The 144,179-nt window shown below is 45.6% G+C and overlaps 2 protein-coding genes across 2 annotated transcripts; both read left to right on the top strand.

Annotated features, from left to right (window-relative positions):
- The first annotated feature begins 23,164 nt into the window (after window positions 1-23,164).
- LOC145337514 (putative G-protein coupled receptor 139) lies at window positions 23,165-83,745 on the top strand. The gene is made up of 4 exons (XM_080182303.1): window positions 23,165-23,345; window positions 27,554-28,458; window positions 46,289-46,406; window positions 83,630-83,745. The coding sequence occupies exons 1-4, from the start codon at window positions 23,165-23,167 to the stop codon at window positions 83,743-83,745; spliced, it is 1,320 nt and encodes a 439-aa protein (XP_080038429.1).
- Window positions 83,746-99,469: 15,724 nt separating this feature from the next.
- LOC145337513 (putative G-protein coupled receptor 139) lies at window positions 99,470-112,735 on the top strand. The gene is made up of 3 exons (XM_080182302.1): window positions 99,470-99,692; window positions 104,178-105,082; window positions 112,616-112,735. The coding sequence occupies exons 1-3, from the start codon at window positions 99,470-99,472 to the stop codon at window positions 112,733-112,735; spliced, it is 1,248 nt and encodes a 415-aa protein (XP_080038428.1).
- The last annotated feature ends 31,444 nt before the right edge of the window (window positions 112,736-144,179 follow it).

Raw genomic sequence — 144,179 nt, 5'->3', positions numbered from 1 at the left:
ACAGTGCAGAAAGAGGCCCTTCGGCCCATCGAGTCTGCACCGACCACAATCCCACCCAGGCCCCAACCGCACATCCCCACACATTTTACCCGCTAATCCCTCTAACCTAAGCATCCCAGGACACTAAGGGACAATTTAGCACGGCCAATCAACCTAACCCACACATCTTTGGACTGTGGGAGGAAACCGGAGCACCCGGAGGAAATCCATGCTGATATGAGGAGAATGTGCAAACTCCACATTGACAGTGACCCAAGCCGGGAATCGAACCCAGGACCCTGGAGCTGTGAAGCAGCAGTGCTAACCACTGTGCGACCATGTCTGCCCTTTATTTGAGTATTTTCTTACCTGGTACATAGATGAGAAACTTTCCTGCCGAGAGAGCACTCACTGAGCTTCACTGTTCCAGTAGACCAAGGTGGGACAGCAGCAAATGCACTGGGCACTGTTCACTGAACCCTGGAGGTTTGAAAGCAATCCCTTGTAGTTGTGTTATGTGCCATTCTAGTGTGAGATTAAAGTTTCTCCCAGTGTTAGGCGAATGGTGGCCACAATGCTGTAGTCTCCTCTTCTGGGTACAGCTCTGTGTATCAATGAGATTCTGACCTGTTGAGGTATCCGGATCTCTCTCTGTCAATTATTAGTATTGCCCAGAGGAAAGGGTGAAACCAGCACTGTTTGGTACCAGCTCTGCTGTAGGGGTTAAGCTGTCTGAGAGATGACACATTGCCATCTATTGGACTCCACTCCAGATTTTCTGTCATGTTAGCCCCCTCATTCTCCTTATCTCCAAATCCCCCGTATGATATGATAGGGTGGATTCTCGGAGGCTATTTCCCAGGGCTGAAATGGTCGCTACAAGAGGACACAGATTTAAGGTGCAGGGAAGGAAGTACAGAGGAGATGTTAGGGGTAAGTTTTTCACTCAGAGGGTGGTGAGTGAGTGGAATCGGCTGCCGTCGGTGGTGGTGGAGGCGAACTCACTGGGGCCTTTTAAAAGACTTCTGGATGAGGATAAGGGATCTAATGGGATTGGGGGTTATAGATAGGTCTATGGCTTAGTAGGTATACAAGTGATCGGCACAACTAGTGGGCTGAAGGGCCTGTTTGTGCTGTAGTGTTCTATGTTCTATATCTATTTACCTGCAGCTGAGGGAGCGTCAATGTTGAGGACTCCCCGGAAAGTTCTCCCAAATGTATCCCATTGTGTGACCACCATGGTGGGACAGTGGTTAAGCACTGCTGACTCACAGTGTCAAGAACCTGGGTTCAATTCCAGATTGGGCCACTATCTGTGCAGAGTTTGGACCTTCTCCCCATGTCTGTGTGGGTTTCTGCCAGATTCTCCTTTTTCCCTCTCACATTCCAAAAGATGCACTGGATTAAAAAAAAATTTAAATGATTCTGCGCATGTGTACATTTTTTTTTATTTTAACCCAACCTCAGTCTAAATGGTAACTTCTTCCCCTGAATCATGTCTAATTTTATTCTTTATTTCCCTTCCTGACAGTGAACATAATCACAATTGTGACCCTGACGAGCAGAAACTGTGGTCTGTCCAAATGTGTCACTCGTTACCTGGTGGCCATGTCAGTGGGGGATCTGCTGGTCGTTATCCTCGACCTGATATTGAAACACATTCCCATTGTTTATCCGGAACAGTTTGATTTCCTGCTGTCACTCCCCGTGTGTAACATCCACGCCGTCCTGCTTTACGCAGCCACTGACTGTTCTGTCTGGTTCACCGTCACTTTCACCTTTGATCGATTTGTGGCCATTTGCTGCCCCAAGCTGAAAAGTAAATATTGTAGTGAGAAAACGGCTGCTGTAGTTCTGGGAACGGTGACAGTGCTGAGCTGTTTAAAGAACATTTTCTGGTATTTTATGTTATTGAATAGATATCAGGGGGTGAACGACCCTTGGTTTTGTAAATCCTCATGGAGTGTCGTGAAATCTCTAATCTGGGGGGCAATCGAGTTCCTCCACCATGTCCTAAACCCGTGTGTCCCATTTGTCGCAATCCTGCTGCTTAACGTTCTTACCATTAGACATATTTTGGTGAGCAGCAGAGCCCGCAGGAGACTCTGGGCTCACAACAATGGGGAAAAGGCCCGAGACCCAGAGATGGAGAGTCGAAGGAAATCCATCATTTTATTGTTTGTTATCTCAGCCAATTTCATCCTCTTGTGGTCAATAGTAATGCTTTATTCAATATGGATTCGGATGTATTATATGGGCTTTGTATTGGTATGGTTAGATTATAATGTTATGGAAATGGGCTTCATGCTGCAGCTCCTGAGTTGCTGTACAAACACTGTCATCTATGCCATTACACAGACTCACTTCAGACAGCAGCTGAAAAATGTGCTGAAATCTCCCCTTACTAGAATTCTTCAGTTCATTGCACCCTGATGAAAGAACACCTATGACAATCGCCAAGTAAGGGTGTTCCCTTCTTGTCGGGGAACTTTTTGGCACTCAAGGTCATCAGCCTCCGATCTTTGGATAAGCATTTTCCAAGGTGAACTTCAAGACATGCGACAATGCAGAATTTCTGAGCAGAAACTGATAGCAAAATTCCACGAGCATGAGGACAGCCTCAACCAGGGTCTTAAGTTCATGTCACATTGCATGTAACTCCCATGATTGGGCCCGGGCTTGCAAGATCCTTACTGTCCTGGTTTGTGACAATTCACACCTCTTTATCCTGTGGCTATCCCTCTCTTCACTCGCATTGTCGATACTGTATATGCTTGATTAGCTAAAAAGTGTTGCATTCCAACCATTATCTTGTTTTTGGGTCTTTGGCTATCAAGGGCACATTGGTGAAACCGACCCATCCACTCACCTGATGAAGGGGCAGTGCTCAGAAAACTTGTGATTCCAAATGGATCTGTTGTATTTTAACCTGGTTTTGTGAGACTTCTTATTGTGCCGACCCCGGTCCAACACCGGCATCTCAACACCTTTGAGGCTTATATCATGGAGACAGGCTCTTTGGCCCAACATGTCCCTGTCACCATTTTTTTGTTGAAGGAAAGGCAGAGGAAGAATACAATGGAAAAGGAGACAGAGAGATAGAGTCAGAAGCAGAGAGAAGCAGAGATACAGAGCGGGTGTGAATGGCAGAAATTGAGATAGAACGAGCACAGTGGTCACAGCAAGAGCAAAAGATAGAATGGGGCAGAGAAAGGGATAGAGGCATTCAGATAAAGAAATAAAGTGTGACAGAGAGAGGGAGAGGGAAATGGAGACAGAGTGGGAGAAGGAGCTTGAGACTGAGACGGGGTAGGAGAGAGAGAGAGAGAGGGGGGAAAAGGGGAGAGCAAGGGAGACAGAGGAACAGGCACAAAGACAGAAAGAGACTGAGACACACATAGAGTGGGAGACAGAGAGAGAAATGCATAGAAAGACAGAGAAAGAAAGAAAATGATTTAATGAATTTAACAAGGTCCATGTGATGGACCTATTAAAATGAGCTCGTTGATTGGGGCAGTTAACTCTGTCAAATCCAGGAGCCCGACAGATGTGAAGAATGTGGAATGTCTGGGTTACTGGGACTCAGAATGTGTAGACTCAGGGTGTAGATGCGATTGACTGGTGGATTTATCACCAGACTATTAATCCAGGAACTCAGAGACTAATAAATAAATGAATTAATTAGATTAATATTATTTATTAATAAATGAACTTTGGAGACCCGGGTTCAAATGTTATCACGGCAGATGATGGTACTTGAATAAAGAAAATCTGGAATCCAGAATCCGCTGTTGACAATGAAACCATTGTCAATTTTCAGAGAAACCCATCCGGTTCACTCATGTCCCAGGGAAGGAAATCAGTCATCCTGATATCGTCTGGCCGAAATGTGACTCCAGGGCCAAGGAAATGTGGTTGACTCTTAACCACCGCATGCCCCCTGTCCCCCAAAGCCACTTTGTTCAAGGGCAACTAATGATGGGCAATAAATGCTGGCCAGCCAGTGATACCCATGTCCCAAGTATGAATAAAAAATAATTTGTACTGGGAAATTTTAATACTACAAATGGTAATCTATTTCTTACAGTTGGATAAATACCCAATCCCTCGGATTGAGGATTTACACACAAAATTGTCAGGAAATTCTTGTTTCCAATTAGGGAATGGTTCATGTGTACTTACACTTACAGCTGGGTGAGGATTCCCAGAGATATTCAACATGTCATATCAAGGATGGCCGTCACCAATGCACTAAATAGCAACTTGGGGAAACGTCAGCCTGCTCAAACTTCCAACGAATGATGGAGAACAATGAGGTCCACCTCAGGTTGCTATTTATCTGGATGGCATGCTCGTAACAGAAAAATGAAAGAAACACCGGAAAAACATTGCACAAGTTCTAAGCCGATTTTCCAAGCTAGAAGGAACCCAAAGAAGTCAAAAATGAATATTGCAGACCACAAAGTGACTTGTCTCTTCAGACTGCGGGCGAAGTTGGAAATGATCCATGTCCAAACAATTGCTAAGATCATTTCAGGGGTTGGTAGGCCACCATGGGAAGTTTATACCCAACCTCGCCTCCAACCTGGCTCCATTACACCAGCTACTAAAAAAAAGGATCAACCTTAGGGGAGGGCATCCAGTCAATTCTTGGCTTTCGATAGAATGAAACAACAGCTTTACTCATCAACAGATGTGTCGAGTATAGGGCTAACGGGAGGACTTTGAATAGTGTGGATGAACAGAGGGATCTAGGTGTGTGTGTACATAGATCCCTGAAAGTTGGGAATCAAGTAGATAAGGTTGTCAAGAAGGCGTACGGTGTCTTGGCGTTTATTGGTAGGGGGATTGAATTTAGGAGTCGCAGTGTAATGTTGCAACTGTACACTAAACTAGTGCGGCCGCACTTGGAGTACTGTGTGCAGTTCTGGTCCCCGCATTACAAGAAGGATGTGGAGGCATTGGAGAGGGTGCAGAGGAGGTTTACTAGGATGTTGCCTGGTATGGTGGGGAGGTCCTATGAGGAGAGACTGAGGGATCTAGGGTTGTTTTCGTTGGAAAGAAGGCGGCTAAGAGGGGATCTTATTGAAACATATAAGATGATTAGAGGTTTAGATAGGGTGGATAGTGATAGCCTTTTTCCTCGGATGGAGAAAGCTAGCACGAGGGGACATGGCTTTAAATTAAGGGGGGGTAGCTACAGGACGGATGTCAGGGGTAGGTTCTTTACCCAGCGGGTGGTGAGGGATTGGAATGCCCTGCCTGCTGCAGTTGTAAATGCGTCTAGTTTGGGGGCGTTTAAGAGATCTCTGGATAGGTTTATGGACGAAAAGGGATTGGTATAGGCTAGTGGGTCATTGTTTTTGTAACTGGTCGGCGCAACATCGTGGGCCGAAGGGCCTGTTCTGCGCTGTAATGTTCTATGTTCTATGTTCTATGTTATGATCCCAGGAAAGAACTACTGAGATGCATTGGTGTATGGAATTGGGTGTTATTGACCTCATGGTGGCTGGAAATGTATGGCCAATTTTCATGATCTTGGCTATCATGGAACACAAATACAAACATTGGGAAAAAATAATGTTGAAGTTAATTTATTTGTGGCACATTTGGCTAACATTAACACTGCAATGAAGTTAGTGTGAAAATCCCCCGCGCCTGTTTGGGTACACTGAAAGAGAATTTAGCATGGACAATGCACCTAACCCAGCATGCCTGTGGGAGGAAACTGGAGTACCTGGAGGAAATCTATGCAGACACGAGGAGAATTTGCAGACTCCACGCAGACAGTGACCCAAGATGGGAATCGAACCTGGGTCACAGGCGCTGGGGCAGATAAATGCCACAGCAATGAGGTTGACTCTCAACTGGCGAATAGGGATGGAGGTAAGTGCTGGTCAGCAGTGAGGCCCAATTCCCACAAATTCATGAAAAATCCTTTCCCATCATTGTACATTCAAAACTGATTGAGATTTTTCACGGTGGAATATTATCTGTGAGGTTTCAAGAGAAATTTTCTTGAAGAAGATAATCAGCAAATGAAAAAAATGACGTAATATCGACTCCACAGTCAGGTGTCAGAGAACAGAACTCTTTATTCCAACTGTTCACACAACACTCCAAATATTGGCCATTCTGGGAGGATCCCAACAGCTCAGCACACACTTGAGCTCACGTGGTCCATTCCCTTAAAGGAATGTCCGAACATATATAATACTCTCCCAGTAAATAACAGCAACTCCCACCCCCAACCACCATACAGTAACAGCATTTGAAACCATTTATGAACACTTTTACATGTTTCTCCATTTACTTCATACAGATGGGGCAGAATCCACAGCATATTTACAGTATAATACAGCTCATAGTTCACTCCTCATGCTTACGTCCATCTTACCAGGGCTTAGGGGGGATGACAATCCCTTGGGGGTTGATACCTGGGGACTGCCATTCATCAGCACACTGGCCCAATAGACCAATATCCCATTTCAATCCCAGATAGCCTCTTTCACTATCCATATACAACCAATTTTGGTGTCATCCCCAAACTTCCTAATCATACCTCCGAACTTCCCATCCTAATCATTCGTATCAATAAGAAATTGTCAACATTGATCGTTGAGGCACACCATTCGTTACAGGCCAACAGATTGGAAAACAATCCACTGCAACCACCCGCTGTCATCTGTCATCAAGCCAAATTGGTATCCCATTAGCTAGCTCACCCTGGATCCCGTGAAATTTAACCTTATGCAACAACTTGCCACATGGTTTCTTTTCAAAGGCCTCGCTAAAGTCCAACGTCGGCTGCACTGCCCTCATCTACTTGGTGTCCAGATCACCAACAACCTGTCCTGAACTCTCCACACTGACACAGTTTTTAAGAAATTCACCAATGCCTCGACTTCCTCAGGAGATTAAGGAAATCTATCATGATCGCTATGACTCTCGCCAACTTTTACAGATTCAAAATAAAAAGCATCCTTTCTGGTTGTATCACAACTTGGTATGGCTCCTGTGCTGTCCAAGACTGCAAGTGACTGCAAAAGGTGATGAATGCATCCCAGTCCATCGCACAATCCAACCTCCCATCCGTTGATTCTGTGTATAGTTCCCGCTGCTTTGGAAAAACAGTCAGCATAATCAAGGACCGCAACTACATCGGACATTCTCTCTTCCAACTGCTTCCATCGGAAAAAAGATACAAAAGTCTGGGGCTCTGTACCAACCGACTCAAGAACATCATCCAAAGATGTGCGGGTTAGGTTGATTGGCCATGCTAAGAAATGGCCCCTTAGTGTCCTGGGATGCGTAGGCTCGAGGGATGTGTGTGTATAATATGTAGGGATATGGGGGTAGGGACTGGGTGGAATTGTGTTCGGCTCGATGGGCCAAAGAGCCTCTTTCTGCACTGTAGTGTTCTATGATTCTATGATTCTATGATCGTGGATCCATGATGTTCTTGGGTTGGTTGGTACATGGCCCTACCATATATTATATTGATCTTTCTCTCCATCGTAGCTATGACTGGAACACTACATTCTGCACTTCCCAACCCTCATATAAAAACAAATTACTGTGGATTCTGGAATCTGAAATCAATCGGCTTTGACAAAGGATCATCTAGACTTGAAATGTCAGCTCTTTTCTCTCTGCACAGATACTTTTGAATTCTGCACCCTGTCCTTTCCTTCTCTCTGAATGGCATGCCTAGGTGGGATTGTGTTCGGTGCAGACTCGATGGGCTGAAGGGCCTCTTTCTGCACTGCAGGGGTCTATGATCTATGAAAATGCCTAATCACAGAATCCTAACGGTGCATAAAGAACTAGTGACAGTGGAAATGTTCAAAGGCGACTTGAGATGTAAGATCTTTATGATGTGGAGATGCTGGCGTTGGACTGAGTAATCACAATAAGAAGTCTCTCAACACCAGGTTAAAGTCCGACAGGTTTATTTGGTAGCACAAGCCACAAGCATTTGTAGCACTGCCCCTTCATCAGGTGAGTGGGAGTTCTGTTCAAAAACAGGGCACATATAGACACAAACTCAATTTACAAGGTAATAGTTGGAATGCGAGTCTTTACAGGTAACCAAGTCTTAAATGTACAGACAATGTGAGTGGAAAGGGAGCTAAGCACAGGTTAAAGAGGTGTACATTGCCTCCAGCCAGGACAGTTCATGAGATTTTACAAGACAAGGCAAGATAATGTGAAATGAACCTAAGGTCCCGATTGAGGTTGTCCTCGTGTGCTGAACTTGGCTATCAGTTTCTGCTCAGTGACTGCGTTGTCATGTGTTGTGAAGGCTGCCTTGGAGAATGTTTATCCAAGATCAGAGGCGGAATGCCCGTGACTGCTGAAGTGTTTCCGAACAGGAAGAGAACATTCCTGCCTGGTGATTGTCGAGCGGTGTTCACTCATTCGTTGTCGTAGCTTGTGCATGGTCTCTCCAATGTACCATGCCTCAGGACATCCTTTCCTGCAGCGTATCAGGTAGACAACATTGGCCGAGTTGCAAAAGTATGTACTGTGTATCTGATGGATGGTGTTCTCACGTGAGATGATCTGGCACGCCTTGTAAAGGTTGATGTGTCATGGTCACTGTTCTTCTGAAGGCCGGGTAGTTTGCTGTGGGCAATGGTCTGTTTGAAGTTGTGCTATTGTTTGAAGGCAAGAAGTAGGGGTGTGGGGACGGCCTTGGTGAGATGTTCATTGATAACATGTTGAAGGCTCTGGAGCAGATGTTGTATCTTCTCCACTCCGGGGAAGTAATGGATGAAGAAGAGTACCCTGCCTGCCGTGTCCCATGTTTGTCTTCTGAGGAGGTCGGAGGTCAACTCAACAGACTGATCAAGACCTTTGATCCGGACCTTTAAAGCATCCTCCTTGCTCTCGTCCCACGTACTCCCCGTGTTGGAGATCTCTACTGCCTACTGAAGATACACAAGGCCAACACACCCGGCCTTCTCATCATATCGGGTAATGGGACCCTGTGTAAGAACCTCTCTGGCTACATTGCGGGCACCCTGAAACCCATTGTGCAAAGAACCCCCAGCTTTTGTCATGACACTACAGACTTCCAACAGAACACATGGAGCAGTTGAACAAGGAGCACTCCTTGTCACAATGGGTGTCTCGGTCCTGTAGACCAGCATCCCCCACGATGATGGCATTGCTGCAACTGCCTCAAAACTCGAACACAGAAAACTACCAACCTCCAGATGCAATTTTACAACTCAGCGGCTTCATCCTGGACCACAACATCTTCATCTTCAACAACCAGTTCTTCATCCAAACATGCAGAACAGCCATGGGGACCAAATTCGCACCTCAATATGCCAACATCTTAATGCACAGGTTCGAACAAAACCTCTTCAGTGCACAGGAACTTCAATCGATGCTATACACTAGATACATCGATGACATTTTCTTTCTTTGGGCTCATGGCGAACAATCACTGAAACAACTATATGACGACATCAACAAGTCCCATCCCACCATGGACGACTCTCTGGAATCGGTTGCATCCTTGGACACCCGCATCTCCATCAATGATGGTCACCTCAGCACTTCACTCTACCACAAGCCCACAGATACTGTCACAATGCTCCACTTCTCCAGCTTCCACACTAAGCACAATGAAGAAGACATCCCCTACAGACAAGCCCCCCGAATACACTGGATCTGCTCAGATGAGGGGGATTGCAAGAGACTCCTCCAGATGTTGAAAGAAGCCCTCATAAGAACAGGATATGGTGCTTTACTCATCGATCGACAGTTCTGACTCGTCACAGCGAGAAACCACACCGACCTCCTCAGAAGGCAAACATGGGACACAGTGGACAGAGTCCCCTTCGTCGTCCAGTACTTCCCCAGAGGGGAGAGGCTACAACATCTTCTCCGGAGCTTCAACATGTCATTCTTGAAGACGAACATCTCGCCAAGGCCATCCCCACATCCCCATTTCTTGCCTTCAAACAACCGCACAACCTCAAACAGACCACTGTCTGTAACAAACTACCCAGCCTTCAGGAGAACAGTGACCACAACACCACACAACCCTGCCACAGCAACCTCTGCAAAACATGCCAGATCATTGACACGGATGCCATCATCGCACGTGAGAACACCATCCATCAGGTACACGGTACATAGTCTTGCGACTTGGCCAATGTTGCCTACCTGATACGCTGCAGATGCGGTGAATGAATGAACAGCGCACGACGATCACCTGGCAGAAGTGTCCTTTTCCTGTTGCGGAACACTTCAGCAGTCATGGGCATTCGGCCTCTGACCTTCGGGTAAGCATTCTCCAAGGCAGCCTTCATAACACATGACAATGCAGAACCGCTCAGCACAAACTGATAGTTCTGCACACATGAGGACAGCCTCAACCAGGATCGTGTGATCGTGTCACAGTATCTGTAACCCCCACGACTTGTCCGGGCTTGAAAAAATCTCAGTAACTGCCCTGGCTGGAGACAATACACATCTCTTTATCTGTGCTTAACCCTCTCTCCACTCACATTGTCTGTACCTTTAAGACTTGATTACCTGTAAAGACTCACCTTCCAAACTTTATTTTGTAAATTGAGTTTGTGAACAGGACTCCCACTCACCTGATGAAGGGGCAGTGCTCCGAAAGCTTAGGGCTTGTGCTACCAAATAAACTTGTTGGAGTTGAACCTGGTGTTGTGAGACTTCTTACTAAGATCTTTTACACAGAGAGTGGTAGGGGTCTGGAACGTCCTGCCAGGGGTGGTTGTGGAGGCTGAAAAGATAGGGGTGTTTAAGGGGTTTTGACATAAGCACATGAATATTCAAGGACCAAAGGGATATGAGACCAGGAGAGGCAGAAGGGGTTTGTTTAATTTGGCATCACATTCGACCCAACATCGCTGATGAAAGGACCTGTTCCTATGCTGTACTGTTCTATGTTCTGTGTCAGCAGAGATTACATCAAGAAACTCAGTGGTCCTCAGTGAGTGGTTTGGATTTGGGATGTACCTCCAATTGTATGGAGGATAGAAATTCTGGAATATCCTTTGAGAGGGTATAATGTTTTACTCTTGGGCTCAATGCCACACATGGAATGTATATTGTAAAATCAAGAATATTCCAATTGCACTGAGGGAACTCAAAGTGGGACATACAGTTTGGGAAGAGTGAATTTTACCCTAATCGTTGTATCCAATGTGAATAGAACATAGAACATAGAACATTACAGCGCAGAACAGGCCCTTCGGCCCACGATGTTGCGCCGACCAGTTACAAAAACAATGACCCACTAGCCTATACCAATCCCTTTTCGTCCATAAACCTATCCAGAGATCTCTTAAACGCCCCCAAACTAGACGCATTTACAACTGCAGCAGGCAGGGCATTCCAATCCCTCACCACCCGCTGGGTAACGAACCTACCCCTGACATCCGTCCTGTAGCTACCCCTCCTTAATTTAAAGCCATGCCCCCTCGTGCTAGCTTTCTCCATCCGAGGAAAAAGGCTATCACTATCCACCCTATCTAAACCTCTAATCATCTTATATGTTTCAATAAGATCCCCTCTTAGCCGCCTTCTTTCCAACGAAAACAACCCTAAATCCCTCAGTCTCTCCTCATAGGACCTCCCCACCATACCAGGCAACATCCTAGTAAACCTCCTCTGCACCCTCTCCAACGCCTCCACATCCTTCTTGTAATGCGGGGACCAGAACTGCACACAGTACTCCAAGTGCGGCCGCACTAGAGTAGTGTACAGTTGCAACATTACACTGCGACTCCTAAATTCAATCCCCCTACCAATAAACGCCAAGACACCGTACGCCTTCTTGACAACCTTATCTACTTGATTCCCAACTTTCAGGGATCTATGTACACACACACCTAGATCCCTCTGTTCATCCACACTATTCAAAGTCCTCCCGTTAGCCCTATACTCGACACATCTGTTGCTCCTACCAAAGTGAATTACCTCACACTTCTCCGCATTAAATTCCATCCGCCACCTCTCGGCCCAGCTCTGCAACCTATCTAAGTCTCCCTGCAGACTATGACACCCTTCCTCACAATCTACCACACCTCCAACTTTGGTGTCATCAGCAAATTTACTAATCCACCCAACTATACCCTCATCCAGATCATTAGTAAAAATTACAAACAACAGTGGCCCCAAAACAGATCCCTGAGGCACACCACTCGTAACCGAACTCCATGATGAATATTTACCATCAACCACCACCCTCTGTCTCCTATCTGATAGCCAATTCCTGATCCAACTTCCTAGATTACCCACAATCCCATACATCTGCATTTTCTGCAGAAGCCTACCATGGTGAACCTTATTGAACGCCTTACTAAAATCCATATATACCACGTCAACTGCCTTGCCCCCATCCACCTCTTTGGTCACCTTCTCAAAAAACTCAATAAGGTTAGTAAGGCATGACCTACCCGCTACAAAACCATGCTGACTATTTCTAATCAATTCATTACACTCCAAATAACTATAAATCCTATCCCTAATAATTTTTTCTAAAACCTTGCCCACAACAGAAGTAAGACTCACCGGTCTATAATTCCTGGCAAAGTCTCTGTTCCCCTTCTTAAACAATGGGACAACATTCGCTATCCTCCAATCCTCCGGGACTACACCAGAGACCAATGACGACCTGAAGATCAGAGCCAGAGGCTCTGCAATCACCTCTTTAGCCTCCCAGAGAATCCTAGGGTAGATCCCATCCGGACCAGGGGACTTATCTATTTTCAGCCCCTCAAGAATATGCAACACATCCCCCTTATCAACCGTAATACTGTCTATTTTACACCCCTGCAACCCAGTGTCCTCCTCAGCTATATTCATGTCCCCCTGCGTGAACACCGAAGAGAAATATTGGTTCAATGCTTCTCCAATCTCCTCCGGTTCCACACACAACTTCCCTCTGCTGTCTGTAACTGGCCCTAATCTTGCCCTGACCAACCTCCTGTTCCTGACATACCTATAGAACGCTTAGGATTCTCCTTAATCCTATCAGCCAAAGTCTTCTCATGTTCTCTTTTAGCCCTTCTTAACTCCCTCTTCAACTCCCTCCTAGCCAATCTAAAGCTTTCTAGTGCACTACCTGAGCCCTCAAATCTCATCCGAACATAAGCCTCCTTTTTCTTTTTAACCATCGACTCAACTCTTTTAGTGCACCACGGTTCCCTAGATCTACCAATTCCTCCATGCCTGACAGGGACATACCTATCAAGGACTCGCAGTAGCTGCTCCTTGAAAAAACTCCACATTTCGGACGTTCCCAGTCCCTGTAATCTCCTAGTCCAATCTATGCTTCCTAATTCACTCCTAATAGCCTCATAATTACCCATACCCCAGCTAAAACTACTGACCCGAGGTTCATGCCTATCCCTTCCCATCACTAAGGTGAACGTAACCGAATTGTGGTCACTATCACCAAAATGCACACCAACTTCCAAGTCTAGCACCTGGTCTGGCTCATTTCCCAGCACCAAATCCAATATAGCCTCACCTCTAGTTGGCCTATCTACATACTGAGTCAAAAAACCTTCCTGCACGCTTTGTACAAACACTGACCCCTCTAACGAGCTAGAACTATAGCAATTCCAATCAATATTCGTAAAGTTAAAGTCCCCCATAACAATTACCCTATTACTTTCACTCCTAACCAGGATTGACTCCGCAATCCTTTCCTCAACCTCTCTAGAACTTTTAGGAGGTCTATAAAAGACTGCCAACAGGGTGACCTCTCCTCTCCTATTTCTAATCTCCGCCCATACTACCTCAACTGACAAGTCCTCATAGAGAGACAAAGATTGACAGAGGGAGCAAAGGTCACAAAGACATGAAGAGAGACAGAATTTGAAATAGTTTTGAACAGATAGAAGCAAAGAAACAGATAGACAGAGAGAGACAAACAGATAAAGGACACAGAGAGAGAGAGATTCTCTCAGAGCCAAAGAAACGTGGGTAGAGAGAGGGGGAAATGGTGAGAGTGATGAACAGGGAATGAGAAATGGAGACAGGGACATACATGGGAAGATTTAATAAGAAATGGAAAGGGCAACTAACAGGGAAAGGGAGACAGAAAGGAAGGCAGAGGTAAATAGTCAGAGGAAGAGAGAAATGGACAGAAAGAGAGACAGAGAGTGCGCAGGAACAAATGGGAAAGAGTGAGACTGAACACAACGGACATAGAACATAGAACATAGAACATTACAGCGCGGAACAGGCCCTTCGGCCCACAATGTTGCGCCGACCAGTCTTATTTTTAAAAAAAAAACATTGACCCACTAATCTAAACCAATCCCTTTTCGTCCATAAACCTATCCACCAATCTCTTAAACGCCCCCAAACTAGGCGCATTTACAACTGCAGCAGGCAGGGCATTCCAGTCCCTCACCACCCTCTGGGTAAAGAACCTGCCCCTGACATCCGTCCTATAACTACCCCCCCTTAATTTAAAGCCATGCCCCCTCGTGCTAGATTTCTCCATCCGAGGAAACAGGCTATCACCATCCACCCTATCTAAACCTCTAATCATCTTATATGTTTCTATAAGATCCCCTCTTCGCCGCCTTCTTTCCAGTGAAAACAACCCCAAATCCCTCAGTCTCTCCTCATAGGACCTCCCCTGCATACCAGGCAACATCCTGGTAAACCTCCTCTGCACCCTCTCCAAAGCCTCCACATCCTTCCTGTAATGTGGGGACCAGAACTGCACACAGTACTCCAATATATAATATTAATATATGATATAAAATACATAACAAGAGCAAAGGGCAGAGCAAGGCACAGAGAGCGAGAGAGATAAGAAAAGTGGGACAAAGACAGAGAGGGAGAGGGACATGGAGACAGAGCGGGACAAGGAGAGTGAGATTAAAAGGGAGCAGGAGAGACAGAGGAAGAGGGTATAGAGAGGGAGAAAGAGGGAGACGCAGAGAGACAATAAGAGACACAGAACAACATACAGAGAGAGAGAGAGATAGAGACAGAGATAAACCAAAAAACAGAAAGTGACAGAGAGACTTAGTTAATGATTTTATGATAACCATCAGTTGGACCTATTGGAATATAAATTCCCTGATTGAGCCAGTTAATGCTATCCAATCCGGGATGGTCTGCAGACTAACGGTGTATCTCGATTACTGGAAATCAGGGTCTGTATACTCAGGATGTGGGTATGATGGACTGATGGTTTTATCACTAGACTATTAACACAGAAACTCAGCTAATGTTTTGGGCACACGGGTTCCAATCCCATTACGGCAAATGGTGGGATTAAAATAATTATATCTGGAATTCAGAATCCACTGGTGACCATAAAACTATTGTCAATTTTTGGGGAAAAGAAACTCTGGTTCACCAATGTCCCAGGGAAGGAAATCTGTCGCCCTCACATGGTCAGGACACTTAATGGCCCTCTCAGTAAGGGCAAATGGGGATGGGCAACAAATGCTGGCTGGCCAGAACACCCAAGTCTCAAGAATGAATAAACAGTGCTTTGACTGGGAAATTTTAAATAAGCTGTAAACTGTTTCTCACAAGCTGGATAGAACATAGAACATAGAACATAGAACACTACAGCACAAACAGGCCCTTCGGCCCACGAGTTGCGCTGATCACATCAACACCTATCTATAACCCCCAATCCCATAAAACCCCATATACTCATCCAGAAGTCTTTTAAAAGACCCCAGCGAGTTCGCCTCCACCACCACTGACGGCAGCCGATTCCATTCACTCACCACCCTCTGAGTGAAAAACTTTCCCCTAACATCACTTCTGTACTTTCCTCCCCGCACCTTAAATCTGTGTCCTCTCGTAGCGACCATTTCAACCCGGGGAAATAGCCTCTGAGAATCCACCCTATCCATTCCTCTCAACATTTTATAAACTTCTATCAGGTCGCCTCTCAACCTTCGTCTCTCCAGGGAAAAGAGACCCAGCTCCCTCAACCTAACTTCATAAGGCATGCCTCCCAGTCCAGGCAACATCCTTGTAAATCTCCTCTGTACCCTTTCAATAGCTTCTACGTCTTTCCTATAGTGAGGTGACCAGAACTGCGCACAGTACTCCAAATGAGGCCTGACAAGGGTCTTATAAAGTTGCAGCATTACCTCCCGACTCCTAAACTCAATCCCTCGATTAATGAAGGCCAGTACACCATACGCCTTCTTGACCACCTCTTCCACTTGCGAGGCCGATTTAAGAGTCCTGTGGATCCGGACCCCAAGATCCTTCTGCTCTTCAACACTACTAAGACTCCTGCCCTTGATAGTGTACTCGTTCATCCCGTTGGTTCTGCCAAAATGGACGACTACGCATTTATCCACGTTGAAGTCCATCTGCCACTTCTCCGCCCAGTCCTGCATCCTATTTATGTCCTGCTGCAACTTTTGACATCCTTCCAGACCATCCACAACACCACCGACCTTCGTGTCGTCAGCGAACTTACTTACCCATCCCTCCACTTCCTCATCCAGGTCATTTATGAAAATGACAAACAGCAAGGGTCCTCGAACAGATCCCTGGGGCACTCCACTGGTGACTGACCTCCATTCAGAAAAAGACCCATCCACAACCACTCTCTGCCTTCTGCAGGCAAGCCAGTTCTGGATCCACAAGGCCAAAGGCCCTTGGATCCCATGCCCTCTCACCTTCTCAAGAAGTCTTGCATGGGGGACCTTATCAAACGCCTTGCTGAAGTCCATGTACACCACGTCCACGGCACTTCCTTCGTCAATGTGTTCAGTCACATTATCGAAGAACTCAACTAGGCTTGTAAGGCACGACCTGCTCTTGACAAATCCATGCTGACTATACCTGATCATGTCAAACCTCTCCAAATGCTCGTAAATCTTGTCCCTCAGAATCCTCTCCATTAGCTTACTGACCACTGAGGTCAGACTCACCGGTCAGTAATTTCCCGGGCTATCTCTGTTCCCTTTCCTGAAAATAAGGACTACATCCGCAATCCTCCAATCTTCCGGAACCTCTCCCGTCTCCATTGACGACGCAAAGATCATCGCCAGGGGCTTTGCAATCACTTCCCTCGCCTGCCACAGCATCCTGGGGTATATCCCATCTGGTCCCGGCGACTTATCTATCTTGATAGAATTCAAAAGTTCTAACACATCCTCCACCTTAATATCCGCAAACTCAATGTTTTCCATCTGCTGCAAATCCGTAGCAAAATCTCCCAGATCAGCTTCCACCGTGAATACTGAGGCAAAGTACTCATTAAGCACCTCTGCCATTTTTTCTGGTTCCACACAGACCTTTCCCCCTTCACCTTTTATAGGTCCTATCCCTTCTCTTCTCATCCTTTTACCTTTCACATATTTATAGAAGGCCTTGGGATTCTCCTTAATCTTATCCGCCAAGGTCTTCTCATGACCCCTTCTGGCTCTCCTAATTTCCCTTTTAAGCTCCTTTCTACAGTCCTTATACTCCTCAAGATCCTTAACTCTCCTAGTTCCCTGAACCTTTTGTACACCTTCCCTTTCCTCCTGACTAGGTTCAATACAGCCTTCGTGCACCACGGTTCCCGCGACCTGCCAAAACCCCCTTGTCTCATTGGAACGTTGTCATGCATAGCTCCAGACAAACATTCCTTGAATATCCGCCACCTTCCTTCAGTACTCTTCCCTAAGAACGCCTCCTTCCAGTTTATTTGTCCAAGTAACTTCCTGACTTCTTCGTATCTCCCCTTACTCCAGACAAACACCTTCCTAGCCTGCCTGATCCTATCTCGTTCCAATGCAATTGTGAAGGAGATAGAATTATGGTCACCATTCCCAAGGTGCTCTCCTACCGAGAGATCCATCACCTGCCCTGGTTCATTCGCCAGTACCAGGTCAAGTACAGCCTCTCCCCTCGTAGGCTTATCCACATACTGTGTCAGGAAACCTTCCTGAACACGCCTAACAAACTCCTCCCCATCCAAACCCCTTACCCTAGGGATATTCCAGTCAATGTTTGGGAAATTGAAGTCTCCCATCACGACAACTCTGTTATTAATACATCTCTCCAGAATCTGTTTCCCTATCTGCACTTCAACTTCCCTGTCACTATTGGGTGGCCTATAGAATACACCCAGCAAAGTTTTCGACCCTTTGCTGTTCGTAACTTCCACAAATACCCAATCCCACAGATTGAGGACGACAATTCAAAGCTGGCAGTCGGATTCTTGTTTCCAATTGTGATCTTATTGACCTGCACTTAAATTAACAGCGAGTTGAGGATTCCCAGCGATAATCAACAGCTCACACTCAGAAGAAGTTTAACATTTATGAAGTGTCAAATGTAGGTTTACATTAACACCGCAAATAAATTACTGTAAACATTGTCTGGTCATCACACTCTGCTGCTTTTTTGGGTACACTGAGGGAGAACTGAGCATGGGCAATGCACCTAAACAAGCAAGTCTCCCAGACTGTGGGAGGAAACTGCAGCAACCAGAGGAAACCCATGCAGATACAGCAAGAATGTGCAGACTCTGCAAAGACAATGACCCAAGCCAGGAATTGAATCCGGGCCTCTGGTGTTGTGAGGCAGCCGTGCTAACCACTGTGACGCCTTATCTACGGTGATAGTTTGGACAAGGAAATTCCAGAAGTACCTGCATGATGGTGCAGCCCATAACATTGGCCCAAATCCAGCTGTGGGCTTTCTGAGTGTCTGCCAACTAGTATCAGTTGGAACACCCTCCAGGAGGCCGAACCATTTAGGCAGATGCCTTGAGTTGACTACGATTGACAGACAGTTGTACCCCCAATGGAAGAGATGGTAACCATGACACTTTTCTTGAAATTCTCTGAATGGCTGCCAACCCAGTCCTCAATAATTGGAAGCAGCTAGCGCTGACGCGGGTGTCCAAACGGCCGTTCCAGACTGAATTGTACACATATTGTAGTGGCAGAGAGCAGCTAACTGCGGAAGGTGGCACACTGCCATGGATTTCAAGAGTGTCGTCCTGAGCCAGGTTCACTATCCCATCCTGGCTGAAACTTACCACGGCCGCCCAGGAGTGACAAGCTTAAAATCCGCTCAGTTGCCATGTCTGGTGGCCAGGTATGGATACAGATATTTGCAGAGGTGGGTCAGTATTGGTGATATCAACAAGGGGAATGATAACCAGTCACTACTCTTTGCACTTGCAAATAGCCAGGACGGCCACAGACGCGGCTGTACGTGGAAAGTGCCAGTCCGTTCATGGAGTCAACATTCCTGCTAATGGGAGATGCAGATTCAAAGTGGGTCCCGTAACTGGATGAGTTAATCAAAGAAGAAATAAGTCTCACAACGCCAGCTTAAAGTCCAACAAGTTTATTTGTAGCAAACACCACAAGCTTTTGGAACAGGCTGTCCATTCGTCAAGTGAGTGGGAGTTCTGAGCAGGAGGAACCGAATGGAGAATCGAAACATCAGAAAAGGTTTCCAAGGTAGTCAGCCCTCGGCGGTTACTCAGACCTAGATGGGAAGGGGTTCAATGGCTTCAAACAGGTTCAAGCACAAATATAAACTTCCGAACTGGGCCTGTTAAATCTGCCCACAGAGTGCAAGCTACAAAGAGTGAAACTCTGAGTGTTGGGGTAAGTGTGGGAGTTTAGGGAAGTGGCTGGAGATGTATTGCTCTGTCTTGTGTCGCTTACTGCCTTCCCATCAGGTCCAGTGTGAGCAGGTGTCGGCCAGACATTAAATGTTCAGAAAATGTTGTGGGACCAATGGAAGCAGCTGATTGGTGAGTCAGTCCTTGGAAGGAACACTGCGGGAATTTTCTGAGCAGCTCCCTGCTGATGTCATAGCATCAGGAAAGATCTCGATATTTTTAATGCATTGGGAACCTGGGCTCGAATGTCAACATGGTAGCTGGTGAAATTCATACTCAATAAAAAATATCTGGAATTAAAAATCTGCTGATGACAATAAAATTATTGATTGTTGAAAAAACTCATCTGGTTCACTCATATCATTTAGGGAAGGAAATCTGCCGTCCTTGCCTGGTCTGGCCTACATGTGGCTCCACAGTCACAGCAATGTGTTTAACTCCCAACCGCTCTCCAACATCAACTCGGGATGGGCAATAAATGCTGGCTATCCTGAGAACTCTGTTTCCCAAAAATGAATGAAAGAAATGCCCTTTTCCCATCCTTACAGATTCAAGCAGATTTAGATTTTTGCTGGTGGGATACTTTCTGTGAAGTTTATTGAGAACATAGCTTAAAGTAGAAAATTACAACAAGATTACAAACATATAAAAAGTAGATAAAATACAGAGGCAGGTCCAGGTAATGTGTTGTACTTGCATGATGTGGGAGCTTGCGGTCCCATTTGTGTTTGCTTGTGTACACATCTGTAGGAAATGTTGGTTGCTCGAGGAAGACCAATTCAGATTTGATGAGGTGGAGTCTGAGCTTTGAACGCTGTGGCACACTAGGGAGCGGAGAGTTAGCGAGACACTGTGTTTCAGGAGGCGCTCACATCCCAAAGAATAACTACATCACATTTGGTGAGTGATCAGGGACAGGAGAGTGTGACTCCAAGCAAGTCTTGGTGAGGAACCCAGGAGGTAGTGTTGAAGGATCCTCAGCCCTTGGGCTTGTCTCAGTGTAGATGATGAACGAATGGTATTGTCACTCGACTATTAATCCAGAAAACTGTTTGGTTCACTAATGTCCTTTTAATGAATGAGAGCTGCCGACCTTACCTGGTCTGGCCTACATGTGACACCAGAGCCACATCAATGGTGTTGACTCTCAATGCCCTCAAAGGGCAACTAGGGACATGCAATAAATGCTGGCCAGCCAGGGACACCCATGTCCTTCAAATGATGAAAGAAACAGATGTATGACTTTTGCGGACGTGGATGAGGGCTGCAAGGAGGATGGGCAACTTAACCATAGCACTGTGGTTCAGGGAGCCATTCAAGAGGGAGGAGGAAAGGGAAATGTTGTTGTAAATGGGGATAGTTCGAGAGGAGGAATAGACACTTTCCTCTGTGGCCAGTATGGAGAGTCCCCAAGGCTGTGTTGCCTGACTGGCGCCCCGGTTCAGGACATCTTCTCTGTTGTTGCTGGGAAAAATGGAGCTGGAGGGGATAGATTCAGTTGTTGTGGTGCACGTTTCTGAATCCTTAACAGATTAAATCTGAAATTGGAGTCACAATTATCGGACTTGGATGGATTGCGTGGATTTCCAGGCATTCCTCTTTACTTGTTCCTCTTTGTCCTGTGTCTGCACCACTGTACCTTGGGCAGTTTGCTCGTCAACCTGACAGCCCTCGTTCTTGTCCACACTGGGAGCAAGAACCTCAAACCTGTTGTGCAGTTTGAGAGGTCGAGGCCTTTGGGTACCCCCCTCCTTCCTCCCCACACCCCCCTCCTTCCTCTCACCCTTCCTCCCCACTTCCCCCTCCTTCCCCTCACCCTTCCTCCCCACTTCCCCCTCCTTCCCCTCACCCTTCCTCCCCACTCCCCCTCCTTCCTCTCACCCTTCCTCCCCACTCGCCCCTCCTTCCTCTCCACTCCCCCCTCCTTCCTCTCACTCTTCTTCCCGAGTCCCCCCTCCTTCCTCTCACCCTTCCTCCCCACTCCCCCCTCCTCCCTCCCCACTCCCCCCCTTCCTCCCCACTTCCCCCCCCTTCCTCTCTCCCTTCCTCCCCTCAGCAGCACCCTCTTGTTCCTGACCCTCAGAGTTAGCCAGTCTAGGGGGTGTGAGTCTCTCTTCTACCCCATTATCCAGGTTACACTCCCTCTCCCTGATGAGCCTCAGTGTCTGAAGCTCAGAGTTCAGCTCGTCCACTTTGAGCTGGAGCTCTTCAAGCAACCAGCACTCACTGCAGACATGGTCACTGGGAAAGACCTTGGGGTCCACCAGCTCCCACATCATACAGAAACAGCACATCACATGTCCCTCCATCACAGTCTCCCAGTGATTTCTAAACACAGTTAAGAATTTAGACTAACCTTGCCCTTTTCTCCCAAGTCCTGTGATCCAAAGCCCTTACAGCTCACTCTGCTGCCCGCTCCCGACGCTGCCCGCTGTCTACAGCAATCCTCCTTTTATACTTTGCACGGTAAAAAAAAATCCCTTCCCACAAAGCCCCGAGGCCCACGTCCTGTCTAACTTTTAAAGCAGAATTACAGTTAAAAAGCCTGCAAAAATCTTTACAAAGGTAATCGCTTACCTTTACTCTGTGCAACCTTCACTCTGCTCGCTCCAATGAATCAGTGGACTACTGATGTTTCCTCTGAGGTTGTGCCCTCGGGCCCGAGTCTCTCCAACTATTGGAAACATCTTCCCCACATCCACTCTATCCAGGCCTTTTGTTATTCTGAAAGATTCATTGATATCTCCCTCCTCATCCTTTCAAACTCCATCAAGTACAGACGCAAAGTTCTCAGACACTCCTCGTGCGTCAAGTCTTTTATTCACCAGACCATTCTTGTGAACCTCCTCTGGACCCTCTCCAAGGCCAGCACATCCTTCCTTAGATATGGGGCCAAAAAGGACCAAGAAAGAAAATTACAGCATAGGAACAGGCCCTTCGGCCCTCCAACCTTGCACCTACCGTGCTACCCGACTTCACTAAAACGCCCCCCGAACCAAAAGTGCTGACAATATTCAGAATGTGGTCTGAACAAAGATTTACAAAACCTCAGCAGTACACCCCTGCTGTTGTATTCTATCTCTCTCGAAATGAAGCCGAGCAGAGGGACTCTGTTATATCGAATGAATATTGAAAGAGTTATGGTTTGACCCTCCATTGTTTCCAAATTTCCCTGACCATCAACACCCCATCTAGGCTGTAAATATTCTACTTTGGGTATAAAAAGTGTTGGATTGAACGGGGTGAAGTGAAGCTGTTTGTTTAGTGACTGTAATTGATGTGAGTCTCCATGGATCCGATTAGTCTGCCTGGACGATTTCCCTCTTCTATTAATAAGGGATTCTGTTCAATGTGTTGTCTCATTGAGACAGCGGGAGTGACAACTCCAAACTAACAGAGATCAGCGGCTGTGAAGAGAGAAGGAGGGAGTGGAGAGATCAGAATCTGGGAGCAGTGGATTGGAATCTCCCAGCGATGCATCTGAATCTGGGGACAATCAATTGGAATGTTACAACAATGGATCAGAATCTGGGAACAATCAATTGGAATGTTTCCACAATGGATCAGAATCTGGGAACAATGGATTTTGATGTTCCCAATAAGGACAGGAGTTTATCATACTGGATTTCTTGGTTTACTGAAGATGGCTCATGGATAACATTATTTGGTCGGATTCGATATCTACTGCACGTGATTCAATGCTTTTACTATCCCCTCCTGGCTATTGTTGGTGTTCCGGGTAAGTCCCTGGCTGGAATTTTACCGGCCTGACCGCCAGAGAATTGGAGCAGGCGAGGGGCAGAGCATGGGAGGGTCTGTTAAACACGGGAGGGATTTTGCAGCTTCGGGGAGAGTGAGGCTGTAAAGTCCCCTCCCCTGTGTCCAGTTTCTCTTGCTAGAAAGGCTGTTTAACTGTGTTGATTTCCCTGTCATTTACTGTACACGGTTTGCTGCTCTTGTTTCTGTTGAATCTCTGTGTCCAGTTATTATTTCTTTCAGCCACTGACAATTGTCTCAGGGCCCATGGCCTGGGATGTCTTCTGTGTGCTGGGACTTTTCATAGATATGTGACATCAAACACTATTCCTTCATGAGTAAAAGCTTGAGACAGGAACCATTTTACCCTCGACATATAACATATAGCAGTTCACTGCTTATCACCCACCCAGTCAGCAGGCTGCAGTATCCATTTTTATTGTTTACAGCAAGATCTCACTTGCGTATCTGAATTGTGTATTTGCAACCCCATAGGTTTGGTACATGGTTGGGAACACAGCTGCAAGTCATAGAAATCATAGAAACCCTACAGTACACAAAGAAGCCATTCGGCCCATCAAGTCTGCACCGACAACAATCCCACCCAGGTCCTACCCCCGTATCCCTCCATATTTTACCCACTAATCCTCTAACCTATGGTTCTACGGTCAATTTAGCATGGCCAATCAACCTAACCCGCACACCTTTGGACTGTGGGAGGAAACCCACGCAGACACTAGGAGAATGTGCAAAGTCCTCACAGACAACAACCTGAGCCGGGAATCGAGTACAGGACCCTGGAGCTGTGAGGCAGCAATGCTAACCACTGTGCTACCGTGCCGCCCCAATCTGTCTGTCTAAATGAAGATTTTTATGGGGATCGGGCCGGGTGGGATTGTGGTCGGTGCCTGTGAAAGTTCTGCTCATACCTCACGCATTCATGTCTAGACCACCAATGTGCAATACAAACAGCAAGGGACCCAGCATTGATCCATGTGTAATCCCACTGGACGCAGGCTTGCAGTCACAAAAGCAACATTCAACCATCACCCTCTGCCTCCTGCCACTCAGCTGATTTTGAATGTAATTTACCAAATTGCCCTCGATCCAATCGGCTATTACTTTCTGGTTCAGTCTCCCATGAGGGAATTCTTCTCTGAAGTCCATTTAGACTACATTGACTGCACTTCCCTCATCTACTTATGCAATCACCTCCTAAATATATTCAAGCAAATTGTAGAGATGATCTCTACTTGACAAAGCCATGCTGACTATTATTCATCAACCCTTACCTCTCAAAGTGGAGATTAATTCTATCCCTCAGATTGATTTCCAATCATCATGATTTCCAATCATGGACACAGTGATGATGCCGTCTTGGGCGTGATCTTGGATGTCTCCAGGACACCTTGTAGGATGGCAGTAGAGCACAATGGTTAGCACAGCTGCCTCACAGCATCAGGGATCCCGGGATTCCATCATCACCAGTGATGATTTTTTGTTTACTTTGAAACCAGCTCCAATCTCACACATTGCCTGTTGGGCTTTCTCCTGTTAGAAGAACGTATCGTGTTTCTCTGGAAAGCATTCACAGTGAGGAGGTCCAGTTTCTCGCAGCTCCCCAGAGTCACATTGACCCTTGTAAATTTATCTCGATCACAGCAATCCTGTGCACGTCATCAATCTGCGTAAGTTCATTGGTAAGGCCAGGGCACATCGTGCTGATGTTCCAGCTTGAGATGTGAAAGACTGATTTGGTTTGGTTTGATTTGAATTGATTTGTCTTATTGTTGTCATATATATTAGTGTACGGTGAAAAGGATTGTTTGTTGAGTGTTCTACAGACAGAGGATAGAGAATAAGAGAGTGCAGAATGTAATGCAGTTATAGCTAGGGTGGAGGAAAAGATCAACTTAATGCCATATAGGTCCATTCAAACGCCTGCTAGCAGCAAGAAGAAGCTGTTGTTGAGTCATCAGCATGGTGGCACCATGGTTAGCACTCCTGTTTCATGTCTCCAAGGACATGAGTTCAATTCCTAGTTTGGATCAATGTCTGTGTGGAATTCTCTGTGTGAGTTTCGTCCGGATGCTCTTATTCCCACCCATAGTCCAACATTTGGTTGATTGGCCATGCTAAATTACCAATTAGCGTCCCGTGATACTTACGTTTGGGGGATTAGCAGGGTACACATGTGGGACTTCGGGGATAGGGTCTGGCTAGGATTGTCGATGGATCAATGGCCCCCTTCTGCACTGTAGTTTTTCTATGAGTTGGTTGGCATGCTTTTTTTAATCTCTAATGGAACTAGTGGGATGAGTATATATCCATGGTGCATTATTCCCTAATTATGCTGGCTGTTTTTGTGAGGCAGCGAGAAGCTTAGACGGAGTTGATGAGTGGGAGGTTGATTTGAGTGATAGACTGGTCTGCATTCTCCAAGTTTGAAGTTTGTTGCAGTCTGGGACAGAGCATGAGCCACACCAAGCTACAATATTATCTATGATGCATCTGTAAAAGTGGGTGAGAGCCGTAGCTGACCTGCCAAATGTCCTTAGACCTCTGAGAAGATAGAGGCATTCGTGGGCTTTCTTAACTGCAGTGTCATCATGGAAGGACACAAAAAGTTACTGGTGATCTGAACCCTAAAACCTGAAGCTCTAGACCATTTCAACTTCAACGCATTGATGTACATAGGGGCATGTACTCCATGGTACCTCCTGAAGTTGATTTGCTTCGTTGACATTGAGGAAAAGATGATTGTGGTCACAACAGTTCACCAGATTCTCCAACTCTTCCCTGTTCTCAATCTCATCATTGTTTGGGATCTGACCCACTATGTTGGGGTCATCAGAAAACTTGTAAATTGAGTCATCGGCGTATAAGGAATACAGTAAGGGGCTGCGGACACAGTCTTGCCGGGCACCGCTGTTGAGGATGATTGTGGAAGAGGTGTTGTTGCCTCTCCATATTTATTGCTGCTTGTGGGTTAGAAGTTCAACTGCAGAGGGAGAAGCCGAGTCCCAGGCCACAGATTTGGATGTGAATTCAGTAGGAATAATGGTGTTGAAGGTTGAGCTGTAGTCGATAAACATGAGTCTGTGTTACAGGGTTGACTGTCGGGCCAGGGAGATGGTGTGTGTGGACCTGTTGAGGAGGTATATGAACTGTAGTGGATCAAGGCAATCTGGGAGGCTGGAACTGATTCGTGCCATGACTAACCTTTTGATGTCTTTCATATTATTGGATATCATTCTCACTGGATGATTGTCATTATGGCAGGCTGCTTGGTTTTCCTTTGGTAACAGCCTTTGTTGAGTTTTTCTTACCAGGTGCACAGATTTTCAACCTTTGCCAAGAGAGGACTCACTGACCTTCACTGGTCCAGTAGACCACAGTGGGGCAGCAGCAAACCCACTGGGAATTATGGACTATTCACTGAACACTGAAGTTTTCTCAAACACTTGAAAGCAAACCCTGGCAGTTGTGTCCTGTGCCAACCAGGTGTGAAATTACGATTTCTTCCTGTGTTGTACTAATTTGGCAACAATGCTGTGGTCTCCTCTCCAGGGTACAGCCCAGGGTAAATATAATAGAGATTCTGTGCTGTCAAGGCATCGGGATCTCCCCCTGTCAACTGTTAGTATGAGTCAGAGGCAAGGGTGAACCAACACTGTTTGGTACCAGTTCTGCTGCAGGGGTTGTCAGTAAGCTGTCTGAGAGATGACAGATTCCCACCTACAGGGATTTCTGTCAGGGTTTACTCCCTCAGCCTTCTTACCCTCCAAATCCCCCACAAGGTAGAAGGGCTACTTACATGTAGCTGAGTGAGGATCAGTGTTGTGAACTTTTCTGAAAACTCCCTCCCAAATGTATACCATTGTGTTGTCGCCATGGTGCAGCATGGCGACACTGTGGTTAGCAACGCTGACTCATAGCGTCTGGGACCTGGGTTCAATTCCTCATTTGGGTCATTTATTGTGCGGAGTTTGGAGCTTCTCCCCATGTCTGTGTGGGTTTCTTCTGGATGCTCCTCTTTCCCCCGACACTCCAAAAGACGAGCTGGATTTTTTAAAAAAAGTTATTTTGTATGTGTGGACATTGTTTTTATTTTCACCTATCCTCAGTCTAAATTGTCAAATCTTCCCCTGAATGATGTCTAATTTTAATCTTAATCTTCCTTCCTAACAGTGAACATATTCACAATTGTGACACTGACAAACAGAAACTGTGGTCTGTCCAAATGTGTTACTAGTTACCTGGTGGCCATGTCGGTGGGGGATCTGCTGGTCGTTATCCTTGACCTTACATTGAGACACATTCCCATTGTTTATTGGGAACAGTTTTATTTCCTGCTGTTGGTTCCTGTGTGTAATATCCACGCTGTCCTGCTTTACGCAGCCACTGACTGTTCTGTCTGGTTCACCGTCACTTTCACCTTTGATCGATTTGTGGCCATTTGCTGCCCCAAGCTGAAAAGTAAATATTGCAGCGAGAAATCGGCGGCTGTGGTTCTGGGAACAGTGACGGTGCTGAGCTGTTTAAAGAACATTTTCTGGTATTTTATGTTTTTAAGTGGATATCAGCTGATGAACAACCCCTGGTTTTGTGGTGTCGCATGGGATGTTGTGAAATCTGTGGTCTGGAGTACAATCGAGTTCCTCCACTTCATTCTAACCCCGTGTGTCCCATTCATCCTGATTCTGCTGCTGAATGCTTTCACTGTCAGACACATTTTAGTGAGCAGCAGAGCCCGCAGGAGACTCCGGTGTCACAACAGTGGGGAGAATCCCAGAGACCCAGAGATGGAGAGTCGAAGGAGATCCTTCATTTTACTGTTTGTTATCTCAGCCAATTTCATTCTGTTATGGTCAATATTATTGGTTTATTCAATATGGAATCGGATGGATTATTTGGGATATAAGTCAGTATTGTTAGATAATTTTGTTATGGAATTGGGTTTCATGCTGCAACTCTTGAGTTGCTGTACAAACACTGCCATTTATGCTGTGACACAGACTCATTTCAGACAGCAGCTAATAATTCTGCTCAAATATCCCTTTACTGCAATTATTCATCTCATTACAGCCTCAGAAGTAACTCCAACCACAAGATCCCTGACCCTTCCTATTGGACATTCAAACTCAAAATAACAAACAGCCTCACAAAAACAGAAAGAATAACAGATAGAGAGAGAGAGAGAGAGAGAGGGCAGTGAAAGCAAAAGTGAGAGTGATAGAGAGACAAAGATAGATAGAGAGAGGAAACAGCACAAAGGCATGAAGAGAGACAGCATTTGAAATAATTTTGAACAGATAGAGGGAAAGAAACAGACAGACAGAGAGAGACAAACAGAGATAAAGGACAGAGAGAGAGACAGATTCTCTCAGAGTGAAAGAAATAGGGATAGAGGGGGAAATGGCAAGGGTGATTGACAGGGAATGAGAAAGGGAGACAGGACATTCATGGGAAGATGTAATAAGGAAGGAAAAGGGCAACTAAGAGGGAACGGGAGACAGAAAGGAGGGCAGAGATAAATAGTCAGAGGAGGAGAGAAACAGACAGAGAGAGAGCACGGGAACAAATGGAAAAGAATGAGACTGAACACATACAATGGACACAACAAGAGCAAAAGGCAGAGCAAGGCATAGAGAGAGAGAGAGATAAGAAAAGTGGGACAGAGACAGAGAGGGAGAGGGACATGGAGACAGAGTGGGACAAGGAGAGTGAGATTAAAAGGGAGCAGGAGAGATAGAAGAAGAGGGTATAGAGGGAGAGAAAGAGGGAGATGCAGAGAGACAATAAGAGACACAGAACAACATACAGAGAGAGGCAGAGGGACAGACAGAAAGAGACAGAGAGATATACACAGAAAAACAGAAAGTGATACAGAGACTTACTGAATGACTTTAATGATAACCATCAGTTGGACCTATTGGAATATGAATTCCCTGATTGAGCCAGTTAATGCTATCCAATCAGGGAGGTCTGCAGACTAATGGTGTATCTAGGTTACTGGAACTCAGGGTCTGTATACTCAGGACGTGGGTATGATGGACTGATGGTTTCATCACTAGACTATTAATACAGAAACTCAGCTAATGTTTTGGGCACACGGGTTCTAATCCCATCACAACAGATGGTGGGATTAAAATAATTATATCTGGAGTTCAGAATCCACTGGTGACCAGAAAACTATTGTCGATTTATGGAAAAAAAAATCTGGATCACCAATGTCTCAGGGAAGGAAATCTGTCGCCCTTACATGATCAGGACACTTAATTGCCCTCTCAGCGAGGGCAACTGGGGATGAACCCTTGGCGGTTACTCAGACCTAGATGGGAAGGGGTGCAATGGCTTCAAACAGGTTCATGCACAAATATAAACTTCTGAACTGGGCCTGTTAAATCTGCCCACAGAGTGCAAGCTACAAAGAGTGAAACTCTGAGAGTTGGGGTAAGTGTGGGAGTTTAGGGAAGTGGCTGGAGATGTATTGCTCTGTCTTGTGTCGCTTACTGCCTTCCCATCAGGTCCAGTGTGAGCAGGTGTCGGCCAGACATTAAATGTTCAGAAAATGTTGTGGGACCAATGGAAGAAGCTGATTGGTGAGTCAGTCCTCGGAAGGAACACTGCGGGAATTTTCTGAGCAGCTCCTTGCTGATGTCATAGCACCAGGAAAGATCCCAATATTTTTAATGCTCTGGGAACCTGGGCTCGAATCCCAACCTGGCAGCTGGTGGAATTTGAACTCAATAAAAATATCTGGAATTAAAAATCTGCTAAAATTATTGTTGATTGTTGAGAAAACTCATCTGGTTCACACATATCATTTAGGGAAGGAAATCTGCCGTCCTTCCCTGGTCTGGCCTACATGTGGCTCCATAGTCACAGCAATGTGTTTAACTCCCAACCACTCTCCAACATCAACTCAGGATGGGCAATAAATGCTGGCTATCCTGAGAACTCTGTTTCCCAAAAATGAATGAAAGAAATGCTCTTTTCCCAACCTTACAGATTCAAGCAGATTTAGATTTTTGATGGTGGGATACTTACAAGATTACAACAAGATTAAAAACATATAAAAAGTAGATAAAATACAGAGGCAGGTCCAGATAATGTGTTGTACTTGCATGATGTGGGAGCTTGCGGTCCCATTTGTGTTTACTTGTGTACACATCTGTAGGAAACGTTGGTTGCTCGAGGAGGACCAATTCAGATTTGATGAGGTGGAGTCTGAGCTTTGAACGCTGTGGTACACTAGGGAGCGGAGAGTTAGCGAGACACTGTGTTTCAGGAGGTGCTCACATCCCAAAGAATAACTACATCACATTTGGTGAGTGATCAGGGACAGGAGAGTGTGACTCCAAGCAAGTCTTGGTGACGAACCCAGGAGGTAGTGTTGAAGGAGGCTCAGCCCTTGGGCTTGTCTCAGTGTAGATGATGAACGAATGGTATTGTCACTCGACTATTAACCCAGAAAACTGTTTGGTTCACTAATGTCCTTTTAAGGAATGAGACCTGCCGACCTTACGTGGTCTGGCCTACATGTGACACCAGAGCCACATCAATGTTGTTGACTCTCAATGCCCTCAAAGGGCAACTCGGGACATGCAATAAATGCTGGCCAGCCAGGGACACCCATGTCCTTCAAATGACGAAAGAAACAGATGTGTGACCTTTGCGGACGTGGATGAGGGCTGCAAGGAGGATGAGCAACTTAACCATAGCACTGTGGTTCAGGGAGCCATTCAAGATGGAGGAGGAAAGGGAAATGTTGTTATAAATGGGGATAGTTCGACAGGAGGAATAGACACTTTCCCCTGTGGCCAGCATGGAGAGTCCCCAAGTCCGTGCTGCCTGACTGGTGCCCCGGTTCAGGACATCTTCTCTGGGTTGCTGGGAAAAATGGAGCTGGAGGGGATAGATTCAGTTGTTGTGGTGCACGTTTCTGAATCCTTAACAGATTAAATCTGAAATTGGAGTCACGATTATCGGACTTGGATGGATTCCGTGGATTTCCAGACATTCCTCTTTACTTCTTCCTCTTTATCCTGTGTCTGCACCACTGTACTGTGGGCAGTTTGCTCGTCAACCTTACAGCCCTCATTCTTGTCCACACTGGGAGCAAGGTCCCCAAACCTGTTGTGCAGATTGAGAGGCCGAGGCCTTTGGGTACACCACCCCTTCCTCCCCACACCCCCCTCCTTCCTCTCACCGTTCCTCCCCACTCCACCTTCCTTCCTCTCCACTCCCCACTCCTTCCTCTCACCCTTCCTCCCCACTCCCCCCTCCTTCCTCTCCACACCCCCCTCCTTCCTCTCACCCTTTCTCCCTACTCCCCCCTCTGTCCTCCCCACTCCCCCCTCCGTCCTCCGTCCTCCCCTTAGCAGCACTGTCTTCTTCCTGACCCTCAGAGTTAGCCAGTCTAGGGGGTGTGAGTCTCTCTTCTACCCCATTATCCAGGTTACACTCCCTCTCCCTGATGAGCCTCAGTGTCTGAAGCTCAGAGTTCAGCTCGTCTACTTTGAGCTGGAGATCTTCAAGCAACCAGCACTCACTGCAGACACGGTCACTGGGAAAGACCTTGGGGTCCACCAGCTCCCACGTCATACAGAAACAGCACATCACATGTCCCTCCATCACAGTCTCCGAGTGATTTCTAAACACAGTTAAGAATTTAGACTTACCTTGCGCGTTTCTCCCAAGTCCTGTGATCCAAAGACCTTACAGCTCACTCTGCTGCCCGCTCCCGACGATGCCCGCTGTCTACAGCAATCCTCTTTTTATACTTTGCGCTGTAAAAAAAACCCTTCCCACAAAGCCCCGCGGCCCACTTCCTGTCTAACGTTTAAAGCAGAATTACAGTTAAAAATCCTGCGAAAATCTTTACAAAGGTAATCGCTTACCTTTACTCTGGGCAACCTTCACTCCGCTCGCTCCAACGAATGAGTGGACTATTGATGTTTCCTCTGAGGTTGTGCCCTCGGGCCTGAGTCTCTCCTACTATTGGAAACATCTTCCCCACATCCACTCTATCCAGGCCTTTTGTTATTCTGTAAGTTTCATTGATATCCCCTCCTCATCCTTTCAAACTCCATCGAGTACAGACCAAAGTCCTCAGACACTCCTCGTGCGTCAAGTCTTTTATTCACCAGACCATTCTTGTGAACCTCCTCTGGACCCTCTCCAAGGCCAGCACATCCTTCCTTAGATATGGGGCCAAAAAGGACCAAGAAAGAAAATTACAGCGTAGGAACAGGCCCTTCGGTCCTCCAACCTTGCACCTACCGTGCTACCCGACTTCACTAAACCGCACCCCCCGCCGAACCAAAAGTGCTGACCATATTCGGAATGTGGTCTGAACAAAGATTTACAAAACCTCAGCAGTACACCCCTGCTGTTGTATTCTATCTCTCTCGAAATGAAGCCGAGCAGAGAGACTCTTATATCGAATGAATATTGAAAGAGTTATGGTTTGACCCTCCATTGTTTCCAAATTTCCCTGACCATCAACACCCCACCTAGGCTGTAAATATTCTACTTTGGGTATAAAAAGTGTTGGATTGAATGGGGTAAAGTGAAGCTGTTTGTTTAGTGACTGTAATTGATGTGAGTCTCCATGGATCCGATTAGTCTGCCTGGAGGGTTTTCCCTCTTCTATTAATAAGGGATTCTGTTCAATGTGTTGTCTCATTGAGACAGCGGGAGCGACAACTCCAAACTAACAGAGATCAGCGGCTGTGGAGAGAGAGGGAGGGAGAGGAGAGATCAGAATCTGGGAGCAGTGGATTGGAATCTCCCAGCGATGCATCTGAATCTGGGAACAATCATTTGCAATGTTACAACAATGGATCAGAATCTGGGAACAATCAATTGGAATGTTACAACAATGGATCAGAATCTGGGAACAATGGATTTTGATGTTCCAACCAAGGACAGGAGTTTATCATACTGGATTTCTTGGTTTACTGAAGATGGCTTACGGATAACATTATTTGGTCGGATTCGATATCTACTGCACGTGATTCAATGCTTTTACTATCCCCTCCTGGCTATTGTTGGTGTTCCGGGTAAGTCCCTGGCTGGAATTTTACCAGCCTGACTGCCAGGAAATTGGAGCAGGCGAGGGGTGGAGAATGGGAGGGTCTGTTAAACACGGGAGGGATTTTGCAGCTTCGGGGAGAGTGAGGCTGTGAAGTCCCCTCCCCTGTGTCCAGTTTCTCTTGCTAGAAAGGCTGTTTAACTGTGTTGATTTCCCTCTCATTTACTGTACTCGGTTTGCTGCTCTTGTTTCTGTTGAATCTCTGTATCCAGTTATTATTTCTTTCAGCCACTGACAATTGCCTCAGGGCCCATGGGCTGGGATGTCTTCTGTGTGCTGGGACTTTTCATAGATATGTGACATCAAACACTATTACTTCATGAGTAAAAGATTGAGGCAGAATCCATTTTACCCTCGACATATAACATATAGCGGTTCACTGCTTATCACCCACCCAGTCAGCAGGCTGCAGAATCCATTTTTATTGTTTACAGCAAGATCTCACTTGTGTATCTGAATTGTGTATTTGCAACCCCATAGGTTTGGTACATGGTTGGGAACACAGCTGCAAGTCATAGAAATCATAGAAACCCTACAGTACACAAAGAAGCCATTCGGCCCATCAAGTCTGCACCGACCACAATCCCACCCAGGCCCTACCCCCATATCCCTCCATATTTTACCCACTAATCCTCTAAGCTATGGTTCTACGGTCAATTTACCATGGCCAATCAACCTAACCTGCACAACTTTGGACTGTGGGAGGAAACCCACGCAGACACTAGGAGAATGTGCAAACTGCATACAGACAGTGACCCGAGCCGGGAATCGAACCCATGACCCTGGAGCTCTGAAGCAGCAATGCTAACCACTGTGCTACTGTGCCGTCCCAATCTGTCTGTCTAAATGAAGATTTTTATAGGGATAAGGCCGGGTGGGATTGTGGTCGGTGCCTGTGAAAGTTCTGCTCTTACCTCACGCGTTCATGTCTAGACCACCAATGTACAATACAAACAGCAAGGGATCCAGCATCGATCCATGTGTAATCCCACTGGACACAGGCTTGCAGTCACAAAAGCAACATTCAACCATCACCCTCTGCCTCCTGCCACTCAGCCGATTTTGAATGTAATTTACCAAATTCCCCTCGATCCAATCGGCTTTTACTTTCTGGTTCAGTCTCCCATGAGGGAATTCTTCTCTGAAGTCCATTTAGACGACATCGACTGCACTTCCCTCATCTACTTCTGCAGTCACCTCCTAAATATATTCAAGCAAATTGTAGACATGATCTCTACTTGACAAACTCATGCTGACTATTATTGATCAATCCTTACCTCTCAAAGTGGAGATTAATTCTATCCCTCAGATTGATTTCCAATCGTCATGATTTCCAATCATGGACATAGTGATGATGCCGTCTTGGGCGTGATCTTGGATGTCTCGAGGACACCTTGTAGGATGGCAGTAGAGCACAATGGTTAGCACAGCTGCCTCACAGCATCAGGGATCCCAGGATTCCATCATCACCAGTGATGATTTTTTGTTTACTTTGAAACCAGCTCCATTCTCACACATTGCCTGTTGGGATTTCTCCTGTTACAAGAATGTGTTGTGTTTCTCTGGAAAGCATTCTTCACATTGAGGAGGTCCAGTTTCTCGCAGCTCCCCAGTGTCACATTGACCCTTGTAAATTTATCTCGATCACAGCAATCCTGTGCACGTCATCAATCTGCGTAAGTTCATTGGTAAGGCCAGGACACATCGTGCTGATGTTCCAGCTTGAGATGTGAAAGACTGATTTGGTTTGGTTTGATTTGAATTGATTTGTCTTATTGTTGTCAAATATATTAGTATACAGTGAAAAGGATTGTTTGTTGAGTGTTCTACAGACAGAGGATAGAGAATAAGAGAGTGCAGAATGTAATGCAGTTATAGCTCGGGTGGATGAAAAGATCAACTTAATGCCGTATAGGTCCATTCAAACGCCTGCTGGCAGCAAGAAGAAGCTGTTGTTGAGTCATCAGCATGGTGGCACCATGGTTAGCACTCCTGTTTCATGTGTCCAAGGACATGAGTTCAATTCCTAGCTTGGATCAATGTCTGTGTGGAATTCTCTGTGTCAGTTTCCTCCGGATGCTCCGACTTCCACCCATAGTCCAACATTTGGTTGATTGGCCATGCTAAATTACCAATTATCGTCCCGTGATACGTATGTTAGGGGGATTAGCAGGGTACACATGTGGGACTTCGGGGATAGGATCTGGCTGGGATTGTCGATGGATCAATGGCCCCCTTCTGCACTGTAGTTTTTCTATGAGTTGGTTGGCATGCTTTTTTTAATCTCCAATGGAACTAGTGGGATGAGTATATATCCATGGTGCATTATTCCCTAATTATGCTGGCTGATTTTGCGAGGCATCGAGAAGCTTAGACAGAGTTGATGAGTGGGAGGTTGATATGAGTGATGGACTGGTCTGCATTCACCAAGTTTGAAGTTTGTTGCAGTCTGGGACAGAGCATGAGCCACACCAAGCTACAATATTATCTACGATGCATCTGTAAAAGTGGGTGAGAGTCGTAGCTGACCTGCCAAATGTCCTTAGACCTCTGAGAAAATAGAGGCGTTCATTGGCTTTCTTAACTAAAGTGTCATCATGGAAGGGCACAAAAAGTTACTGGTGACCTGAACCCTAAAACCTGAAGCTCTAGACCATTTCAGCTTCAACCCATTGATGTAGATAGGGGCATGTACTCCATGATACCTCCTGAAGTTGATTTGCTTTGTTGACATTGAGGAAAAGATGATTGTGGTCGCAACAGTTCACCTGATTCTCCAACTCTTCCCTGTTCTCAGTCTCATCATTGTTTCGGATCCGACCCACTACATTGGGGTCATCAGAAAACGTGTAAATTGCGTAGGAGTGGATCTTGGCCACACAGTCATCGGCGTGTAAGGAATACGGTAAGGGGCTGAGGACACAGTATTGCGGGGCACCGCTGTTGAGGATGATTGTGGAAGAGGTGTTGTTGCCTCTCCTTATTTATTGCTGTTTGTGGGTTAGAAGTTCAGGATCCAACTGCAGAGGGAGAAGCCGAGCCCCAGGCCATGGATTTGGACGTGAGTTTAGTGGGAATAATGGTGTTGAACGTTGAGCTGCACACAATAACATGAGTCTGTGTTACAGGGTTGACTGTTGGGCCAGGGAGATGGTGTGTGTGGACCTGTTGAGGAGGTAGATGAACTGTAGTGGATCAAGGCAATCTGGGAGGCTGGAATTGATTCGTGCCATGACGATCCTTTTGATGTCTTTCATATTATTGGATATCATTCTCACTGGATGATTGTCATTGTGGCAGGCTGCTTGGTTTTTCTTTGGTAATGGCCTTTGTTGAGTTTTTATTACCAGGTGCACAGATTGTCAACCTTCCTGCCAAGAGAGGACTCACTGACCTTCACTGGTCCAGTAGACCACAGTGGGGCAGCAGCAAACCCACTGGGAATTATGGACTATTCACTGAACACTGAAGTTTTCTCAAACACTTGAAAGCAAACCCTGGCAGTTGTGTCCTGTGCCAACCGAGTGTGAAATTACCATTTCTTCCTGTGTTGTACTAATTTGGCAACAATGCTGTGGTCTCCTCTCCAGGGTACAGCCCAGGGTAAATACAATAGAGATTCTGTGCTGTCAAGGCATCGGGATCTCCCCTTGTCAACTGTTAGTATGAGTCAGTGGCAAGAGTGATCAAGCACTGTTTGGTACCAGTTCTGCTGCAGGGGTTGTCAGTAAGCTGTCTGACTGATTACCACCTACAGAGATTTCTGTCAGGGTTTACTCCCTCAGCCTTCTTACCCTCCAAATCCCCCACAAGGTAGAAGGGCTATTTACATGTAGCTGAGCGAGGATCAGTGTTGTGAACTCCTCTGAAAACTCTCTCCCAAATGTATACCATTGTGTTGTCTCCATGGTGCAGCATGGTGACACTGTGGTTAGCACTGCTGACTCACAGCGTCCGGGACCTGGGTTCAATTCCTCATTTGGGTCATTTATTGTGTGGAGTTTGGAGCTTCTCCCCATGTCTGTGTGGGTTTCTTCTGGATGCTCCTCTTTCCCCTTACACTCCAAAAGACGAGCTGGATTTTTAAAAAAAAGTTATTTTGTATGTGTGGACATTGTTTTTATTTTCACCTATCCTCAGTCTAAATGGTAACATCTTCCCCTGAATGATGTCTAATTTTAATCTTAATCTTCCTTCCTAACAGTGAACATAATCACAATTGTGACACTGACAAACAGAAACTGTGGTCTGTCCAAATGTGTTACGAGTTACCTGGTGGCCATGTCGGTGGGGGATCTGCTGGTCGTTATCCTCGACCTGACATTGAGACACATTCCCATTGTTTATTGGGAACAGTTTTATTTCCTGGTGTTGGTTCCTGTGTGTAACATCCACGCTGTCCTGCTTTACGCAGCCACTGACTGTTCTGTCTGGTTCACCGTCACTTTCACCTTTGATCGATTTGTGGCCATTTGCTGCCCCAAGCTGAAAAGTAAATATTGCACTGAGAAATCGGCGGCTGTGGCTCTGGGAACAGTGACGGCGCTGAGCTGTTTAAAGAACATTCTCTGGTATTTTATGTTTTTAAATGGATATCAGCTGGTGAACGATCCCTGGTTTTGTGATGTCGCATGGGATGTTGTGAAATCTGTGGTCTGGAGTACAATCGAGTTCCTCCACTTCATTTTAACCCCGTGTGTCCCATTCGTCCTGATTCTGCTGCTCAATGCTTTCACTGTCAGACACATTTTAGTGAGCAGCAGAGCCCGCAGGAGACTCCGGTGTCACAGCAGTGGGGAGAATCCCAGGGACCCAGAGATGGAGAGTCGAAGGAAATCCATCATTTTACTGTTTGTTATCTCAGCCAATTTCATCCTGTTATGGTCAATATTTGTGGTTTATTCAATATGGAATCGGATGGATTTTTTGGGATATAAGTCGGTACGGTTAGATTATTTTGTTATGGAATTGGGTTTCATGCTGCAACTCTTGAGTTGCTGTACAAACACGGCCATTTATGCTGTGACACAGACTCAATTCAGACAGCAGCTAATAATTCTCCTCAAATATCCCTTTACTGCAATTATTCATCTCATTACAGCCTCAGAAGTAACTGCAACTCCAAGACCCCTGACTCTTCCAATTGGACATTCAAACTCTAAGCAACAAACAGCCTCACAAAGACAGAAAGAGTAACAGATAGATAGAGAGAGAGAGGGTAGTGAAAGCAAAAGTGAGAGTGATAGAAAGACAAAGATAGATAGAGAGAGGAAAGGACACAAAAACATGAAGAGAGACAACATTTGAAACAGTTTTGAACAGATAGAGGGAAAGAAGCAGACAGACAGAGAGAGACAAACAGAGATAAAGGACAGAGAGAGAGACAGATTCTCTCAGAGTGAAAGAAATAGGGATAGAGGGGGAAATGGCAAGGGAGATTGACAGGGAATGAGAAAGGGAGACAGGACATACATGGGAAGATGTAATAAGGAAGGAAAAGGGCAACAAAGAGGTAACGGGAGACAGAAAGGAGGGCAGAGATAGATAGTCAGATGAAGAGAGAAACAGACAGAGAGAGAGCACGGGAACAAATGGAAAAGAATGAGACTGACCACATACAATGGACACAACAAGAGCAAAAGGCAGAGCAAGGCATAGAGAGAGAGAGATAAGAAAAGTGGGACAGAGACAGAGAGGGAGAGGGACATGGAGACAGAGCGGGACAAGGAGAGTGAGATTAAAAGGGAGCAGAAGAGACAAAAGAAGAGAGTATAGAGGGAGAGAAAGAGGGAGATGCAGAGAGACAAAAAGAGACACAGAACAACATACAGGCGGAGGGACAGACAGAAAGAGACAGAGTGAGATACACAGAAAAACAAAGCGACAGAGAGATTTATTTAATGACTTTTATGATAACCATCAGTCGGACCTATTGGAATATGAATTCCCTGACTGAGCCAGTTAATGCTATCCAATCAGGGAGCTCTGCAGACTAATGGTGTATCTAGGGTACTGGAACTCAGGGTCTGTATACTCAGGATGTGGGTATGATGGACTGATGGTTTTATCACTAGACTATTAATACAGAAACTCAGCTAATGTTTTGGGCACACGTATTCCAATGTCATCATGGCAGATGGTGGGATTAAAATAATTATATCTGGAATTCAGAATCCACTGGTGACCATAAAACTATTGTCGATTTTTGGGAAAAAAAAATCTGGTTCACCAATGTCCCAGGGAAGGAAATCTGTCGCCCTTACATGATCAGGACACTTATTTGCCCTCTCAGCAAGGGCAACTGGGGATGAACCCTCGGTAGTTACTCAGACCTAGATGGGAAGGGGTGCAATGGCTACAAACAGGTTCATGCACAAATATAAACTTCCGAACTGGGCCTGTTAAATCTGCCCACAGAGTGCAAGCTACAAAGAGTGAAACTCTGAGAGTTGGGGTAAGTGTGGGAGATTAGGGAAGTGGCTGGAGATGTATTGCTCTGTCTTGTGTCGCTTACTGCCTTCCCATCAGGTCCAGTGTGAGCAGGTGTCGGCCAGACATTAAATGTTCAGAAAATATTGTGGGACCAATGGAAGCAGCTGATTGGTGAGTCAGTCCTCAGAAGGAACACTGAGGGAATTTTCTGAGCAGCTCCTTGCTGATGTCATAGCATCAGGAAAGATCCCGATACTTTTAATGCTCTGGGAACCTGGGCTCGAATCCCAACATGGCAGCTGGTGGAATTTGAACTCAATAAAAAATACCTGGAGTTAAAAATCTGCTGATGACCGTAAAATTATTGCTGATTGTTGAGAAAACTCTACTGGATCACTCATATCATTTAGGGAAGGAAATCTGCCGTCCTGGCCTGGTCTGGCCTACATGTTGCTCCACAGTCACAGCAATGTGTTTAACTCCCAACCACTCTCCAACATCAACTCGGGATGGGAAATAATGCTGGCTATCCTGAGAACTCTGTTTCCCAAAAATGAATGAAAGAAATGCCCTTTTCCCATCCTTACAGATTCAAGCAGATTTAGATTTTTGCTGGTGGGATACTTTCTGTGAAGTTTATTGAGAACATAGCTTAAAGTAGAAAATTACAACGAAATTAAAAACATATAAAAAGTAGATAAAATACAGAGGCAGGTCCAGGTAATGTGTTGCACTTGCATGATGTGGGAGCTTGCGGTCCCATTTGTGTTTGCTTGTGTACACACCTGTAGGAAATGTTGGTTGCTCGAGGAAGACCAATTCAGATTTGATGAGGTGGAGTCTGAGCTTTGAACGCTGTGGTACACTAGAGAGCGGAGAGTTAGCGAGACACTGTGTTTCAGGAGGTACTCACATCCCAAAGAATAACTACATCACATTTGGTGAGTGATCAGGGACAGGAGAGTGTGACTCCAAGCAAGTCTTGGTGACGAAGCCAGGAGGTAGTGTTGAAGGAGCCTCAGCCCTTGGGCTTGTCTCAGTGTAGATGATGAACGAATGGTATTGTCACTCGACTATTAATCCAGAAAACTGTTTGGTTCACTAATGTCCTTTTAAGGAATGAGACCTGCCGACCTTACCTGGTCTGGCCTACATGTGACACCAGAGCCACATCAATGGTGTTGACTCTCAATGCCCCCAAAGGGCAACTAGGGACATGCAACAAATGCTGGCCAGCCAGGAACACCCATGTCCTTCAAATGATGAAAGGAACAGATGTGTGACATTTGCGGGCGTGGATGAGGGCTGCAAGGAGGATGAGCAACTTAACCATAGCACTGTGGTTCAGGGAGCCATTCAAGAGGGAGGATGAAAGGCAAAGGTTGTTGTAAATGGGGATAGTTCGACGGGAGGAATAGACACTTTTCTCTGTGGCCAGCATGGAGAGTCCCCAAGGCTGTGTTGCCTGACTGGTGCCCCGGTTCAGGACATCTTCTCTGGGTTGCTGGGAAAAATGGAGCTGGAGGGGATAGATTCAGTTGTTGTGGTGCACGTTTCTGAATCCTTAACAGATTAAATCTGAAATTGGAGTCACAATTATAGGACTGGGATGGATTCTGTGGATTTCCAGAGTTAAGGATGGTAACTACATCCCGGGATAGAGTGGAACAGCCCGGAGAGACCCTCTAACATTTGGAATTGAATGATTGAAAGGTCACAGACAGGTGAAAGACAACACTGAGCCGTGGGATTTTGAGAATTGTGTTTTAGATGTCAGTAACTTTGGTGTGTAACACAGCCTCTAATATTACAAATTAATAAATGTAATCAGCATTATCCATTCTTTGAAAGACAGCAACTCAATCTCAGTAATAAATATATTCCACAACCTCAATCAAAGTTGCCACGTGTTTGCTGATTTGAAGAAACTCGAAGATGAGCGATTTTGCGAAGTCAGTATCCCAGAGGGGATACCACAGGGTATATGTGAAAGTCTTTGGGAATGTATCACCATGCAGATAAAACAGAGAGTACCTGCAGAGTGAAGGAGCACATTACTTCACGCTGAAAATGTATCTGGAATTTCAAATGGTGAAGAAAATATACCACCTGGAGTTATTGGGATTCATGGGAAGTGTAGTTGTCAAAATCTATGTGTCAGCTGCTCTATGCTGTTACTCAGTGACTGATCTACATGTCACGATTTTGCAGACATACGTTCAGTAATATGATATACTGTTCCCTGTGAACATAACATCAGTATTGGTGAAGTTGCTAGAGCCTGTTTTCAAGGATATCATAACTCAGCACTTGGTAGGCAGCGGTAAAGTCAGACAAAGTCAGCATGGATATACAGAGGTGAAATCTTGTTTGAAGAATCTATTGGAATTCTTGGAGGATGTGACTAGTAGAGTTCAGTGAGGAGAACCAGTGCTTTATTTAGACATTCAGGAGTCTTTCAGTAAGGTCTGATGTAACAGACTGCGATGTTGAGTATGCGTTGCAGACAATGCCTTGATTTGGATAGAGAACTGGCTAACAGAGAGGAAACAACGTGTGGGTAGAAATGAGTCTTTGTCTGACTGGTAGACAGTGTGGTACTGCAGGGATCTGTGCTAGAACCCAAACTGTTCACATTATATATGAATGTTTTGGCATAGGGAATTAAATGTATTGTGTCCAAATTCACGGATGATGCAAAGTCAGGTGGGAGGGTAAGCTGTGAGAACCATGCAGGCATGTTTCAATATAACAGGCTGTGTGTGTGGGCAGATGCATGGCAGTTGCCGTTTAATGTGGATAAATGTGAGGTTTTCCACTTTGTTAGCAATAATAGGAAGACATAAATGTAGCTGTGGAGAACACTGGGTTACAGGGTTGTAAACTGGATAGTATTGCAGTTGATAAGGAGGATGTGCTAGATATTCTTGAGGGCTTGAAAATAGATAAGTCCCCTGGGCCGGACGGGATTTACCCTAGGATTCTCTGGGAGGCAAGAGAGGCAATTGCAGAGCCTCTGGCTCTGATCTTCAGGTGGCCATTGGTCACATGTGTCCCCCTCTCACACTCTCCCCAAGGTGCTGCCTCTCTGTCCCGGTGTCCCAGTGTCCCCCTCTCACACTCTCCCCAGGGTGCTGCTTCTCTATCCCACTGTCCCCCTCTCACGTCTCCTCAAGGTGCTGCCTTCTCTGTCCCGGTGTCTCAGTGCCCCCCTTTCACACTCTCCTCAAGGGGCTGACTGCCAGTCCCAGTTTCCCAGTGGCCCAGTGCCCCCATCTCACACTCTCCTAAGGTGCTGCTGACTCTGTTTAGGTGTCCCGGTGACTTTCTCCCACTGTCTCCACAACTCACTCTTGCCTCCCAACAACCTCTCAGTCGAAAATGCTGAGAAAGCTGCACGTGAAGCCTCTTGATAAAATTGTTCTGCGCATAACACTGAAAGAATGATTTGTGTAAAGCCTCATGCTCAGATTGTTCTAAAAATAACACTGAGAGATAGATCTATCTGAAGCCTCAGATTGTACTGTGCATAACACTAAGAGTTAGTTCTATCTGAAGCCTCTTGTTCAGACTGTACAGTACATAACACTGAGAGATGGATCTATCTGAATTCTCTTGCTCGGATTGATCTGCACTGAGAGATTGATTTATGTGATTTTGATTTACAAATGTTATTTCATACATAAGCTGTACACAAGATCGACAACAGCCTGGGTTTAGCAGTCTATATCAGACCTGAGTAATGTTAACCTCATCCAGAACTAACAACCATGATGACAATAAGCTACAGGAGCAGAATGATGCTATTCAGCCCATTGAGTTCCTCATCACAGTTTTGAAATAGGAAGTCTCACGCCACCAGGTTAAGGTCCAAGACGTTCATTTGGAATCTCGTGCTTTTAGAACAATGCTTCTTCATCAGGGCAATTGGCGTTGTGAGATGTCCTACCATGTCCACCACAGTCCAATGCTGGCATCTCCACATCACAGTTCTAAAGGGCTGTCAATTTCCTCTGAGGATGTTCCCTTGGCCCTCATCTCTCGTAGTAATGGAAACATCTTTCTCATGTCCACTCTATTCAGGCCTTTAATTATTCTGCCTGTTTCAATGAGCTCCCCCTCCTCACCCTTCTAATCTCCATTGAGTACAGACCCAGAGTCCTCAGACGCTCCCCATGCGTTAAGTCTTTCATTCCCCAGATCATTCTCGAGGACCTCCTCTGGATCAGCCGAAGGCCAGCACATCCTTCCTTAGATGTGAAGTCCAAAATGACACATAACCTAAATGTGGTCTGACCAGTATCGTATAAAACCTCAGTAGTACACCCTTGCTTTTATATTCTAGCCCTCTGGAAATGAATGCCAGCAGAGGGACCTCTGTTATATCGAATGAATACTGGAAGATTTACAGTCTGACCCTCCATTATTTCCAACTTTCCATTCCTCCCTGACCCTCAACACCCCACCTAGGCTGCAAAGTTTCTACTTTGGGTGTTAAAAACTGTTGGTTTGAAAGGGGTTAAGTGAAGCTGTTTGTTTAGTGACTGTAATTAAAGTGAGTCTCCCTGGATTGGATTAGTGTGCCTGGAGGTTTTCCCTCCCCTATTAATAAGGGATTCCGTTCAATGCGTTGTCCCACTGAGCCAGCAGGGAGCGGCAACTCCAACACAAACAGAGATCAGCGGCTGTAGAGAAACAGAGGGAGGGCGAGGAGATCAGAATCTGGGAGGAATGGATTGGAACCTTCCAATAATGGAAGAGGATATGGGAACAATGGATTGGAATCTTCCAACAATGGATCAGAATGTGGAAACACTCGACTGGAATGTTACAACAATGGATCAGAATGTGAGGACAATGGATTGGAATGTTCCAACCAAGGACAGGAGTTTATTCACTTGGATTTCTCTGTTGACTGCAGATGATTGGAAGTTAAGTTTGGCTATTTGGATTCAGTATCTACTGTACGCAATTCAATGCATTTACTATCCCCTTCTGGCGATTGTTGGTGTTCCGGGTAAGTCCTTGGCTTGAATTGTATCGACCCGGTCACCACGGGGATCGGAGCAGGCGAGGGGCGGAACATGGGGTGTTCTGTTGACGTCGGTTGGGATTTTGCAGCTTCGGGAAGAGTGAGGCTGTAAAGTCCCGCTCTCTATGTCCAGTTCCTAATTCCAGAAAGGCTGTTTTGATATTCTTGTCATTTACTGTACTCGGTTTGCTGCTCTTGCTGTTTTTGTTGAATCTCTGTATCCAGTTATCATTTCTTTCAGCCACTGACAATTGTCTCAGGACCCATGGGCTGAGATGTCTTCTGTGTGTTGTGACTTTCCACAGACATGTGACACACAACATGATTCCATTGTGAACAAAAGGTTGAGGCAGAATCTGTTTTAGCCTCTGTATGTAACAGCAGTTCACTGCTAATCATCCACCCAGTTACAATGTTGTAGACTCCATTTTAATGGTGATATGTGCAAAGCATGAACTCACAGAGAAACCACATGTTTTGTAAAGTTTAATGTATATTCAGCAGTGACACGAGCAGGTTTACATTAACCTTGTGGTGAAGTTATTGTGAAATTCCCCCAGTCCCCACACTCCAGCATCTGTACCGGTGCACTGAAGGGAAAATTAGCATGGCCAATGCACATCTCCAGAACAGTTTTCAGAGTTTGGGAGGAAACTGAAGATCCGAGAGGAAACCAATGCAGACACAGGGAACATATGCTTTATCCGCACAGATAGTGGCCAAGCTGGCAACCAAACCCGAGTCTCATGGCACTGTGAGGCAGCAGTGCTAACCACTGTGCCACCACAAACTCTCTTACAGTCAGAGGAACACAAACACACAGACACACCCAAGAGCAGATATATAAATACACACACGTGCTGATGGAAGCAATCAGATTTAAGCACTGACTCCCACTCACACACAAATTCAAGAATAACCAAAATTGCTGTAACACCCAGAGCAACGGGCACTAAGGAATATTCATACAATACTCTCTTGCTCACACATACACACACACACACACACACACACATTGGTACAGACAATATAGACACACACACACACACATGCACATTGGTACAGGCAATATAGACACACACACACACACACACAGGATTGGGGAGGAGGGGTGGTTTCCAACTACTCCCTGCCCATTAATGGTGGAGTGAGCAAGTAAAACTTTGTAGCAGCCGAGAACTCAGGTTCACACCGAATTTCTAGCTTCTTGTGACCTCACCGGCAATGGATCTGCGGCGGATTCCGTCTCCCACCCATTTCTGGCAAGAGGCTGAATAAATTATTGAATTTTTTTTTGAAACAAACTTAAATAAAATTAGCAAGCCTGGGATGCAAGTGTGTGGCACACTTGCCTTTGCAGCCTCACCAGGAGACGGTGCGTCTGGTGAGGAAAACAGCTGGCCCACATGTAAAAGCACAAGTGGTGATGATCTCGTTGGTAGAACCAAACGCCATTCAGGACAGCGTCGAGGGCAAAGGTAGGTGCCCCTTGCACAGTGCCCATCTGGCACTACCCACCAAGAGGGCGGGGCCTAAGATGGTGAGGTCTACAAGGACGGGACCTAAAGATAGTGGGGCCATGGCCGGCAGGGGTGGAACCAGAGGGGGGGGGCGGGGCCTGAAGGTGGTTGGACCTTGGGGGGTGGGGGGGGTGCGGGACGATCCAGTAGGGAGGGTGGCCCAATCCCACTGTGCATGCGATTGGTGGTGTAGGGACCGTAGCCCTTTTGCCACTGAGCACGTGATTCTTGGGGTGTAGCGGGTCCTGCTGACACACTGCACGCGGTTGGTGAGGTAGGTCAGTCTTTGTGGCCGCTCGGCACAGAGCTTTTGGGGGTAGGATGTCCACTCTGCATGTGATCTTTGGCTAAGGGGGTATGGGGGGGGAGGGAACTGCTGCCTCTTTGCATGCAATTGGTGTGGGGGCAGAGGGATGATTGGTCCGAGTGCTGGTGGCAGGATGGGTGTTAGATTTGTTCGGGGGCTGCTCACGTAGAGCTATGGGCCTCGGATTATCTGGGGGTAGCTACTGTGTTGAAATCGGCTGCAGCAGCAGAGGGCTGACAGATGTCTCTCTCAGACCAGGCAGCTCACTGCTGGCTGCAAATTGCGCATTTGCAACCACATAGGTTTGGTGTGTGTTCAGTATCCCACCAAGAGCTGTGAGAGCTCCAACTGATGGGGCCACTGCTTAGAGGGTGGTCTAACAGTCATCGAAATGAGGCCCTTCGGCCCATTATTTCTGCACTAGTCATCAAACGCCTATCCAACCGATCCCCTTTTTCCAGCACTCGATCCACACCCTTGAGTGCTCTGGTGTTTGAATTGCTGGTCTAAATGCCTCTTGTGGTTGTTCCTGCTTCTACCATCCTTTCAGTCCGTGAGCTGCAGATACCAGCACCCTGTGGATGGAAACATTTTTCCTCCAATCCACACAGAAATCTGCCCTTTAACTTGAATCCACACTCCTCTGGTTAGTGACACCTCGAGGAAAGTGAATAAGTTTCTTCCTATTTCTGTCCACCTGATTTTGTACATATCACTCAAGCACTCCCACGATCAGGCACTGCACCCCCACTGGGAAGCAGTCCCACAGTCAGGCTGCTCCCCCTCCAGCCTTCTTTGCTCTGAGATATAAAAGAACCCAGACTCACCAGCCTCTCTGCATAGCTGAAACTCTCCAGCCCAGACAGCATCCTGGTGAATGTCCTCTCCACCGTCTCCAGTGCAATTACATCCTTCCTGTAGTGTGATGACCAGAGCAGCACACAGTACTTTTGCTCTGGTCTAACCAGCATTTTATACATTTTCATCATAACCTCCCAGCTCTTATATTCCATACTGTGGCTGCTAAAGACAAGTTTGCTACATGTCATCTTAACTAACTCATCTATCTGTCTTGCTGCCTTCAGGGATTCACGTATGTGCACCCCACATTCATTCTGGTTCTCCGCACTTCCTCACACTCTACCGTTCATTGTCCAATTCCTTGCCCTGTTAATCCTCCCAAAAACATCATCTCACATTTTTCAGGTTTAAATTCCATTTGCCCACCAGACCAGCCTGTCCTTTTCCTTGGCACAGTGGTAGGCGCTGCTGCTCCACAATGCCAGGGCTTCGTGTTCGATTCCTGGCTTGTGTCACTGTCTGTGTGGAGTTTGCACATTCCCCCCTCCTCCCCCCGTGTCTGTGTGGGTTTCCTCCAAGTCTCCAGTTTCCTCCCACATTCAAAGGATGTGTGGGTTAAGTGGATTGGCCAGGATAAATAGCCCTTAGTATCAGGGAGACTCGCTAGTTTAAATGCATGGGGGTTTGTGAATAGGGCCTCGGTGGGATTGTGGTTGGTGTTGACTTGATGGGCCAAATGGCCTCCTTCTGCACTGTAGGATTCTATGATTCCTGCAATCTAAGGCTTTCCTCCTTAATATTTACCACACCACCAATTTTTGTACCATCTGTGAACTTACTGATCACACTTCACACATTCATGTCTAGATCATCAATATGCACTACAAACAGCAAAGGACCCAGCATCGATCCCTGTGGAACCCCACTGGACTCTGACTTGCAGTCACAAAAGCAACCTTCGACCATCACCCTCAGCCAATTTTGAATGTAATTTACCAAATTGCCCTGGATGCCATTGGCTATCACTTTCTTGCTCATTCCCCCATGCGGAATTTTTCAAAAGCTTTTCTGAAGTCCATGTCCATCGATCACACTTCTCTCATCTACTCATTCAGTCATCTCCTCAATACATTCAAGCAAATTGTTAGACATGATCTCCCCCTGACAAAGCCATGCTGACTATTGTTCGTCAATCCTTATATCTCGAAGTGGAGATTAATTCTGTCCCTCAGATTTTTTTCCAATCATTTCCCAACCACGGATATGGTGATGCTGGTGTCCTGGGCGTGATCTTGGATATCTTCAGGGCACCTTGTATGAATGGTAGCATGGCACAATGGTTAGCACTGCTACCTCACAGCATCAGGGAGCCAGTTCAATATCTGGGATTCCACCATCACTAGTGAATTCTTTTTAACATTGAAACCCAGTCCATTCTCACATATGGAGTTTAAAAACAGCGAGGTTATGTTGCAGCTGTATAAGGTGCTGGTGGGGTCACGCCTGGAATATTGTATACAGTTTTGATCTCCTTTCTTGAGAAAGGATATGCTGGCACTGAAGGAGGAGGTTCGCTAGGTTGATTCCGAAGTTGAGGGGGTTGGCATATGGGGAGAATCTGAGTCGACTGGAGAAATATTATTGGAATTCAGAAGAAAGAGGAGAGATTATAGAAACATGTAAGATTATGAAGGGAATAGATAAGATAGAAGCAGGGAAGTTGTTTCCACTGACAGGTGAAACCAGAACTCAGGAGAATGGCCTCAAAATAAGGGGAGCAGATTTAGGATTGAGTTGAGGAGGAATGTCTTCACACAAAGAATCTGTGGAACTTACTGCCCAGTGAAGCAGTTGAGGCTACCTCATTGAATGTTTTAAAGACAAGGATATCTATTTTTGAACAGTAAGGGGATTAAGATTATGGTGAGCGGAGTCCACAAAGAGATCAGCCATGATCTTATTGAATGGTGGAGCTGGCTTGAGGAGTCAATGGCCTACTCCTGCTCTTAGTTCTCGCGTTCTTATGTTGCCTGTTGAGATTTCTCCTATTACAAGGACGTATTGTGTTTCTCTGGAGAGGATCCACATTGAGCGAGTCCAGTTTCTCACGGCTCCCCAAAATCCACATTAAGCGTGTAAATTCATTCTCGATCACAGCAGTCCTGTGCATATCGCCAACCTGCATAAATTAATTGGTAAAGCCAGGGCACATTGTGCTGATGTTCCAGCTTGAGATGTGGAAGACTGATTTGATTTGATTTGATTTATTTCTTTCACATACACCCCCACATCCCCACACATTTTACCCGCTAATCCCTCTAACCTAAGCATCCCAGGACACTAAGGGACAATTTTAGCAAGGCCAATCAACCTAACCCGCGCATGTTTGGACTGTGGGAGGAAACCGGAGCACCCGGAGGAAACCCATGCTGACGTGAGGAGAATGTGCAAACTCCACACAGACAGCATATAGTGAAAAGTATTACATGAGTGCCATACAAAAAAAAAGAATATTGTACATAGAGAAGGAGAGAGTGCAAAATGTCATGTTGCAGTCATAGCTCGTGTATAGAAATAGATGATCTTAATGCAATGTAAGTCCATTCAAATGTCTGATGGCAACAGAGAAGAAGCTGTTCTTGAGTCGGCAGCATAATGACACAATGGTGAGCATTGTTGTTTCATAGGGACCTGAGTTTAATTCCCAGCTTGGATCACTGCCTGTATGGAATTTGCACATTTTCTGTGTCTGCGTGGGATAGTCCAATTTCCATGCGCAGTCCAACTATGTGCAGGTTAGGTTGATTGGCCGTGTTAAATTGCCCAATAGGGTCCCAGGATATGTATGTTAGAGGTATTAGCAGGGTACATGTGTGGGACTTCGGGGATAGAACCTGGCTTGGATTGTTGTCAGTGCAGACTCGATGGGCTGAATGGCCTCCTTCTGCACTGTAGCATTTCTATGATTTGATGAGTCCGTTGTTTTTTTTATCTTTTTTTCTGCTAGAGCAATGTGGAAGAGTTTATGTCCTTAATTAAGCTGGCTGCTCTCCCGAGCTGTAATCCATAACATGAGTCTGTGTTCTAGGGTTGACTGCAGGGCCAGGGAGATGGTGTCTGTGGACCTGTTGTGGAGGTGGACGAACTGGAGCAGTTCCAGGCAATCTGGGAGGCCAGAATTGATTCAAGGCATAACTATCTTTTTGATATATTTCATAGTATTGGATATCAGTGTCACCAGACGATAGTCATTAGGACAGGTCACTTGACTTTTCTTTGGTACTGGCCTTTATCATAGAATCATAGAACCCTACAGTGCAGAAAGAGGCCCTTCGGCCCATCGAGTCTGCACCGACCACAATCCCACCCAGACCCCAACCGCACATCCCCACACATTTTACCCGCTAATCCCTCTAACCTAAGCATCCCAGGACACTAAGGGACAATTTAGCATGGCCAATCAACCTAACCCGCACGTCTTTGGACTGTGGGAGGAAACCGGAGCACCCAGGGGAAATCCATGCTGACATGAGGAGAATGTGCAAACTCCACATAGACAATGACCCAAGCCGGGAATCGCACCCAGGACCCTGGAGCTGTGAAGCAGCAGTGCTAACCCACTGTGCTACCATGTCTGCCCTTTATTTGAGTATTTTCTTACCTGGTACATAAATTAGAAACTTTCCTGCCGAGACAGCACTCACTGAGCTTCACTGCTGCAGTAGACCAAGGTGGGACAGCAGCAAATGCACTGGGTACTGTTCACTGAACCCTGGAGGTTTGAAAGCAATCCCTTGTGTTATGTGCCATTCTAGTGTGAGATTAAAGTTTCTCCCAGTGTTAGGCGAATGGTGGCCACACTGCTGTAGTCTCCTCTTCTGGGTACAGCTCTGTGTATCAATGAGATTCTGATCTGTTGAGGTATCCGGATCTCTCTCTGTCAATTATTAGTATTGCCCAGAGGAAAGGGTGAAACCAGCACTGTTTGGTACCAGCTCTGCTGTAGGGGTTAAGCTGTCTGAGAGATGACAGATTGCAACCTATCGGACTCCACTCCAGATTTTCTGTCATGTTAACCTCCTCATTCTCCTTATCTCCAAATCCCCCATATGACATGATAGGGTGGATTCTCGGAGGCTATTTCCCAGGGCTGAAATGGTCGCTACAAGAGGACACAGATTTAAGGTGCAGGGAAGCAAGTACAGAGGAGATGTTAGGGGTAAGTTTTTCACTCAGAGGGTGGTGAGTGAGTGGAATCGGCTGCCGTTGGTGGTGGTGGAGGCAAAGTTACTGGGGCCTTTTAAAAGACTTCTGGATGAGGATATGGGATCTAATGGGATTGGGGGTTATAGATAAGTCTATGGCTTAGTAGGTAGACAAGTGATCGGCACAACTAGTGGGCTGAAGGGCCTGTTTGTGCTGTAGTGTTCTATGTTCTATATCTATTTACCTGCAGCTGAGGGAGTGTCAATGTTGAGGACTCCCCGGAAAGTTCTCCCAAATGTATACCATTATGTGACCACCATGGTGGGACAGTGGTTAAGCACTGCTGACTCACAGTGTCAGGAACCTGGGTTCAATTCCAGATTGGGCCACTATCTGTGCAGAGTTTGGACCTGCTCCCCATGTCTGTGTGGGTTTCTGCCGGATTCTCCTTTTTCCCTCTCACATTCCAAAAGTTGCACTGGATTAAAAAAAAGATTTAAATGATTCTGTGCATGTGTACATTTTTTTTTATTTTAACCCAACCTCAGTCTAAATGGTAACTTCTTTCCCTGAATCATGTCTAATTTTATTCTTTATTTCCCTTCCTGACAGTGAACATAATCACAATTGTGACCCTGACGAGCAGAAACTGTGGTCTGTCCAAATGTGTGACTCGTTACCTGGTGGCCATGTCAGTGGGGGATCTGCTGGTCGTTATCCTCGACCTGATATTGAGACACATTCCCATTGTTTATCCGGAACAGTTTGATTTCCTGCTGTCACTCCCCGTGTGTAACATCCACGCTGTCCTGCTTTACGCAGCCACTGACTGTTCTGTCTGGTTCACCGTCACTTTCACCTTTGATCGATTTGTGGCCATTTGCTGCCCCAAACTGAAAAGTAAATATTGTAGTGAGAAAACGGCAGCTGTAGTTCTGGGAACGGTGACAGTGCTGAGCTGTTTAAAGAACATTTTCTGGTATTTTATGTTATTAAATAGATATCGGTGGGTGAACGACCCCTGGTTTTGTGAATCCTCATGGAGTGTCGTGAAATCTCTAATCTGGGGGGCAATCGAGTTCCTCCACCATGTCCTAAACCCGTGTGTCCCATTTGTCGCAATCCTGCTGCTTAACGTTCTTACCATTAGACATATTTTGGTGAGCAGCAGAGCCCGCAGGAGACTCTGGGCTCACAACAATGGGGAAAAGGCCAGAGACCCAGAGATGGAGAGTCGAAGGAAATCCATCATTTTATTGTTTGTTATCTCAGCCAATTTCATCCTCTTGTGGTCAATAGCAATGCTTTATTCAATATGGATTCGGATGTATTATATGGGCTTTGTATTGGTATGGTTAGATTCTAATGTTATGGAAATGGGCTTCATGCTGCAGCTCCTGAGTTGCTGTACAAACACTGTCATCTATGCCATTACACAGACTCACTTCAGACAGCAGCTGAAAAATGTGCTGAAATCTCCCCTTACTAGAATTCTTCAGTTCATTGCACCCTGATGAAAGAACACCTATGACAATCGCCAAGTAAGGGTGTTCCCTTCTTGTCGGGGAACTTTTTGGCAGTCAAGGTCATCAGCCTCCGATCTTTGGATAAGCATTTTCCAAGGTGAACTTCAAGACATGCGACAATGCAGAATTTCTGAGCAGAAACTGATAGCAAAATTCCACGAGCATGAGGACAGCCTCAACCAGGGTCTTAAGTTCATGTCACATTGCATGTAACTCCCATGATTGGGCCCGGGCTTGCAAGATCCTTACTGTCCTGGTTTGTGACAATTCACACCTCTTTATCCTGTGGCTATCCCTCTCTTCACTCGCATTGTCGATACTGTATATGCTTGATTAGCTAAAAAGTGTTGCATTCCAACCATTATCTTGTTTTTGGGTCTTTGGCTATCAAGGGCACATTGGTGAAACCGACCCATCCACTCACCTGATGAAGGGGCAGTGCTCAGAAAACTTGTGATTCCAAATGGATCTGTTGTATTTTAACCTGGTTTTGTGAGACTTCTTATTGTGCCGACCCCGGTCCAACACCGGCATCTCAACATCTTTGAGGCTTATATCATGGAGACAGGCTCTTTGGCCCAACATGTCCCTGTCACCATTTTTTTGTTGAAGGAAAGGCAGAGGAAGAATACAATGGAAAAGGAGACAGAGAGATAGAGTCAGAAGCAGAGAGAAGCAGAGATACAGAGCGGGTGTGAATGGCAGAAATTGAGATAGAACGAGCACAGTGGTCACAGCAAGAGCAAAAGATAGAATGGGGCAGAGAAAGGGATAGAGGCATTCAGATAAAGAAATAAAGTGTGACAGAGAGAGGGAGAGGGAAATGGAGACAGAGTGGGAGAAGGAGCTTGAGACTGAGACGGGGTAGGAGAGAGAGAGAGAGAGGGGGGAAAAGGGGAGAGCAAGGGAGACAGAGGAACAGGCACAAAGACAGAAAGAGACTGAGACACACATAGAGTGGGAGACAGAGAGAGAAATGCATAGAAAGACAGAGAAAGAAAGAAAATGATTTAATGAATTTAACAAGGTCCATGTGATGGACCTATTAAAATGAGCTCGTTGATTGGGGCAGTTAACTCTGTCAAATCCAGGAGCCCGACAGATGTGAAGAATGTGGAATGTCTGGGTTACTGGGACTCAGAATGTGTAGACTCAGGGTGTAGATGCGATTGACTGGTGGATTTATCACCAGACTATTAATCCAGGAACTCAGAGACTAATAAATAAATGAATTAATTAGATTAATATTATTTATTAATAAATGAACTTTGGAGACCCGGGTTCAAATGTTATCACGGCAGATGATGGTACTTGAATAAAGAAAATCTGGAATCCAGAATCCGCTGTTGACAATGAAACCATTGTCAATTTTCAGAGAAACCCATCCGGTTCACTCATGTCCCAGGGAAGGAAATCAGTCATCCTGATATCGTCTGGCCGAAATGTGACTCCAGGGCCAAGGAAATGTGGTTGACTCTTAACCACCGCATGCCCCCTGTCCCCCAAAGCCACTTTGTTCAAGGGCAACTAATGATGGGCAATAAATGCTGGCCAGCCAGTGATACCCATGTCCCAAGTATGAATAAAAAATAATTTGTACTGGGAAATTTTAATACTACAAATGGTAATCTATTTCTTACAGTTGGATAAATACCCAATCCCTCGGATTGAGGATTTACACACAAAATTGTCAGGAAATTCTTGTTTCCAATTAGGGAATGGTTCATGTGTACTTACACTTACAGCTGGGTGAGGATTCCCAGAGATATTCAACATGTCATATCAAGGATGGCCGTCACCAATGCACTAAATAGCAACTTGGGGAAACGTCAGCCTGCTCAAACTTCCAACGAATGATGGAGAACAATGAGGTCCACCTCAGGTTGCTATTTATCTGGATGGCATGCTCGTAACAGAAAAATGAAAGAAACACCGGAAAAACATTGCACAAGTTCTAAGCCAATTTTCCAAGCTAGAAGGAACCCAAAGAAGTCAAAAATGAATATTGCAGACCACAAAGTGACTTGTCTCTTCAGACTGCGGGCGAAGTTGGAAATGATCCATGTCCAAACAATTGCTAAGATCATTTCAGGGGTTGGTAGGCCACCATGGGAAGTTTATACCCAACCTCGCCTCCAACCTGGCTCCATTACACCAGCTACTAAAAAAAAGGATCAACCTTAGGGGAGGGCATCCAGTCAATTCTTGGCTTTCGATAGAATGAAACAACAGCTTTACTCATCAACAGATGTGTCGAGTATAGGGCTAACGGGAGGACTTTGAATAGTGTGGATGAACAGAGGGATCTAGGTGTGTGTGTACATAGATCCCTGAAAGTTGGGAATCAAGTAGATAAGGTTGTCAAGAAGGCGTACGGTGTCTTGGCGTTTATTGGTAGGGGGATTGAATTTAGGAGTCGCAGTGTAATGTTGCAACTGTACACTACTCTAGTGCGGCCGCACTTGGAGTACTGTGTGCAGTTCTGGTCCCCGCATTACAAGAAGGATGTGGAGGCGTTGGAGAGGGTGCAGAGGAGGTTTACTAGGATGTTGCCTGGTATGGTGGGGAGGTCCTATGAGGAGAGACTGAGGGATCTAGGGTTGTTTTCGTTGGAAAGAAGGCGGCTAAGAGGGGATCTTATTGAAACATATAAGATGATTAGAGGTTTAGATAGGGTGGATAGTGATAGCCTTTTTCCTCGGATGGAGAAAGCTAGCACGAGGGGGCATGGCTTTAAATTAAGGGGGGGTAGCTACAGGACGGATGTCAGGGGTAGGTTCTTTACCCAGCGGGTGGTGAGGGATTGGAATGCCCTGCCTGCTGCAGTTGTAAATGCGTCTAGTTTGGGGGCGTTTAAGAGATCTCTGGATAGGTTTATGGACGAAAAGGGATTGGTATAGGCTAGTGGGTCATTGTTTTTGTAACTGGTCGGCGCAACATCGTGGGCCGAAGGGCCTGTTCTGCGCTGTAATGTTCTATGTTCTATGTTATGATCCCAGGAAAGAACTACTGAGATGCATTGGTGTATGGAATTGGGTGTTATTGACCTCATGGTGGCTGGAAATGTATGGCCAATTTTCATGATCTTGGCTATCATGGAACACAAATACAAACATTGGGAAAAAATAATGTTGAAGTTAATTTATTTGTGGCACATTTGGCTAACATTAACACTGCAATGAAGTTAGTATGAAAATCCCCCGCGCCTGTTTGGGTACACTGAAAGAGAATTTAGCATGGACAATGCACCTAACCCAGCATGCCTTGGGAGGAAACTGGAGTACCTGGAGGAAATCTATGCAGACACGAGGAGAATTTGCAGACTCCACGCAGACAGTGACCCAAGATGGGAATCGAACCTGGGTCACAGGCGCTGGGGCAGATAAATGCCACAGCAATGAGGTTGACTCTCAACTGGCGAATAGGGATGGAGGTAAGTGCTGGTCAGCAGTGAGGCCCAATTCCCACAAATTCATGAAAAATCCTTTCCCATCATTGTACATTCAAAACTGATTGAGATTTTTCACGGTGGAATATTATCTGTGAGGTTTCAAGAGAAATTTTCTTGAAGAAGAAAATCAGCAAATGAAAAAAATGACGTAATATCGACTCCACAGTCAGGTGTCAGAGAACAGAACTCTTTATTCCAACTGTTCACACAACACTCCAAATATTGGCCATTCTGGGAGGATCCCAACAGCTCAGCACACACTTGAGCTCACGTGGTCCATTCCCTTAAAGGAATGTCGGAACATATATAATACTCTCCCAGTAAATAACAGCAACTCCCACCCCCAACCACCATACAGTAACAGCATTTGAAACCATTTATGAACACTTTTACATGTTTCTCCATTTACTTCATACAGATGGGGCAGAATCCACAGCATATTTACAATATAATACAGCTCATAGTTCACTCCTCATGCTTACGTCCATCTTACCAGGGCTTAGGGGGGATGACAATCCCTTGGGGGTTGATACCTGGGGACTGCCATTCATCAGCACACTGGCCCAATAGACCAATATCCCATTTCAATCCCAGATAGCCTCTTTCACTATCCATATACAACCAATTTTGGTGTCATCCCCAAACTTCCTAATCATACCTCCGAACTTCCCATCCTAATCATTCGTATCAATAAGAAATTGTCAACATTGATCGTTGAGGCACACCATTCGTTACAGGCCAACAGATTGGAAAACAATCCACTGCAACCACCCGCTGTCATCTGTCATCAAGCCAAATTGGTATCCCATTAGCTAGCTCACCCTGGATCCCGTGAAATTTAACCTTATGCAACAACTTGCCACATGGTTTCTTTTCAAAGGCCTCGCTAAAGTCCAACGTCGGCTGCACTGCCCTCATCTACTTGGTGTCCAGATCACCAACAACCTGTCCTGAACTCTCCACACTGACACAGTTTTTAAGAAATTCACCAATGCCTCGACTTCCTCAGGAGATTAAGGAAATCTATCATGATCGCTATGACTCTCGCCAACTTTTACAGATTCAAAATAAAAAGCATCCTTTCTGGTTGTATCACAACTTGGTATGGCTCCTGTGCTGTCCAAGACTGCAAGTGACTGCAAAAGGTGATGAATGCATCCCAGTCCATCGCACAATCCAACCTCCCATCCGTTGATTCTGTGTATAGTTCCCGCTGCTTTGGAAAAACAGTCAGCATAATCAAGGACCGCAACTACATCGGACATTCTCTCTTCCAACTGCTTCCATCGGAAAAAAGATACAAAAGTCTGGGGCTCTGTACCAACCGACTCAAGAACATCATCCAAAGATGTGCGGGTTAGGTTGATTGGCCATGCTAAGAAATGGCCCCTTAGTGTCCTGGGATGCGTAGGCTCGAGGGATGTGTGTGTATAATATGTAGGGATATGGGGGTAGGGACTGGGTGGAATTGTGTTCGGCTCGATGGGCCAAAGAGCCTCTTTCTGCACTGTAGTGTTCTATGATTCTATGATTCTATGATCGTGGATCCATGATGTTCTTGGGTTGGTTGGTACATGGCCCTACCATATATTATATTGATCTTTCTCTCCATCGTAGCTATGACTGGAACACTACATTCTGCACTTCCCAACCCTCATATAAAAACAAATTACTGTGGATTCTGGAATCTGAAATCAATCGGCTTTGACAAAGGATCATCTGGACTTGAAATGTCAGCTCTTTTCTCTCTGCACAGATACTTTTGAATTCTGCACCCTGTCCTTTCCTTCTCTCTGAATGGCATGCCTAGGTGGGATTGTGTTCGGTGCAGACTCGATGGGCTGAAGGGCCTCTTTCTGCACTGCAGGGGTCTATGATCTATGAAAATGCCTAATCACAGAATCCTAACGGTGCATAAAGAACTAGTGACAGTGGAAACGTTCAAAGGCGACTTGAGATGTAAGATCATTATGATGTGGAGATGCTGGCGTTGGACTGAGTAATCACAATAAGAAGTCTCTCAACACCAGGTTAAAGTCCGACAGGTTTATTTGGTAGCACAAGCCACAAGCATTTGTAGCACTGCCCCTTCATCAGGTGAGTGGGAGTTCTGTTCAAAAACAGGGCACACATAGACACAAACTCAATTTACAAGGTAATAGTTGGAATGCGAGTCTTTACAGGTAACCAAGTCTTAAATGTACAGACAATGTGAGTGGAAAGGGAGCTAAGCACAGGTTAAAGAGGTGTACATTGCCTCCAGCCAGGACAGTTCATGAGATTTTACAAGACAAGGCAAGATAATGTGAAATGAACCTAAGGTCCCGATTGAGGTTGTCCTCGTGTGCGCAACTTGGCTATCAGTTTCTGCTCAGTGACTGCGTTGTCATGTGTTGTGAAGGCTGCCTTGGAGAATGTTTATCCAAGATCAGAGGCGGAATGCCCGTGACTGCTGAAGTGTTTCCGAACAGGAAGAGAACATTCCTGCCTGGTGATTGTCGTGCGGTGTTCACTCATTCGTTGTCGTAGCTTGTGCATGGTCTCTCCAATGTACCATGCCTCAGGACATCCTTTCCTGCAGCGTATCAGGTAGACAACATTGGCCGAGTTGCAAAAGCATGTACTGTGTATCTGATGGATGGTGTTCTCACGTGAGATGATCCGGCACGTCTTGTAAAGGTTGATGTGGCAGGGTTGTGTTGTGTCATGGTCACTGTTCTTCTGAAGGTTCGGTAGTTTGCTGTGGGCAATGGTCTGTTTGAGGTTGTGCTATTGTTTGAAGGCAAGAAGTAGGGGTGTGGGGACGGCCTTGGTGAGATGTTCATTGATAACATGTTGAAGGCTCTGGAGCAGATGTTGTATCTTCTCCACTCCGGGGAAGTAATGGATGAAGAAGAGTACCCTGTCTGCCGTGTCCCATGTTTGTCTTCTGAGGAGGTCGGAGGTCAACTCAACAGACTGATCAAGACCTTTGATCCGGACCTTTAAAGCATCCTCCTTGCTCTCGTCCCACGTACTCCCCGTGTTGGAGATCTCTACTGCCTACTGAAGATACACAAGGCCAACACACCCGGCCTTCTCATCATATCGGGTAATGGGACCCTGTGTAAGAACCTCTCTGGCTACATTGCGGGCATCCTGAAACCCATTGTGCAAAGAACCCCCAGCTTTTGTAATGACACTACAAACTTCCAACAGAAACCTAGCATACATGGAGCAGTTGAACAAGGAGCAGTCCTCGTCACAATGGGTGTCTCGGTCCTATAGACCAGCATCCCCCACAATGATGGCATTGCTGCAACTGCCTCAAAACTCGAACACAGAAAACTACCAATCTCCAGATCCAATTTTACAACTCAGCGGCTTCATCCTGGACCACAACATCTTCATCTTCAACAACCAGTTCTTCATCCAGACATACGGAACAGCCATGGGGACCAAATTCGCACCTCAATATGCCAACATCTTAATGCACAGGTTCGAACAAAACCTCTTCAGTGCACAGGAACTTCAATCGATGCTATACACTAGATACATCGATGACATTTTATTTCTTTGGTCTCATGGCGAACAATCACTGAAACAATTATATGACGACATCAACAAGTCCCATCCCACCATGGACGACTCTCTGGAATCGGTTGCATTCTTGGACACACGCATCTCCATCAACGATGGTCACCTCAGCACTTCACTGTACCACAAGCCCACAGATACTGTCACAATGCTCCACTTCTCCAGCTTCCACCCTAAACACGATGAAGAAGACATCCCCTACAGACAAGCCCCCCGAATACACTGGATCTGCTCAGATGAGGGGGATTGCAAGAGACTCCTCCAGATGTTGAAAGAAGCCCTCATAAGAACAGGATATGGTGCTTGACTCATCGATCGACAGTTCTGACTCGTCACGGCGAGAAACCACACCGACCTCCTCAGAAGACAAACATGGGACACAGTGAACAGAGTTCCTTTCGTCGTCCAGTACTTCCCCGGAGGGGAGAGGCTACAACATCTTCTCCGGAGCTTCATCATGTAATTCTTGAAGACGAGCATCTCGCCAAGGCCATCCCCACATCCCCATTTCTTGCCTTCAAACAACCGCACAACCTCAAACAGACAACTGTCTGTAACAAACTACCCAGCCTTCAGGAGAACAGTGACCACAACACCACACAACCCTGCCACAGCAACCTCTGCAAGACATGCCAGATCATTGACACGGATGCCATCATCGCACGTGAGAACACCATCCATCAGGTACACGGTACATAGTCTTGCGACTTGGCCAATGTTGCCTATCTGATACGCTGCAGATGCGGTGAATGAATGAACAGCGCACGACGATCACCAGGCAGAAGTGTCCTTTTCCTGTTGTGGAACACTTCAGCAGTCATGGGCATTCGGCCTCTGACCTTCGGGTAAGCATTCTCCAAGGCAGCCTTCATAACACATGACAATGCAGAACCGCTCAGCACAAACTGATAGTTCTGCACACAAGAGGACAGCCTCAACCAGGATCGTGTGATCGTGTCACAGTATCTGTAACCCCCACAACTTGTCCGGGCTTGAAAAAATCTCAGTAACTGCCCTGGCTGGAGACAATACACATCTCTTTATCTGAGCTTAACCCTCTCTCCACTCACATTGTCTGTACCTTTAAGACTTGATTACCTGTAAAGACTCGCCTTCCAAACTTTATTTTGTAAATTGAGTTTGTGAACAGGACTCCCACTCACCTGATGAAGGGGCAGTGCTCCGAAAGCTTAGGGCTTGTGCTACCAAATAAACTTGTTGGACTTTAACCTGGTGTTGTGAGACTTCTTACGAAGATCTTTTACACAGGGAGTGGTAGGGGTCTGGAACGTCCTGCCAGGGGTGGTTGTGGAGGCTGAAAAGATAGGGGCGTTTAAGGGGTTTTGACAAAAGCACATGAATATTCAAGGACCAAAGGGATATGAGACCAGGAGAAGCAGAAGGGATTTGTTTAATTTGGCATCACATTCGACCCAACATTGCTGATGAAAGGACCTGTTCCTATGCTGTACTGTTCTATGTTCTATGGCAGCAGAGATTACATCAAGAAACTCAGTAGTACTCAGTGAGTGGTTTGGATTTGGGATGTACCTCCAATTGTATGGAGGATAGAAATTCTGTAATATCATTTGAGAGGGTATAATGTTTTACCCTTGGGCTCAATGCTTCACATGGAATGTATATTGTAAAATCAAGAATATTCCAATTGCAATGAGGGAACTCAGAGTGGGACATACAGTTTGGGAAGAGTGAATTTTACCCTAATCGTTGTATCCAATGTGAATGGTGAAGACTGTGAGGAATGCAGTATTTTCCCAATTTTACCATGTTCTACATGCTGTGTTCTAGTAGGAATATGTGCTGCTTCAATGGCTAAGGATTTCCCTGATGTAGAACGAGTCACTGGGCATGGTTTACAACAGGTGGTTAAAGCAAAACTATTGGAATTGGCAAAAACACTGCAGCTGAGGTAACCTGAAGGGGTTCGGAGATAATTACAGTGATGCATCAGCATTTAAATTGGCCAGAAACACATTTGCGAAGATTTTAAATGCCTGGAATTCAATTACAAATGAAAAGGTTTGAATTGCAAGGAGAAAAGAAAGGGAATGAACAAACAGCAAGAGAAAGGGAAAGAAGAGAGAGTATTTAAACTTTGGAAACTGGAACTGAAAAGTGAGTGTCTGCTATAGTGGTGGAGGTCAAGGTAAAAGTTGGGATCAGCAATGAGGACAGTGAGGAAGGGCAAACCCATCATATATATAATCCTTGTGGGGATCTGATCAAATCTGATCAAGCATTGTCAAGATCTGATGAGAAGGATGCAGAAGCCTTTTTCCATTTCGTTTGAAAAAGTAGCTAAACAAATAAAATGGCCACATTCTGTGTGCTTATTGCTGATTCAAAAGAATAACTATAAGGTTCGTGGTGGGAGATACAGGAGGGATGTCCGAGATAGATTCTTTACTAAAGAGTGGTTGGGGCGTGGAATAGACTGCCTGCTGTGATAGTGGAGTCAGACACTTTAGGAACTTTCAAGCAGTTATTGGATAGGCACATGGAGCACTCCAGAATGATAGGGAGTGGGATAGCTTGATCTTGGGATTGGACATAGCTCGGCACAACACTGAGGGCTGAAGGGCCTGTACTGCGCTGTAATGTTCTATGTTTCTATGTTCTAAGAAGTGCGTCAGAGAGATAGTGAGGGTCGTTGTGATACAATCAGAGGAGATAAATGGGGGGTTATGATGAGGTGGAAATGCCATCATAAGTGCACATGAAATGGCATCAGATGCCTATAGAAAACAGTTTAGAAATCTGAGGAAGGAACCTGGCCAAACATGCACAGAAGTTGAAAGGATCAAACAAGGTACATTTGACAGTTGAAATAGACCAGACATATGAAGCTCTTAGTGAAATGGTTACCTTGCTGGAGTTTAGAAATTCACTTCCCCAGGAATGCGAACTCCTGCGGGAGAGCTGAAGCTTCAAACTGTGAGATTAGCAGCAGAAAAGGCAAATGATTCTGAGCTATTTCATCAATCAAAGTTTGGCTCCCAATTATCAATCTCAGTCTGAGAGGGATAGAAACTAGGGAAAAGAGAGATTCTCAGGCGGTAAGGGCAATGAAGATCTGATTGAAGGTGATTAAAAATAATTTCCCACTGATTAAATTGGAAAGCCATGAGGGTAACAGAGAAATAAAATGGCCTCAGATGATTTGGCAGGAATAAAGTTGGATCCATCAATTCGCAGTGTTGGTCGCTTAAGGGAAGCACGAGGAAGACAGACACAGTCAAACACAAGAATCCACAGAGGTTTGTTGAGCTGACAGAGGAAACCACAACTGAAGCTGAAAGGATGCAAATGAATGCTCAGCGTGTCAGAGGTTGTAGAGAAGTTACTTAAATATTTTACTTGATGCGGACGACCCTCAGATTTAGAGTCAGATCAAGGATCAAATTTTACTTCAAGTTTATTCAGGGAAGTTCTTGATCGTTCAGGAGCAAAGCAATTTTACTCGACTCTGTACCATCGCAGGACAGCGGCAGGAAACTTTAAAGACCGTATTGAGGGCCGATAGTCAGGATTGTCTGGATGTCTGGGATAAAGGAATTCCATTTGTAATCTTTTGCAATGAGGTTTGCACCTAACTGGGAGGGAGAGGAGGGATCAGAATCAGGGAACAATTGATTGGAACGATGCAACAATGGATCCCCTTACTTGAGAAAGATATTCTGGCACTGGAGGGGTGCAGAGGAGATTCATGAGTTTAATTTCAGAGTTGAGAGTGTTGAGTTATGAGGAGAGAATTGAGTAGCCTGGAATTATATTCAATAGATTTCAGAAGAATGAGCGGAGGCCTAACAGAAGCATATAAGATTATGAAGGGAATAGATACAATAGAAGAGGGAAGTTGTTTCCACTGGCAGGTGAAACGAGAACTAGAGGACATGGCCTCAGCATAAGGGGGAGCAGATTGACGACTGAGTTGAGGAGGAACTTCTTCACCCAAAGTGTTGTGAATCTGGAGGATTTCCTGCCCAGGGAAGCAGTTAGGGCTATCTCATTGTAAGTTTTTAAGGTAAGGATAGATGCATTTTTGGACAACAATTGGATTGAGTATGATGGTAAGCATGTGGGTTAAGTGGAGGTCAGTCCATGAAAGATCGTCCATGATCTTATTGAATGTCAGAGCAGGTTTGAGGAGCCAGATGGCCTACTCCTGCTCCTAGTTCTTTGTTCTTATGTTCACATCAGAACTTGGGGACAATAGGCTGGAATGTTACAATGATGAATCAGAATCTTGGATTAATGGATTGGGATGTTACATTAATGGATCAGAATCAACAAACAATCAATTGGAATTATCCAACAATGGATCAGAATCTGGGCACGATGGATTGGAAAGTTCCAGCACAAATGCCAGGCAGTGACCATCATCAATATGAAACACGCGAACAACCACCCCTTGACATTCAATGGTGTTACCATCACTCAATCCACCACCGTCAATATTCTGGGAGTTTCCACTGAACATAAACTGAACTGGAATCATCCTATAAACACAATGGCTACAAGGGCAGAGTAGATGCTAGGAATACTTCGGCAAGTAGCTTTACTCCTGATTCCTCAAAACCTGTCCACCATTTACAATCACAAGTTGTGTGTGTGATGGAATACTCCATAACTTGCATGGATGGGTGCAGCTCAAGAACATAAGAACATAAGAAATAGGAGTAAGCCATCTAGCCCTTTGAGCCTGCCCCGCCATTCAGTAAGATCATGGCAGATCTGAAGTCGATCAGTTCCACTTCCTTGCTTTCTCCCCATAACCCTTAAATCCCTTGCCTACCAAAAACCTGTCTATCCATGTCTGAAATATGTTTAGCGAGGTAGCCTCCACCACTTCAACAGGCAGAGAATTCCAGAGATTCACCACCCTTTCAGTGAAGAAGTTCCTCCTCAGCTCCATTCTAAACTGCGCCCGCGCCCCCAGCTTACCTTGAGGCTGTGCCGTCTAGTCCTGCTGTCCTTTCTGAGCGGGAAGAATTTCTCTACCTCTACCCTATCCATCCCCTTCATTATCTTATACATCTCTATAAGATCTCTCTTCATAGTCCAACCCCCTCATCTCCGGTATCAGCCTAGTGAACCTCCTCTGCACTCCTTCCAAGGCCAAAATATCCTTGCGCAAGTGCAGTGACCAAAACTGCCCACAGTACTCCAGCTGCGGCCTCACCAGTGCCCTGTACAGTTGCAGCAAGACCTCCCTGCTTTTATATTCAATCCCCCTCGCTATAAAGGCCAGCATCCCATTCGCCTTCTTGATCACCTGCTGCACCTGCAAACTGGGTTTTTGCGACTCTGCCCCTAAGAGGACCGATTTTTCCTCTAACCACCCTTTTGTTCCTAACATAGGAGTAAAATGCCTTTGGATTTTCCTTAATCCTGTCTGCCAAGACCATTTCATGCACCCTTTTCACCCGTCTAACTCCCCGTTTGAGTTCCCTCCTACTCTCTCTGTATTCCTCCAATGCTCTCTCCGTTCCCAGTTGTTTGGACCTAACATACGCCTCTCTTTTCTCTTTCCTGCTACGCTTATCTGCTATGATAAACCTCTGATTAAACTAAGTCTGCAAACTGTGAGAGGAATAACCATCCACTTTTCTTCAGTTATTACTGCATTCGCTACAAGTGGGCAGCACTGTGGCACAGTGGTCGGCGCTGCTGCTTCACAGTGCCATGGGCCTGGGTTTGATTCTGGCCTTGGTTGCATGTCTGTGGAGTCTGCACATCCTCCTTATGTCTTCATGGGTTTCCTTTGGATGCTCCAGTTTCTTCCCACATTCCAAAGATGTGCAGGTTATGTGGATTAGCCATGCAAAATTGAACATAAGAACATAAGAAATAGGAGCAGGAGTAGGCCAACTAGCCCCTCGAGCCTGCCCCGCCATTCAATAAGATCATGGCTGATCTGTCGTGACTCAGTTCCACATTCCCGCCCTCTCCCCATAACCCTTAATCCCCTCTCTTATCAAAAACCCATCAACCCGCGTCTTAAAAATATTTAGCGAGGCAGCCTCCACCACTTCAACGGGCAGAGAATTCCACAGATTCACCACCCTTTGAGTGAAGAAGTTCCCCCTCAACTCCGTTCTAAACCGCCCCCCCCTTTATCTTGAGGCTGTGCCCCCGAGTCCTGCTATCCTTTCTGAGCGGGAAGAGTCTCTCCACCTCTATCCTATCCATCCCATTCATCATCTTATACGTCTCAATGAGATCTCCCCTCATTCTTCTAAATTCTAACGAGTACAAGCCTAATTTATTCAGCCTCTCCTCATAGCTCAACCCCCTCAACTCCGGGATCAGCCTAGTAAACCTCCTCTGCACTCCCTCCAAGGCCAAAATATCCTTGCGTAAGTACGGTGCCCAAAACAGCACAGAGTACTCCAGCTGCGGCCTCACCAATGCCCTACAGCCGCAGCAAGACCTCCCTACTTTTTTATTCAATCCCCCTCGCGATGAAGGCCAGCATCCCATTCGCCTTGGGCCCTTAGTGTCCCAAGTTTTCCAATTTCCTGAGCAAACATGCACCTTTACCTTGCTGCTTCTTATTTTCGATGTTCCAATCTCTTCCCCCCTAACCGTGTACCACGATTCCCAATGTCTTGGAAGGTTTTTTTTCATTATTGCCAGGGTAATAAATCAAGGCTGACTCAGAACAAAAAGGCTTTATTGTCAATAAACAACTAACTACTAATCAAATGGTTAGACAGAGTAGCTCTGCAACTGTACGCTACTGAACTGTATACTACTGAACTGTACACTACTGAACTTACACTACTGTACGGTACACTACTCCTTCCTGGCTCCAACTGCCAATCCTCACCCGGCTCACCATATTTGCCCTCGCATTCTATTGGCTCGGCTTTCTACTTTGACACTCCATTGGGCCAGGCCTGACCACGTGGCCTCTAGAAGATGACCCTTAAATGGGCCACATTACCACTGTTGGCAAGTCACGCGCCACCTTGACTTGGAAATATATCGGCTGTTCCTTCTCTGTCACTGGTTCCAAATCCCAGGACTCCTTCCTTAACAGTGCTGTGGTTGCACTTACACTGAACAGCAGCGGTGGTTCAAAAGGGGAGCTCATCACTCTCTTCTTAAGGGCAGCTATGGATCCACAATAAATGCTGGGATGAGCCACCGATACCCACATCCCGTAAAATTATTGTTGAAAGAAGTGGGAAGATTAAATGTTTATGGCCAGTGCCTCCACCAGTTCCTGTTCCCAATGAACCTCCACCATTATCCAGAGTGGGTGCATGTTCTATTCCATTGTGATATGAAAGGTGTTGGATTGAATGGGGTTAACTGATGCTGTTTGTTTAGTGACTGTAATTAATGTGAGCCTCTGTGGGTCTGTTCAGCATCACTGGGGAGTTTTTCCTCTTTTATTAATAAGGGATTCCGTTCAATGTGCTGTCTTGTTGAGACAGCGAGAGCGACAACTCCGACACAAACAGAGATCAGCGGCTGTGGAGAGGCAGGCGGAGGGAGAGGAGAGATCAGAATCTGGGAGCAATGGATTGGGAAGCTCCAACAATGGATGAGAACCTGGGAACAATAAACTGCAATGTTCCAATAATGGATCAGAATCTGAGAACAACAGACCGGGATGTTCCAATAATGTATCAGAATCTGGGGACAATAGACTGTAAAGTTCCAATAACGGATCAGAGTTTGGGAACAACAGATTGGAATGTTCCAACACTGGACAGGAATTTTGCTGAGGGCCTGTTCCTTCTTTCTGAAGATTGGATTGTTTGGTTACCATTAACAGTTCGAATCCAATTTGTTCTCTGGGTAATTCAGGGGGTTTACTATCCAATCCTGGCTATTGTTGGTGTCCCTGGTAAGTCTCTGCGTCCACTATTCTATTTGTCATCTATTACTCTCCTTCTTATTTCAGTTTTGGGAGCATGGAATCCATTGAATTCAGTTTCACACTTAATCTCTGCCCCCCGTCTATTTAGTCCATTCCTGTACCTGAGGCTGGTCCACACTGATTACACCCTCCACTGTTCTCGGTGTAGACTTGATTGGCTGACGAGCCTCTTTCTCCACTGTAGGGGTTCTGTATAGACAGTTCAACCCTGGGAAAGCAATTCTAACTGTCAACCCTACCTATGCCTCTCATCAGTTGATAGACTTCTATCAGGCCTCCCCTCAGCCTCCACCACGCCAGAGAAATCAACCCTAGTTTGTCCAGCCTCTCCTTATAGCTCAGACCCTCTAATCCACACAGCATCCTGGTAAACCTCTCCTGCACCTCTCGACAGCCCCCACATCCTTCCTGTAAAGTGGCGACCAGAATTGAAGGCTTTTCTTAACCAATCCGTCTCTAATGGTTCTCGACCCGTCTGATAGTGGAAATATTCTGGGTGTGTTTTTCCGGCTTACCCCAAGACTGGAAAATCCCAACTGAGATCAACGGACCTTTGCATGGTCTGTGTCCAGTCCACTTACGATTCCCGTGATGGACGGGACGGGAAAATCCACCCCCCCACCCCCATGTCACTATTTAATTTATTTAAACCCTTTAAAATGTCTGAGACCTATATCAAACCTCCTTTATATCCTTCTCTGCTCTATGGAGAACGATACCAGATTCTCTAGTCTAACCAGGTCACTGTATAATCCGTTCTCCTTGAACAATTCTAGGAAAACTCTTTTGTACGCTCCCAAAAGTCTCTCCATCCTTCTCAAAGTGTGCAGCTCAGTATTGGACACAGTATTCCATGTGGGATCAAAGTAGACTTTTACTGATGTTTACCACAACTTTCTTTTGAATAGATCGATTGCCGTCACATGTGTTAGTATACGGTGAAAGGTATTGTTTCTTGCACCAGACAGACACAGCTTATTGTTCACGGATAAGTAAAGTGTGGAATGCAGAATCGAGAAGTGTCTGTACGGAGAGAAAAGTGCTGACGTTTTGAGTTCAGATGATCCTTTGTCAAAGCTGATTGGTTTCAGATTCCAGCATCACTGCAAATTGCTTTTATAAAGGGAGTGCAGAATGTAGTGTTTGGACAAAGATCACCTTAATACATGGTAGGCTCTTGAGTCGATTGGTACGTGACCCCAGAATTTTGTTTTATTTCCTTGATGGAAAAAAAGTGCAAGAGTGTCTGTCCGGGGTGCGTGAGGTCCTTGATTACGCTGGCTGCTTTTCTGAGGCAGCATGAAGTGCACTAGAGTCAATAGACAGAAAGCTAGTTTGTGTGATGGACTAGGCTACATTCATCAATTTTGTATTTACTTGTATTTAGGGCCATGCCGAGCTGTGATACCATCAGAAAGGATGCTTTCTATGCTGCAAAAGTAGGTGAGAGTGGTACGTGCCCAATTTCATTAACTTCATGAGAAAGCATGGAATTTTTGAGCTTTCTGAATGAGAGTGTAGGTGTGGAGGGACCAGGAAATGCTGTTGGTGATCTGGACACCTGGAAACTTGAAGATCTCTTGTACTGTGTACACACATTCATATTACAAGCAGGGATTGGCCATTTAGCACCTTGTGCCTCTCTGCTATTGAAAAGATTCATGACTGATCTGATTGTAACGTCAACACCACATTTCTGCAAACCCCTGGGAATCTTTCAACCCCATCCTTCAAAATATTCAGAGACTCTGTTCCCACCATTTTGAAGGTGTAACCAAGCAAATTGATGAGGATACTGCAGTTGACATTGGATCTTTGCAACGCCTTTGACAAGATACCAAAAGGTAGGTCATTGAATAAGGTTAAACCTCATGGAATCAAGGGTGAGGTAGCCAGTTGGATGCAAAATTGTCTTGATGACAGAAAAGAGAGAGTGGTTGTATACAGTTCTATACAGTAAATGGCAGAACCCTTAAGAGTATTGATAGGCAAAGGGACTTGGATACACAGGTCACTGGAGGTGGAGAAGCTAGTCAAGAAGGCATTCGGCATGCTTGCTTTCATCAGCCGGGGTATTGAGTTTAAAAATTGGCAAGTCACGTTGCAGCTTTATCGAACCTCAGTAAGGCCGCACTTGGAATATAGTGTTCAATGCTGGTTGCCACACTCTCAGAAGGATGTGGAGGCTTTGGAGAGGGTACAGAAAAGATTTACCCGGATGCTGCCTGGTATTGAGGGCATCAGCTATGAGGAGAGGTTGGAGAAACTTGTTTGTTCTCACTGGAGCGATGGAAGTTGAGGGGTGACCTGATAGAAGTCTGCAAGATTGAGAGGCATGGACTGAATGGATAGTCAGAAGCCTTTGCCCAGGGTAGAAGAGTCAATTACTAGGGGGCACATGTTTAAGGTGCGAGGGGCAAGGTTTAAAGAAGATGTACAAGGCTGATTTTTTACACGGAAGGTGGTGGGTGCCTGTCACTCTCTGCTGGGAGAGGTCGTGGAAGCAGATACAATAGAGACTTTTAAGGGGCATCTTGACAAATACATGAGTGGAATGGGAATAGAGGGATATGGTTCCTGGAAGGGTGGGGGTTTTAGTTAAGTCAGGTAGCATGGTCGGTGCAGGCTTGGAGGGCCGAAGGGCCTGCTCCTGTGCTATAATTTTCTTTGTTCTTTGTTGTAGAAGTGGCTTTTCAGACTGATGGCCTGTGACGAGCGATGTGCCTCAGGGATTAGCGCTGGGACCACTGTTACTTGTATGAATAATTTGGATGAGATTTTAAGAGGCATGGTTAGGAAGTTTGCAGATGAGATCAAGAATGGTGGCACAGTGCACAGTGAAGATGGTTACCTAGAATTGCAATGGGATCGTGATAAACTGGCCCAGGAGGCCAATGAACTGCAGATGGAGTTTAATTTGGATCAATGTAAGATGGAATCGGGACAGTTAATGGTCGGGCATTGGGGATAGTTATAGAGCGACTAGATCTAGGTGTACCGTTCATAGCTTCTTGAAAGTGGAGTCACAGTTGGACAGAATGGTGAAGAAGATATTCGGCACGCTTTGTTTCTTTGGTCAGAACATTGAATACAGGAATTGGGACGTCTTGTTGAACTTGCACAAGATATCGGTAAGGCCAGACTTGGAATACTTTGTACAGTTCTGGTCACCATATTATAGAAAGAAGAACAAAGAACAAAGAACAGTACAGCACAGGAAACAGGCCCTTCGGCCCTCCAAGCCTGTGCCGCTCATTGGTCCAACTAGACCATTCGTTTGCATCCTTCCATTCCCAGGCTGCTCACGTGACTATCCAGCTAATTCTTCAATGATGCCAGCGTGTCTGCCTCCACCACCCTACTGGCAGCGCATTCCAGGCCCCCATCACCTTCTACGTAAAAAACGTCCCTGTGATATCGGAGTTATACCTCGCCCCTCTCACCTTCAGCCTGTGACCCCCTCGTGATCGTCACCTCCGACCTGGGAAAAAGCTTCCCACTGTTCACCCTATCTATACCCTTCATAATTTTGTACACCTCTATTAGGTCTCCCCTCATTCTGTGTCTTTCCAGGGAGAACAACCCCAGCCTACCCAGTCTCTCCTCATAGTTAAGACCCTCCATACCAGGCAACATCCTAGCAAACCTTCTCTGCACTGTCTCTAAAGCCTCCACGTCCTTTTGGTAGTGCGGTGACCAGAATTGGATGCAGTCCTCCAAATGTGGCCTAACCAGCGTTCTATACAGCTGCAACATCAGACTCCAGCTTTTATACTCTACACCCCGTCCTATAAAGGCAAGCATGCCATATGCCTTCTTCACCACCTTCTCCACCTGTGCTGCCACCTTCAGGTATTTGTGGCTTGCACACCTAGGTCCCTCTGTGTTTCTATACTCAGAAAGGGTAGCATTAAATACAAGAGTGCATAACGCATTTATTAGGAGTTATAAAAAGAGGCTGGATAGACTGGGGCTTTTTTTTCCCTGGAGCATAGGAGGCTTATGGGTGATCTGACACAAGAGGACATCGAGTTAAGGTGAGGGGGAGAGATGCAAATGGGTCCAGAAAAGCAATTGTTTAATTCTGAGGGTGATGAGTGACTGAAACGAGCTGCCAGAGGCAGTAGTAGGGGTGGATACACTTTGTCTTTTGAAACGCATTTAGACAGTTACATCGGTAAGATGGGTATGGAGGGAACTGGGCCAAATGTGGGCATTTGGGGCTCTATGAAACCACCTTTTGAGGAAGAGAGCTCCAGAGAATCACCACCCTCCAATAGAAACAAATGTTCTCTTTATCTTTTTTTTAAATGTGTGACAACTTATTCTTAAACAGTGACCCCGGGTTCTTGATTCTCCCAGAAGAAGAAACATCCTCTCCTCGCCCACCCTGTCCATGTCCCTCAGGAAGTTCAATGTTTCAATCAGAACCCCATTTTCTTTCTTCTCAAAAGATTAACAGCAATAGAGTAGGAAATACCTCACATTACTCCCCTGCCTGTGATAAACCAATCATCTGTGCATTCTTCCTGTCACCCCAGTTTCCCTGATTCACCCGCTCTCCCTGTTCCATTTTGCCCACGCCTCTGATAGAGAACCCAATGAATTGGTGTGTTGACAATAATCTCTCCTTCAATGTCAGTGAAATGAAGGAGGTACTCACAGATTCAGCATGCATAGTGGAGGACATGTCCCTGTTTACAACAATCGGGATGAAGTGGGAATAGTCGAAGGCTTCAAGTTTCTTGGCGTGCAGATCGCCAACAATCTGTCCTGGTCCCTCTATGTATGGTAAGTTTTGTCTGTATAGTGTTCGAAGGGGAGATTGATCTCCTTATTTAGAACAAACACTCAACCTCTCAAGGAGAAGTACGCCTCTTCATAATCTGCTAAAAAGTGTAAGGGAAGGGGGATTATCTGCACCTTAACAGCTTTTAGTGATCAAACCAAAATAACTATCTGAGGCTCTCTCTCTAAAAAAAGTAACTCTTTATTTAACTAACTAACAGTAAACAGGTTAACTAAACCATTAACGATCTATTTTTTAACACTAAGGGCAGAAGAATCAAAACCATCTTTTACACAGCCAATTTTACAACTTTTAGCATGTTTAGTTTTTAAAATAATTTTACAAAAACTCGCTTCACAACCTTAAGAAACAAAATGAACCATCATCATGAAAAGATGTCTTCATTTCTTCCCCTCCTTTAAACTCATGGCAAAGCATTCACAATAACATTTTCATGACCCGCAACATGTAAAATCTATGAATTAAAAGCTTATAACATAAGGCACCATAAGGCTGGTATTTTTGTCCTTGAATTTTTAAAGAATTGTCAAAGGATTGGGATTGAACCTGGTGCATTGTTTGTAAGGTAAATAATAAATAGTTGTAAGTACATTACTAAAATCAATAATTCCTTTCCAATTGTGGAATATTTTGACTGCCGGTTGTTGGGATTTTTTTGAAAGTCAACCAATCGTCCATTCAATTTCACATTCATCCCCCTGCAACAACACAGCTCCAACACCTACACCACTGGAGGTGATGGCAGCTTTAAAAGTTTGCAAAAAGTTCAGTGTGGCGAAAACAGATTCGGTGGTTAACACTGCTTTCAAATTTTCAACAGCCTCCCCTCATGGCTCTGACCACCAAAATTTCATGTTCCTTTTTGCCAAGTCCATCAACGGTGCCAAAAACCTGCTAAAGTTGGCATGATTTTTCTGTCGAATTCATTGAATCCCAAAAATGCCTTCTTCCACTTCTTTCTTCGATGATGGTCTTGGAAATTCCTTGATGGCCTTCACCTTCACATTTCTCAGTGTCATCCGCCCGTATCTGATGTTGTGCCTTGAAATCGTCGCTTCCGCCTTCACAAAAGCCAGTTTTTGCCAAGTTTATGATCAACCTTGCCTTCCATGATCATTTACGATTATATAAAATAATCTGCAGCTGGGAGTTGGATTTATACCACAAATGACATCCCAAAACCCGCCACAGTAGAGTTGGTTTACAGGTTATCAAAGTATCAAATTTAAACCCGATAGGCTGCTGCTATTCAAATCCTATTTTAAATTAATTGGTTGAAATTCAATAACATGTTATGATTCAAATGCTTAAAGGCTGTTACCAAAGCAGCCCTGTTGTTTTTGTCTCTGAAACGTTCTTTCACTTTGGTGCTCTCTGTTTACACATGCATCTCTTTTTGAACTCTAAGTGTGAAAAAAACACCTTTTAAATAGACAACTTGACAACTCTTAACATTTTTACAAACGCTTTACAAGTCTCCAAACACTAACTTCACAACAATAGCATACATGAAACAATACGTTTCATTTTCTACTAATACATGTCACAATAATAAATCAAATCATAAACTCCAATTTCCCCTTACTCCTCAACCCAGCTTTTGTTATCCATTTTTTTCATTTTTGAACTGCATTACATCCCTTCCCAGCTGGCATTTCAGTTTCATTGATTCTCGGTATATTCGCAGGATGCAGTTACATTTTGGAAAATATCAGTAAAACTAAATTCAAACTGGTAATGTGTTCCCCAGCTTGATATATAAATTGATTGTTTATTACCCTTCCTGACAGTGAATGTAATCACAATTGTGACCCTGAAGAGCAGAAATTGTGGTCTGTCCAAGTGTGTCACCCATTACCTGGCGGCCATGTCGGTGGGGGATCTACTGGTCATTATCTTTGACCTGATCTTGAGACACATTCCAATTGTTTATCGAGATCAGTTTGAATTCCTGTGGGCCATCCCCATTTGTAACATCCACGCCGTCCTGCTTTACGCAGCCACTGACTGTTCTGTCTGGTTCACCGTCACTTTCACCTTTGATCGATTTGTGGCCATTTGCTGCCCCAAGCTGAAAATTAAATATTGCAGTGAGAAAACGGCAGCTGTGGCTTTGGGAACAGTGACAGTGCTGAGCTGTTTAAAGAACATTTTCTGGTATTTTATGCTAAATGGTCGATATTGGCTGTGGAATGACCCCTGGTTTTGTGATGCCGCTCAGGAAGTCCAGTTATCTTCGGTTTGGATAACCATTGAGTTCCTCCACCAAGTGCTAACACCTTGTGTCCCATTTGTTCTGATTCTGCTGCTCAATGCTGTCACGGTCAGACAGATTTTAGTGAGCAGCAGAGCCCGCAGGAGACTCCGTGCTCACAGCAGTGGGGAGAGTTCCAATGACCTCATTGTTCCGTGGGAGCATTGAAGAGAGGCTGCGATTTGAGAGTGGAGAGCTGTGGGTGAGTAAAAGTGACTTTTTCTTTTAGAAACTAACTTTATTTTTTAGTGGGTTTTTTTTGATTGTTTTTTTTTAAGTTTGACCCCGGTTTGACCCCGGAAGTAGTTGCGAGGGCACTCGGGTCGCGTTTTTTTTTCACCTTTAAAAGTTTACTCACCTCGGGGGTCCAGCCTCATTGTTCCGTGGGAGCATTGAAGAGAGGCTGCGATTTGAGAGTGGAGAGCTGTGGGTGAGTAAAAGTGACTTTTTCTTTTAGAAACTAACTTTATTTTTTAGTGGGTTTTTTTTGATTGTTTTTTTTTAAGTTTGACCCCGGTTTGACCCCGGAAGTAGTTGCGAGGGCACTCGGGTCGCTTTTTTTTTCACCTTTAAAAGTTTACTCACCTCGGGGGTCCAGCCTCATTGTTCCGTGGGAGCATTGAAGAGAGGCTGCGATTTGAGAGTGGAGAGCTGTGGGTGAGTAAAAGTGACTTTTTCTTTTAGAAACTAACTTTATTTTTTAGTGGGTTTTTTTTGATTGTTTTTTTTTAAGTTTGACCCCGGTTTGACCCCGGAAGTAGTTGCGAGGGCACTCGGGTCGCGTTTTTTTTTCACCTTTAAAAGTTTACTCACCTCGGGGGTCCAGCCTCATTGTTCCGTGGGAGCATTGAAGAGAGGCTGCGATTTGAGAGTGGAGAGCTGTGGGTGAGTAAAAGTGACTTTTTCTTTTAGAAACTAACTTTATTTTTTAGTGGGTTTTTTTTTGATTGTTTTTTTTTAAGTTTGACCCCGGTTTGACCCCGGAAGTAGTTGCGAGGGCACTCGGGTCGCGTTTTTTTTTACCCGACTATAAATTAGACCGGAGGGGTTTCCCGATACTCTACACGGGTAGAGTATCCCAGCCCTCCCCCCTCCCCTAACCTAAAAAAAAAGAGAGAGAGAGAGAGAGGGGCTCTGTCTGAGAGCTGGTAAGACTGCTTTTGTATTTGTGTGTGCTGTAAGTGCTTTGGCTCACAGGGCCAAAGAGATAAGGTAAGTTGTAAGTTTTTTTTTCCTTTTTTCCTTTGGGTTGCTATAAGGGGTAAATATGAGTGTGAGACCTGTATGTTGTTGCCAATGCAACATGTGGGAGGTCTTGGAGGCTCCTGGCCTGCCAGACATCCACACCTGTGCTCGGTGTGTGGAGCTGCAGGCCCTACGAAACCAGGTTAAGGAGCTGCAAATGCAGCTCGAGGACCTTCGGCTAGTTAGGGAGAGTGAGGACGTTATAGAAAGGAGCTACCAGCAGGTAGTCACACCAGGGCAACGGGATGAGGGCACTTGGGTTACCATTAGGAAGGGGAAAACACGGGTGATGGGGAGCACTCCGGTGGATGTCCCCCTTCAAAATAAGTACTCCGGCCTGAGTACTACTGGGGGGGACAGCTCATCTGAGGGAGGAAGCGATGGCCAGCTCTCTGGAGCTGAGCCAGTGAGCCAAAAAATCAAAAAGGGAAGCAGAAAGGTAGTATTAATAGGGGACTCCACAGTGAGGGGCGCAGACAGGCGTTTTTGTGGACGTAGAAGGGAGTCGCGGATGGTGGTTTGTCTCCCTGGGGCTGGGATCCAGGATGTCTCTGGGCGGGTCCCAGACATCCTGAAAGGGGAGGGTGAGGAACCGGAGGTAGTAGTACATATAGGTACTACTGATGTAGGTAAGAAGAGGGAGGCACTTGTGAAAAAGGACTATAGGGAACTGGGTAGGCAGCTGAGGAAGAGAAAAGCGAAGGTAGTAATCTCAGGATTGCTGCCTGTGCCAAGGGAGAATGAGGGAAGAAATGAAATGAGGTGGAGGGTGAATGCGTGGCTGAGGGACTGGTGTAGAGGGCAGGGATTTCGGTTCCTAGATCACTGGGACCTCTTTAGGGGTAGGTGGGACCTCTATAGTAGGGACGGGTGGCACTTAAATACCAGGGGGACTAGTATCTTGGCGGGAAGACTGGCTAAGGCTACCGGGGGGACTTTAAACTAGAAAGGATGGGGGGAGGGAACTGTGTTGGGGAAACTGGGACGGAGGAGGTTCGCTCCCAGGTAGGGGAGGACCGCAGGCAGTATGCGAGGGAGGTTAGACAGGTGGTGGAGATGGGAAATGCCCAGACTGAGGGGCTGAAGTGTATATATTTTAATGCAAGGAGTATAGTGAATAAGGTAGATGAGCTTAGGGCGTGGATAGCTGTTTGGGATTGTGATGTGGTGGCCATTACGGAGACTTGGATGTCTCAGGGACAGGACTGGGTACTTCAGGTGCCAGGCTTCAGGTGCTTCAGGAAGGACAGGGAGGGTGGCAGAAGGGGTGGTGGCGTGGCACTGTTGATCAGGGATAGTGTCATGGCTACAGAGAAAGAGGATGTCGTGGAGGGATTGTCTACAGAATCTCTGTGGGTGGAAGTTAGGAACAGCAAAGGGTCAAAAACTTTGCTGGGTGTAATCTATAGGCCGCCCAATAGTGACAGGGAAGTTGAAGTGCAAATAGGGAAACAGATTCTGGAGAGATGTTTTAATAACAGAGTTGTCGTGATGGGAGACTTCAATTTCCCAAACATCGACTGGAATATCCCTAGGGTAAGGGGTATAGATGGGGAGGAGTTTGTTAGGTGTGTTCAGGAGGGTTTCCTGACGCAGTATGTGGACAAGCCTACGAGGGGAGAGGCTGTACTTGACCTGGTACTGGCGAATGAACCAGGGCAGGTGATGGATCTTTCGGTAGGAGAGCATCTTGGATATGGTGACCATAATTCTATCTCCTTCACAATTGCGTTGGAACGAGATAGGATCAGGCAGGCTAGGAAGGTGTTTGTCTGGGGTAAGGGGAGATACGAAGAAGTCAGGAAGTTACTTGGACAAATAAACTGGAAGGAGGCGTTCTTAGGGAAAAGTACCGAAGGAAGGTGGCAGATATTCAAGGAATGTGTGTCTGGAGCTCTGAATGACAACGTTCCGATGAGACGAGGGGGTTTTGGTGGGTCGAGGGAACTGTGGTGCACAAAAGATGTGTTGAACCTAGTCAGGAAGAAAAGGAAGGTGTACAAGAGGTTCAGGGAATTAGGAGATGTTAAGGATCTTGAGGAGTATAAGGACTGTAGGAGGGAACTTAAAAGGGAAATTAGGAGAGCCAGAAGGGGTCATGAGAAGACCTTGGCGGGTAAGATTAAGGAGAATCCCAAGGCCTTCTATAAATATGTGAAAGGTAAAAGGATAAGAAGAGAAGGGATAGGACCGATAAAAGGTGAGGGGGGAAAGGTTTGTGTGGAACCAGAAGAAATGGCGGAGGTGCTTAACGAGTACTTCGCCTCAGTATTCACGGTGGAAGCCGATCTGGGAGATTTTGTTATGGATTTGCAGCAGATGGAAAGGATTGAGTACGTGAATATTAAGGAGGAGGATGTGTTGGAACTTTTGAATTCTATCAAGGTAGATAAGTCGCCGGGACCAGATGGGATGTACCCCAGGATACTGTGTGAGGCGAGGGAACAGATTGCAGAGCCCCTGGCGATGATCTTTGCGTCGTCAATGGAGACGGGAGAGGTTCCAGAGGATTGGAGGATTGCGGATGTAGTTCCTATTTTTAAGAAAGGGAACAGAGATAGCCCGGGAAATTACCGACCGGTGAGTCTGACCTCAGTGGTTGGTAAGCTGATGGAGAGGCTTCTGAGGGACAAGATTTACGAACATTTGGAGAGGTTTGACATGATCAGGAATAGTCAGCATGGATTTGTCAAGGGCAGGTCGTGCCTTACAAGCCTAGTTGAGTTCTTCGATAATGTGACTGAACACATTGACGAAGGAAGTGCCGTGGACGTAGTGTACATGGACTTCAGCAAGGCGTTTGATAAGGTCCCCCATGCAAGACTTCTTGAGAAGGTGAGAGGGCATGGGATCCAAGGGCCTTTGGCCTTGTGGATCCAGAACTGGCTTGCCTGCAGAAGGCAGAGAGTGGTTGTGGATGGGGCTTTTTCTGAATGGAGGTCAGTCACCAGCGGAGTGCCTCAAGGATCTGTTCTGGGACCCTTGTTGTTTGTCATTTTCATAAATGACCTGGATGAGGAAGTGGAGGGATGGGTAAGTAAGTTCGCTGATGACACGAAGGTCGGTGGTGTTGTGGATGATCTGGAAGGATGGCAAAAGTTGCAGCAGGACATAGATAGGATGCAGGACTGGGCGGAGAAGTGGCAGATGGACTTCAACGCGGATAAATGTGTTGTCGTCCATTTTGGCAGAACCAACGGGATGAACGAGTACACTATTAAGGGCAGAAGTCTGAGTAGTGTTGAGGAGCAGAAGGATCTTGGGGTCCGGGTCCACAGGACTCTTAAATCGGTCTCGCAGGTGGAGGAGGTGGTCAAGAAGGCGTATGGTGTACTGGCCTTCATTAATCGAGGGATTGAGTTTAGGAGTCGGGAGGTAATGCTGGAACTTTATAAGACCCTTGTCAGGCCTCATTTGGAGTATTGTGCGCAGTTCTGGTCGCCTCACTATAGGAAAGATGTAGAAGCTATTGAAAGGGTGCAGAGGAGATTTACAAGGATGTTGCCTGGACTGGGAGGCATGCCTTATGAAGTTAGGTTGAGGGAGCTGGGACTCTTTTCCCTGGAGAGACGAAGGTTGAGAGGCGACCTGATAGAAGTTTACAAAATGTTGAGAGGAATAGATAGGGTGGACTCTCAGAGGCTATTTCCCCGGTTTGAAATGGTCGCTACGAGAGGACACAGATTTAAGGTGCGGGGAGGGAGGTTCAGAAGTGATGTTAGGGGTAAGTTTTTCACTCAGAGGGTGGTGAGTGAATGGAATCGGCTGCCGTCAGTGGTGGTGGAGGCGAACTCGCTGGGGTCTTTTAAAAGACTTCTGGATGAGTATATGGGGTTTAATGAGATTGAGGGTTATAGATAGGTCTGTAGGTTGGTAGGTGATGTGGTCGGCGCAGCTTGTGGGCCGAAGGGCCTGTTTGTGCTGTAGTGTTCTATGTTCTATGTTCTATGTTCTATGACCCAGAGATGGAGAGTCGAAGGAAATCGATCATTTTACTATTTGTTATCACCAGCAACTTCATCGTGTTATGGTCAATGTCAATGTTTTATTCGATATGGATCAGGATGTATAGTTTGGGTTATGAGTCCATATGGGTAGATCGTTTTGTCCTAGAATTGGGCTTCATGCTGCAGCTCCTGAGCTGCTGCACAAACACTGCAATTTATGCTGTGACACAAACTCAGTTCAGAAAGCAACTGCAGGATGTCTTGAAGTCTCTCTTGATTCCAATTTTTCCTTTCATTAACCCAAGGGGACAGCTGAAACACTAAGAGTTTCAGAATGCTCCCTTTTTCATGCTTCAGGCAGCAGATGGAGAATGAGCTGACATATTTATTTTAGACCTTCACATCTGATGTTTTGACCATCTGTCGTTTTAGATATTTATGCTAGTTATTTAATTAATAAAACTGAACTGAATCACCAAGAGTTTCTGGAATTACAAGAATGACACCAATTGGGAAATGTGACCCCCATGACAAAACGGGGGGTGCCACGGTGGCACAGTGGTTAACCCTGTTGTCTCACAGTGCCATGAACCAAGGTTCAGTTCCTGACTCAGGTCAATGACAGTACGGAGTCTGCACATTCTCCCCATGTCCGCATAGATTTCCTACAGCTGCTCCTGTTTCCTCCCACTGTCCAAAATCTTTGCTAGTTAGATGGATTAGGTGTTAAATTCTACCTGAACAGACACCAGAGTGTGGCAACAACAGTATTTGTACACTAGCTTCATTGCAGTGTTAACGTAAGCCTACTTGTGATACTAATAAATAAACATTAATCCTTCTACTGGCTAGACCATCTTCCCTCATTTTTCTGACACACTGAAAGGGCAGACATTCTCCCCCCAACAATACTAATCTTCCACTGTTAGGGCCGTCCTTCACATCATGCCACATGTTCACCCTGATCTGACAGAAACCTGACTGCGATATACAGAGGTCAAATGGTGGGGCTATCAGTAAGAAGCTGAGGTCACCTCTGGGGACCCAGGTTCGAATCCCAGCGTAGCAGATGTGGAATTTGAATCAATTTATATAATCCTGGAATTAAGATTCCACTGATGACCATTATCAGCTGTTGGGGAGACACATGGTTCACTAATATCCCTTTCGGGTAGGACCTTTGCCGTCTTACCTGGTCAGGCTAAAGAGTAACTCCAGAGTCACAGCAATGTGGTTGACTCTTCAGTGCCTTCTGAAATGATGTATTAACAAGCCACTGAATTCATAGACAACTCGGGATTGGGACTAAATGCTGGCCCAGCCAGCGATGCCCATGCCTCGCGAATGGATACAAAAATACAGAGAGCAAGTATTGTCACAGAGATGGCCAGGGAATTGGAGTAAGAAGTCTCAGAACACCAGGTTAAAGTCTAACAGGTTTATTTGGTAGCAAAAGCCATTAGCTTTCGGAGTGATGCTTCTTCACCAGGTAAGTGGGAGTTCTGTTCACAAACTGGGCGTATAAAGACAGCAGAGCATTGAAGACAGAGATTTTTTACCAACTCAGCATGGGTAGGGTTGAAATGGAAATGAACTGAAATCCTAAGAGAGGAAAGAGAGAGGGGAAGAGAGAGATTGGAGAGAGATTAGGTGTGAGTGTGTGTGTGAGAAAGAGAGAGACAAGGAGAGGGGTAGAAAGAGAGAGAAATAAATGGGGAATGAAACTGAGAGAGAGAGAAATAAAACAGAGAATCAGGGAGACAGTGAGAGAAAAGGGCAGTGGTGGTGGTTGGAGATGGAAAGAGGATGCGGTGGGGGGTGGGGGAGAGGGACAAAAACCAAAGAGGCAGCGAGAAAGAATGAGATGCAGAGCTGTTGAGATGTGAGATTGAGGACACTGGGAAGAAATTAAAGGGACAGAGATAGAGTGAGATAGAGAGGGAAAAATGAGAGAGAGCGAGGGCAAAATACAGATGTAGAGGCTGAGGTTTAGACAAAGAAAGAGACAGTGATAGAATGGGAGAGAGGTGAAGTAATGTGAAAAGTAAAGTTCATTTATTAGTCACAAGTAAGGCTGACATTAACAGTGCAATTAAGTTACTTTGAAATTCCCCTCGTCACCACAGCCCGTTTCCTGTCCGGGGCCAATACGTCTAATGAACACACCTTTCAGGGAGATGCAGGCAAAGAGATACAGAGCCAGAGAGAGAGGGACAGAGACATCAAGGTACTTAGCAAATGACACAGCCAGAGAACCATTAACAAAGGGACTCAGAGAGAGTGACAGACACAGCGAGAGTGAGAGAGATCAAAATAGACAGAGGAAGAGACAGGAGGAAGGAGGACATTGACACAAGTATATACAGAGAGGGAAAGAGAAGGAAACAAATCAACATGGTCTGACATTAGTCTACCTTTAAGATTTGTTTTAAATCATGTTCTCGACAGTTATAAGCAGACCTTTTGAGATTTTTGTTTTTTTCTCAGTGTTGCTGGGCTATCTGCTCAATGTCCATTTATTGCCACTTCAATGGCTTAAATGAGGATTTGTTTATTTTCACTGTGGGATCTTTTATGTCCTTGCATTGTGAGAGGGCAGTTCGATTGACAAAATAAAATCAGGTGGTTCCTCCCAGGAAATATGTAAGGATTCATTTCAATGTTAGTTCCGAAGCAGGTGGATATAAACCTGGAAAGCAGAGTTCCTCTCTTTCTCTCTCTCTCTCTCTCTCCCATGTTTCTGGAAATTCCGCTGTTAGATATAAGTAATGTGCCTGACCCCTCCTGAGAAGAAAATCTGTAGCTCATTGTTCATTTGACTAGAGTCTTCGCGGTTGCAAAACTCTTCTGACTCCGAGTTTGTCTGTGTGTGCCGCAAGAGAACTGCAACAATAAAGCAAAGGTCTAAATCCCAATATCGTGTGGGCATTATTTTTTTGCTGTGCTAAACCTGTGTTTTTTTCCAGGATTTGTTTCGTTGGAATGTTGTTTGGATGTTAAAGTTCATGCAATATCATGTTTAATTTTTGTTTGTAACCGGTGAAATGTGTTGCTAATTTTGTTTCTAAATGTAAATTAAATAAACTGTATATCAAATAAACTTTGTTTGATGAGAGCTCATTTGTAGATTAATTGGATCATAGTTGAAGTGAAGCATCTCATGCTTACCAAAGCAAAACGCATCATCCAGGCAGACTTCATGAAACACTTTGGAGCTTTTGACCTGAATTATAAAAATGAAAACATGACAGAGGCATAATCAATAGCAGACAGATACACAGTATGACACAGAGACAGAGATCAGCTGAGACAGAGAGCCAAGAGAGACAGTGAAAGTGAGGGAGGAGAGAGGTCAAAAGAGGGGACAGAGAGAGAGAAGACAGAGAGAGGAGACAGAGAGAGAGAGAAAGGAGACAGAGACAGGGGAGACAGAGAGAGAGGAGACAGAGAGAGGAGAGTGAGAGAGAGAGAGGAGACAGACAGAGAGAGAGGAGACAGAGAGAGAAGGGGGGAGACAGAGAGAGAGAAGACAGAGAGAGGAGACAGACAGAGAGAGAAAGGAGACAGGGACAGAGGTGACAGAGAGAGAGGAGACAGAGAGAGGAGAGAGAGAGAGGAGACAGACAGAGAGAGAGGAAAGAGAGAGAGGAGACAGAGAGAGTGGTGGGGGGGAAACAGAGAGAGAGAAGACAGAGAGAGGAGCCAGAGAGAGTGGAAACAGAGAGAGGGAGAGAGAGGACGGAGACAAAGGAGACAGAGAGAGAAGATGGGGTGAGTTGGAGGGGGGGGAGGGACAGAGAAAAAGGAGAAACAGGGGAAACAAAGAGAGAGAGAAAGACCAAAAACAAAGCCAAAGTAACAGGGCCTGAGAAAGAGAAGAGACAGAGGGTAGAACAAAGTGACTGAGAAAGAGAAAGAAAGAGCGCAACTAAAATGAGAGAGGATATGGTGAGAATGTCACACCTAGTGACAGTGACAGAGAAAGACAGAGAGAGAGGACAGAGAGTGAGACAGTGTGCGAAAGAGAGAGAGAGAGAGGGGGTGAGAGAGGCATAGAGACAGAGAGATAGAGACATACAGTGGCAAAAAGAGAGAGGGAGAGAGTGACAGAGATTGAGACAGAAAGAGATAAATATGGAGCGAGTGATGTTCTTTGCGCCTGTTTGCAGAGGTCATTGCGGCTCACCGTAGAGGCCGAGGATAAGGATGTGGGTCCTTGGGCAGTGCCAGACTGGCAGTGCCACCTTGGCACCTGGGCAATGCTGACTGGGGGGACGAGGCTAAAAGGGGTCGGGCAAGAGGGGGAGGTGCTAATGACGGTTGGGACTAATGGGAGTTGGGCTAATGCTGGGAAGGGGTTAATGTAGGCGAGCAATTCATTGGCAGAGGTGGTCCACTTCTACTCTTCAGCAATCGTGGTGGGGAGTGGGGGGGGGGGGGGGTGGGGTAGAGAGAGGGCCCGCTGCCACTCTGCAGTGATGGTGGGGGGGCGGGGGAGGGGGGAGGGCCCACTGCCATTCTGCAATGATCGGTGGAGGGAGGAAGGGAGGGGAGTCTACTGCCACTCTGCAGTGATCGTGAGGGAGCGGGGAGGGAGAGAGGACCCACTGCCACTCAGCAGTGATAGGTGGGGGTAGGGAGGGAGGGGTCGAGGGAGAGGGGTTTGCTGCCACTCTGCAGCGAATGGTGGGGGAGTAGGGAGGGAGAGAGGACCCACTGCCAGTCTGCAGTGATGGGGGGGTAGGGAGGGGGCAGGGGTAGAGGGAGAGGGGTTTGCTGCCACTCTGCAGCGATCACTGGGGGGAGAGAAGGAGGGGAGTCTGCTGCCACTCTGCAGTAATCGGTGGGGGGAGGGCAGCGGGGCCATGATCGTTGGGATCAGTCCGGGCAGCAGGGGTTGTTGGGTGGGGGGCTATATTTCGGGCCATGGACCCCCCCACAATTGCAGGGGTGGGGGGTGGGGGCAGGTAGCTGCTTCAGGCAGTCTGCAGTTAGCTGGGGCCTGAGATCTCTCCCTTTTCTGTCAATCCCCCCCACCGCACCCATCCCCCTCCCCCCACCCCCACCCCCACCCCCACCCTGGCTACTGCCAATGCGCATGTGCAGCTTCAGGGGCCTTGCACATGCACACTGCCTCCCTCTGCAGGCTGTCAGGGATGCTACGCCCCATCCACTGGCTTCTGCAACAGACTTGCTCAGAATTTTTCAGGTAGTGTTGGGGAGGCGGAGGGGGGGAGCGGGGTGCGGGTTTGTGCTGAAAACATTCCCAATAGAAGGATCCAAAACTCTCCCACTTTCAAGTCCGCCCAGCACACTTCAAAAACAAATGGCAAAATCGCCCCCCTGAGAATCGTTCTCGACTGGGGTTCATGAACAAAAAAACGTCAATCTTTCAACTGTTGACGATCAAAGGGAGTTGGCTTTCAGTCCTCCAAGCATGAAAGGAGGATGACATTTCCAGTTTGATATGGAGCTTTGGTGAAATAAATGGTGGTAGGTCGAGGGAACCGTGGTGCACAAAGGCTGTGTTGAACCTAGTCAGGAGGAAAGGGAAGGTGTATAAGAGGTTCAGGGAATTAGGAGAGGTTAAAGATCTTGAGGAGTATAAGGATTGTAGGAAGGAACTTAAAAGGGAAATTAGGAGAGCCAGGAGGGGTCATGAGAAGACCTTGGCGGGTAAGATTAAGGAGAATCCCAAGGCCTTCTATAAATATGTGAAAGGTAAAAGGATGAGAAGAGAAGGGATAGGACCTATAAAAGGTGAGGGGGGAAAGGTTTGTGTGGAACCAGAAGAAATGGCAGAGGTGCTTAACGAGTACTTCGCCTCAGTATTCACAGTGGAAGCTGATCTGGGAGATTTTGTTATGGATTTGCAGCAGATGGAAAAGATTGAGTACGTGAATATTAAGGAGGAGGATGTGTTGGAACTTTGAATTCTATCAAGGTAGATAAGTCGCCGGGACCAGATGGGATGTACCCCAGGATACTGTGGGAGGCGAGGGAAGAGATTGCAGAGCCCCTGGCGATGATCTTTGCGTCGTCAATGGAGACAGGAGAGGTTCCGGAAGATTGGAGGATTGCGGATGTAGTTCCTATTTTCAAGAAAGGGAACAGAGATAGCCCGGGAAATTACCGACCGGTGAGTCTGACCTCAGTAGTTGGTAAGCTGATGGAGAGGCTTCTGAGGGACAAGATTTACGAACATTTGGAGAGGTTTGACATGAGCAGGAATAGTCAGCATGGATTTGTCAAGGGCAGGTCGTGCCTTACAAGCCTAGTTGAGTTCTTCGATAATGTGACTGAACACATTGACAAAGGAAGTGCCGTGGACGTAGTGTACATGGACTTCAGCAAGGCGTTTGATAAGGTCCCCCATGCAAGACTTCTTGAGAAGGTGAGAGGGCATGGGATCCAAGGGCCTTTGGCCTTGTAGATCCAGAATTGGCTTGCCTGCAGAAGGCAGAGAGTGGTTGTGGATGGGGCTTTTTCTGCATGAAGGTCAGTCACCAGCGGAGTGCCTCAAGGATCTGTTCTGGGACCCATGTTGTTTGTCATTTTCATAAATGACCTGGATGAGGAAGTGGAGGGATGGGTAAGTAAGTTCGTTGATGACACTAAGGTCGGTGGTGTTGTGGATGGTCTGGAAGGATGGCAAAAGTTGCAGCAGGACATAGATAGGATGCAGGACTGGGCGGAGAAGTGGCAGATGGACTTCAACGCGGATAAATGTGTAGTCGTCCATTTTGGCAGAACCAACGGGATGAACGAGTACACTATCAAGGGCAGAAGTCTGAGTAGTGTTGAAGAGCAGAAGGATCTAGGGGTCCGGGTCCACAGGACTCTTAAATCGGCCTCGCAAGTGGAGGAGGTGGTCAAGAAGGCGTATGGTGTACTGGCCTTCATTAATCGAGGGATTGAGTTTAGGAGTCGGGAGGTAATGCTGCAACTTTATAAGACCCTTGTCAGGCCTCATTTAGAGTACTGTGCGCAGTTCTGGTCACCTCACTATAGGAAAGATGTAGAAGCTATTGAGAGGGTACAGAGGAGATTTACAAGGATGTTGCCTGGACTGGGAGGCATGCCTTATGAAGTTAGGTTGAGGGAGCTGGGACTCTTTTCCCTGGAGAGACGAAGGTTGAGAGGCGACCTGATAGAAGTTTACAAAATGTTGAGAGGAATAGATAGGGTGGACTCTCAGAGGCCATTTCCCCGGGTTGAAATGGTTGCTACGAGAGGACACAGATTTAAGGTGCAAGGAGGGAAGTTCAGAAGTGATGTTAGGGGTAAGTTTTTCACTCAGAGGGTGGTGAGTGAATGGAATCGGCTGCCGTCAGTGCTGGTGGAGGCGAACTCGCCGGGGTCTTTTAAAAGACTTCTGGATGAGTATATGGGGTTTAATGAGATTGAGGGTTATAGATAGGTCTGTAGGTTGGTAGGTGTTGATGTGATCGGCGCAACTCGTGGGCCGAAGGGCCTGTTTGTGCTGTAGTGTTCTATGTTCTATGTCCTATACCTGGAATGCCATGTCCAGTCTTCATGCCTTTGGAAATATGTCCTTTGTTGGTGGTACGCGGTGAAAGATTGTGAAATTGGCTGCACTGAAGTGAATCTTCCCCCTTGGTCAGAGGCTGAATAAATTGGGCCTCAGCTGCTCTGGAATTAAATAGTGACAAGGACGATGCCATTGACATATGTAGGCTTCTAAATGGATTCGACCTGGTTTGAATTATTGTTGTCACGTGTATTGGGATACAATGAAAAGCACTGTTGGTTGCATTCTATACAGGCAGAGCATTCTGTTCATAGAGTAGATAGCGGAGAAAGAAAGGAAAGGGTGCAGAATATACTGCTACAGTCACAGCTCGGGTGTAGAGAAAGATCAGCTTAATATAGAATCTGTACAGCACAGAAGGAGGCCATTCGGCCCAACAAACCTGCACCACAGTTCCAACAGGCCCTATCCCCACAACCCCATGTACTTACTCTGCTAATCCCCTGACCCAAAGGAACAATGTAGCACGGGCAACCCACCTAAACTGCACATCAGTGGACAGTAAGGAGCATTTTAGAGTGACCAATCATCCTAACCTACATATCTTTGGACACTAAGGGGCGATTTAGCATGGCCAATCCACCTAACCTGTACATCTTTGGACACTAAGGGGCAATTTAGCATGGCCAATCCACCTAACCTGCACATCTTTGGATACTAAGGGGCAATTTAGCATGGCCAATCCACCTAACCTGCACATCTTTGGACACTAAGGGGCAATTTAGCATGGCCAATCCACCTAACCTGCACATCTTTGGATACTAAGGGGCAATTTAGCATGGCCAATCCACCTAACCTACACATCTTTGGACACTAAGGGGCAATTTTGCATGGCCAATCCACCTAACCTGCTCATCTTTGAACACTAAGGGGCAATTTTGCATGGCCAATCCACCTAACCTACACATCTTTGGACATGAAGGGGCAATTTAGCATGGCCAATCCACCTAACCTGCACATCTTTGGACATGAAGGGGCAATTTAGCATGGCCAATCCACCTAACCTGCACATCTTTGGACATGAAGGGGCAATTTAGCATGGCCAATCCACCTAACCTACACATCTTTGGAGTGTGAGAGGAAACCAGATCACCCGGCGGAAACCCATGCAGTCACGCAGAGAACATACAAACTCCACACAGACTCCAAAGCCGGAATTAAATCCGCATCCATGGCACAATGAGATCAGCGGTGCTAATAAAAATAGCACTTGCCCATCGCCTCCCTCTGACATAGATTGTTCGTTGGATAAAAAGGAAGCCTCTTCATGTGAAAGGTGCAATCACAAATTAACATGCAGTGTCAGAGTGCGGCCCCACGGAGCTTCCCCTTCGAGACAAATGAAAACATTGCACATTCCAGCAAAATGAAAATACAAGCTCTGGATTAATTTGGTTGTTTCAGTGACTGTAACTAATATAAAACAGATCAAGACATTTAATTGTCTCCGTGGAGGGATGAAACACCATATAAATATATCGAGCATACAATGCAGTGTGGAACGTCTTATAAACATGCATGTAACACCAAGGGGGCTTGCGTTCGCCCTTTATTATCCCATCCTTGCTGCTGTCGGCATTCCAGGCAGTAGACTTCAGTTCATCACTGGTGATGGGTCTCTTTGTTTAGCCTCACAACTTGGCTGATAGCATTGCTGACTTTTAACTGTTTAACATTTGCCTCTTAGCACAACTTTGATTTGATTTGATTTATTATTGTCACATTTATTGGGGTATGGTGAAAAGTATTGTTTCTTGCACACTATACAGACAAAGCATACCATTCATAGAGTACATAGGAGGGATGGATTTGATTTGATTTATTATTGTCACATGTATTAGTGTGCATGAAATGTATTGTTTATTGCACACTATACAGACATAGAGTACATAGGGAAGAAGGATTTGATTTAATTTGATTTATTACTGTCACATGTATTGGAAGACAGTGAAAAATACTTTTCTTGCATGATACACAAAGCATACCATTCATAGAGTCCATACAGGAGAAGGATTTGATTTGATTTGATTTATGATTGTCACATGTATTGGGATCGTGAAAAGTATTGTTTCTTGCACGCTATGCAGACCATTCATAGAATACATGTGGACACAGAATATAGTGTTACAGTCATAGCTAGGCTGTGGAGAAAAATCAACTTAATGTATGATAAGTCCAATCAAAATCTGACAGCAGCAGGGAAGAAACTGTTCTTGAGTCGGTTGGCACGTGACCCCAGAATTTTGCATCATTTTCCTGATGGAAGAAGGTGGAAGAGAGAATGTATGGGGTGCGTGGGGAGCTTAATTATGCTGGCTGTATTCCCCGAGGCAGCGGGAAGTGCAGACGGAGTCAATGAATGGGAGGCTAGTTTGAGTGATGGACTAGGTTTTGCTCATGAGCAGTTGTAGTTTCCTGCGGTCTTAGACAGAGGAGGAGCCATACCAAGCAATGGTACTAACCAGAAGGAATACTTTCTATGGTCTGTAAACATTGGTGAGACTCTTGGTGGATATGCCAAATTTCCTTAGCTTCAACAGAAATCAGAGGCATTGGTAGGCTTTCTTAACTACAGCGTTGGCTTAGAGGGGCTAGCACAGGCTGTTAGTGACCTGAACACCTCGAAGCTTGAAGCTCTCAGCTATTCCCAATTCACCCCCTTTGATGTAGATAGAAAAATAGAAATTTGATAAATACCATATCCTACTGATTCCACAGCATCATTGCAGAATGTTGTCATCTTGATATTTGTAGATGCCTTTTTAAACCCATGCATTTTCCTGCTAGACCCCCAATACTAAGGGGCAATTTAGCATGATCAATCCACCTAACCTGCACTTTTTTGGACACAAAGGGAGAAGTTAGCATTGTCAATGCACCTAACCTGCACATCTTTGGATCCTAAGGGACAATTTGGCATGGCCAATCCATCTAACCTCCACACATTTGGACACTAAGGTTAATTCAGCATTGCCAATTGAGATAACCTACACATCTTTGGAATGTGGGAGAGAACTGGAGCGCCCGGAGAAAACCCATACCTTGGCAGGATTCAAAGACAGGTCCCAGAAAATTAGTTTTGTTTATGGGTTAATAGTATAACAATAATACAACAAGGCCATTGCCTTCCCCTATTTTCATTAAGTTGTTCATTTAATAGTCACCAGGTTTGTATTATTTATAAAAATGTTTCATTGTATTACTAACACGGTTCCCTTCAGTATCCCTTCGGTATGATATAACGTCACAGCATTTAACTAATCAATAAAAAATCGCTCAAAAATATCCCACATCGAATGTAATGGCTGTCTTGATTAAAGGGGCAATATTGGGCATTAACATGTTTGCAAGTTGATATACAATTGCCAAAATAGAATATTTATTATTATTAATATCACTCAAACTAGCCTCCCATTCATTGACTCCGTCTGCACTTCCCGCTGCCTCGGGGAATACAGCCAGCATAATTAAGCACCCCACGCACCCCATACATTCTCTCTTCCACCTTCTTCCATCAGGAAAATGATGCAAAATTCTGGGGTCACGTGCCAACCGACTCAAGAACAGTTTCTTCCCTGCTGCTGTCAGATTTTGATTGGACTTATCATACATTAAGTTGATTTTTCTCCACAGCCTAGCTATGACTGTAACACTATATTCTGTGTTATTTTTAATATTGCAACTGTATTTCCCTAAAATACTCTCAATCTCGATCTCTAACCCTGACTACAGCCTGACCTTGTTCCCCTACATGTTTGGAATGTGGGAGGAAACTGGAGCACACAGAGGGAACACACACAGACACGGGGAGAATGCACAGCGAATGAACCTGAGCCCCTAGCCTTGTGAGGTAGCAGTGCTAACCACTCTGCTATCATTCTGCCTCACTCAATGAGGAGTACAGATTAGAGATAAAATAATCCCAGGGTTCTGCCAGCCATAGAGATGAGGAATAATAGCCAGCACCAGAGTGGAATCTTCAACAATGATAACTTACCCTGACAGGGGAGTGATGGATTTCTGCAGTTGCAGCATTCCACCGAATGCAACCAGTCAAGAAGTCGAGGTCAGGAGGACATTGAAGAGGCAACTACAGTTAGAATAGCTGAGAATTACCACGGTCCCTCCGTCAACATGCACAGTGGAAACTCAACGAACAATATTGGTATGTTTACCCTGATCCTCATTTCGAACCTTTCATGAAAATCCTGCGGAGGTGGGGTTGGGGCAGGGGCCGGGGGGGGGCGGTAGGTAAGCTGAATAGCTGAGGTTTTTTTCCCCCAGGGTAGGGGGAGTCCAAAACTAGAGAGCGCAGGTTTAAAGTTGGGGGCGGTGAGGTGCAGGGAACCAAAGGATAATTTTTTTCACACACAGGGTGTTGGGCGTATGGAATGTGCTGCCTGTGGCGGTGGTAGAGGCAGATACAATTTCAACATTTAAAAGACATTTGGACAGGGGCATGGATGGGAGAGGTTTCTAGGGATATGGGCCAAATGCAGGTGAATGGGACTAGTTCAGTTTAGGAAACGTAGTCAGTACGGGTGAGTTGGCTGGTCAGCCTGTTCCTGCTCTGTCAATCTCTCCGACTCTATATTTTGTTTTGTGATTGTACATTTGGTCAGTCCTATTTGAAACAATGAAACGGTGTTCAAAATAGAAAGTTTGATGTCAGATCCAAGTCTGTAAATTCCATAATGAAAGATTTTATTGTGAGTTGGGGCAATAATACTTTTTTTTTTAATTCATTTGTGGGACGTGGGTGTTGCTGGCTGGCCAGCATTTACTGCCCATTGCTAGTTGCCCTTGAACTGAATGTCTCGCTCAGAGGGCAGTTGAGAGTCAACCACGTTGCTGTGCCTCTGGAATCACACATGGGCCAGGCTGGGTAAGGAGGCAGATTCCTTTCCCTAAAGAGCAAGGAGTATGTGGATAATCCAACTAAGGAATGGGCCATACTGGACCTGGTATTGGGGAATGAGCCCAGCCAGGTGGTCAATGTTTCAGTAGGGGAGCAGTTCGGGAACAGTGACCACAATTCAGAAAGCTTTAAGATACTGATGGATAAAGATAAGTGTAGCCCTCAAGTTAAGGTGCTAAATTGAGGGAAGGCTAATTACGACAATATTAGGCAGGAACTGAAGAATGTAGATTGGGGGCAGATGTTTGAGGGCAAATCAACAACTGGCATGTGGGAGGCTTGCAAGTGTAAGTTGATAGGGATTCAGAGCCTCCACATTCCTGTTAGGATGAAGGATAAGTATGGCAAGTTTTGGGAACCATGGGTAATGGCTGATATTGTGAGCCTAGACAAAGAGAAAAAGGAAATGTTTTTCAAAGCTAGGAGGGTGGGAACATACGAAGCAAATGTGGCACTGTGAGGCAGCAGTGCTAAACACTGTGCTGCCGGTGCCAATTGTTTGAAGGAAGACAGTGGATTATGAAGCACTCACTCTTTGACAACATGATTACAGCAGGCTTGGAGGGCCTGTTCCTGCTGTTCTTTGATCGTGGGAAGTGTCTACTTAAACTGGCAAACCCACCCATCCTTTCAATACAGATTTCTGCTGGAGGAAACAACTTTGTGTGATGGCAAAATCCATCTACAGAATTGCCACATCAATTGTCAAATAAGAACATAAGAATAAATACTAGTGGTTTGTGGTGGGGGAGGGGTGAGGGTGGGGCTGGGGAGAGGGAGGGCACATTGCTCAGCAGCAACTCAACCTGGAGGGGAGGGGAGGTGATTAAAAAGGAGTTGAAAGGCGGTGGTGGATTGGGGGGCAGACGGCGGGATGGAGAGCGGGTGTTGGGGGGGTGGGGGGTGGGAGTGGGCAATGGGGGACACCCCCACATAAGGTCCAAAGACTACAATGTTAACTTGATTTAGAGCATTAGCTCTGCCCCGATGATATGTGAGGCAGCACATTGCTTCGCTCCTCTGCCCCAGGGATCCGGGTTCCAGTGACTGTTTGTGTGGAGTTTGTATGTTCTCCCTACCCATTCCCGTGTCCGTGGGGGCTTCCTCCGGGTGCTCCGGTTTCCTCCCATAAGAACATAAGAAATAGGAGCAGGAGTAGGCCATCTAGCCCTTCGAGCCTGCCCCGCCATTCAGTAAGATCATGGCTGATCTGAAGTGGATCAGTTCCACTTTCCCGCTTTCTCCCCATTACCCTTAATTCCCTTGTCTATCAGAAACCTATCTACCCGTGACTTAAATATATTTAGCGAGGTAGCCTCCACAACTTCAGCAGGCAGAGAATTCCAGAGATTCACCACCCTTTGAGTGAAGAAATTCCTCCTCAACTCTGATCTAAACTGCCCCCCCGCTTATCTTGAGGCTGTGCCCTCTAGTCCTGCTGTCCATTCTAAGCAGGAAGAATCTCTCTACCTCTACCCTATCCACCCCCTTCATTATCTTATACGTCTCTATAAGATCCCCCCTCATCCTTCTAAACTCCAACGAGTACAGACACAGTCTATTTAGTCTCTCTTCATTGGCCAACCCCCTCATCTCCGGTATCAGCCTAGTAAACCTCCTCTGCACTCCCTCCAAGGCCAAAATATCCTTCCGCAAGTGCGGCATACAAAACTGCACACAGTACTCCAGCTGCGGTGTCACCAGTGCCCTGTACAGTTGCAGCAAGACCTCGCTGCTTTTATATTCTATCCCCCTCACTATAAAGGCCAGCATCCCATTCGCCTTCTTGATCACCTTTTGCACCTGCAAACTGGGTTTTTGCGACTCACGCACAAGGACCCCCAGGTCCCTCTGCACCATAGCATGCTGCAGCTTTTCACCTTTTAAATAATAATCCCTCCGAGTATTATTTCTGCCAAAGTGGATAACCTCACACTTGCTAACATTGTACTCCATCTGCCAGGTCCTCGCCCACTCGCTCAGCCTATCCAGATCCCTCTGCAGACTTTCCACACTCTCCCCGCAATTTGCTTTTCTACTCATCTTCGTGTCATCAGCAAATTTTGTTACCCGACACTCAGCTCCCTCCTCCAGATTGTCTATATAAATGGTAAATAGCTGAGGGCCCAGAACCGATCTCTGCGGCACTCCACTAGTCACCAACTGCCAACCAGAATAGCAACCATTGATACTAATTCTCTGCTTCCTATTAGACAGCCAATCCTCTATCCATGCTAACACCTTACCCCCAACTCCATGCACCCTAATCTTCTGTAGCAACCTTTTGTGAGGCACCTTATCAAACACCTTTTGGACATTTAAAAACACCACATCCACCAGTTCCCCTCTGTCTACTGCAGTAGTCACATCCTCATAGAAATCCAATAAATTCGTCAAACACGACTTCCCCTTAACATATCCGTGCTGCGTCTGCTTGATCAAACCATTCTTTTCTAGGCGCCTCGCTATTTCTTCTTTGATGACGGATTCTCGCATTTGTCCAACTACAGACAATAAACTAACCGGCCTATAATTCCCTGCCTTTTGTCTGCTATCTTTTTTAAACAGCGGCGTAACATTAGCCGTTTTCCAATAGTCAGGCACTTACCCGGAGTCCAGCGAATTTTGATAAATAATTACTAAGGCATCCACTATCACCTCTGCCATTTCTTTCAGAACCCTGGGATGCATTCCATCTGGTCCTGGGGACTTGTCCACCTTCAGTCCCATTGGTCTATCTAGCCCTACCTCTCTAGTGATAGTAATCGCATTTAGGCCCTCACCTCCTACCATCCTTCTATCTTTAATATCTGGCAAACTATTCGTGTCCTCCTCCGTGAAGACTGAGGCAAAAAACTTCTTCAAACCTCCGCCGTTTCCTCATCGCCCACTGCTAAATCCCGCCTCTCATCCTCCAAGGGTCCAAGATTCACTCTAGCCAGCCTCTTCTTCTTTATATATTTGTAAAAACTTTTACTGTCCTTTTTTATATTTAGTGCTAGTTTAGCTTCATACTCTACCTTTCCTTTCTTTATCACCTTCTTAGTCATTCTTTGTTGATTTTTAAATCTTTCCTAATCTTCCAATCGCCCACTATTTTTAGCCACTCAGGACACATCAGCTTTTAATTTAATACTCTTCTTTATTTCCTTTGATAACCACAGCTGGTTATCCCTTCTCCTACAGTCCTTCTTTACCATCGGAATATATTTCTGCTGAGTACCGAAAAAGATCTCCTTAAAAATCCTCCACTGTTCCTCAGCTGTCCTACCAACGAATCTGCGCCCCCCAATCTACAATCGCCAATTCCACTCTCATCCTATCGTACTCCCCTCTGTTCAAACAGAGGACACAGGTTCGGGACCCTACTTTCTCATGCTCCATCTGCATCAGAAATTCAACTATACTATGATCACTCGTCCCAAGAGAATCCCTCACAAGAAGATCCCTAATTCTACCTGCCTCGTTACACAGTAACAGATCTAAGATAGCTCGCTCCCTCGTAGTTTCCATCACACACTGTTCAAGGAAACTATCCCTGCAGCATTCCAAGAATTCTTCCTCAAGCCCACCGCGTCCGACTTGGGTCAACCAATCAATATGCAGATTGAAATCCCCCATAATTATCGCCGTTCTGTTTCTGCACGCATCAATTATTTGCTTGTTTATAGCCCGCCTCACCTCAAAGTTTTTATTTGGGGGCCTATAGACCACACCCACCAGCGTCTTCCTCCCCTTACTATTCCTTATCTCCACCCACAACAATTCCATGTTTTGCTCTTTGGAGCCTATATCTTCCCTTACTATCGCCCTGATATTATCCTCAATCAGCAGAGCTACCCCACCCCCTTTTTCCTCCCGTCTACCCTTCCTAAACACCTGATACCCCTGGACATTCAGCTCCTAGTCCCTGTCACCCTGCAACCACGTTTCCGTAATGACCACCAGATCATATCCATTTGTGCTGATCTGTGACATCGGCTCATTCACTTTGTTCCGAATGCTTCTTGCATTCAGGTAAAGTGTCTTTATACCAGCCTTCATCTGTACTCTATTTGAGGGAATGCTACTAACCTTTCTCATGCCCCCTACTCCCTTTATTATTGGGACATCCGCAACATTTTCCTGCACCTGTACCCTCTCTTTTACTTTAGATATTGTAATTTCTCCCACCCCTGCACCCTCCCCCCCAATTAGTTTAAACAGTCCTAGTTATACGATTCGCCAGGATTCTGGTCCCAGCACGGTTCAGACTGAGGCCATCCCATCTGAACAGGTCCCACCTGCCCCAATACTGGTGCCAATGCCCCATAAATTCAAACCCATTCCTCCCACACCAATCCCTGAGCCACCCATTCATCTCGTTAATCCTATTTACCCTATGCCCATCTGCATGTGGTTCAGGGAGTAATTCAGAGATAACCACCTTGTTGGTTCTGCTTTTTAATTTGATTCCCAGCTTTGAGTACTCCCTCTGCAGATCCTGAGGTCCCAATTTTCCTATGTCGTTGGTACCCACATGTACCACAACGACTGGATTCTCACCCTCCCACTCCAAGCTCCTCTGCAGCCCAGATGATACATCCTGGACCCGAGCACCATGCAGACAGCATACCCTTCTGTATTCTTTATCATTGTGACAAAGGGCAGTGTCTTTCCCCCTAACTACACTATCCCCAATTACCACTACATTCCTCTTTACTTCTTCCTCTTTGTCCTGTTTCTGCACCACTGTACCTTGGGCAGTTTGCTCGTCAACCTTACAGCCCTCGTTCTTGTCCACACTGGGAGCAAGAACCTCAAACCTGTTGTGCAGATTGAGAGGTCGAGGCCTTTGGGTCCCCCCTCCTTTCTCCCCACTCCCCCCTCCTTCCTCTCACCCTTCCTCCCCTCAGCAGCACCCTATTGTTCCTGACCCTCAGAGTTAGCCAGTCTAGGGGGTGTGAGTCACTCTTGTACCCCATTATCCAGTTTACACTCCCTCTCTCTGATGAGCCTCAGTATCTGAAGCTCAGAGTTCCGCTCGTCTACTTTGAGCTGGAGCACTTCGAGAAACCATCACTTACTGTAGACACCGTCACTGGGAAAGACCTTGGGGTCCACCAGTTCCCACATCATACAGAAACAGCACATCACATGTCTCTCCATCACAGTCTCCTCGTGATTTCTAAACACGGTTAAGAATTTAAACGTACCTTGCCCTTTTCTCCCAAGTCCTGTGATCCAAAGGGATTGGTTTAGGTTAGAGGGTCATTGTTTTTTAAGTGGTCGGCGCAACATCGTGGGCCGAAGGGCCTGTTCTGCGCTGTAATGTTCTATGTTCGATGTTCTAAAGCCCTTACAGCTCACTCTGCTGCCCGCTCCCGATGCTGCCCGCTGTCTACAGTAATCCTCCTTTTATACTTCACGCGGTAAAAAAAATCCCTTCCCACAAAGCCCCGCGGCCCACTTCCTGTCTAACTTTTAAAGCAGAATTACAGTTAAAAAGCCCGCGAAAGTCTTTACAAAGGTAATCGCTTATCTTTACCCTGTGCAACCATCACTCTGCTCGCTCCAACGAATGAGTGGACTGTTGTTGTTTCCTCTGAGGTTGTGCCCTCGGGCCTGAGTCTCTCCTACTATTGGAAACATCTTCCCCACATCCACTCTATCCAGGCCTTTCGTTATTCTGTAAGTTTCATTGATATCCCCCTCCTCATCCTTTCAAACTCCATCGAGTACAGACCCAAAGTCCTCAGACACTCCTCGTGCGTCAAGTCTTTTATTCACCAGACCATTCTTGTGAACCTCCTCTGGACCCTCTCCAAGGCCAGCACATCCTTCCTTAGATATGGGGCCGAAAAGGACCAAGAAAGAAAATTACAGCATCGGAACAGGCCCTTCGGCCCTCCAACCTTGCACCTACCGTGCTACCCGACTTAACTAAACCACCCCCCACCCCCCGAACCAAAAGTGCTGACAATATTCGGAATGTGGTCTGAACAAAGATTTACAAAACCTCAGCAGTGCACCCCTGCTGTTGTATTCTATCTCTCTCGAAATGAAGCCGAGCAGAGGGACTCTGTTATATCGAATGAATATTGAAAGAGTTATGGTTTGACCCTTCATTGTTTCCAAATTTCCCTGACCGTCAACACCCCATCTAGGCTGTAAATATTCTGCTTTGGGTATAAAAAGTGTTGGATTGAACGGGGTGAAGTGAAGCTGTTTGTTTAGTGACTGTAATTGATGTGAGTCTCCATGGATCCGATTAGTCTGCCTGGACGATTTCCCTCTTCTATTAATAAGGGATTCTGTTCAATGTGTTGTCTCATTGAGACAGCGGGAGCGACAACTCCAAACTAACAGAGATCAGCGGCTGTGGAGAAAGAGAGAGGGAGGGAGAGGAGAGATCAGAATCTGGGAGCAGTGGATTGGAATCTCCCAGCGATGCATCTGAATCTGGGAACAATCAATTGGAATGTTACAACAATGGATCAGAATCTGGGAACAATCAATTGGAATGTTACAAAAATGGATCAGAATCTGGGAACAATCAATTGGAATGTTACAACAATAGATCAGAATCTGGGAACAATGGATTTTGATGTTCCAACCAAGGACAGGAGTTTATCATACTGGATTTCTTGGTTTACTGAAGATGGCTCATGGATAACATTATTTGGTCGGATTCGATATCTACTGCACGTGATTCAATGCTTTTACTATCCCCTCCTGGCTATTGTTGGTGTTCCGGGTAAGTCCCTGGCTGGAATTTTACCGGCCTGACCGCCAAGGATTCGGAGCATGCGAGGGGCAGAGCATGGGAGGGTCTGTTAAACACGGGAGGGATTTTCCAGCTTCGGGGAGAGTGAGGCTGTAAAGTCCCCTCCCCTGTGTCCAGTTTCTCTTGCTAGAAAGGCTGTTTAACTGTGTTGATTTCCCTGTCATTTACTGTACTCGGTTTGCTGCTCTTGTTTCTGTTGAATCTCTGTGTCCAGTTATTATTTCTTTCAGCCACTGACAATTGTCTCAGGGCCCATGGGCTGGGATGTCTTCTGTGTGCTGGGACTTTTCATAGATATGTGACATCAAACACTATTCCTTCATGAGTAAAAGATTGAGACAGAATCCATTTTACCCTCGACATATAACATATAGCAGTTCACTGCTTATCACCCACCCAGTCAGCAGGCTGCAGAATCCATTTTTATTGTTTACAGCAAGATCTCACTTGTGTATCTGAATTGTGTATTTGCAACCACATAGGTTTGGTACATGGTTGGGAACACAGCTGCAAGTCATAGAAATCATAGAAACCCTACAGTACACAAAGAAGCCATTCAGCCCATCAAGTCTGCACCGACCACAATCCCACTCAGGCCCTACCCCCATATCCCTCCATATTTTACCCACTAATCCTCTAACCTATGGTTCTACGGTCAATTTAGCATGGCCAATCAACCTAACCCGCAGTCCTTTGGACTGTGGGAGGAAACTGGAGCACCCGGAGGAAACCCACACAGACACTAGGAGAATGTGCAAACTCCACACAGGCAGTGACCCGAGCCGGGAATCGATCCCAGGACCCTGGAGCTATGAAGCAGCAATGCAAACCACTGTGCTACCGTGCCCCCCCCCCCCCGGCAATCTGTCAGTCTAAATGAAGATTTTTATGGGGATAGGGCTGGGTGGGATTGTGGTCGGTGCCTGTGAAAGTTCTGCTCATACCTCACGCTTTCACGCCTAGACCACCAATGTACAATACAAACAGTAAGGGACCCAGCATTGATCCATGTGTAATCCCACTGGACACAGGCTTGCAGTCACAAAAGCAACATTCAACCACCGCCCTCTGCCTCCTGCCACTCAGCCGATTTTGAATGTAATTTACCAAATTGCCCTCGATCCATTCGGCTATTACTTTCCTGTTCAGTCTCCCATGCGGGAATTCTTCCCTGAAGCCCATTTAGACTACATCGACTGCACTTCCCTCATCTACTTATGCAGTCACCTCCTAAATATATTCAAGCAAATTGCAGACATGATCTCTACTTGACAAAGCCATGCTGACTATTATTCATCAACCCTTACCTCTCAAAGTGGAGATTAATCCTGTCCCTCAGATTGATTTCCAATCATCATGATTTCCAATCATGGACATAGTGATGATGCCGTCTTGGGCGTGATCTTGGATGTCTCCAGGACACCTTGTAGGATGGCAGTAGAGCACAATGTTTAGCACAGCTGTCTCACAGCATCAGGGATCCCGGGATTCCATCATCACCAGGGATGATTTTTTGTTTACTTTGAAACCAGCTTCATTCTCACACATTGCCTGTTGGGATTTCTCCTGTTACAAGAACGTATCGTGTTTCTCTGGAAAGCATTCACTTTGAGCAGGTCCAGTTTCTCGCAGCTCCCCAGAGTCACATTGACCCTTGTAAATTTATCTCGATCACAGCAATCCTGTGCACATCATCAATCTGCGTAAGTTCATTGGAAAGGCCAGGGCACATCGTGCTGATGTTCCAGCTTGAGATGTGAAAGACTGATTTGGTTGGGTTTGATTTGAATTGATTTGTCTTATTGTTGTCACATATATTAGTATACGGTGAAAAGGATTGTTTGTTGAGTGTTCTACAGACAAAGGATAGAGAATAAGAGATTGCAGAATGTAATGCAGTTATAGCTAGGGTGGAGGAAAAGATCAACTTAATGCCATATAGGTCCATTCAAACGCCTGCTGGCAGCAAGAACAAGCTGTTGTTGAGTCATCGGCATGGTGGCACCATGGTTAGCACTCCTGTTTCATGTCTCCAAGGACATGAGTTCAATTCCTAGCTTGGATCAACGCCTGTGTGGAATTTGCACATTCTCTGTGTGAATTTCCTCCGGATGCTCCGATTCCCACCCATAGTCCAACATTTCGTTGATTGGCCATGCTAAATTAACAGTTCGTGTCCCGTGATACGCATGTTAGGGGGATTAGAAGGGTACACATGTGGGACTTTGGGGATAGGGCCTGGCTAGGATTATCAATGGATCAATGGCCCCCTTCTGCACTGTAGTTTTTCTATGAGTTGGTTGGCATGCTTTTTTTTATCTCTAATGGAACTAGTGGGATGAGTATATATCCATGGTGCATTATTCCCTAACTATGCTGGCTGTTTTTGCGAGGCAGCGAGAAGCTTAGACAGATTTGATGAGTTGGAGATTGATTTGAGTGATGGACTGGTCCGCATTCACCAAGTTTGAAGTTTGTTGCGGTCTGGGACAGAGCATGAGCCACACCAAGCTACAATATTATCTATGATGCATCTGTAAAAGTGGGTGAGACTCGTAGCTGACCTGCCAAATGTCCTTAGTCCTCTGAGAAGATAGAAGCATTCGTGGGCTTTCTTAACTGTAGTGTCATCATGGAAGGACACAAAAAGTTACTGGTGATCTGAGCCCTAAAACCTGAAGATCTAGACCGTTTCAGCTTCAACCCATTGATGTAGATAGGGGCATGTACTCCATGATACCTCCTGAAGTAGATTTGCTTTGTTGACACTGAGGTAAAGATTATTGTGGTCACAACAATTCACCAGATTCTCCAACTCTTCCCTGTTCTCAGTCTTATCATTGTTTGGGATCTGACCCACTATGTTGGGGTCATCAGAAAACTTGTAAATTGAGTCATCGGCGTATAAGGAATACAGTAAGGGGCTGAGGACACAGTCTTGCCGGGCACCGCTGTTGAGGATGATTGTGGAAGAGGTGTTGTTGCCTCTCCTTATTTATTGCTGTTTGTGAGTTAGAAGTTCAGGATCCAACTGCAGAGGCAGAAGCCAAGTCCCAGGCCACGGATTTGGACATGAGTTTAGTAGGAATAATGGTATTGAACGTTGAGCTGTAGTCGATAAACATGAGTCTGTGTTACAGGGTTGACTGTTGGGCCAGGGAGATGGCGTGTGTGGACATGTTGAACATAGAACATAGAACAATACAGCGCAGAACAGGCCCTTCGGCCCACGATGTTGCGCCGACCAGTTAAAAAACAATGACCCCCTAACCTAAACCAATCCCTTTTCATCCATAAACCTATCCACGGATCTCTTAAATGCCCCCAAACTAGGCGCATTTACAACTGCAGCAGGCAGGGCATTCCAATCCCTCACCACCCTCTGGGTAAAGAACCTACCCCTGACTTGAGGACGTAGGTGAACTGTAGTGGATCAAGGCAATCTGGGAGGCTGGAATTGATTCGTGCCATGACAAACCTTTTGATGTCTTTCATATTATTGGATGTCATTCTCACTGGATCATTATCATTATGACAGGCTGCTTGGTTTTTCTTTGGTAACGGCCTTTGTTGAGTTTTTCCTACCAGGTGCACAGATTGTCAACCTTCCTGCCAAGAGAGGACTCACTGACCTTCACTGGTCCAGTAGACCACAGTGGGGCAGCAGCAAACCCACTGGGAATTATGGACGGTCACTATTCACTGAACACTGAAGTTTTCTCAAACACTTGAAAGCAAACCCTGGCAGTTGTGTCCTGTGCCAACCGAGTGTGAAATTACCATTTCTTCCTGTGTTGTACTAATTTGGCAACAATGCTGTGGTCTCCTCTCCAGGGTACAGCCCAGGGTAAATATAATAGAGATTCTGTGCTGTCAAGGCATCGGGATCTCCCTCTGTCAACTGTTAGTATGAGCCAGAGGCAAGGGCGAACCAGCACTGTTTGGTACCAGTTCTGCTGCAGGGGTTGTCAGTGAGCTGTCTGAGAGATGACTGATTATCATCTACAGGGATTTCTGTCAGGGTTTACTCCCTCAGCCTTCTTACCCACCAAATCCCCCACAAGGTAGAAGGACTATTTCCATGTAGCTGAGTGAGGATCAGTGTTGTGAACTCCTCTGAAAACTCCCTCCCAAATGTATACCATTGTGTTGTCGCCATGGTGCAGCATGGTGACACTGTGGTTAGCACTGCTGACTCACAGCGTCCGGGACCTGGGTTCAATTCCTCATTTGGGTCATTTATTGTGTGGAGTTTGGAGCTTCTCCCCATGTCTGTGTGGGTTTCTTCTGGATGCTCCTCTTTCCCCCGACACTCCAAAAGACGAGCTGGATTTTTTAAAAAAAGTTATTTTGTATGTGTGGACATTGTTTTTATTTTCACCTATCCTCAGTCTAAATTGTCAAATCTTCCCCTGAATGATGTCTAATTTTAATCTTAATCTTCCTTCCTAACAGTGAACATAATCACAATTGTGACACTGACAAACAGAGATTGTGGTCTGTCCAAATGTGTTACTAGTTACCTGGTGGCCATGTCGGTGGGGGATCTGCTGGTCGTTATCCTTGACCTTGCATTGAGACACATTCCCATTGTTTATTGGGAACAGTTTTATTTCCTGGTGTTGGTTCCTGTGTGTAATATCCACGCTGTCCTGCTTTACGCAGCCACTGACTGTTCTGTCTGGTTCACCGTCACTTTCACCTTTGATCGATTTGTGGCCATTTGCTGCCCCAAGCTGAAAAGTAAATATTGCAGCGAGAAATCGGCGGCTGTGGTTCTGGGAACAGTGACGGTGCTGAGCTGTTTAAAGAACATTTTCTGGTATTTTATGTTTTTAAATGGATATCATCTGATGAACGATCCCTGGTTTTGTGCTGTCGCATGGGATGTTATGAAATCTGTGATCTGGAGTACAATCGAGTTCCTCCACTTCATTTTAACCCCGTGTGTCCCATTCGCCCTGATTCTGCTGCTGAATGCTTTCACTGTCCGACACATTTTAGTGAGCAGCAGAGCCCGCAGGAGACTCCGGTGTCACAACAGTGGGGAGAATTCCAGAGACCCAGAGATGGAGAGTCGAAGGAAATCCATCATTTTACTGTTTGTTATCTCAGCCAATTTCATTCTGTTATGGTCAATATTAATGGTTTATTCAATATGGAATCGGATGGATTATTTGGGATATAAGTCGGTAGTGTTAGATTATTTTGTTCTGGAATTGGGTTTCATGCTGCAACTCTTGAGTTGCTGTACAAACACTGCCATTTATGCTGTGACACAGACTCATTTCAGACAGCAGCTAATAATTCTGCTCAAACATCCCTTTACTGCAATTATTCATCTCATTACAGCCTCAGAAGTAACTGCAACCACAAGATCCCTGACTCTTCCTATTGGACATTCAAACTCTAAACAACAAACAGCCTCACAAAGAGAGAAAGAGTAACAGATAGAGAGAGAGAGAGAGAGAGAGGGCAGTGAAAGCAACAGTGAGAGTGATAGAGAGACAAAGATAGGTAGAGGGACGAAAGGGCTCAAAGACATGAAGAGAGACAGCATTTGAAATAGTTTTCAACAGGGAGAGGGAAACAAACAGACAGACACAGAGAGACAAACAGAGATGAAGGACAGAGAGAGTGAGGGGTTTTCTCAGACCGAAAGAAACAGGGATAGAGGGGGAAATGGCAGGGCTGATGGACAGGGAATGAGAAAGGGAGACAGGACACACATGGGAAGATGTAATAAGGAAGGAAAAGGGCAACGAAGAGGGAACGGGAGACAGAAAGGAGGGCAGAGATAAATAGTCAGAGAAGAGTGTAACAGAGAGAACGGGAACAAATGGAAAAGAATGAGACCTATCACATACAATGGACACAACAAGAGCAAATGGCAGTGAAAGGCATAGAGAGAGAGAGAGAGAGATAAGAAAAGTGGGACAGAGACAGAGAGGGAGGGACATGGAGACAGAGCGGGGCAAGGAGAGTGAGATTAAAAGGGAGCAGGAGAGACAAAAGAAGAGGGTATAGAGGGAGAGAAAGAGGGAGATGCAGAGAGACAATAAGAGACACAGAACAACATACAGAGAGAGACAGAGACAGAGACACACAGAGAGATGCACAAGAAGACAGAAAGCGACAGAGAGATTTATTTAGTGACTTTAATGATAACCATCAGTTGGACCTATTGGAATATGAATTCCCTGATTGAGCCAGTTAATGCTATCCAATCAGGGAGGTCTGCAGACTAATGGTGTATCGAGGTTACTGGAACTCAGGGTCTGTATACTCAGGATGTGGGTATGATAGAACATAGAACATAGAACACTACAGCACAAACAGGCCCTTCAGCCCACGAGTTGCGCCGCTCACATCAATACCTACCAATCCATAGACCTATCTATAACCCCCAATCCCATTAAATTCCATATACTCATCCAGGAGTCTTTTAAAAGACCCCAGCGAGTTCGCCTCCACCACCACTGACGGCAGCCGATTTCATTCACTCACCACCCTCTGAGTGAAAAACTTACCCCTAACATCACTTCTGTACTTGCCTCGCCACACCTTAAATCTGTGTTCTCTCGTAGCGACCATTTCAACCCGGGGAAATAGCCTCTGAGAATCCACCCTATCTATTCCTCTCAACATTTTATAAACCTCTATCAGGTCACCTCTCAACCTTCGTCTCTCCAGGGAGAAGAGTCCCAGCTCCCTCAGCCTATCTTCATAAGGCATGCCTCCCAGTCCAGGCAACATCCTTATAAATCTCCTTTGTACCCTTTCAATAGCTTCTACGTCCTTCCCATAGTGATGCAGCCAGAACTGCGCACAGTACTCCAAGTGAGGCCTGACAAGGGCCTTATAAAGATGGACTGATAGTTTTATCACAAGACTATTAATACAGAAACTCAGCTAATGTTTTGGGCACACGGGTTCCAATCTCATCACGGCAGATGGTGGGATTAAAATAATTATATTTGGAGTTCAGAAAACATAAGAACATAAGAAATAGGAGCAGGAGTAGGCCATCTAGCCCTTCGAACCTGCCCCGCCATTCAATAAGATCATGGCTGATCTGTCGTGGCTCAGTTCCACATTCCCGCCCTCTCCCCCTAACCTTTAATCCCCTCGCTTATCAGAAACCCATCAACCCGCGTCTTAAAAATATTTAGCGAGGCAGCCTCCACCACTTCAACGGGCAGAGAATTCCAGAGATTCACCACCCTTTGAGTGAAGAAGTTCCTCCTCAACTCTGTTCTAAACCGCACCCCCCTTTATCTTGAGGCTGTGCCCCCTAATCCTACTGTCCTTTCTGAGCGGGAAGAGTCCCTCCACTTCTATCCTATCCATCCCATTCATCATCTTATATGTTTCAATGAGATCTCCCCTCATTCTTCTAAACTCTAATGAGTACAGGCCTAGTTTATTCAGCCTCTCCTCATAGTTCAACCCCCTCAACTCCGGTATGAGCCTAGTAAACCTCCTCTGCACTCCCTCCAAGGCCAAAATATCCGTACGTAAGTACGGCGCACATGCCCCTCCATTATTCACTGTAGTAGCATTGAAAATTTCCACACGAACTTACCTGGTCCTTTTTCTCCCAAGCCCTTTTGATCCAAAGCCCTAATAGCTCACTCTGCTTCCCACTCACTCCGCTGTCCGCTCCGACGTTGCCCGCTGTCTACACCAGGTGTCCTTTTAAACCTGGCGCTGTTTTAAAGCCTGCTCCCCCTCAACTCCCTGAAATCCATGCCCTTAGAATTCTTAAAGCGATAAATACAAAAAGCCCGCAAAAATGCTTTTAAATGATTTAAACAGTTCAACAAGGTAAGTTCTTGCTACAAAAGTGCTTTAAACTTATTTAAACAGGTTTTATCTGGTTCAACAATGTCCCAGGGAAGGAAATCTGTCGCCCTTACATGATCAGGACACTTAATTGCCCTCTCAGCAAGGGAAACTGGGGATGAGCCCTTGGCAGTTACTCAGACCGAGATGGGAAGGGGTGCAATGGCTTCAAACAGGTTCAGGCACAAATATAAACTTCCGAACTGGGCCTGTTAAATCTGCCCACAGAGTGCAAGCTACAAAGAGTGAAACTCTGAGAGTTGGGCTAAGTGTGGGAGTTTAGGGAAGTGGCTGGCGATGTATTGCTCTGTCTTGTGTCGCTTACTGCCTTACCATCAGGTCCAGTGTGAGCAGGTGTCGGCCAGACATTAAATGTTCAGAAAATGTTGTGGGACCAATGGAAGCAGCTGATTGGTGAGTCAGTCCTCGGAAGGAACACTGCGGGAATTTTCTGAGCAGCTCCTTGTTGATGTCAGAGCATCAGGAAAGATCCCGATATTTTTAATGCTCTGGGAACCTGGGCTCGAATCCCAACATGGCAGCTGGTGGAATTTGAACTCAATAAAAAATATCTGGAATTAAAAATCTGCTGATGACCAGAAAATTATTGTTGATTGTTGAGAAAACTCACCTGGTTCACTCATATCATTTAGGGAAGGAAATCTGCCGTCCTTGCCTGGTCTGGCCTACATGTGGCTCCACAGTCACAGCAATGTGTTTAACTCCCAACCGCTCTCCAACATCAACTCGGAATGGGCAATAAATGCTGGCTATCCTGAGAACTCTGTTTCCCAAAAATGAATGAAAGATATGCCCTTTTCCCATCCTTACAGATTCAAGCAGATTTAGATTTTTGCTGGTGGGATACTTTCTGTGACGTTTATTGAGAACATAGCTCAAAGTAGAAAATTACAACAAGATTAAAAACATATAAAAAGTAGATAAAATACAGAGGCAGGTCTAGGTAATGTGTTGTACTTGCATGATGTGGGAGCTCGCGGTCCCATTTGTGTTTGCTTGTGTACACATCTGTAGGAAATGTTGGTTGCTCGAGGAAGACCAATTCAGATTTGATGAGGTGGAGTCTGAGCTTTGAACGCTGTGGCACACTAGGGAGCGGAGAGTTAGCGAGACACTGTGTTTCAGGAGGTGCTCACATCCCAAAGAATAACTACATCACATTTGGTGAGTGATCAGGGACAGGAGAGTGTGACTCCAAGCAAGTCTTGGTGATGAACCCAGGAGGTAGTGTTGAAGGAGCCTCAGCCCTTGGGCTTGTCTCAGTGTAGATGATGAACGAATGGTATTGTCACTCGACTATTAATCCAGAAAACTGTTTGGTTCACTAATGTCCTTTTAAGGAATGAGACCTGCCGACCTTACCTGGTCTGGCCTACATGTGACACCAGAGCCACATCAATGGTGTTGACTCTCAATGCCCTCAAAGGGCAACTAGGGACATGCAATAAATGCTGGCCAGCCAGGGACACCAATGTCCTTCAAATGATGAAAGAAACGGATGTGTGACCTTTGCGGACGTGGATGAGGGCTGCAAGGAGGATGAGCAACTTAACCATAGCACTGTGGTTCAGGGAGCCATTCAAGAGGGAGGAGGAAAGGGAAAGGTTGTTGTAAATGGGGATAGTTTGACAGGAGGAATAGACACTTTCCTCTGTGGCCAGCATGGAGAGTCCCCAAGGCTGTGTTGCCTGACTGGTGCCCCGGTTCAGGACATCTTCTCTGTTGTTGCTGGGAAAAATGGAGCTGGAGGGGATAGATTCAGTTGTTGTGGTGCACGTTCCTGAATCCTTAACAGATTAATTCTGAAATTGGAGTCACAATTATCGGACTTGGATGGATTGCGTGGATTTCCAGAGTTAAGGATGGGAACTACATCCCGGGATAGAGTGGAACAGCCCGGAGAGACCCTCTAACATTTGGAATTGAATGATTGGAAGGTCACAGACAGGTGAAAGACAACACTGAGCCGTGGGATTTTGAGAATTGTGTTTCAGATGTCAGTAACTTTGGTGTGTAACACAGCCTCTAATATTACAAATTAATAAATGTAATCAGCATTATCCATTCTTTGAAAGACAGCAACTCAATCTCAGTAATAAATATATTCCACAACCTCAATCAAAGTTGCCACGTGTTTGCTGATTTGAAGAAACTTGAAGATGAGCGATTTTGCAAAGCCAGTATCCCAGAGGGGATACCACAGGGTATATGTGAAAGTCTTTGGGAATGTATCACCATGCAGATAAAACAGAGAGTACCTGCAGAGTGAAGGAGCACATTACTTCACGCTGAAAATGTATCTGGAATTTCAAATGGTGAAGAAAATATACCACCTGGAGTTATTGGGATTCATGGGAAGTGTAGTTGTCAAAATCTATGTGTCAGCTGCTCTATGCTGTTACTCAGTGACTGATCTACATGTCACGATTTTGCAGAGATACGTTCAGTAATATGATATACTGTTCCCTGTGAACATAACATCAGTATTGGTGAAGTTGCTAGAGCCTGTTTTCAAGGACATCATAACTCAGCACTTGGTAGGCAGCGGTAAAGTCAGACAAAGTCAGCATGGATATACAGAGGTGAAATCTTGTTTGAAGAACCTATTGGAATTCTTGGAGGATGTGACTAGTAGAGTTCGGTGAGGAGAACCAGTGCTTTATCTAGACATTCAGGAGTCTTTCAACAAGGTCTGATGTAACAGACTGCGATGTTGAGTATGCGTTGCAGATAATGCCTTGATTTGGATAGAGAGCTGGCTAACAGAGAGGAAACAACGTGTTGGTAGAAATGAGTCTTTGTCTGACTGGTAGACAGTGTGGTACTGCAGGGATCTGTGCTAGAACCCAAACTGTTCACATTATATATGAACGTTTTGACATAGGGAATTAAATGTATTGTGTCCAAGTTCACAGATGATGCAAAGTCAGGTGGGAGGGTAAGCTGTGAGAACCATGCAGACATGTTTCAATATAACAGGCTGTGTGTGTGGGCATATGCATGGCAGTTGCCGTGTAATGTGGATAAATGTGAGGTTTTCCACTTTGTTAGCAATAATAAGAAGACATTTTATTATCTGAATGAACTTAAATTGAGAGGGGCAAACAATCAGTGAGAACTTGGTATCTATGTGCATCGTCATTGAAAATAAGTGCACAGGTATAACAGGCAGTCAACAAGGCAAATGATATCTTGGCTTTCATAGCAAGCGGATTTGAGTACATGAATAAATATGTTTTACTCCAATTGAACAGGACATTTGTGAGGCCACACCTGGAATATTCTTTGTAGTTTTGGTGTCATTTGAGGAGGAATATATATCTGCTGTAGAGGCTGCACAGTGATTGTTTACCATTCTTATTCCTGGGATGGTGGATCTGTGATGAGAAGAGAGACTAAGCCACTTAGAATTCCATTCATTGGAAATTAGAAGGGTGAGATGGGACCTCATTGAAACTTAGAAAATTCTAATATGTTTAGACAGGGCAGATTCAGAAGGAATGTTCACGATGGTGACGGAGTTGAGCACTAGTGCCATAGTTTGAAAATAAAGGGTCAATATTTTAGAAATGAGGTGAGGTGTAATTTGTTCACTCAGATAATCTATGGACTTCATTACCACAGAAAATAATTGAGGCTGAAACCTTTGGAGATTTCAGGAAGAATTTATACATAGCAGTTGGGGCTGAAGTGATCAAGGGATATGGAGGAAGTGGGGGGCGGAATCATGATGTTAAAGTTTATGATCAGCCATGATCATAATGAATGCCTAGTTTCCTACATATCACCACTTTGTGTAGTGTTCTCACCACCCTGAATAGTGCAGCCACACACAGATCAGCCTGGTTCACTGTCAGTTTCTCCTTTAACCAGTGTATAGCCATCTGTTCCCAGCAGCTGAAAAACATATATTGCACTGGGAAAACTGAGGTGGCCATTCTGGGAACAACCAGCATCCTGCTCTGTTTTAAAAAACATCTCCTTGTAACTTTGCCCTGGAAACTGAAGAGATAATTGTCAATTTACAGTGGTTCTGTCCTTTTAAACCAAGGTATTACACAGACCGGAATGGGTGGGATTTGACTGGCTTGATACGATTTTTCCGCTATTGATCCAATTTGTTTAAACCATTCTGTTGATTAATGCCCTGACTGTTCGACATATTTTAATGATGAATGGGGTCCAGAAGGGACAGAGTGGTCAGAATAAGGGGGTGGAGGGGTGAATCGCAGTAGCCCAGAGATGGAGAGCAGAAAGAAATCTGTGATTTTACTCCTGTCATAATATGACAGCTTCATTCCCCTATGATCACTGTATGTTATAGATTTCTTATACTATAACATAACAGGAATTGTTCACAATTCCTGAATATTCCTGAATATACATTTTCACAAGTTGGATACATGGTTCAGAATTTGAGTTATTGCACACACGTTTTTATTTATGGAGTGACTCAGTCCAAGTTCAGGAAACAGGTCAAGGGAGTGGTGAATTACCCTTTTGCAACAACACTTCAATTCCTGAACGAGTAAAGCAACTTCCATCAACCCGCTTCTATTCTCTGCCAAGCAGCCTCCCTCAATCCTATTATTTAGTACCCGACTGACGACAGGGCTGGTCATTTATTGAGCTGCCCCCAGTTGCTCATTACCAGCACAGACAAATTGCAGTCTGACTGACTGATTAAAGTTTTAACCAATTTTGAAGTTAAACCACTGACTGACTGGTTTAAGTTTAAGTTCATTTCAGTAGCATCACAAATAGGCTTATATTAACACTACAATGAAATTACTGTGAAAACCCCCTAGTCGCCACACTCTGATAGCCTGTTCGGGTTTACTGAGGGATAATTTAGCATGACCAATGCCCCAAACCAGCATGTCTTCCAGACAATGGTACGAGTCTATCAGTGTCCTCCACCTATTTTAAGCCACAACCTAATTAAAGGGCAGAGCAAGTTAGAGGGGGGGAATGATCTCTTTGTTTATAGAATGTTTTCTTTTAAGTCTGCTCTGTAACTTTGACAGACGTTCAACTTCAGGACTTCAGCTGAGCTCTGCGTCAGTCAAGCGAATAAAGTGATGATCTACTGCTTTGTCACTGGGGACTCTGCAGAGGAGAGGATCACACATATGTCAGCATGGTGACACAATGGCTCGCGCTGCTATCTCATAGCACCAGAGACCTGGGATAAATTGGGTCAGCTTGGGTCACTGTCTGTGTGGATTTTGCACATTCTCCTTGTGTTTGCATGGGTTTCTTTCGGGTGTTCCAGTTTCCTCCCAATGTGAGAGATGGGTTGAATTGGTTCAATCAATTGTCCATTGGTCAGAGTGGTTAGCAGGGTAAATATATATGGATTGACAGGAATTTGGCCTGGGTGGGAAACTTGTGGGTGCAGGCCCAATGGCCAAATGGCCTCCTTCTGCATTCAAGGGATTCTATGAAATGGAAAATGATGTACACTCACTTGCTGGTCTGTCCGAGCCTGGGCTCCAAGACTGGCAGCATGATCAAGCAGGAGCTGGATAATATTTTCAAGTGTGGCACAGGGCAGCCCCTGAAAGGGGACATTGAAAGTAAACAAATCAAGCTTATTGACCATTGCCACAGCAGGCTGACATCGACACTACAATGAGTAACTGTAAAAATCCGTTAGTTGCCACATTCCAGCGCCTGTTTGAGAACACCAAGGGAGAATTTAGCATGGAAAAAAAAACACCAAACCAGCATGCCTTTCGATTCAGGGAGCGAACTGGAACACCCAGTGGATACACACGCAGGGACAGGAGTAAACGTGCAAACTCCGCACAGACAGTGATCCGAGAAGGAATTGGAATGCCGGTCCCTGGCGTTGTGTGGCAGCATTGTGACCTAGTGTGGATCTGTGCCACCCCTACACTTATGGGATTCACTTCTGGGGGAGGGTGGAAGTGAATTTACAGCCACTATTGCAGTCAAGGCGTCACAATCTTACATGGTGGAAACACGGGAGGAATTAGTATGGCGCAAACCAAGTGCTCGCAGTCCTACAAGAAGGTTTGGGATCCCAGCTGTAAATTTGAAAGCGTTCCTAACAATGCCAGTGGAGGCATCTGAAGATCGAGGCCTGGAATTAACAGATCCTCCAATCGTGAAGGGTACAGGGAACTCAACATCGATGACTGACGATGTGGGGAAGAAGAGCAAACGTGGGGGGTTCACCAAGAGCACACACACCAGAGAGGGTCTTAAAAAGTCCCCAGGAATCAACACCCAAGGGATTGTCATTCCGCACCACCCCAACCCCACCCCCTGATCAGGCCATTGTAAGATAGACATAAGGGTGAAGTTTCAACTATGGGTTCTACCCAGGAATCAACACCCAAGGGATTGTCATTCCGCCCCCTCCCCACCCCCGATCAGGCCTTTGTAAGATGGACGTCTGGGTGAAGTTTCAACTATGGGTTGTACCATATTGAAAATATGCTGTGGATTCTGTACCAAGCCTGTGTGAAATAAATGTAGAAAAATGTACAATTTGTTTGTAAATAGTTCCAAATGTTGTTGCTGTATTGGGGGGGTGAAGTAGGGAATGGGTTAATGAGCTTTGTAACACTTAGAGGTTTGCAAAAAAAAAGGATTGCAAGACTTGTTTTTGTATCCCTGTCACCTTGTATGCCAGATGATGTATTATTTGTGCAGCTTGTAACTTTGTACGCTGGATAAACAAACCATAGGTATCGCGATGCGGATAACAGCTAATCACAACAGAGGAACAGAGCAGAGACAGTTGCAGCCTACACATACTACGCATGGACTATGCATGGATTATGCAAAGGATGAAACTGCCAAGGCAGCAATAACTACAGGATAGGTGGGAAACATGACAGACAGCTTGGAGAGCTGCAGACGTTGTTAAGGGCGGGACCTGGGATGTATAAAACTCTATTCTTACTTGTATTCGGTGAGAAGTCTGGTGACCGCTTTCGAAACCAGGCGTCTCCCAAAAGCTTTTGAAATAAACCTGCTTTACTTTGACTCATGACTAGTCTGAGATGTATTATTTACCTACAACAAATTGGTGCCAAAACCCAGGATCTGTTTCTGGGTCTGGTTGAATGGCCGTGACCAGAGAGCCGGGATAGATTACTGAACTTAATAGGATGGGTCAAATTACAGTCGCTGTTCATCTGTGATGAGAGACTGAAAGACGCCTGGAGACATACGGAAAATGAGGCACCTGTCTCTAGCTCCCAGCCATAGGCCGGTTGTTAAAAGGGGTCTCACAACACCAGGTTAAAGTCCACTGGGTTTATTTGGTAGCAAACACCACTAGCTTTCGGGGCCCTGCCCCTTCGTCAGGTGAGTGAAGAGTTCTGATGACAAACAGGGGATGTAAAGACACACACACTCAGTTTATTCAATACTGATTAGAATGCGAGTCTTTACAGCTAATCAAGCCTTAAAGGTGCAGATAATTTGAGTGGAGATCGCATTAAGCATCATTGAAAGAGATGTGTATTGTCTCCAGACAGGACAGTAATGTCGCTTTTGTCATGACACTGTGGAATTCCTACCTGGTGTTGTGAGACTTCTTACTGTGTTTACCCCAATCCAATGCCGGGATCTCCACATCATAATTGTGAAAAGCCAGGCCACTTTGCCAGAGACTCTAGAGCACCAAAGGGAGGTAGAAAGAAAGCGCCGAATTGTCGGTTCTGTCATAAGGATGGCCAAACTGAGGCCTCCTGTTGGAGCAAACGCAGGAGCCAACCCTTCCCTCCTCCCCCTACCAAGGAGGGCGGGAACTGACGTGAGGCAGCCCCCGCAAGCCTGGGCAGAAAGGAGGGTAGGATCTACGTGTCTGCACGAGTAGAGGGAGACAGTGTGAAATGCTGGTGGACATGGGAGCCCCCCATATCTATCACGGAGCTACCCTTTCCCATAACGAATAAAATGATCTATGTAAATGGAATTAACAGGCAGAAGACCCCTGCCTACTTCAGCGAAACCAACCCAGTAGAAATTAATAGCCTACCCTTATAAGTGTATAAGATGTTGAGAGGTATAGATCGGGTGGATTCTCAGAGGCTTTTTCCCAGGGCTGGAAAGGTCACAAGAAAGGACACAGGTTTAAGGTGCTGGGGAGTAGGTACAGAGGAGATATCGGGATAAGTTTTTCACACAGAGGGTGGTGAGTGGAATCGGCTGCCGTCGGTGGTGGTGGAGGCAAATTTGATAGGCTTTCTTAAGAGACTTCTGGATGAGTACATGGGACTTAATAGGATTGAGGGTTATAGGTAAGCCTAGTAGGTAGGGATATCATCAGCACAACTTGTGGGCTGAAGGGCCTGTTTGTGCTGTAGTTTTTCTATATTCTATAATCTTATTTGAGGCCAGTGAGCTCCCATCAGAAGCCACAATGTTGAGGGTAAAGTCACACCGAAAAGAACCAGACAATAAAGTCGGGAGTGGCACATTTTTAAGGGGAACCAGGCGGCCAACAACCTGCCCTAGAAATGGGAGAAGCCCTGCCTGCTGCCTCAGTTAAAATTGAACCCCCGATAGACATCTCACAGCTACATAGGGAAACCCTTCGGGAAGAACATGCAAGGTGGAAAGCTCAGGGATCTATGCCTGATGAAAGGGGTGTATGGAGGTTAAATGCTAAAGTGTTAGCGTGAGAATGTACCCTGCAAACAAGGTAATAGTTGGAATGCGAGTCTTTACAGGTAATCAAGTCTTAAATGTACAGACAATGTGAGTGGAAAGGGAACTAAGCCCAGGTTAAAGAGTTGTATATTGCCTCCAGCCAGGACAGTTCATGAGATTTTACAAGACAAGGCAAGATAATGTGAAATGAACCTAAGGTCCCGATTGAGGCTGTCCTCGTGTGCGGAACTTGGCTATCAGTTTCTGCTCAGTGACTGCATTGTCATGTGTTGTGAAGGCTGCCTTGGAGAATGTTTACCCAAGATCAGAGGCGGAATGCCCGTGACTGCTGAAGTGTTTCCGAACAGGAAGAGAACATTCCTGCCTGGTGATTGTCGAGCGGTGTTCACTCATTCGTTGTTGTAGCTTGTGCATGGTCTCCCTAATGTATCATGCCTCAGGACATCCTTTCCTGCAGCGTATCAGGTAGACAACATTGGCCGAGTTGCAAAAGTGTGTACTGTGTATCTGATGGATGGTGTTCTCACGTGAGATGATCTGGCACGTCTTGTAAAGGTTGATGTGGCAGGGTTGTGTTGTGTCATGGTCACTGTTCTTCTGAAGGCCGGGTAGTTTGCTGTGGGCAATGGTCTGTTTGAAGTTGTGCTATTGTTTGAAGGCAAGAAGTAGGGGTGTGGGGACGGCGTTGGTGAGATGTTCATTCATAACATGTTGAAGGCTCTGGAGCAGATGTTGTATCTTCTCCACTCCGGGGAAGTAATGGATGAAGAAGAGTACCCTGTCTGCCGTGTTCCATGTTTGTCTTCTGAGGAGGTTGGAGGTCAACTCAACAGACTGATCAAGACCTTTGATCTGGACCTTTAAAGCATCCTCCTTGCTCTCGTCCCACGTACTCCCCATGTTGGAGATCTCTACTGCCTACTGAAGATGCACAAGGCCAACACACCAGGCCTTCTCATCATTTCGGGTAATGGGACCCTGTGTAAGAACCTCTCTGGCTACATTGCGGGCATCCTGAAACCCATTGTGCAAAGAACCCCCAGCTTTTGTCATGACACTACAGACTTCCAACAGAAACCTAGCACACATGGAGCAGTTGAACAAGGAGCACTCCTTGTCACAATGGGTGTCTCGGTCCTGTAGACCAGCAACCCCCACGATGATGGCATTGCTGCAACTGCCTCAAAACTCGAACACAGAAAACTACCAATCTCCAGATCCAATTTTACAACTCAGCCGCTTCATCCTGGACCACAACATCTTCATCTTCAACAACCAGTTCTTCATCCAGACATACAGAACAGCCATGGGGACCAAATTCGCACCTCAATATGCCAACATCTTAATGCATAGGTTTGAACAAAACCTCTTCACTGCACAGGAACTTCAATCGATGCTATACACTAGATACATTGATGACACTTTCTTTCTTTGGACTCATGGCAAACAATCACTGAAACAACTATATGACGACATTAACAAGTTCCATCCCACCATGCATGACTCTCTGGAATCAGTTGCATTCTTGGACACCCGCACCTCCATCAATGATGGTCACCTCAGCACTTCACTGTACCACAAGCCCACAGATACTGTCACAATGCTCCACTTCTCCAGCTTCCACACTAAACACGATGAAGAAGACATCCCCTACAGACAAGCCCTCCGTATACACTGGATCTGCTCAGATGAGGGGGATTGCAAGAGACTCCTCCAGATGTTGAAAGAAGCCCTCATAAGAACAGGATATGGTGCTCGACTCATCGATCGACAGTTCTGACTCGTCACAGTGAGAAACCGCACTGACCCCCTCAGAAGACAAACATGGGACGCAGTGGACAGCGTACTCTTCGTTATCCAGTACTTCCCCGGAGGGGAGAGGCTACAACATCTTCTCCGGAGCCTTCAACATGTTATCGATGAAGACGAACATCTTGCCAAGGCCGTCTCCACATCCCCACTTCTTGCCTTCAAACAACACACAACCTCAAACAGGCCACTGTCTGTAACAAACTACCCAGCCTTCAGGAGAACAGTGACCACAACACCACACAATCCTGCCACAGCAACCTCTGCAAGACATGCCAGATCATCAACACGGATGCCATCATCGCACGTGAGAATACCATCCATCAGGTACACAGTACATATTCTTGCGACTTGGCCAATGTTGCCTACCTGATACGCTGCAGATGCGGTGAATGAATGAACAGCGCACGACCATAACCAGGCAGAAGTGTCCTTTTCCTGTTGCGGAACACTTCAGCAGGGACTTTAACTTTACTAATATTGATTGGAATTGCTATAGCTCTAGCTCGTTTGAGGGATCAGTTTTTGTTCAAAGTGTGCAGGAAGGTTTTTTGACTCAGTATGTAGATAGGCCAACTAGAGGTGAGGCTATATTGGATTTGGTGCTGGGTAATGAGCTAGACCAGGTGCTAGACTTGGAAGTTGGTGTGCATTTTGGTGATAGTGACCACAATTCGGTTACGTTCACCTTAGTGATGGAAAGGGATAGGCATGAACCTCAGATCAGTAGTTTTAGCTGGGGGAAGGGTAATTATGAGGCTATTAGGAGAGAATTAGGAAGCATAGGTTGGACTAGGAGATTACAGGGACTGGGAACGTCCGAAATGTGGAGTTTTTTCAAGGAGCAGCTACTGCGGGTCTGTGATAGGTATGTCCCTGTCAGGCAAGGAGGATTTGGTAGGGCTAGGGAACCGTGGTGTACTAAAAAAGTTGATTCGTTGGTTAGGAAGAAAAAGGAGGCTTATGTTCGGATGAGGCTTGAGGGCTCAGGTAGTGCATTAGAAAGCTTTAGATTGGCTAGGAGGGAGTTGAAGAGGGAGTTAAGAAGGGCTAAAAGAGGACATGAGATGACTTTGGCTGATAGGATTAAGGAGAATCCTAAGGCGTTCTATAGGTATGTCAAGAACAGAAGGTTGGTTAGGGCAAGATTAGGGCCAGTTACAGACAGTAGAGGGAAGTTGTGTGTGGAACCGGAAGAGATTGGAGAGGCATTGAACCAATATTTCTCTTCGGTGTTCACGCAGGGGGACATGAATGTAGCTGTGGAGGACACTGGGGTGCAGGGGTGTAAAATAGACAGTATTGCAGTTGATACCGGGGATGTGCTGGATATTCTAGAGGGCTTGAAAATAGATAAGTCCCCTGGTCCGGACGGGATTTACCCTAGGATTCTCTGGGAGGCTACAGAGGTGATTGCAGAGCCTCTGGCTCTGATCTTCAGGTCATTGTTGGTCTCTGGTATAGTACCGGAAGATTGGAGGACAGCGAATGTTGTCCCATTGTTTAAGAAGGGGAACAGAGACTTCCCCGGGAATTATAGACCGGTGAGTCTTACTTCTGTTGTGGGCAAGGTTTTAGAAAGAATTATTAGGGATAGGATTTATAGTTATTTGGAGAGTAATGAATTGATTAGAGACAGTCAGCATGGTTTTGTAGCAGGTAGGTCGTGCCTTACTAACCTTATTGAGTTCTTTGAGAAAGTGACCAAAGAGGTGGATAGGGGTAAGGCAGTTGACGTGGTATATATGGATTTTAGTAAGGCGTTTGACAAGGTTCACCATGGTAGGCTTCTGCAGAAAATGCAGATGTATGGGATTGGGGGTAATCTAGGTACTTGGATCAGGAATTGGCTAGCAGATAGGAGACAGAGGGTGGTGGTTGATGGTAAATATTCGTCATGGAGTTCGGTTACGAGTGGTGTGCCTCAGGGATCTGTTTTGGGGCCACTGCTGTTTGTAATTTTTATTAATGATCTGGATGAGGGTATAGTTGGGTGGATTAGTAAGTTTGCTGATGACACCAAAGTCGGAGGTGTGGTAGATTGTGAGGAAGGGTGTCATAGTTTGCAGGGTGACTTAGACAGGTTGCAGAGCTGGGCCGCGAGGTGGCGGAAGGAGTTTAATGCGGAGAAGTGTGAGGTAATTCATTTCGGTAGGAGTAGCAGATGTGTTGAGTATAGGGCTAACGGGAGGACTTTGAATAGTGTGGAGGAGCAGAGGGATCTCGGTGTATGTGTACATAGATCCCTGAAAGTTGGGAATCAAGTAGATAAGGTTGTTAAGAAGGCATACGGTGTCTTGGCGTTTATTGGTAGGGGGATTGAATTTAGGAGTCGCAGCGTCATGTTGCAACTGTACACAACTCTGGTGCGGCCGCACTTGGAGTACTGTGTGCAGTTCTGGTCCCCACATTACAGGAAGGACGTGGAGGCTTTGGAGAGGGTGCAGAGGAGGTTTACCAGGATGTTGCCTGGTATGGAGGGGAGGTCCTATGAGGAGAGACTGAGGGATTTGGGGTTGTTTTCGCTGGAAAGAAGGAGGCTAAGAGGGGACCTTATTGAAACGTATAAGATGATTAGAGGTTTAGATAGGGTGGATAGTGATAGCTTTTTTCCTCGGATGGAGAAAGCTAGCACGAGGGGGCATGGCTTTAAATTAAGGGGGGGTTGTTATAGGACGGATGTCAGGGGTTGGTTCTTTACCCAGAGGGTGGTGAGGGATTGGAATGCCCTGCCTGTTGCAGTTGTAAATGCGCCTAGTTTGGGGGCATTTAAGAGATCTGTGGATAGGTTTATGGACGAAAAGGGATTGGTTTAGATTAGTGGGTCAGTGTTTTTTTCAAAAAACTGGTCGGCGCAACATTGTGGGCCGAAGGGCCTGTTCTGCGCTGTAATGTTCTATGTTCTATGTTCATGGGCATTCGGCCTCTGACCTTCGGGTAAGCATTCTCCAAGGCAGCCTTCATAACACATGACAATGCAGAATCGCTGAGCACAAACTGATAGTTCTGCACACATGAGGACAGCCTCAACCAGGATCGTGTGATCGTGTCACTGTATCTGTAACTCCCACAACTTGTCCGAGCTTGAAAAAATCTCACTAACTGTCCTGGCTGGAAACAATACACATCTCTTTATCTGTGCTTAACCCTCTCTCCACTCACATTGTCTGTACCTTTAAGACTTGATTACCTGTAAAGACTCGCCTTCCAAACTTTATTTTGTAAATTGAGTTTGTGAACAGGACTCCCACTCACCTGATGAAGGGGCAGTGCTCCGAAAGCTTTGGGCTTGTGCTACCAAATAAACTTGTTGGACTTTAACCTGGTGTTGTGAGACTTCTTACTAAGATCTTTTACACAGGGAGTGGTAGGGGTCTGGAACGTCCTGCCAGGGGTGATTGTGGAGGCTGAAAAGATAGGGGCGTTTAAGGGGTTTTGACATAAGCGCATGAATATTCAAGGACCAAAGGGATATGAGACCAGGAGAGGCAGAAGGGATTTGTTTAATTTGGCATCACATTCATCCCAACATCGCTGACGAGAGGACCTGTTCCTATGCTGTACTGTTCTATGTCCTGTGTCAGCAGAGATTACATCAAGAAACTCAGTAGTACTCAGTGAGTGGTTTGGATTTGGGATGTACCTCCAATTGTATGGAGGATAGAAATTCTGTAATATCCTTTGAGAGGGTATAATGTTTTACCGTTGGGCTCAATGCCTCACATGGAATGTATATTGTAAAATCAAGAATATTCCAATTGCACTGAGGGAACTCAGAGTGGGACATACAGTTTGGGAAGAGTGAATTTTACCCTTATCGTTGTATCCAATGTGAATGGTGAAGACAGTGAAGAATGCAGTATTTTCCCAATTTTACCATGTTCTACATGCTATGTTCTAGTAGGAATATGTGCTACTTCAATGGCTAAGGATTTCCCTGACGTAGAACGAGTCACTGGGCATGGTTTACAACAGGTGGTTGAAGCAAAACTATTGGAATTGTCAAAAACACTGCAGCTGAGGTAACCTGAAGGGGTGAGGAGTGCGGAGATAATTACAGTGATGCATCAGCATTTAAATTGGCCAGAAACACATTTGCGATCATTTTAAATGCCTGGAATTCAATTACAAATGAAAAGGTTTGAATTGCAAGGAGAAAAGACAGGGAATGAACAAACAGCAAGAGAAAGGGAAGAAGAGAGAGTATTTAAACTTTGGAAACTGGAACTGAAAAGTGAGTGTCTGCTATAGTGGTGGAGGTCAAGGTAAAAGTTGGGATCAGCGATGAGGACAGTGAGGAAGGGCAAACCCATCATATATATAATCCTTGTGGGGATCTGATAAAATCTGATCAAGCATTGTCAAGATCTGATGAGAAGGATGCAGAAGCCTTTTTCCATTTCGTTTGAAAAAGTAGCTAAACAAATAAAATGGCCACATTCTGTGTGCTTATTGTTGATTCAAAAGAATAACTATAAGGTTCGTGGTGGGAGATACAGGAGGGATGTCCGAGGTAGATTCTTTACTAAAGAGTGGTTGGGGCGTAGAATAGACTGCATGCTGTGATAGTGGAATCAGACACTTTAGGAACTTCCAAGCAGTTATTGGATAGGCACATGGAGCACTCCAGAATGATAGGGAGTGGGATAGCGTGATCTTGGGATTGGACATAGCTCGGCACAACACTGAGGGCTGAAGGGCCTGTACTGCGCTGTAATGTTCTATGCCTCTATGTTCTAAGAAGTGAGTCAGAGAGATAGTGAGGGTTGTTGTGATACAATCAGAGGAGATAAATGGGGGTTATGATGAGGTGGAAATGCCATCATAAGTGCACATGAAATGGCATCAGATGCCTATAGAAAACAGTTTAGAAATCTGAGGAAGAACCTGGCCAAACATGCACAGAAGTTGAAAAGATCAAACAAGGTACATTTGACAGTTGAAATAGACCAGACGTATGAAGCTCTTAGTGAAATGGTTACCTTGCTGGAGTTTAGAAATTCACTTCCCCAGGAATGCGAACTCCTGCAGGAGAGCTGAAGTTTCAAACTGCGAGATTAGCAGCAGAAAAGGCAAATGATTCTGAGCTATTTCATCAATCAAAGTTTGGCTTCCAATTATCAATCTCAGTCTGAGAGGGATAGAAATTCGGGAAAAGAAAGATTCTCAGGCGGTAAGGGCAATGAAGATCTGATTGGGGGTGATGAAAAATAATTTCCCACTGATTAAATTGGAAAGCCATGAGGGTAACAGAGAAATAAAATGGCCTCAGATGATTTGGCAGCAATAAAGTTGGATAAACCAATTCGCAGTGTTGGTCGCTTAAGGGAAGCATGAGGAAGACAGACACAGTCAAACACAAGAATCCACTGAGGTTTGTTGAGCTGACAGAGGAAACCACAACTGAAGCTGAAAAGATGCAAATGAATGCTCAGCGTGTCAGAGGTTGTAGAGAAGTTACTTAAATATTTTACTTGATGCGGACTACCCTCAGATTTAGAGTCAGATCAAGGATCAAATTTTACTTCAAGGTTATTCAGGGAAGTTCTTGATCGTTCAGGAGTAAAGCAATTTTACTCGACTGTGTACCATCGCAGGACAGTGGCAGGAAACTTTAAAGACCATATTGAGGGCCGATAGTCAGGATTGTCTGGATGTCTGGGATAAAGGGATTCCATTTGTAATCTTTTGCAATGAGGTTTGCAGCTAACTGGGAGGGAGAGGAGGGATCAGAATCAGGGAACAATTGATTGGAACGATGCAACAATGGATCCCCTTACTTGAGAAAGATATTCTGGCACTGGAGGGGGTGCAGAGGAGATTCATGAGTTTAATTTCAGAGTTGAGAGTGTTGAGTTATGAGGAGAGAATTGAGTAGCCTGGAATTATATTCAATAAATTTCAGAAGAATGAGCGGAGGCCTAATAGAAGCATATAAGACTATGAAGGGAATAGATACAATAGAAGAGGGAAGTTGTTTCCACTGGCAGGTGAAACGAGAACTAGAGGACATGGCCTCAGCATAAGGGGGAGCAGATTGACGACTGAGTTGAGGAGGAACTTCTTCACCCAAAGTGTTGTGAATCTGGAGGATTTCCTGCCCAGGGAAGCAGTTGGGGCTATCTCATTGGAAGTTTTTAAGGTAAGGATAGATGCATTTTTGGACAACAATTGGATTGAGTATGATGGTAAGCATGTGGGTTAAGTGGAGGTCAGTCCATGAAAGATCGTCCATGATCTTATTGAATGTCAGAGCAGGTTTGAGGAGCCAGATGGCCTACTCCTGCTCCTAGTTCTTTGTTCTTATGTTCATATCAGAATTTGGGGACAACAGGCTGGAATGTTACAACGATGAATCAGAATCTTGGATTAATGGATTGGGATGTTACATTAATGAATCAGAATCAACAGACAATCAATTGGAATATTCCAACAATGGATCAGAATCTGGGCACGATGGATTGGAAAGTTCCAGCACAAATGCCAGGCAGTGACCATCATCAATATGAAACACGCGAACAACCACCCCTTGACATTCAATGGTGTAACCATCACTCAATCCACCACCGTCAATATTCTGGGAGTTTCCATTGAACATAAACTGAACTGGAATCATCCTATAAACACCGTGGCTACAAGGGCAGAGTAGATGCTAGGAATACTTCGGCAAGTAGCTTAACTCCTGATTCCTCAAAACCTGTCCACAATTTACAATCACAAGTTGGGTGTGTGATGGAATACTCCGTAACTTGCATGGATGGGTGCAGCTCAAGAACATAAGAACATAAGAAATAGGAGCAGGAGTTGGCCATCTAGCCCCTCGAGCCTGCCCCGCCATTCAATAAGATCATGGCTGATCTGAAGCGGCTCAGTTCCACTTTCCCGCTTTCTCCCCATAACTCTTAATTCCCTTGCCTACCAAAAACCTGTCTACCCGTGTCTTAAATATGTTTAGTGAGGTAGCCTCCACCACTTCAATGGGCAGAGAATTCCAGAGATTCACCACCCTTTGAGTGAAGAAGTTCCTCCTCAACTCCGTTCTAAACTGCACCCCCCTTATCTTGAGGCTGTGCCCTCTAGTCCTGCTGTCCTTTCTGAGCAGGAAAAATCTCTCTACCTCTACCCTATCCATCCCCTTCATTATCTTATATGTCTCTATAAGATCCCCCCTCATCCTTCTAAACTCCAACGAGTACAGACCCAGTCTATTCAGCCTCTCTTCATAGTTCAACCCCCTCATCTCCGGTATCAGCCTAGTGAACCTCCTCTGCACTCCTTCCAAGGCCAAAATATCCTTGCACATGTGCGGTGACCAAAACTGCACACAGTACTCCAACTGCGGCCTCACCAGTACCCTGTACAGTCACAGCAAGACCTCCCTGCTTTTATATTCTAACCCCCTCGCTTTAAAGCCAGCATCCCATTCGCCTTCTTGATCACCTGCTGCACCTGCAGACTGGGTTTTTGTGACTCATGCACAAGGGCCCCCAGGTCCCTCTGCACCGTAGCATGCTGCAGCTTTTCGCCCTTTAAATAGTAATCCCTCCTACTATTATTTCTGCCAAAGTGGATAACCTCACACTTGCTAACATTGTACTCCAAGAAGGTTACCACCATCCAGGACAAAGCATCCCATTTAATTGGCAAACCATCCACAAACATCCACTTTCTCCACCACAGAGAATTTAAACAAACATCCTTAGACAGCACCTTCCAAAACCATAACCACTTCCCTCTAAAAGGGTAGCAGATACATGGGAACACCACCACCTGCAAGTTCCCCTCCAAGCCACTCACCATCCTGATTTGGAAACATATCGCCATTCCTTCTTTGTCTTTGGTCAATCTTCTCGAATTCTTTCCCTAATGGCATCGTGGGTCAAGCCACAGCACAACGACTGCAGCAATTGAAGATGGCAGCTCACCACCATCTTCTCAAGGAGCAACTAAGGATGGGCAATAAATCCTGTCCTTCCAGTGACACCCGTGTACCATGAATTAATTTTAAAAAAATCAGAATCTGGGAACAATGGATCAGAATGTGTCAATGATAAGCAGGAATTTATCTTCAGAAGGTTGGACTATTATTAGATGCCATTTGAAATTCGGATGGACTTCTACGTGAAGTGAATGGGACACTGAACGATCCATGAAAAAACGTTGGTGTGGCATCCGAATTCAGATATATTTTTGCTTTAGCTCTTGTTGCAAAGTTGAGCTGAGTAATTGTGGATTGAAAAGTAGAATGTTAGAATTTGGTGCTTGTGAAATTGTCAAATTGCAGAATGTTGAGCAGAGAAAGCATTGCACCGTCCCATTAAAAGGCAATCCTTTTCTGTTCTTAGGCGTTTTAGAAAGTGCAAGTGCATCTTGAGTACCAGAACTGAAACATTTGTATTGAAGGCCAAGCAGCAATGTTACCAGGGCAACAGGCTTTCAGCCCTCTGAATTTTCTTGAGTTTAGTCAATTGATTTTAGGGTAAGTGATTCGGGTTTTTTTGTCGGGCTCCTAACCCATTTTGTTTTCAAAGAAGTTTAATTAACTATTGCAGGTTTTATTTTACACATTCCATCTTGGTAGCTTCACTCTGCAACATGTTGTCCTTCATAATAGTTATTTCCCACCTCCTTTCGCACGCTATGCAACCCATTTACAGCCTGTGCCCCACATTCAAGAGATTTTGGTTTCCAGCCACTGGGTGGGTTCTGTGGACAGGCTCATCCTGAAACTGTCAAGTCCCACACAAGGTGAAAGGACCTTTCCATGGTCTCCCACTCCGATTCCCATGGTGAGAGGAACAGTAAAATTCTGGTGAATAACTTTTGTAGAGTTAGGCTGCATGTGCCCTAGAACAAATGGCCTCTCGACCTTTCTCCTAAAACTGGGCTAAATTCGCAGTGCTCAGCAATGCTCTCAATCTGGCCAGTAATTCTTAAACTGCCTCCTCTGGCTCGCGGGCCGCTGAGTGAAATTTGTACCTCGACAAAATGATTGATGGTCGTGAGGTGGGAAGGATGGAGCGGGGAGGGGGGCAGTGTTGGTGGGGGAAAAGGTAGTAATGACTTTGAACCAACTCACCCAGCTCTTCAAAAGATGGTGACAGTATTTTCCCCCAGTGCACGCCACAGGAATCCTAGTGGGCTGGGCACAGACTGTGCAAAGGTCCATTGACCTCAGGCGAGGTTTTCCACACTTGGGGCGAGCATGGACAGAAAATCCTGCCCTGGGTGTCAGGAAAATCACGCTAACAAAGAACAAGGAACAACACAGCGCAGGAAACAGGCCCTTCGGCCCAATGAACCCGCGTCGCCATTTTAACATTGGGAGTGCCCTCTTATACCTGTGTACTTTGTCTACATCTATTGGACTCCACAATAAAGGAACCATAACCAGATTGAGGGACGACTAATTTAGGGACAATTTGTGAACACCAATCAGCCTAAGAGCACGTTTTTGGGGTGTGGGAGGAAACCGGAGCACCTGGAGAAAACCCACGCAAGCATGGGGAGAATGTGCAAACTCTCACAGACACTGGCCCAAATCCATGTGTCTGCACAGCAAACAGTGATAGTCACTGAGCTTTGGTGTTGCCCGTCAGTTGGTCCAGTTTAAGCTTACACTAATGATGTGAAGCACTAGGCAACTCTTGAAGCAACATCCAAAAGCAGCCCTCGCACGACCCACTGCGTGTATGTCCCCTTGTTGGACAACAAGGCGGACTGAATCACCTGTGGATTAAAAGAGAAGACATTAATAAACATGTACAACTTATACAGACATTCGCGGAATCCCCAGAAGCTCAGAAATAAAGCAAGTGAGCCAATGAAATATGTTGGAAGGTCCGTAGGAATCAATTGACTTCCAGGATCGTCCCAAGGCTCTTGATCTTTATTTAGAACAGTCTCCTGTATCCCTCCATCTCTAGTCCACTCATGTGCCTATCTAAGTAAACCTTAAACAACTCTAGTGTGCCTGCCTCCACCACCCTACTTGGCAGTGCATTCCAGGCCCCCACCACCCTCTGTGTGAAAAACCTCCCTCTAACATCCGAATTACACCTCACACCCCCTCACCCTAAGCCCGTGGCCCCTCGTAATTTTTGTATCCCACCTAGGAAAAGGCTTACCACTGTTCACTCTATCTATACTCTTCATAATCTTATACATCTCTATGAGCTCTCCCCTCATTCTCCGTCTTTCGAAGGAGAACAGCCTCAATTTGCCCAATCTCTCCTCGTTGCTCAGTCCTTCCATACCAGGCAGCATCCTGGTAAACCTCCTCTGAATTCGCTCTAGGGTCTCCACATTCTTCCAGTAGTAAGGTGACCAGAACTGGACGCAGTACTCCAAATGCGGTCGAACCAACGTTCTATACAACTGCAACATTAGACGCCAGCTCTTATACTCTGTACACCTCCCTATAAAGGCAAGCATACCATAAGCCTTCTCCGCCACCTTCTCCACCTGTACTGCCACTTTCAAGGACTTGTGTACTTGCACCCCTAGGTCCGTCTGCGTTTCTATACTCTTAATGGGCCTACCATTTATTGTATAACTCCCCCCTACATTATTTCGTCCAAAATGCATCACCTCACATTTATCTGGATTAAATTCCATCTGCCATTTCTCTGCCCAATATACCAGCCTATCTATATCCTGCTGCGTTGCCTGACACTGCTCCTCACTATCAGCAAGTCCAGCCATCTTCGTGTTATCTGCAAACTTGCTGATCACACTAGTTACTCCCTCTTCCAAGTCATTTATGTGTATTACAAATAACAAAGGTCCCAGTACTGACCCCCGCGGCACACCACTAGTCACAGACCCCCAGCGAGAAAAAGACCCTTCCACTACTACTCTCTGTCTCCTGTTACCAAGCCAGTTCTCAATCCATCTGGACACCTGTCCTTGTATCCCATGAGCCTTAACCTTTCCCACCAACCTCCAATGAGGGACTTTATCAAACGCCTTACATATAGACAACATCCACGGCTCATCCTTCTTTGACCGTTTTTGTCACCTCCTCAAAAAATTCTACCAGCTTCGTAAGGCACAACCTCCCCTTTACAAAGCCATGCTGCGTATCCCTAATCAGATTGCAACACTCTAAACGCGTATACATCCTATCCCGAAGAATCTTCGCCATCAACTTGCCGACCAGTGACGTCAAACTCACTGGCCTATAATTACCCGGGTTATCCCTACTATTTTTAAACAGTGGTACCACGTTCGCGATCCTCCAGTCCTCTGGGACCTCACCTGTGTCCAAAGAAGAGACAAAGATTTGCGTCAGAGGCCCAGCAATTTCACCTCTTGTCTCCCTAAGCAGCCTAGGATAAATGCCATCAGGCCCTGGAGATTTATCAGTTTTAATACTACCTAAAAACCCTAACACGTCCTCCCTCATAATTGATATTTCCTCCAACGGGTCTACAACTCCCTCCAAGACAGTACCAGACAACAAGTCCCTCTCCTTCGTGAATACTGACACAAAGTATTCATTCAGCATCCACCTCATTCCCTCGGACTCTAAGCATTGTTCCCCTCCTCTGTCCCTATGAGGACTAATTTTTCCTCTAACCACCCTTTTGTTCCTAACATAGGAGTAAAATGCCTTTGGATTTTCCTTAATCCTGTCTGCCAAGACCATTTCATGCCCCCTTTTCGCCCTTCTAACTCCCCGTTTGAGTTCCCTGCTACTCTCTCTGTATTCCTCCAATGCTCTCTCCGTTCCCAGTTGTTTGGACCTAACATTCGCCTCTCTTTTCTCTTTTCTGCTACGCTTATCTGCTATGATAAACCTCAGATTAAACTAAGTCTGCAAACTGTGAGAGGAATAACCATCCACTTTTCTTCACTTATTACTGCATTCGCTACAAGTGGGCAGCACTGTGGCACAGTGGTCGGCGCTGCTGCCTCACAGTGCCATGGGCCTGGGTTTGATTCTGGCCTTGGTTGCATGTCTGTGGAGACTGCACATCCTCCTTATGTCTTCATGGGTTTCCTTTGGATGCTCCAGTTTCCTCCCACATTCCAAAGATGTGCAGGTTATGTGGATTAGCCATGCGAAATTGGCCCTTAGTGTCCCAAGTTTTCCAATTTCCTGAGCAAACATGCACCTTTACCTTGCTGCTTCTTATTTTCGATGCTCCAATCTCTTCCCCCCTAACCGTGTACCATGATTCCCAATGTCCTGGAAAGTTTTTTTTTCATTATCGCCAGGGTAATAAATCAAGGCTGACTCAGAACGAAAAGGCTTTATTGTCAATAAACAACTAACTACTAATCAAATGGTCAGACAGAGTGGCTCTGCAACTGTACACTACTGAACTGTACACTACTAAACTTACACTACTGTACTGTACACTACTCCTTCCCGGCTTCAACTGCCAATCCTCACCCGGCTCACCATATTTGCCCTCACATTCTATTAGCTCAGCTTTCTACTTTGACACTCCATTGGGCCAGGCCTGAACATGTGGCCTCTAGAAAATGACCCTTAAATGGGCCCCATTACCACTGTTGGCAAGTCACGCGCCACCTTGACTTGGAAATATATCGGCTGTTCCTTCTCTGTCACTGGTTCCAAATCCCAGGACTCCTTCCTTAACAGTGCTGTGGTTGCACTTACACTGAACAGCAGTGGTGGTTCAAGAGGGGAGCTCATCACTCCCTTCTTAAGGGCAGCTATGGATCCACAATAAATGCTGGGATGAGCCACCGATACCCACATCCCGTGAAATTATTGTTGAGAGAAGTGGGAAGATTAAAAGTTTATGACCAGTGCCTCCACCAGTTCCTGTTCCCAATGAACCTCCACCATTATCCAGAGTGGGTACATGTTCTATTCCATTGTGATATGAAAGGTGTTGGATTGAACGGGGTTAACTGATGCTGTTTGTTTAGTGACTGTAATTAATGTAAGCCTCTGTGGGTCTGTTCAGCGTCACTGGGGAGTTTTTCCTCTTTTATTAATAAGGGATTCCGTTCAATGTGCTGTCTCGTTGAGACAGCGAGAGCGACAACTCCGACACAAACAGAGATCAGCAGCTGTGGAGAGGCAGGCGGAGGGAGAGGAGAGATCAGAATCTGGGAGCAATGGATTGGGAAGTTCCAACAATGGATGAGAATCTGGGAACAATAAACTGCAATGTTCCAATAATGGATCAGAATCTGAGAACAATAGACCGGGATGTTCCAATAATGTATCAGAATCTGGGGACAATCGACTGTAAAGTTCCAATAATGGATCAGAGTTTGGGAACAACAGATTGGAATGTTCCAACGCTGGACAGGAATTTTGCTGAGGGCCTGTTCCTTCTTTCTGAAGATTGGATTGTTTGGTTACCATTAACAGTTCGCATCCAATTTGTTCTCTGGGTAATTCAGGGGGTTTACTATCCAATCCTGGCTATTGTTGGTGTCCCTGGTAAGTCTCTGCGTCCACTTATTCTATTTGTCATCTATTACTCTCCTTCTTATTTCAGTTTTGGGAGCATGGAGTCCATTGACTTCAGTTTCACACTTAATCTCTGCTCCCTGTCGATTTAGTCCATTCCTGTACCTGAGGCTGGTCCACACTGATTACACCTTCCACTGTTCTTGGTGCAGACATGATTGGCTGACGAGCCTCTTTCTCCACTGTAGGGGTTCTGTATAGACAGTTCAACCCTGGGAAAGCAATTCTAACTGTCAACACTATCTATGCCTCTCATCAGTTGATAGACTTCTATCAGGCCTCCCCTCAGCCTCCACCACGCCAGAGAAATCAACCCTAGTTTGTCCAGCCTCTCCTTATAGCTCAGACCCTCTAATCCAGACAGCATCCTGGTAAACCTCTCCTGCACCTCTCGAAAGCCCCCACATCCTTCCTGTAAAGTGGCGACCAGAATTGAAGGCTTTTCTTAACCAATCCGTCTCTAATGGTTATCTACCCGTCTGATAGTGGAAATATTCTGGGTGGGTTTTTCTGGCTTACCCCAAGACTGGAAAATCCCAACTGAGATCAACGGACCTTTGCATGGTCTGTGTCCAGCCCACTTACGATTCCCGTGATGGACGGGACGGGAAAATCCACCCCCCCACCCCCATGTCACTATTTAATTTATTTAAACCCTTTAAAATGTCTGAGACCTATATCAAACCTCCTTATATCCTTCTCTGCTCTATGGAGAACGAAACCAGATTCTCTAGTCTAACCAGGTCACTGTATAATCTGTTCTCCTTGAACAATTCTAGGAAAACTCTTTTGTACCCTCCCAAAAGTCTCTCCATCCTTCTCAAAGTGTGCAGCTCAGTATTGGACACAGTATTCCATGTGGGATCAAAGTAGACTTTTACTGATGTTTACCACAACTTTCTTTTGAATAGATCGATTGCCGTCACATGTATTAGTATACGGTGAAAGGTATTGTTTCTTGCACCAGACAGACACAGCTTATTGTTCACGGATAAATAAAGTGGAATGCAGAATCGAGAAGTGTCTGTACGGAGAGAAAAGTGCTGACGTTTTGAGTTCAGATGATCCTTTGTCAAAGCTGATTGGTTTCAGATTCCAGCATCACTGTAAATTGCTTTTATAAAGGGAGTGCAGAATGTAGTGTTTGGACAAAGATCACCTTAATACATGGTAGGCTCTTGAGTCGATTGGTATGTGACCCCAGAATTTTGTTTTATTTCCTTGATGGAAAAAAAGTGCAAGAGTGTATGTCCGGGGTGCGTGAGGTCCTTGATTACGCTGGCTGCTTTTCTGAGGCAACAGGAAGTGCACTAGAGTCAATAGACAGAAAGCTAGTTTGTGTGATGGACTAGGCTACATTCATCAATTTTGTATTTACTTGTATTTAGGGCCATGCCGAGCTGTGATACCATCAGAAAGGATGCTTTCTATGCTGCAAAAGTAGGTGAGAGTGGTACGTGCCCAATTTCATTAACTTCCTGAGAAAGCATGGAATTTTTGAGCTTTCTGAACAAGAGTGTAGGTGTGGAGGGACCAGGAAATGCTGTTGGTGATCTGGACACCTGGAAACTTGAAGATCTCTTGTACTGTGTACACACATTCATATTACAAGCAGGGATTGGCCATTTAACACCTTGTGCCTCTCTGCTATTGAAAAGATTCATGACTGATCTGATTGTAACGTCAACACCACATTTCTGCAAACCCCTGGGAATCTTTCAACCCCATCCTTCAAAATATTCAGAGACTCTGTTCCCACCATTTTGAAGGTGTAACCAAGAAAATTGATGAGGATACTGCAGTTGACATTGGATCTTTGCAACGCCTTTGACAAGATACCAAAAGGTAGGTCATTGAATAAGGTTAAACCTCATGGAATCAAGGGTGAGGTAGCCAGTTGGATGCAAAATTGTCTTGATGACAGAAAAGAGAGAGTGGTTGTATACAGTTCTATACAGTAAATGGCAGAACCGTTAAGAGTATTGATAGGCAAAGGGACTTGGATACACAGGTCACTGGAGGTGGAGAAGCTAGTCAAGAAGGCATTCGTCATGCTTGCTTTCATCAGCCGGGGTATTGAGTTTAAAAATTGGCAAGTCACGTTGCAGCTTTATCGAACCTCAGTAAGGCCGCACTTGGAATATAGTGTTCAATGCTGGTTGCCACACTATCAGAAGGATGTGGCAGCTTTAGAGAGGGTACAGAAAAGATTTACCCGGATGCTGCCTGGTATTGAGGGCATCAGCTATGAGGAGAGGTTGGAGAAACTTGTTTGTTCTCACTGGAGCGATGGAAGTTGAGGGGTGACCTTGTAGAAGTCTGCAAGATTGAGAGGCATGGACTGAATGGATAGTCAGAAGCCTTTGCCCAGGGTAGAAGAGTCAATTACTAGGGGGCACATGTTTAAAGTGCGAGGGGCAAGGTTTAAAGAAGATGTACAAGGCTGATTTTTTACACGGAAGGTGGTGGGTGCCTGTCACCCTCTGCTGGGAAAGGTCGTGGAAGCAGATACAATAGAGACTTTTAAGGGCCATCTTGACAAATACATGAGTGGAATGGGAATAGAGGGATATGGTTCCTGGAAGGGTGGGGGTTTTAGTTAAGTCAGGTAGCATGGTCGGTGCAGGCTTGGAGGGCCGAAGGGCCTGCTCCTGTGCTATAATTTTCTTTGTTCTTTGTTGTAGAAGTGGCTTTTCAGACTGATGGCCTGTGACGAGCGATGTGCCTCAGGGATTAGCGCTGGGACCACTGTTACTTGTATGAATAATTTGGATGAGATTTTAAGAGGCATGGTTAGGAAGTTTGCAGATGAGATCAAGAATGGTGGCACAGTGCACGGTGAAGATGGTTACCTAGAATTGCAATGGAATCGTGATAAATTGGCCCAGGAGGCCAATGAACTGCAGGTGGAGTTTAATTTGGATCAATGTAAGATGGAATCGGGACAGTTAATGGTTGGGCATTGGGGATAGTTATAGAGCAACTAGAGCTAGGTGTACGGTTCATAGCTTCTTGAAAGTGGAGTCACAGTTGGACAGAATGGTGAAGAAGATATTCAGCACGCTTGGTTTCTTTGGTCAGAACATTGAATACAGGAATTGGGACGTCTTGTTGAACTTGCACAAGATATCGGTAAGGCCAGACTTGGAATACTTTGTACAGTTCTGGTCACCATATTATAGAAAGAAGAACAAAGAACAAAGAACAGTACAGCACAGGAAACAGGCCCTTCGGCCCTCCAAGCCTGTGCCACTCATTGGTCCAACTACACCATTCGTTTGCATCCTTCCATTCCCAGGCTGCTCACGTGACTATCCAGCTAATTCTTCAATGATGCCAGCGTGTCTGCCTCCACCACCCTACTGGCACTGCATTCCAGGCCCCCACCACCCTCTGCGTAAAAAACGTCCCTGTGATATCGGAGTTATACCTCGCCTCTCTCACCTTCAGCCTGTGATCCCCTCGTGATCGTCACCTCCGACCTGGGAAAAAGCTTCCCACTGTTCACCCTATCTATACCCTTCATAATTTTGTACACCTCTATTAGGTCTCCCCTCATTCTGTGTCTTTCCAGGGAGAACAACCCCAGCCTAGCCAGTCTCTCCTCATAGCAAAGACCCTCCATACCAGGCAACATCCTGGTAAACCTTCTCTGCACTGTCTCTAAAGTCTCCCTGTCCTTCTGGTAGTGCGGCGACCAGAATTGGATGCAGTCCTCCAAATGTGGCCTAACCAGCGTTCTATACAGCTGCAACATCAGACTCCAGCTTTTATACTCTACACCCCGTCCTATAAAGGCAAGCATGCCATATGCCTTCTTCACCACCTTCTCCACCTGTGCTGCCACCTTCAGGTATTTGTGGCTTGCACACCTAGGTCCCTCTGTGTTTCTATACTCAGAAAGGGTAGCATTAAATACAAGAGTGCATAACGCATTTATTAGGAGTTATAAAAAAAGGCTGGATAGACTGGGGCTTTTTTTCCCTGGAGCATAGGAGGCTTATGGGTGATCTGACACAAGAGGACATCGAGTTAAGGTGAGGGGGAGAGATGCAAATGGGTCCAGAGAAGTAATTGTTTAATTCCGAGGGTGATGAGTGACTGAAACGAGCTGCCAGAGGCAGTAGTAGGGGTGGATACACTTTGTCTTTTGAAACACGTTTAGACAGTTACATGGGTAAGATGGGTATGGAGGGAACTGGGCCAAATGTGGGCATTTGGAGCTCCATGAAACCACCTTTTGAGGAAGAGAGCTCCAGAGAATCACCACCCTCCAATAGAAACAAATGTTCTCTTTATCTGTTTGTTGAATGTGTGACAACTTATTCTTAAACAATGACCCCGGGTTCTTGATTCTCCCAGAAGAAGAAACATCCTCTCCTTGCCCACCCTGTCCATGTCCCTCAGGAAGTTCAATGTTTCAATCAGAACCCCATTTTCTTTCTTCTCAAAAGATTAACAGCAATAGAGCAGGAAATACCTCACATTACTCCCCTGCCTGTGATAAACCAATCATCTGTGCATTCTTCCTGTCACCCCAGTTTCCCTGATTCACCCGCTCTCCCTGTTCCATTTCGCCCACGCCTCTGATAGAGAACCCAATGAATTGGTGTGTTGACAATAATCTCTCCTTCAATGTCAGTGAAATGAAGGAGGTACTCACAGATTCAGCATGCATAGTGGAGGACGTGTCCCTGTTTGCGTCAATCGCGATGAAGTGGGAATAGTCGAGGGCTTCAAGTTTCTTGGCGTGCAGATCGCCAACAATCTGTCCTGGTCCCTCTATGTATGGTATGTTTTGTCTGTATAGTGTTCGAAGGGGAGATTCATCTCCTTATTTAGAACAAACACTCAACCTCTCAAGGAGAAGTACGCCTCTTCATAATCTGCTAAAAAGTGTATGGGAAGGGGAATTATCTGTACCTTAACAGCTTTTAGTGATCAAACCAAAATAACTATCTGAGGCTCTCTCTAAAACAAAAGTAACTCTTTATTTAACTAACTAACAGTCAACAGGTTAACTAAACCATTGACAATCTATTTTTTAACACTAAGGGCAGAAGAATCAAAACCATCTTTTACACAGCCAATTTTACAACTTTTAGCATGTTTACTTTTTAAAATAATTTTACAAAAATTCGCTTCACAACCTTAAGAAAAAGAATGAACCATCATCATGAAAAGATGTCTTCATTTCTTCCCCTCCTTTAAACTCATGGCAAAGCATTCAGAATAACATTTTCATGACCCGCAACATGTAAAATCTATGAATTAAAAGCTTATAACATAAGGCACCATAAGGCTGGTATTTTTGTCCTTGAATTTTTAAAGAATTGTCAAAGGATTGGGATTGAACCTGGTGCATTGTTTGTAAGGTAAATAATAAAGAGTTGTAAGTACATTACTAAAATCAATAATTCCTTTCCAATTGTGGAATATTTTGACTGCCGGTTGTTGGGATTTTTTTTGAAAGTCAACCAATCGTCCATTCAATTTCACATTCATCCTCCTGCAACAACACAGCTCCAACACATACACCACTGGAGGCGATGGCAGCTTTAAAGGTTTGCAAAAAGTTCAGTGTGACGAAAACAGATTCGGTGGTTAACACTGCTTTCAAATTTTCAACAGCCTCCCCGCATGGCTCTGACCACCAAAATTTCATGTTCCTTTTTGCCAAGTCCATCAACGGTGCCAAAAACCTACTAAAGTTGGCATGATTTTTCTGTCGAATTCTTTGAATCCCAAAAATGCCTTCTTCCACTTCTTCCTTCGATGATGGTCTTGGAAATTCCTTGATGGCCTTCACCTTCACATTTCTCAGTGTCATCCGCCCGTATCTGATGTTGTGCCTTGAAATGGTCGCTTCCGCCTTCACAAAAGCCAGTTTTTGCCAAGTTTATGATCAACCTTGCCTTCCATGATCATTTACGATTATATAAAATAATCTGCAGCTGGGAGTTGGATTTATACCACAAATGACATCCCAAAACCCGCCACAGTAGAGTTGCTTTACAGGTTATCAAAGTATCAAATTTAAACCCGATAGGCTGCTGCTATTCAAATCCTATTTTAAATTAATTGGTTGAAATTCAATAACATGTTATGATTCAAATGCTTAAAGGCTGTTACCAAAGCAGCCCTGTTGTTTTTGTCTCTGAAACGTTCTTTCACTTTGGTGCTCTCTGTTTACACATGCATCTCTTTTTGAACTCTAAGTGTGAAAAAAACACCTTTTAAATAGACAACTTGACAACTCTTAACATTTTTACAAACGCTTTACAAGTCTCCAAACACTAACTTCACAACAATAGCATACATGAAACAATACGTTTCATTTTCTACTAATACATGTCACAATAATAAATCAAATCATAAACTCCAATTTCCCCTTACTCCTCAACCCAGCTTTTGTTCTCCATTTTTTTCATTTTTGAACTGCATTACATACCTTCCCAGCTGGCATTTCAGTTTCATTGATTCTCGGTATATTCGCAGGATGCAGTTACATTTTGGAAAATATCAGTAAAACTAAATTCAAACTAGTAATGTGTTCCCCAGCTTGATATATAAATTGATTGTTTATTACCCTTCCTGACAGTCAATGTAATCACAATTGTGACCCTGAAGAGCAGAAATTGTGGTCTGTCCAAGTGTGTCACCCGTTACCTGGCGGCCATGTCGGTGGGGGATCTACTGGTCATTATCTTTGACCTGATCTTGAGACACATTCCAATTGTTTATCGAGATCAGTTTGAATTCCTGTGGGCCATCCCCATTTGTAACATCCACGCCGTCCTGCTTTACGCAGCCACTGACTGTTCTGTCTGGTTCACCGTCACTTTCACTTTTGATCGATTTGTGGCCATTTGCTGCCCCAAGCTGAAAATTAAATATTGCAGTGAGAAAACGGCAGCTGTGGCTTTGGGAACAGTGACAGTGCTGAGCTGTTTAAAGAACATTTTCTGGTATTTTATGCTAAATGGTGGGTATTGGCTGTGGAATGACCCCTGGTTTTGTGATGCCGCTCAGGAAGTCCAGTTATCTTCGGTTTGGATAACCATTGAGTTCCTCCACCAAGTGCTAACACCTTGTGTCCCATTTGTTCTGATTCTGCTGCTCAATGTTGCCACGGTCAGACAGATTTTAGTGAGCAGCAGAGCCCGCAGGAGACTCCGTGCTCACAGCAGTGGGGAGAGTTCCAATGACCCAGAGATGGAGAGTCGAAGGAAATCAATCATTTTACTATTTGTTATCACCAGCAATTTCATCCTGTTATGGTCACTGTCAATGTTTTATTCTATATGGATCAGGATGTATGGTTTGGGTTATGAGTCCATATGGGTAGATCGTTTTGTTCTGGAATTGGGCTTCATGCTGCAGCTCCTGAGCTGCTGCACAAACACTGCAATTTATGCTGTGACACAAACTCAGTTCAGAAAGCAACTGCAGGATGTCTTGAAGTCTCTCTTGATTCCAATTTTTCCTTTCATTAACCCAAGGGGAGAGCTGAAACACTAAGAGTTTCAGAATGCTCCCTTTTTCATGCTTCAGACAGCAGATGGAGAATGAGCTGAAGTATTTATTTTAGAACATAGAACATAGAACATTACAGCGCAGACCAGGCCCTTCGGCCCACTATGTTGCGCCGACGAATTAAAAAACAATGACCCTGTAACCTAAACCAAACCCTTACCATCCATAAACCTATCCACGGAACTCTTAAACGCCCCCAAACTAGGCGCATTTACAACTGCAGCAGGCAGGGCATTTCAATCCCTCACCACCCTCTGGGTAAAGAACCTACCCCTGACATCCGTCCTATAACTACCACCCCTTAATTTAAAGCTATGCCCCCTCGTGCTAGCTTTCTCCATCCGAGGAAAAAGGCTATCACTGTCCACCCTATCTAAACCTCTAATCATCTTATATTTTAGACCTTTACATCTGATGTTTTGACCATCTGTCGTTTTAGATATTTATGCTAGTTATTTAATTAATAAAACTGAACTGAATCACCAAGAGTTTCTGGAATTACAAGAATGACACCAATTGGGAAATGCGACCCCATGACAAAATGGGGGGGTGGTGCCACAGTGACACAGTGGTTAGCCCTGTTGTCTCACAGTGCCATGAACCCAAGTTCAGTTCCTGACTCAGGTCAATGACTGTACGGAGTCTGCACATTCTCCCCATGTCTGCATAGATTTCCTACAGCTGGTCCTGTTTCCTCCCACTGTCCAAAATTTTTGCTAGTTAGATGGATTAGGTGTTAAATTCTACCTGAGCAGACACCAGAGTGTGGCAACAACAGTATTTGTACACTAGCTTCATTGCAGTGTTAATGTAAGCCTACTTGTGATACTAATAAATAAACATTAATCCTTCCACTGGCTAGACCATCTTCCCTCATTCTTCCGAGACACTGAAAGGGCAGACATTCTGCCCCCCAACAATACTAACCTTCCACTGTTAGGGCCATCCTTCACATCATGCCAAATGGTCACCCTGATCTGACAGAAATCTGACTGCGATATACAGAGGTCAAATGGTGGGGCTATCAGTAAGAAGCTGAGGTCACCTCTGGGGACCCTGGTACGAATCCCAGCGTAGCAGACGTGGAATTTGAATCAATTTATATAATCCTGGAATTAAGATTCTACTGATGACCATTATCAGTTGTCGGGGAGACACGTGGTTCACTAATATCCCTTTCGGGTAGGACCTTTGCCGTTCTTACCTGGTCAGGCTAAAGTGTAACTCCAGAGTCACAGCAATGTGGTTGACTCTTCAGTGCCTTCTGAAATGATGTATTAACAAGCCACTCAATTCATAGACAACTCGGGATTGGGACTAAATGCTGGCCCAGCCAGTGATGCCCATGCCTCGCGAATGGATACAAAAAATACAGAGAGCAAGTAATGTCACAGAGATGGCCAGGGGATTGGAGTAAGAAGTCTCAGAACACCAGGTTAAAGTCTAACAGGTTTATTTGGTAGCAAAAGCCATTAGCTTTCGGAATGGCGCTTCTTCACCAGGTAAGTGGGAGTTCTGTTCACAAACTGGGTGTATAAAGACAGCAGAGCATTGGAGACAGAGATTTTTTACCAACTCAGCATGGGTAGGGTTGAAATGGAAATGAACTGAAATCCTGAGAGAGGAAAGAGAGAGGGGAAGAGAGAGATTGGAGAGAGATTAGGTGTGAGTGTGTGTGAGAGAGAGAGAGAGACAAGGAGAGGGGTAGAAAGAGAGAGAAATAAATGGGGAATGAAACTGAGAGAGAGAAATAAAACAGATAGGCTGAGAATCAGGGAGACAGTGAGAGAAAAGGGCGGTGGTGGTGGATGGAGAGGGAAAGAGAATGCGGTGGGGGGGTGGGGAGAGGGACAAAAACCAAAGAGACAGCGAGGAAGAATGAGATGCAGAGCTGTTGAGATGTGAGATTGAGGACACTGGAAAGAAATTAAAGGGGCAGAGATAGAGTGAGATAGAGAGGGAAAATGAGAGAGAGCGAGGGCAAAATACAGACGTAGAGGCTGAGGTTTAGACAAAGAAATAGATAGTGATAGAATGGGAGAGAGAGGTGAAGTAACATGAAAAGTAAAGTTTATTTATTAGTCACAAGTAAGGCTGACATTAACAGTGCAATTAAGTTACTTTGAAATTCCCCTAGTCACCACAGCCCGTTTCCTGTTTGAGGCCAATACGTCTAATGAACACATCCTTCAGGGAGATGCAGACAAAGAGATAGAGAGCCAGAGAGAGAGGGACAGAGACATCAAGATACATAGCAAATGACACAGCCAGAGAACCATTAACAAAGGGACTCAGAGAGAGTGACAGACACAGCGAGAGTGACAGAGATCAAAATAGACAGAGGAAGAGGCAGGATGAAGGAGGATATTGACGCAAGTATATACAGAGAGGGAAAGAGAAGGAAACAAATCGACACGGTCTGATGTTAGTCTACCTTTAAGATTTGTTTTAAATCATGTTCTCGACAGTTATAAGCAGACCTTTTGAGATTTTTTTTTCTCAGTGTTGCTGCGCCATCTGTTTAATGTCCATTTATTACCACTTCAATGGCTTAAATGAGGATTTGTTTATTTTTACTGTGGGATCTTTTATGTCCTTGCATTGTGAGAGGGAAGTTCGATTGACAAAATAAAATTAGGTGGTTCCTCCCAGGAAATATGTAAGGATTCATTTCAATGTTAGTTCCGAAGCAGGTGGATATAAACCTGGAAAGCAGTGTTCCTCTCTCTCTCTCTCTCTCTCTCTCCCATGTTTCTGGAAATTCTGCTGTTAGATATAAGTAAGGTGCCTGACCCCCCTGAGAAGAAAATCTGTAGCTCATGGTTCATTTGACTAGAGTCTTCGCAGTTGCAAAACTCTTCTGACTCCAAGTTTGTCTGTGTGTGCTGCAAGAGAACTGCAACAATAAAGCGAAGGTCTAAATCCCAACATCATGTGGGCATTATTTTTTTGCTGCGCTAAACCTGTGGGAAGTGTTTTTTTCCAGGATTTGTTTCATTGGAATGTTGTTTAGATGTTAAAGTTCATGCAATATCATGTTTAATTTTTGTTTGTAACTGGTGAAATGTGTTGCTAATTTTCTTTCTGTGTGTAAATTAAATAAACTGGATATCAAATAAACTTTGTTTGATGAGAGCTCATTCGTAGATTAATTGGATGATAGTTGAAGTGAAGCATCTCATGCTTACCAAAGCAAAAGGTAGCATCCAGGCAGACTTCATGAAACACTTTGGAGCTTCCGACCTGAATTATAAAAATGAAAACATGACAGAGGCATAATCAATAGCAGACAGATACACAGTATGACACAGAGACAGAGATCAACTGAGACAGAGAGCCAAGAGAGACAGTGAAAGTGAGGGAGGAGAGAGGTCAAAAGAGGGGACAGAGAGAGAGAAGACAGAGAGAGGAGACAGAGAGAGAGAGAGAGAGAGAGAGGGGAGACAGAGAGAGAGACAGGAGACAGAGACAGAGGAGAGAGAAAGAGAGGAGACAGAGAGAGGAGAGAGAGAGAGGAGACAGAGAGAGGAGACAGGAGACAGAGACAGAGGAGAGAGAGGGAGAGAGGAGACGGAGGGAGGAGAGAGAGAGAGGAAACAGACAGAGAGAGAGAAGACAGAGAGAGTGGAAACAGAGAGAGGGAGAGAGAGGACGGAGACAAAGGAGACAGAGAGAGAAGATGGGGTGAGTGGGGGAAGGGGGACAGAGAAAAAGGAGAGACAGGGGAGACAAAGAGAGAGGAGACAGAGAGAGAGAAAGACCAAAAACAAAGCCAAAGTAACAGGGCCTGAGAAAGAGAGAGAGAGACAGAGGGTAGAACAAAGTGATTGAGAAAGAGAAAGAAAGAGCGCAAAAGAAAATGAGAGAGGATATGGTGAGAATGTCACACCCAATGACAGTGACAGAGAAAGACAGAGAGAGAGGACAGAGAGTGAGACAGTGTGTGAAAGAGAGAGAGAGAGAGGGTGAGAGAGGCATAGAGACAGAGAGATAGAGACATACAGTGGCAAAAAGAGAGAGGGAGAGAGTGACAGAGATTGAGACAGAGAGAGATAAATATGGAGCGAGTGATGATCTTTGCGCCTGTTTGCAGAGGTCATTGCGGCTCACTCTAGAGGCCGAGGATAAGGATGTGGGTCCTTGGGCAGTTCCAGACTGGCAGTGCCACCTTGGCACCTGGGCAATGCCGACTGGGGGGACGAGGCTAAAAGGGGTCGGGCAAGAGGGGGAGGTGCTAATGACGGTTGGGACTAATGGGATTGGGCTAATGCTGGGGAGGGGTTAATGTAGGCGAGCAATTCATTGGCAGAGGTGGTCCACTTCTACTCTTCAGCAATCGTTGTGGGGAGTGGGGTGGGGGGGGGTGGGGTAGAGAGAGGGCCGGCTGCCACTCTGCAGTGATGGTGGGGGGGCGGGGGAGGGGGGAGGGCCCACTGCCATTCTGCAATGAACGGTGGAGGGAGGAAGGGAGGGGAGTCTACTGAGTCAATGAATGGGAGGCTAGTTTGAGTGATGGACTAGGTTTTGTTCATGAGCAGTTGTAGCTTCCTGCGGTCTTAGACAGAGGAGGAGCCATACCAAGCAATGGTACTAACCAGAAGGAATACTTTCTATGGTCTGTAAACATTGGTGAGACTCTTGGTGGATATGCCGAATTTCCTTAGCTTCAACAGAAATCAGAGGCGTTGGTGGGCTTTCTTAACTACAGCGTTGGCTTAGAGGGGCTAGCACAGGCTGTTAGTGATCTGAACACCTCGCAGCTTGAAGCTCTCAGCTATTCCCAATTCACCCCCTTTGATGTAGATAGAAAAATAGAAATGTGATAAATACCATATCCTACTGATTCCACGGCATCATTGCAGAATGTTGTCATCTTGATATTTGTAGATGCCTTTTTAAACCCATGCATTTTCCTGCTAGACCCCCAATACTAAGGGGCAATTTAGCATGGTCAATCCACCCAACCTGCACTTCTTTGGACACAAAGGGAGAAGTTAGCATTGTCAATGCACCTAACCTGCACATCTTTGGATCCTAAGGGACAATTTGGGAAGGCCAATCCATCTAACCTCCACACATTTGGACACTAAGGTTAATTCAGCATTGCCAATTGAGATAACCTACACATCTTT

Source organism: Carcharhinus amblyrhynchos, unplaced genomic scaffold (assembly GCF_965287045.1).
Source record: "Carcharhinus amblyrhynchos unplaced genomic scaffold, sCarAmb.v2.hapA scaffold_51, whole genome shotgun sequence".
NCBI lineage: Eukaryota > Metazoa > Chordata > Chondrichthyes > Carcharhiniformes > Carcharhinidae > Carcharhinus > Carcharhinus amblyrhynchos.
The sequence above is the reverse complement of the archived record's forward strand: the minus strand, read 5'-3'. Positions and strand labels throughout refer to the sequence as shown.

Excerpts from the sequence above, each read along its gene's own strand:
- LOC145337514 (XM_080182303.1), top strand. The coding sequence starts at position 23,165 with ATGGATCAGAATCTGGGAACAATGGATTTTGATGTTCCCAATAAGGAC. Across the intron at positions 28,459-46,288 it reads ATCTCATTACAGCCTCAGAA|CCTCACCAGGAGACGGTGCG; the intron begins GTAACTCCAACC and ends TTGCCTTTGCAG. Across the intron at positions 46,407-83,629 it reads GGACAGCGTCGAGGGCAAAG|TTGAAGTGAAGCATCTCATG; the intron begins GTAGGTGCCCCT and ends ATTGGATCATAG.
- LOC145337513 (XM_080182302.1), top strand. The coding sequence starts at position 99,470 with ATGGATCAGAATCTGGGAACAATCAATTGGAATGTTACAACAATAGAT. Across the intron at positions 99,693-104,177 it reads GGCTATTGTTGGTGTTCCGG|TGAACATAATCACAATTGTG; the intron begins GTAAGTCCCTGG and ends CCTTCCTAACAG. Across the intron at positions 105,083-112,615 it reads ATCTCATTACAGCCTCAGAA|ACGTTCAACTTCAGGACTTC; the intron begins GTAACTGCAACC and ends TAACTTTGACAG.